The sequence below is a fragment of the Schistocerca serialis genome, chromosome 2, assembly GCF_023864345.2.
Source record: "Schistocerca serialis cubense isolate TAMUIC-IGC-003099 chromosome 2, iqSchSeri2.2, whole genome shotgun sequence".
NCBI lineage: Eukaryota > Metazoa > Arthropoda > Insecta > Orthoptera > Acrididae > Schistocerca > Schistocerca serialis.
In genome coordinates, this window is record NC_064639.1 from 1,152,734,910 (window position 1) to 1,152,879,088 (window position 144,179).

A 144,179-nucleotide genomic window follows, 5' to 3' on the forward strand; every position below is an offset into this window, starting at 1 on the left:
TGACTCTACTACTTTTTATCCCACTTTACTGAACATATATATCTTTCTACTTGTTCTAGTTACCCGTCCTACTTCGGTAAAGATTGTTGTCACAACATCCACATGGTCACTGATACCGGTTTTGAAGTGGACATCTTCAGAGAGATCAGGTTTATTTGTTGCCATTACATATAATTTATTTCCATCGTGAATGGGATTCCGAACTATTTGTTCGAAGTTGTTTTCAGAGAAGGCATTTAGTTATGTTTCACAGGACGTCTTGTTATGCCTACCACTAACAGAACTGCAATTTTCCCAGTTGAATGTTGCATGATTGAAGTCTCTACCGATGATTACATCTACATCTACATCTACATCTATACTCCGCGAGCCACCTTACGGTGTGTGGCGGAGGGTACTTATTGTACCACTATCTGATCCCCCCTTCCCTGTTCCATTCACGAATTGTGCGTGGGAAGAACGACTGCTTGTAAGTCTCCGTATTTGCTCTAATTTCTCGGATCTTTTCGTTGTGATCATTACGCGAGATATATGTGGGCGGTAGTAATATGTTGCCCATCTCTTCCCGGAATGTGCTCTCTCGTAATTTCGATAATAAACCTCTCCGTATTGCGTAACGCCTTTCTTGAAGTGTCCGCCACTGGAGCTTGTTCAGCATCTCCGTAACGCTCTCGCGCTGACTAAATGTCCCCATGACGAATCGCGCTGCTTTTCGCTGGATCATGTCTATCTCTTCTATTAATCCAACCTGGTAAGGGTCCCATACTGATGAGCAATACTCAAGAATCGGACGAACAAGCGTTTTGTAAGCTACTTCTTTCGTCGATGAGTCACATTTTCTTAGAATTCTTCCTATGAATCTCAACCTGGCGCCTGCTTTTCCCACTATTTGTTTTATGTGATCATTCCACTTCAGATCGCTCCGGATAGTAACTCCTAAGTATTTTACGGTCGTTACCGCTTCCAATGATTTACCACCTATGGCATAATCGTACTGGAATGGATTTCTGCCCCTATGTATGCGCATTATATTACATTTATCTACGTTTAGGGAAAGCTGCCAGCTGTCGCACCATGCATTAATCCTCTGCAGGTCCTCCTGGAGTACGTACGAGTCTTCTGATGTTGCTACTTTCTTGTAGACAACCGTGTCATCTGCAAATAGCCTCACGGAGCTACCGATGTTGTCAACTAAGTCATTTATGTATATTGTAAACAATAAAGGTCCTATCACGCTTCCCTGCGGTACTCCCGAAATTACCTCTACATCTGCAGATTTTGAACCGTTAAGAATGACATGTTGCGTTCTTTCTTCTACGAAATCCTGAATCCAATCACAAACCTGGTCCGATATTCCGTAAGCTCGTATTTTTTTCACTAAACGTAAGTGCGGAACCGTATCAAATGCCTTCCTGAAGTCCAGGAATACGGCATCAATCTGCTCGCCAGTGTCTACGGCACTGTGAATTTCTTGGGCAAATAGGGCGAGCTGAGTTTCACATGATCTCTGTTTGCGGAATCCATGTTGGTTATGATGAAGGAGATTTGTATTATCTAAGAACGTCATAATACGAGAACACAAAACATGTTCCATTATTCTACAACAGATTGACGTAAGCGAAATAGGCCTATAATTATTCGCATCTGATTTATGACCCTTCTTGAAAATGGGAACGACCTGCGCTTTCTTCCAGTCGCTAGGTACTTTACGTTCTTCCAGCGATCTACGATAAATTGCTGATAGAAAGGGGACACGTTCTTTAGCATAATCACTGTAGAATCTTAAGGGTATCTCGTCTGGTCCGGATGCTTTTCCGCTACTAAGTGATAGCAGTTGTTTTTCAATTCCGATATCGTTTATTTCAATATTTTCCATTTTGGCGTCCGTGCGACGGCTGAAGTCAGGGACCGTGTTACGATTTTCCGCAGTGAAACAGTTTCGGAACACTGAATTCAGTATTTCTGCCTTTCTTCGGTCGTCCTCTGTTTCGGTGCCATCGTGGTCAACGAGTGACTGAATAGGGGATTTAGATCCGCTTACCGATTTTACATATTACCAAAACTTTTTAGGGTTCTTGTTTAGATTGTTTGCCAATGTTTTATGTTCGAATTCGTTGAATGCTTCTCTCATTGCTCTCTTTACGCTCATTTTCGCTTCGTTCAGCTTTTCCTTATCAGCTATGATTCGACTACTCTTAAACCTATGATGAAGCTTTCTTTGTTTCCGTAGTACCTTTCGTACATGATTGTTATACCACGGTGGATCTTTCCCCTCGCTTTGGACCTTAATCGGTACGAACTTATCTAAGGCGTACTGGACGATGTTTCTGAATTTTTTCCATTTTTGTTCCACATCCTCTTCCTCAGAAATGAACGTTTTATGGTGGTCACTCAGATATTCTGCGATTTGTGCCCTATCACTCTTGTTAAGCAGATATATTTTCCTTCCTTTCTTGGCATTTCTTATTACACTTGTAGTCATTGATGCAACCACTGACTTATGATCACTGATACCCTCTTCTACATTCACGGAGTCGAAAAGTTCCGGTCTATTTGTTGCTATGAGGTCTAAAACGTTAGCTTCACGAGTTGGTTCTCTATCTGCTCGAAGTAATTCTCGGACAAGGCAGTCAGGATAATGTCACAAGAGTCTCTGTCCCTGGCTCCAGTTCTGATTGTGTGACTATCCCATTCTATACCTGGTAGATTGAAGTCTCCCCCTATTACAATAGTATGATCACGAAACTTCTTCACGACGTTCTGCAGGTTCTCTCTGAGGCGCTCAACTACTACGGTTGCTGATGCAGGTGGTCTATAGAAGCATCCGACTATCATATCTGACCCACCTTTGATACTTAACTTAACCCAGATTATTTCACATTCGCATTCGCTAATAACTTCACTGGATATTATTGAATTCTTTACTGCTATAAATACTCCTCCACCATTGGCGTTTATCCTATCCTTGCGGTATATATTCCATTCTGTGTCTAGGATTTCGTTACTGTTCACTTCCGGTTTTAACCAACTTTCCGTTCCTAATACTATATGCGCACTATTTCCTTCAATAAGAGATACTAATTCAGGAACCTTGCCCTGGATACTCCTGCAGTTTACCAATATTACGTTAACTTTTCCTGTTTTTGGTCTCTGAGGACGGACGTTCTTTATCAACGATGATAATGTCCTCTCTGGTAAGCCGTCAGGTATTTTATCGTTTCGCCCAAGGGGGGGTCCCTCTAACCTAAAAAACCCCCGTGTGCACGCCACACGTACTCTGCTACCCTAGTAGCTGCTTCCGGTGTGTAGTGCACGCCTGACCTGTCTAGGGGGGCCCTACAGTTCTCCACCCAATAACGGAGGTCGATGAATTTGCAACCATTATAGTCGCAGAGTCGTCTGAGCCTCTGGTTTAGACCCTCCACACGGCTCCAAACCAGAGGACCGCGATCGACTCTGGGCACTATGCTGCAGATATTAAGCTCAGCTTGCACTCCGCGTGCGATGCTGGTTGTCTTCAACAAATCAGCCAGCTGCCGGAAGGAACCAAGGATGGCCTCAGAACCCAAGCGGCAGGCGTCATTCGTTCCGACATGTGCTACTATCTGCAGCCGGTCACACCCAGTGCGTTCAATAGCTGCCGGAAGGGCCTCCTCCACATTACGGACGAGACCCCCCGGCAAGCACACCGAGTGCACACTGGCATTCTTCCCCGACCTACCCGCTATTTTCCTGAGGGGCTCCATAACCCGCCTAACGTTGGAGCTCCCTATAACTAATAGGCCCGCCCTCTGTGACTGTCGGGACCTTGCCGGAGAATCGGCCACTGGCCCAACAGGCGAGGCATCCTGTGGTGGCTCGGAAACGATGTCATCACCACTAGGAAGCACCCCGTACCTGTTGGAAAGGGGTAAGGCAGCCGCCACGCGGCCAGATCCCACCTTCGCCTTTCGGCCAGGCACGCGCGAGCCCACCACTGTCCGCCATTCACCCTGGAGTGATGGCTGACCGGTAAGATGCTCACTGCCGGAAGACGCAGCGACATCAGGGGTTCCATGTGATTCCAAGGCCACCGAAGTAGGCATAGGTCTCACCACAGTTGCCCCAACGCCACTACGAGCCGACGCCTGCGCCTCGAGCTCGATGAGCCTAACAGACAAAGCCTCCACCTGCCCCGAAGAGTGGCCAATTCTCCTTGCGTCCGCTCACAACAACCACAGTCCCTACACATGACTATGTTTACCCTACTCTATACGGTGACAAATTCCCAAGATAATCTTCTGATGAGCTACTCTGATAATCAAGAAACACTCACTGAAATACGATACGCGAAAACTACGCTAGGTTTTCCCAGAAAAACTATTTAAAAGCTAAGCGCAGCAAATAAGTACAAAAACGCTTTATACAAACAGTACTCGCTGCTGCTGGTGCTCTCGCTCTGGCTGTCACAAGACAACTGCTGATTCAAGTGACTAGTGGCTAACGGCCGCGAAACAAACAAAAGACGGTTTTAGGGCGCTTTCTGTTCTAAACGATCAAGAAAACACTAAGAAATCTAACACGAAAACTACGTAAAGTTTTATCAAGAACTGTTAGTTACTATGCAGAGCAGATAAACACAAATAGAATCCCTTCCTTAGTGGAAGGTCGTAAACAAAATGCAAAATAAACGCTTTATACAAACAGTACTCGCTGCTGCTGGTGCTCTCGCTCTGGCTGTCACAAGACAACATTATGATTGAGGAACTTATGTTCAAACGAACTGTGGTTTCCTCTGAAGTTTTCGGTTACATGAGGAGGTGAGTCCTATAGTCGATAGAAGAGTCCAGTTACAATTGTATGCCACCACTTATACGTGTCTTTCGCAAACAATCTCACATCCAGCTTTAGTTTCTGCCTCTGTCGATTTGAGTGTCTTATTTACTGCAATAAATACACAACTTCCATTTCCCTTAGCTGTTCCTATCGGTATTCAGGTTTTAAAAAGTTTTCTGTACCTAGTATTATGTGAGCTCCAATGCTTTTCAGGAGCCCTTCAAACATTGGGACTTCGTTGCGAATTCTTCACCAGTTAATTACATGGATTTTAATGCTCCCGCCTGTGGGAGGGGGGGGGGGGGGCGGGGGGGCATTCCTTTGGATCGTACACTAATACTTCCTGGTCTCCTGTAGCTGTCGTTATCTGGACTGGATGGAGAGTCGCCTAATCTAAAAAAAAAACCTTATGCGTACCCCGTACAGCATCCTCTGATATATAGTGTACACCCGACCTATTTAATGGGACCCTCAAGTTCCCAGCCCTACGGCGCAAGTCCAGAAAGTCGCAGCCTAGCTTGTCACAGAACCTTCGAAGTCTCTGCGGTTCAATTCTTCCACTCGCCTCGCAGCCAGGGGGCCATGACCAGTTCTGCGAACAACGGTGCATACTGTGAGCTCCGTGTGAAAGGCTTGTCTTCTCAACCTTCTTTGCCAATCGCTGAAATGATACAAGTAACCTCGAAGCCCAGACGACATGCATCGTTTGTTCCAGCCTCTTCAACGTTTTGAATGAGGCTCCCAGGTACACATACTCAGTGCAACTGTTGTTCCCTTCTGTACCCTGCTGCCATTTCCCTATGGGGTACCATTATTCGTCGTACGTTTGAACTGCCGACGATTAATAGACACTACGCTTTTGCGTTCGCCTCCTCTTGACACACAAAAATCAGGTTTGCCAGCTGGCGAAGCGAGTACTACTGACTCAGTCTCACTTTCACTGAAAGACAGCATCCCAAACCTCTTGGTTAAGGGGACACCTTCATTTGTCCTTGGTCCCTGTGTACTCCGTACAGGCCGCCTATATCTACCACTGATACGACACTCACAGTCAAGTGGATGGGCTGTGACGGATCCTGTACTCCCTGCAGAGGACAAAGTATGATCAGGAGAGGATAATATTTGAGATATCTTTGGTAACTCTGGTACGTGACCTTCGAGATCCCTCCCAACACATCAATTCGCAGCAGCTGCCAATAACTTGAGAGTAGTTTGGACGATTTCCAGCCGCTTAGAACCTCAACTCTTCCCTTGTTTGAGAACAGCATTCACAGTGGGGCTGCATTGTGACTGCTGCAATGTTTTACAGGACAGTAAACAAGCATGAGGGTTGGAACTTTAATAGTGACTATTTATTTACAGCTCGTACAAAATAGATACGTGTTTCAAAGTTTTACTGACCTTCAAAGTAGCCATCAGCATTGTGTTATAACCCGTTGCCAGCGATGTGTAAGTCGTAGGATACTCTTAGCAGTGCCAGTTGTGTTGACAGTTCGAGTGGCGCGGTTTATTGCCCGATGAATTTACAGCAGTTGTGAAGCGAATGCCGTGAAGTGTTTCCATCAGTTTAGAAATCGAGTTGAACTCGCGAGGGCTTAAGTCAGGGGAGTGCAGTAGGTGGTATGGCACTTAGCAGCCCCATCAGTCAAACGAATCAGTAACAGCTTGCATCCACACACTGTCCTTTAAAATGATGTTCAGATACTGCAGAAGGAGTCATCACTTCTGTCTCTATGCTGTCCATTTTTGGAAGACAACCTACGACCAGCTTAAAGAGTGAAGTGATGACACTTTCTCCAGGACCTCACCATCATTTTCCAGGCCAATGCTCCAGCACGTAACTTTCAAAAATTCTAAAAACGTGCACCTTTATTCGCATTGATATATATATATAGATACAGGGTGTCACAAAAAGGTACGGCCAAACTTTCAGGAAACATTCCTCACACACAAATAAAGAAAAGATGTTATGTGGACATGTGTCCGGAAACGCTTAATTTCCATGTCAGAGCTCATTTTAGTTTGTTCTTCCACCTACGCTCATGATTTCATACGGGATACTCTGCCTGTGCTGCTAGAACATGTGCCTTTACAAGTACGACACAACATGTGAATCATGCACGATGGAGCTCCTGCACATTTCAGTCGAAGTGTTCGTACGCTTCTCAACAACAGATTCGGTGACCGATGGATTGGTAGAGGCGGACCAATTCCATGGCTTCCACGCTCTCCTGACCTCAACCCTCTTAACTTTCATTTATGGGGGCATTTGAAAGCTCTTGTCTACGCAACGCCGGTACCAAATGTAGAGACTCTTCGTGCTCGTATTGTGGACGGCTGTGATACAATACGCCATTCTCCAGGGCTGCATCAGCGCATCAGGGATTCCATGCGACGGAGGGTGGATGCATGTATCCTCACTAACAGAGGACATTTTGAACATTTCCTGTAACAAAGTGTTTGAAGTCACGCTGGTACGTTCTGTTGCTGTGTGTTTCCATTCCATGATTAATGTGATTTGAATAGAAGTAATAAAATGAGCTCTAACATGGAAAGTAAGCGTTTCCGGACACATGTCTACATAACATATTTTCTTTCTTTGTGTGTGAGGAATCTTTCCTGAAAGTTTGGCCGTACCTTTTTGTAACACCCTGTATATATATATATATATATATATATATATATATATATATATTGAAATTCTGGATGCATTATTCTTTGATAGTAACGTTGATTTGTTACGAAATAAGTTACGCACAACAAACATAGCTTACGAAAATTTTCGAAAACATGTTTTCGTGAACGTACGAAAATTCTCAAAAACAAATCTGTTTCTCATTTAATTGTATAAAGGCATTAGGGAACGATTATTTTTGAGTGTGGATGGGCCTACTGTTGTCAAAAATTTCAAAGCGAGCACAATTTAAGGTCAGGCCGACAACTGACGATACTACACTTATGCTCATAAATCAAGGATAACTGCAGAATATGGTGCCACACTACGTGGCACTACACAAAACTGGCGATAGTAGCAAAGGCACATAGGAAACACACACGACACTGATCTGTAGGTCCACGTTATTGGTCATAAGTGGAGAAAACCGTGCTGAAACACATGTGCTACAAAACGCCACTGTTTCCTGCGCATGTACCCCGACGTCAATATGGGATATGATCACCGTGCACACGTACACAGGCCGCACAACGGGTTGGCATACTCTGGATCGGGTGGTCGAGCAGCTGCTGGGGTATAGCCCTCCCATTCTTGCACCAGTGCCTGTCGGAGCTCCTAAAGTGTCCTAGGGGTTTGAAGACGTACAGCGATACGTCGACCGAGAGCATCCCAGATGTGTCGATGGGGTTTAGGTCTGGAGAACAGGCAGGCCACTTCATTCGCCTGGTATCTTCTGTTTCAAGGTGCTCCTCCACGATGGCAGCTCGGTGGGGCCGTGCGTTATCATCCACCAGGAGGAAGGTGGGACCCACTGCACCCCTGAAAAGGCGGACATACTGGTGCAAAATGACGTTCCGATACACCTGACCTGTTACAGTTCCTCTGTCAAAGACATGCAGGGGTGTAGGTACGCCAACCATAATCCCACCCCACACCATCAAACCACGACCTCCATACAGGTCCCTTTTAAGTACATTAAGCAGTCGGTATCTGGTTCCTGGTTCACGCCAAATGAAAACCCGGCGAGAATCACTGTTCAGACCATACCTGGACCGTGAACATAACCTGGGACCACTGTTCCAATGACCATGTACTGTGTTCTTGACACCAGGGTTTACGGGTGTGACCAGGGGTCAGTGGAGTGCACCTTGCAGGTCTCCAGGCGAATAAACCATGTCTGTTCAGTCGTCTGTAGACTGTGTGTATGGAGACAACTGTCCCAGTGGCTGCGTTAAGGTCCCGAGCAAGACTACTTGCAGTACTCCGTGGCCGTCTGCGGGCACTGATGGTGATACATCGGTGTTCTTGTGGTGTTGTACACGGTGGACGTCCCGTACTGTAGCGCCTGGACACGTTTCCTGTCTGCTGGAATCGTTGCCATAATCCTGAGATCACACTTTGTGGCACACGGAGGGCCCGTGCTACGACCTGCTGTGTTTGACCAGTCTCCAGTCCCCCTAGTATTTTACCCCTCATAATGTCATCAATATGTGTTCTTTGAGCCATTTTCAACACACAGTCACCATTGGCACGTCTGAAAACGTCTGCACACTTACAGGTCAAATGTACAGCACGGTCATACCCGAGGTGATTTAAACCCGCAAACCGCACACCAGAGCGATGATTCACCATGTATCAGGATTATCCTTAATTTATGAGCACAAGTGTAGAATGAATTTATGGTGACACTCGCAAATATTCGAAATTTGGCAGTATATCAGGATACAAACAAGTATTGACACAGTGAAAGTTGGTGCAACAGCGAGGCGAGCAGTAAAGTATTATAGTTTAGAATTTAGAACTGGCACACAAATATTGCACACAAAATCTCACACAAAAGAAAATTGGGGAGTCGCATTTTGTACGTAAAGGCTTGCGAATTACATGGATTTTTACTTACTTGATTCTGTGACAGCTTCTACAACGGCGTGCCGAATATGAACACTGCTGCGTCATTTTATCTCTGTCAGAATTGCGAAAATTTTGCGGCACCAACAAAGCACGTCCTCTGCTTGGAGCAGATAACAATAGTCGGATGTCAATGTAACCTCGTACACGTACACACCATCGGTGTGTGTGTGGGTGATTAGGGTTGCAACTCTCTGCGACAGGCAGAATGTCCACCACAGTGCATTAGTGTAGCCCGTGCTTGTATTGTTATCAAGTCTGGTAGGGTCTGTAAAGGACGTGAACAGCGTCAGGCGTTGAGTGACAACTTTGGACATGGAGAGACCATGTACCCTTATGAGAAAATGTTATCAGCACCTGACAGTCGGAAAGGGGTCTATTTAGCGTCTCCATGTAACCGGGTAATCAAATCGTGCGACATCTAGGTCCGTGGAGCACTCGGACGTGACTGTGGCCCGATGTTGGACTGCAGGGGAACGTGTGGGCAGGAATATTCGTAGCCATGGTTCTGGTCGACCAGGTTGACAGTCACAAGGGAGGATTGCTATATAGTGTTTCAATCATTTACGTCAAACTCCGCAAGCCACGTAACGGTGTGCAGCGGAGTGTACTTTTTGTACCACTAACTTAGCCCTCCAGCTCTAATCCACTCGTAAATAGCGCGTGAAAAGAATGACTGTCGGAAAGTCTCAGTATTGGCACTAATTTCTCGAATTTTCTCCTCCTGGTCATTACGCGAGACGTATGTGGGGGGGGGGGGGGGGAGGAGAGAGGGGGGGGGAGATGCAATATGTTGTCCGAGTTTCCCCGGAAAGTGCTCTCACCAAATTTCCATAGTAAATCTCTCCGTGATGCTCAACGCCTTTCTTGTAACGTCTGCCAATGAAGTTTGTTGAGCATCTCCGTAACGCTCTCCCCCCGGCTAAACGACCCCGTGACGAAACGCGCCGATCTTCGTTGGATCTTCTCCACGTCTTCTATCAGTTCTACCTGGTAGGGATCCCAGATACATGAACGATGCTCAAGAATCTATCGAACGAGCGCCTTATAAGCCACTTCCTTCGTGGATGAGCCACATCTTTTTAAGATTCTTGCTATGAATCTGAGTATGGCATCTGCTTTTCCCACTATCTGTTTTATGTGCTCATTCCACTTAAAGTAACTCAGGATATTTTACGGTAGATACTGCTCCCAGTGGTTTTTCATCAATAGTGTAGCTGACCAAGACTTCTTTCCCTATGTATGTACAAAGTGTTACATTTATTTACATTCAGGCTCAACTGCCAGAGCCTCCAACATTCATCAGTTCTCTGAAGGTCATTCCGTAAATAGCTGCTGTCTTCTGTCTTTGCTGCTTTGTTGTAGACAACCGCATCATCTGCGAACAGCCTTAAAGAGCATCCGACGCTTTCCACTACATCATTTATACAGGGTGGTCCATTGATCGTGACCGGGCCAAATATCTCACAAAATAAGCGTCAGACGAAAAAACTACAAAGAACGAAACTTTTCTAACTTGAAGGGGGAAACCAGATAGCGCTATGGTTGGCCCGCTAGATGGCGCTGCAACAGGTCAAACCGATATCAACCGCGGTTTTTTTTTTTTTAAATAGGAACCCCCATTTTTATTCCATATTCATGTAGTACGTAAAGAAATATGAATGTTTTAGTTCGACCACATTTTTCGCTTTGTGATAGATGGCGCTGTAATAGTCACAAACATATGGCTCACACTTTTAAACGAGCAGTTGGTAACAGGTAGGTTTTTTAAATTAAAATACATAACGTAAGTACGTTTGAACATTTTATTCCGGTTGTCCCAATGTGATACAAGTACCTTTGTGAATTTATCATTCCTGAGAACGCATGCTGTTACAGCGTGATTACCTGTAAATACCACATTAATGCAATAAATGCTCAAAATGCTGTCCGTCAACATCAATGCATTTGGCAGTACGTGTAACGACATTCCTCTGAACAGCGAGTAGTTCGCCTTCCGTAATGTTCGCACATGCATTGACAATGCGCTGACGCATGTTGTCAGGCGTTGTCGGTCGATCACGATAGCAAATATCCTTCAACTTTTCCCACAGAAAGAAATCCGGGGACGTCAGATCCGGTGAACGAGCGGGCCTTGGTATGGTGCTTCGACGACCAATCCATCTGTCATGAATTATGCTATTCAATACCGCTTCAACCGCACGCGAGCTATGTGCCGGACATCCATCATGTTGGAAGTACATCGCCATTCTGTCATGCAGTGAAACATCTTGTAGTAACACCGGTAGAACATTACGTAGGAAATCAGCATACATTGCACCATTTAGATTGCCATCGATAAAATGGGGGCCAATTATCCTTCCTTCCATAATACCGCACCATACATTAACTCGCCAAGATTGCTGATGTTGCATTTGTCGCAGCCATTGTGGATTTTCCGTTGTCCAATAGTGCATATTATGCAGGTTTACGTTACCGCTGTTGGTGAGTAACGCTTCGTCGCTAAACAGAGCGCGTGCAAAAAATCTGTCATCGTCCCGTAATTTCTCTAGTGCCCAGTGGCAGAACTGTACACGACGTTCAAAGTCGTCGCCATGCAATTCCTGGTGCATAGAAATATGGTACGAGTGCAATCGATGTTGATGTAGCATTCTCAACACAGACGTTTTTGAGATTCCCGATTCTCGCGCAATTTGTCTGCTACTGATGTGCGAATTAGCCGCGACAGCAGCTAAAACACCTACTTGGGCATCATCATTTGTTGCAGGTCGTGGTTGACGTTTCGCATGTGGCTGAACACTTCCTGTTTCCTTAAATAACGTAACTATCTGGCGAACGGTCCGGACACTTGGATGATTTCGTCCGGGATACCGAGCAGCATACATAGCACACGCCCGTTGGGGATTTTGATCACCATAGCCATACATCAACACGATATCGACCTTTTCCGCAATTGGTAAACGGTCCATTTTAACACGGGTAATGTATCACGAAGCAAATACCGTCCGCACTGGCGGAATGTTACGTGATACCATGTACTTAGGTCTATGCTTTTGTGACCATTACAGCGCCATCTATCACAAAACGAAAAAAGTGGTCCGACTAAAACATTCATATTGCTTTACGTACTACACGAATACGTAACCAAAAATGGGGGTTCCTATTTAAAGGTTCGTTTGACCTATGGCAGTGCCGTCTAGGGGGCCAACCATAGCACCATCTGGTCTCCCCTTTCAAGCTAGACGAGTTTCGTTCTTTGTAGTCTTTTCGTTTGATGCTTATTTCGTGAGATATTTGGCCCGGTCACTATCAATGGACCACCCTGTATAGCAAACAGTAACCGTCCTATCACACTTCCTTGTGGTATTCCAGAAATTACCTTCACATCAGTCGAATTTGTTTCGTTAAGAGTGGTGTGTTGAGTTCTATCTACAAGAAAATCTTGAATTCAGTCGCATAGCTGATCTGATGCTGGATAAGCAGGTTTTTTTTCCACTGAATGCAGTACGGGACGTTGTCAAATGCCTTCCTGAAGTCAATACTTCGTAGAGTTTTCACATCTGCGCCTGCTGCCCGAGAACAAGCAGTGAATCCCTGTAATATTGCCGCGCTGGGTAGCAGGGCGGTCTAAGGTGTTTTGTCAGGGTTCGCGCGGCTCCCCCCGTCGGAGGTACGAGTCCTCCCTCGGGCGTGGGTGTGTGCGTTGACTTTAGCGTAAGTTAGTTTAAGTTAGATTAAGAAGTGTGTAAGGTTATGGACCGACGACCTCAGTAGTTTGGTCCCATCAAGGCCTTACCAGAAATTTCCAATTTCCCTGTAATATTCTTTGTTATCCGCCACCAGCGGTCGGAGACTAGCGCCAGTTGGAATAGAGATCTACACCCGAATGCGTAGCCTGTCGTTAACAGTACAACACAAACGGCTCCATCTGGACTGGTTTCGTGACCAGAAAGTGTGGTCTGATGACGAATGGCGCCGCGATGAATGACTATCCCAGATGACTATCCTTGACGAGTGTGACGGCGATACGAGGAGCGGTCCCATTCTTCCGGTGTTTTGGAGAGACACAGCAGTGTTACTCCTGGTGAGGTAAGCCATCGTGTGTGAGATCGGTTCACATCTAGCAGTAACTGATGGAGCTCTGGTGGCGCAACGGTGCACCAGGGACATCCTGCGTCATTGTGTCACCTCTCACATGTAGAATCGTGGTTCTGATGTTTAACAGGACAAGATCGCCCACACATGGTACATGTGTCGATAAGCTGTGTGTGTGGTGATGAGGTTCTCCTGTGGCCAGCAGGATCCCCAGGTGTGTACCCGAAAGAATCTGTGTGGGACCAGCACGGACGTCAATTCTGTCCCAGCTAAGGTATGCTGCAATACAGGTGATGTTTCCAAGCGTCGTGTGGACTGTTACTGCCGTGGCCTGTAAAGTCTGGAGTTGAGGTAAATGTTCCTGGTGGTGACGAATGCATTTTTTGACGAGAACTGCGGTCCATTCACCCAGTTGGTCCCGTCTGTCCGTCCGGTAGATGTGCATGTTCCTCAAGCGAAGGTCGGTTGACTGGCAGAGATGTGTTTCGGAGACAAATTCTACGTCTATCCTGCGAATGTTATTGCACGTCTTTGGACTTCAAAGGACTCAAACTGGTATTTGGTGCGGTTCTTTTGGTATATAGCTTTAAGGTTGCCATCTAGAAGACCGTTGAGCGTTTCATTGAGGTGAACGTAATCCTTCGTGTAATAAATAGTGACTTGGGGCACTTTGCGAAGCCCATTCTTGTCTCTGTCCACGACTTCTGCGGCACTAGAAGTTTGTCGCTGTGGCTTGTTGGTAGGTGCTGGAGGCGCAGCTTGATGTGTCAGTGGGGCGAGTCAGTTCGTTGTGGGGATGGTCTCTGTTCGTCTCTTAGCCGGGTTGGCTAAGTCCTTGGCTGTTGCGTTGCTTCTGCGCCGTTTGTTGTGTACGAGCGTAAAGTCCCCCTCTGAGAGTGGGGAGTCGTCGTTTTCTGCTGGAAAGGCCGCTGCCATCTCCGCGTCGTCGACCGTTTCGTGGGAGTGCTGTGATTCGACGTCTTAGTCCATAGCTGGCGTGCCAGGCAGGTGTCGTTATCCTGCTCTCGCGTTTCCCGTGGATAGCGGATCAGACGTTGTATGTCCTTAAGCGTTTCTTTGTCCTCATCCCGAGATATATCTGACGTAGTGCTGACGGTCGTCTTCATTGCTGCGTCCGTCGTGGTGTGATGTATGGCCGACGTCCGAATACGGTTGCGTCGTGTGGTGTGTAGTCTTCTGCGGTCGAATAGCGCCTGTCTATCGTCGTTCTATCCTGCCATGAACCGGTGCCGTAGCCTGGGTCGTCAACCTGGGATCCGTCCTGTGTGGAGCGGCCGCTGGGGCGTCCGGCGGGCCAGGCCCAAGCGACCGACCAGCGGCCGACTCCAGCGCGTCCGAGGCGGCTGCCCCGGCCGCGCGCGCATCGTCCTCGCTCGTCGGCATCGCGAACTCGACTGGAACTAATGCATTCTTACGTAAGTTTCCGCTGTGATATTTATAGGCTATTTGATATCGGCATCCCATGGTTTTTGTCACCTGATTGTATGTATCTGCAATCGAATCCGTAAGAAAGCTATCAAATTTGGCGGTTGAGACAGAGATCGCACCACAGAACGAGCGATAGAACTCACGTGACCCGAACGCCAGCCGAACGTGGTTGTAACGTTTGGAACACCCCCGTTTCAATTGCTTTACTGGATTTTGAGTAATTTATCGAAGCCGCCAAACAGTTAATTGTTATGATTATATGACCGTGTGCTTAATGGAAGAAAAGCTATCGGTTTTTCTGCTGGTTTCGGGGGTGTTTCAACCGAGTGAGGTTGTTCTGAGATTGAATAGTGGAACGATCGAAAGTTTGTCTATTATTAAGGACCACAAAGGTTGCGATGTACAAACCGTATATTTTCTACTAACACACAAATTCTGAGGCAGTTGCTACCTTCGCCTTACACATTTAATTACGGTTATATCTTTTATCGGTTGCTGTTTTTAAGTACTCCGCCACACGCAATGCTGATGGTTAACATTGACAACAATCCTCACTGCAATCCATGGTTGTTGCTGGCCGACGCGGTTGACGCGAAACACGTAATTCGGCACTTGTCACTTTTGGTTTCGTATCACTCGCGAATCGGTATCTATGAGGGTCCACCCCACGACGATTAGGGGGACGCGCTCATCTGTCATACACCGATGAATTTACCGTTTACTACTCACTCGTCCACCATTCTTGCCCGTCTCTCCAGTACCACTTCTCACTCGACACTCGTCTCACTGCCTCCTGCAGCGCTCGACAATCGACTCCTGTCTGCTATCGACCTGAATGTCGGCTACTAGCATCTATGTTTGTGGGATCACGGATCCCTTACAAGTTCTTATTTCAGTTCCTCGTAACGCGGAGTGCTTTTGCCTGCTGTACGTTGCAGGTGAGCGCCCTGGAGATGGTGGTCGGCCTGGTGGTGGTGTCGGCGGCGCTGGTGGGCTACCTGTGGTGCCTGGTGCGGCGGCGGCTGGCGCTGCGCCGCTGGGGCGTGCCGGCGGCGGCCGGGGGCGGCTCCCCGCTGGGGCACCTCTGGCCGCTGGTGACTGGCGCCGCCTCGGCGCACGAGCTGCTGCGCCGCCTGTACGAGAACACACGAGGACTGCCGTGCGCCGGCGTGTTCGCCGGGCCCTGCACCGCCGTGCTGCTGCTCAGGGACACCCAGCTGGTACGCCACGTCACCGTGCGGGCGTTCGCCGACTTCTGCGACCACCACGCCGTCAGCGGCGACCCGCTACTCGCCGGCAGCCTCATGTTCCTCCGAGGTGCTGCCACCTTGCTCACCTGAACTCAAAACCGTAACGTTGTTATTACTAACGAAAACTATGACATAAAAAGAATAAAGTTAAAAGCGAAGGCACTCACAGATGGTTCTGCAAAAACGCAAGTCAACTGGTCTGTGTAAGAGTATTCTTTATGTGGCATTGTAAACTTTGCGTATTATGCTAGTATACGCATCCATAGCTGAGCGGTCAGCGTAGATGGCTGCCATGTGGAGGACCCAAGTTCCAGACTACTAATTCACAGATCAGACTTTAAAAGAGCAATCAGATCCTTTCGAAATTTCTAAAATCAATAGACCAAATGATTATTTAGGTTGTTGTGTAGAATATATGAGATTGCATACGTACCACCAGAATTTTGGAAAGAATAGGGCCCGAATAGAGCACGGACAGGTAATTGTGACAACTATCGCACAGTTAGCTTAACAGCTCATGCATCCGCGTTTACAAACAATAATATACAGAACACTGGAAACGAAAACCGAAGATCTCTGAAGTGACAGTTTTCTTTTAGGAAAGGTAGAGACATCAGACATGCAATTCTGGCGTTCCGCTTGGTAATGGAAACGAGACTTAAGAAAATCAAAAAGCGTTCATAGGATCTGTCGACCTAGAAAATCGTCCGACAATTAGACATTAGAAGTGCTGAGAAGAAAAGGGAACCGTAAGAAAAGACAGACAACACAGTGTATGCCAAAAGAAAGAGACTAGAAGAAGAATGGAATTAAAACGGGATGTACCGTTCAGTCTCAACATCGAAAAGTTCAAGAATGCAGTTAAAGCTGAAGGTGAAAATATATGAATGTTAAAATCCGCATATGACTTTGCTGTCCTCGCTGCAAGTGAAGAGGAATTAGGGACCTGTTCAATGGAACGAACTGTCTAATGACTATGGACTGAGAGTAAATCGAATAAAGACGAAAATAGTGAGAAGCAGCAGAAATGGGATTAGCGATGAACTTAAAATCAAACTTGCCGACCACAAAGTCAAGGAATTCTATTTCCTTCGAAGCAAAACAACAAACTAGGTGAAGCAAGGACGACATAAGAGGTTAACTTTTTTTTGAGTCATCAGTCTTCTGACTGGTTTGATACGGCACGCCGAGAATTCCTCCTGTGCTAACCTCTTCACCTCATAGTAGCACTTGCAACCTACGTCCTCAACTATTTGCTGGATGAAACTTCCTGGCAGATTAAAACTGTGTGCCCGACCGAGACTCGAACTCGGGACCTTTGCCTTTCGCGGACAAGTGCTCTACCATCTGAGCTACCGAAGCACGCCTCACGCCCGGTACTCACAGCTTTACTTCTGCCAGTATCTCGTCTCCTACCTTCCAAACTTTACAGAAGCTCTTCTGCGAACCTTGCAGAACTAGCACTCCTGAAAGAAAGGATACTGCGGAAACATGGCTTAGCCACAGCCTGGGGGATGTTTCCAGAATGAGATTTTCACTCTGCAGCGGAGTGTGCGCTGATATGAAACTTCCTGGCAGATTAAAACTGTGCGCCCGACCGAGACTCGAACTCGGGACCTTTGCCTTTCGCGGGCAAGTGCTCTACCATCTGAGCTACCGAAGCACGACTCACGCCCGGTACTCACAGCTTTACTTCTGCCAGTATCTCGTCTCCTACCTTCCAAACTTTACAGAAGCTCTTCTACGAACCTTGCAGAACTAGCACTCCTGAAAGAAAGGATACTGCGGAGACATGGCTGGATGTATTCCAATGTCTGTCTTCGCCTACAGTTTTCGCCCCTATAGCTCCTTCTAGTACGATGGAATTCATTCCCTAATAGCTTAACAGATGTTCTATCATCCTGTCCCCTCTCCTTGTCAATCTTCTCCACATATTCCCTTCCCCTCCGATTCTGCGCAAAACCTGCTCATTCCTTACCTTATCAGTCGACCTTATTGTCAGCATTCGTCTGTAGCACCACATCTCAAATGCTTCGATTCTCTTCTGTTTCGGTTTTCCCACAGTGCATGTTACACTACCATGCAATGCTGTACTCCAAACGTACATTCACAGAAATTTCTTCTTCAAATTGAGGTGTATGTAGGATAGTAGCAGATTTCTCTTGCCCAGAAATGTCCTATTTGCCAATGCTAGTCTGGTCTTAATATCCTCCTTGCTCCATCCGTCATTGGTTATTTTGCTACCTAGGAAGCAGTATTCCTTAACTTCATCTACTTCGTCACCATCAATCCTGATGTTAATTTTCTCTCTGTTCCCATTTCTGCTACTTCTCATTACTTTCGTCTTTCTTACTCTCAGTCCATATCCTCTACTCATTAAACTGTTCATTCCATTCAGCAGATCATATAATTCTTCTTCACTTTCACTCAGGGTAGCAATGTCGTCAGCGAATCGTATCATTGATATCCCTTCACCTTGAATTTTCATTCCACTCCTGAAACTTTCTTTTATTTCCATCATTGTTTTTCGATGTACAGGTTGAACAGTAGGGGCGAAACACTACCTCCCTGTCTTACACCTTTTTAATCCGAGCACTTCGTTCTTGGTCGGCCATTCTCTTTATTCCCTCTTGGCTCTTTTACATATTCTATATTACCCGTCTCTCCCTATAGCTTACCCCTATTTTTCTCAGAATTTCGAGCATCTTATACCATTTTACATTGTCGAACGCTTTTTCCAGGTCGACATATCCTACGAACGTATCTTGATTTTTTTTTTATTTTACTTCTGTTATCAACCGAAACATCAGAATTGAGTCTCTGGTGCCTTTACCTTTCCTAAAACCAAACTGGTCTCGTCATCTAACACATCCTCAATTTTCTTTTCCATTCTTCTTGTCAGCAACTTGGATGCATGAACTGTTAAGCAGATTATGCGATAATTCTCGCTCTTGTCAGCCATTGCAGTCTTGGGAGTATTGTGAACAATATTTTTCTGAAGGTCACATGGTATGTCACCAGACTCATATATTCTACACACCAACGTGAATAGCCGTTTTGTTACCACTTCCCCAATGACTTTGGAAATTCTGATGGAATGTTATCTACCGCTTCTGCATTATGTGATCGTAAGTCCTCCAAAGCTGTCTTAGATTCTGATTCTAAGACTGGATCCCCTATCTCTTCTAAATCGATTCCTGTTTCTTCTTCTATCACATCGGACAAATCTCCCCGCTCATAGAGACCTTCAATGTACTCCTTCCCCCTATTCTTTCTCTCTTCTGCATTTAACAGCGAAATTCCTGTTGCGCTCTTGATGCTACCATCCTTACTTGTAACTTCACCAAAGGTTGTTTTGACTTTCCTGTGTGCTGAGCCAGTCCTTCCGACAATCATTTCATTTTCGATTTCTTCACATTTTTCATGCAGCCATTTCGTCTTACCTTTCCTGCACTTTCTATTTGTTTCATTCCTGAGCGACTTGTAATTCTGTGTTCCTGAATTTTCCTAAACATTTTAGTTCTGCTTTCTTTCTTTCATCGATCAACTAAAGTATTTCTTCTGTTACCCACGGTTTCCTCCTCCTTCTTTGTACATCTACATCTACATCTACATCTACATTGATACTCCGCAAGCCACCCAACGGTGTGTGGCGGAGGGCACTTTACGTGCCACTGTCATTACCTACCTTTCCTGTTCCAGTCGCGTATGGTTCGTGGGAAGAACGACTGTCTGAAAGCCTCCGTGCGCGCTCTAATCTCTCTAATTTTACATTCGTGATCTCCTTGGGAGGTATAAGTAGGGGGAAGCAATATATTCGATACCTCATCCAGAAACGCACCCTCTCGAAACCTGGCGAGCAAGCTACACCGCGATGCAGAGCGCCTCTCTTGCAGAGTCTGCCACTTGAGTTTATTAAACATCTCCGTAACGCTATCACGGTTACCAAATAACCCTGTGACGAAACGCGCCGCTCTTCTTTGGATCTTCTCTATCTCCTCCGTCAGACCGATCTGGTACGGATCCCACACTGATGAGCAATACTCAAGTATAGGTCGAACGAGTGTTTTGTAAGCCACCTCCTTTGTTGATGGACTACATTTTCTAAGCACTCTCCCAATGAATCTCAACCTGGTACCCGCCTTACCAACAATTAATTTTATATGATCATTCCACTTCAAATCGTTCCGCACGCATACTCCCAGATATTTTACAGAAGTAACTGCTACCAGTGTTTGTTCCGCTATCATATAATCATACAATAAAGGATCCTTCTTTCTATGTATTCGCAATACATTACATTTGTCTATGTTAAGGGTCAGTTGCCACTCCCTGCACCAAGTGCCTATCCGCTGCAGATCTTCCTGCATTTCGCTGCAATTTTCTAATGCTGCAACTTCTCTATTTACTACAGCATCATCCGCGAAAAGCCGCATGGAACTTCCGACACTATCTGCTAGGTCATTTATATATATTGTGAAAAGCAATGGTCCCATAACACTCCCCTGTGGCACGCCAGAGGTTACTTTAACGTCTGTAGACGTCTCTCCATTGATAACAACATGCTGTGTTCTGTTTGCTAAAAACTCTTCAATCCAGCCACACAGCTGGTCTGATATTCCGTAGGCTCTTAGTTTGTTTATCAGGCGACAGTGCGGAACTGTATCGAACGCCTTCCGGAAGTCAAGAAAAATAGCATCTACCTGGGAGCCTGTATCTAATATTTTCTGGGTCTCATGAACAAATAAAGCGAGTTGGGTCTCACACGATCGCTGTTTCCGGAATCCATGTTGATTCCTACATAGTAGATTCTGGGTTTCCAGAAACGACATGATACGCGAGCAAAAAACATGTTCTAAAATTCTACATGAGATCGACGTCAGAGATATAGGTCTATAGTTTTTCGCATCTGCTCGACGACCCTTCTTGAAGACTGGGACTATCTGTGCTCTTTTCCAATCATTTGGAACCCTCCGTTCCTCTAGAGACTTGCGGTACACGGCTGTTAGAAGGGGGGCAAGTTCTTTCGCGTACTCTGTGTAGAATCGAATTGGTATCCCGTCAGGTCCAGTGGACTTTCCTCTATTGAGTGATTCCAGTTGCTTTTCTATTCCTTGGACACTTATTTCGATGTCAGCCATTTTTTCGTTTGTGCGAGGATTTAGAGAAGGAACTGCAGTGCGGTCTTCCTCTGTGAAACAGCTTTGGAAAAAGGTGTTTAGTATTTCAGCTTTACGCGTGTCATCCTCTGTTTCAATGCCATCATCATCCCGGAGTGTCTGGATATGCTGTTTCGAGCCACTTACTGATTTAACGTAAGACCAGAACTTCCTAGGATTTTCTGTCAAGTCGGTACATAGAATTTTACTTTCGAATTCAATGAACGCTTCACGCATAGCCCTCCTTACGCTAACGTTGACATCGTTTAGCTTCTGTTTGTCTGAGAGGTTTTGGCTGCGTTTAAACTTGGAGTGGAGCTCTCTTTGCTTTCGCAGTAGTTTCCTAACTTTGTTGTTGTACCACGGTGGGGTTTTCCCGTCCCTCACAGTTTTACTCGGCACGTACCTGTCTAAAACGCATTTTACGATTGCCTTGAACTTTTTCCATAAACACTCAACATTGTCAGTGTCGGAACAGAAATTTTCGTTTTGATATGTTAGGTAGTCTGAAATCTGCCTTCTATTACTCTTGCTAAACAGATAAACCTTCCTCCCTTTTTTATATTCCTATTAACTTTCATATTCAGGGATGCTGCAACGGCCTTATGATCACTGATTCCCTGTTCTGTACATACAGAGTCGAAAGGTTCGGGTCTGTTTGTTATCAGTAGGTCCAAGATGTTATCTCCACGAGTCGGTTCTCTGTTTAATTGCTCGAGGTAATTTTCGGATAGTGCACTCAGTATAATGTCACTCGATGCTCTGTCCCTACCACCTGTCCTAAACATCTGAGTGTCCCAGTCTATATCTGGTAAATTGAAATCTCCACCTAAGACTATAACATGCTGAGAAAATTTATGTGAAATGTATTCCAAATTTTCTCTCAGTTGTTCTGCCACTAATGCTGCTGAGTCGGGAGGTCGGTAAAAGGAGCCAATTATTAACCTAGTTCGGTTGTTTAGTGTAACCTCCACCCATAATAATTCACAGGAACTATCCACTTCTACTTCACTACAGGATAAACTACTACTAACAGCGACGAACACTCCACCACCGGTTGCATGCAATCTATCCTTTCTAAACACCGTCTGTACCTTTGTAAAAATTTCGGCAGAATTTATTTCTGGCTTAAGCCAGCTTTCTGTACCTATAACGATTTCAGCTTCGGTGCTTTCTATCAGCGCTTGAAGTTCCGGTACTTTACCAATGCAGCTTCGACAGTTTACAATTACAATACCGATTGCTGCTTGGTCCCCGCATGTCCTGACTTTGCCCCGCACCCGTTGAGGCTGTTGCCCTTTCTATACTTGCCCAAGGCCATCTAACCTAAAAAACCGCCCAGCCCACGCCACACAACCCCTGCTACCCGTGTAGCCGCTTGTTGCGTGTAGTGGACTCCTGACCTATCCAGCGGAACCCGAAACCCCACCACCCTATGGCGCAAGTCGAGGAATCTGCAGCCCACACGGTCGCAGAACCGTCTCAGCCTCTGATTCAGACCCTCCACTCGGCTCTGTACCAAAGGTCCGCAGTCAGTCCTGTCGACGATGCTGCAGATGGTGAGCTCTGCTTTCATCCCGCTAGCGAGACTGGCAGTCTTCACCAAATCAGATAGCCGCCGGAAGCCAGAGAGGATTTCCTCCGATCCATAGCGACACACATCATTGGTGCCGACATGAGCGACCACCTGCAGATGGGTGCACCCTGTACCCTTCATGGCATCCGGAAGGACCCTTTCCACATCTGGAATGACTCCCCCTGGTATGCACACGGAGTGCACATTGGTTTTCTTCCCCTCTCTTGCTGCCATTTCCCTAAGGGGCCCCATTACGCGCCTGACGTTGGAGCTCCCAACTACCAGTAAGCCCACCCTCTCAAAAGTTTCTTCCTCGAATTAACGAGTCTGATTTATACTTGTAGACTTCTTTTGGCCAGCAATGCCTTCTTCGCTTGTGCTAGTCAACCGAAATCAGATTCTAGATTGTAAGACGTACCCAGGAGCAGATATAGACGCATATCGGAGTTTAGTTGTTTAGTTTTCAACTTCTGTAACTGTCCTTTTTGGAGATGTCCATTCCTCTTCAACGGTACTGCCTACTGTGCTATTCCTTATTGCTGTATCTATAGCCTTAGAGAACTGCAAGCATATCTCGTCATTTCTTAGTACTTCTTTATCCCACCTCCTCACTTATTGATTCTTCCTAACTAATCTCTTAAACTAAACTTCAGCCAACGCCTCATCACCACTAAACTCCGATATGCGTCTATATCTGCTCCTGGGTACGTCTTACAATCCAGAATCTGATTTCGGTTGACTAGCACAAGCGAAGAAGGCATTGCTGGCCAAAAGAAGTCTACAAGTATCAATCGGACTCGTTAATTCGAGGAAGAAACTTTTGAGAATGCACGTTGTGCGTTGTATGGTAGTATATCAACGACTAAGGGAAAACCGGTAAAGACGAAATCGAAGTGTCTAAGATGTGATACTGAAACGTCCCCTTTTGAAAAAATTATACAAGACTGTGCTTATCCTGACACACAGTATTTTTAGCGCAACGCAATCTGACTTTCAAAAATCCCTACAAAAGAATGGCCCTGACTAACATTAACCTATACCTTTCACAAATCACTTACCTCATCAAAGATCTTCGTTACTTGAACTACTGCAATACAGCGAGCGCCACTACTGCCAGCTAAATAAAAGATTCAAACTACTGAAGGCAATAACTACTGATAGGCATAGTTAGCAAATGAAAGGTTTTAATAGAGAACAAACAATGTATTTACCTTAATAGTCATCAAAAGTCATAATATATATAGCAGTTCATGACATCCAGTCTTACAAATTTCAAAACTCCGCCATTTCTCTCCCCACATCCACCACTGCTGGCGGCTCACCTCCAACTGCGCAACGCTACGCGCTGTTCACATCCAGCTACCCAACACTACAATAGCAGACAACAATGCAAATTAGCCACAGACTGCACACAGCACAGCCAGTGATTTTCATACACTGCGCTACGTAACGTTGCCAATAAGAAAACATAAACAGCCTACTTACATAGCCCCCATGCTCCCCACAACAAATTTTACAAATTGTTTTGGGCAGTGGCCAATAATGATTTGATAAAATTTTTCATAACTACAATAACAAAGATATCAAATACACACACTTATTGATACAATGTTGGTCAAAAGCTAAAATTTTCTGACAGTCCATAAAGAGAGTACTGATCATTCATCCCAGTAAAATTGCAGTGTTGTTTTTTTTCTAAAAGTCTGAGCAGTAAAAGAGAATGCACACAGAAGTAGTGGATTTTCATGCAGTCTTGAAGAAGTAGTGTTGTCCTTCCAACGGAAAGACAGTGCTGACTCTTGACATGCAGACTGGTAATAGGCCACAACAGAGCAAACCCACCGCAGAGTCAGTCGAAGTTTGGAAGAATGTTGGTAGGTAGGTCGTCACAGAGTAGACCCACTGTAGTCCCGGTAGAGATTATGGTATTGGTGGGCCACCAGAGGTGCAAACCCCCTGCAGTCCTTGTAGAAATAATGGTATTGGTGGGCCACCAGAGATGCAGACCCACTGTAGTCCTTGTAGAGACGGCCAGCAGCCATCTGTTGCGACTGTGCAGGTGCACAATCACCATCGAAGAGTCTTGTGGACAATATAGCAAGTCCATAAACCACCACTTGTGCACTCACAAAGTTTTTGGAATTGTCCTTAGAACCAGCAATGCTGCTGTTAACCAGTCCCTTGCTGAATTATCAACACATGTGCAAACACTAACAGTCCCTACTTCTCACATATTGCCCATATACTATGACCAACAGAAACGTGTGCAGTGAAATGGAGCTTACAAGTTAATAATATGATGAACTGGTGTCAATTACAATTTTATAACATAAGAATACAATTACCAAGGTACAAAATACATTATTAAAGAACATAACAATACAGATAACATTTGTAGTACAGGCTTTACAAAAGAATCGAAATAACATATACATCAGTGTTACAGGAATTATGACATGAGTATATACATAAAAGATCAGAATAACTTTCGAAACATCAACTTCACACATGAGCATTAAAACAGAACAGAATAAATAATGTCTAAACATCTTTACAAAGAAAATAACATATTATCAGAAAAATTCTACAATGTAACTCTTATTAGCTAAACACATTAAGACAGGAAAAACACGAATTCACATAGTGTAATAACACAAAAATACAGGACAGGGTTTGTTTTAAGTGTGACATTTGGTACTGCAGTCCACCCCAAAACTTCATTCCATATATCTTTCCTCTTATTTCAACATGTGTTTGCACCAAAAAAATTCTATCCAATCTTGCTTTCTGTATTTATATATTCACACATTCCTTACCTCGTTATTTATTTTCCATTATCTTACCTCATCATTTATTTCCAAGAAAATCCTACCTAAATCTGTTGTCCCTAAACCCTACTTTTTTGGTTCACATTCTCTTTCAAAATACTTTTTTGGCCAAACCATTTTTTTATAGCTTCTCAATGCATTTCTTCCAATTCATCACAACTTGTTCTCTTATATGGCCTACCCCATCTTAAGCTAACTTAAATCTACTGAGCTCAGATGCTAAACTAAGGGACGAGGCCATGCAGCAGCACAAAACAATTAACACAAACAGCAATGACAAAAAAATGCAAATTGGCAAAGCAAGCAGCAATATTACAACTAATATAAGGCAATGAGCAGCAAACAAGAAAAATAAATCAGTAGTAAAACTGGCTTAACAGAGTAATGTAAGGTGAAATTTAGTAGCACTATGCCTGGCAAACAGCAGCAGCAAATGAAATAAGTTATACCTAAACATGACAAAGCTCAAGCAGAAAAATTTTACACTAAAAATGGCCATGTTTAATACCTATGTCACATCTTAACACTAGAGTGATGCATCACAAAAACTTACTCTGCAAGAAAGTTACCAAGTCATTAAAAAAATTATTTATGCAATTCCTGTGAAGGGAAATGTCTATTTGTGCTCTCTTTTCTAAGAAAATATATCATAAACGTATTCTTTACTGGCTCTGTAGACAGAATATAGTGATATTAGTACATCTATTAAATTTTATAATAACCAATGCTGCAGTGCAGCTAGAAACTAGATATTAAAGAAAATGAGCAAATATGTACAAAGGAAGGCATGAAACATCATTCATTAGCCATATGGCATTTCATAAGGTAGTAAAAAAAAATCTCTCAACTAGGAAGACAGTAGTCATAATCAGGTGTATAGACATAAAAATATTTCTCGTCATTTCATTGGCATTTCAGTAAATATCATAAATTAAGACCTCCACAGTGTTATCATATGTTTTCAAGTTTCAGCGTGTCGTATTTGCGATACTTTCTACAAAGGAATGTCAATAGCGAGGATAATGGGCTCTTTTTTTTCTACCTGTGCCTCTGAAAGGCACACACTAATGGCTTTTTTCCAGGCGACTCACGCAGCTGGGTGCCCACGATGCATTACGCGAAGGTGGTCACTTAACTTTCTTACTGAAATATTTACGACACCAGTTTGCACTACAGTGACAGTCTCATATAAAAATTTCACAGGTCGAGAATTTGCGTTGCAAATCTGTAGAAACAAAATCCTGTAAATATAACAGTGTCCAAAAAATTTTGCTGGCATTGTGATACATTCACCCTTTTACACACATTTCATTACTCTTAAAGTGCGATTCTTGGTTTCCAACATCCATTTCACAAGTCAGAGTCCCTAACCACTACTTATTACTCCTTACCTTATCACACATGTACATATTCGTCGACACTTCTTCAATATTTTATCATAATAAATACGTAGCACAAGCAAATTCCTCATATAGCATCAGCTTATTGATCGTAAACATACCTCAATAGCATAATGCACGTTGTCTTCACAATAATAACATCATAACAGATCAATCACATCTCAAAATCGTCGCAGCTTCTTTCAATAATTTCAAGACCTTCAATAAAGTCATCTACCTCAAACGTACTTTAAAAATCATGATCCCATACCAAATACATCATTCAAAACTCTCATAGTATCTCAGTGGTTCTGAAAAAATATGAACAGTTCACAAAGTACAGACAAAAATACAATTCCATAAGTATGTAGTTATCCAACTGTGTAATTGTGTAAACATGTGTCATTGATGTAGTAAAAAAATGTTTGTTTCTCTGTTAAATAATCAGATAGCTGTGTAATTTATGTGTTAGAGAAATATGGTACCGATGCGTAAAGTTGTATAAGCAAATACCATATTAGCTAGGGCTCCGTGTGCTTGCCAAACACATGGTACACAAAGTAGGCGTGTATCCCCCTGAGGATTAATGTAATTATACCATCTGTTTTCCTTTCCAGAAGAATTCAGAAAAACTGTGCAGATATAAAACAGAAACACGGCAAAAGCAACATTGTAAATTGTCACTCATTAGTAGCGTCATGATAAAATCGTGTAGCTGTCACTTAAACTAACCACTGTGTTATCTGGTATCTCACAGAAAGTACTTTAAATCCAGAATGTGTTTTCAAGTAAACCAAAATGTTGCATTAAAATCTCATTAGCAGTACCAGTATATGTTCTAAGTATGTAAGCCTTATAGTCGTTACGTAATCATGCAACTAAGAAGCAAGAATGTTCAGACACAATAACACTGTGACGTCTGTTCACTATAACAATGCATCGTAATTTCTATTTAAATAAGTTCTCTTGGTTCTTGACTGGATATTTAACTTCAAACATTGTTGCATGGTAACAGTTTCTAAGTCTGACAAAGCATACTAGAAATGTGAAGTGAAAAGTTTTATGGCAAAGACAAAGTTAAAAAGTAGATTATCTTTCAATAAACGGTTTTACGTGTGAAATGTGGTGCAAACCTTTACTCTTCCTAGTACGCAGAGTCTCAACTTCAAAGTAATTATCATGTTGTATACGTCGATAAGAAATGCAAAAATTTTTCTCAAGGTTAGCGTCTATGTTATTTTTCCCTGAGCCAGCCGGCGCACGTGGCTGCCTGCGGTGCGAATCATTGTCTCTTTGTTGGCGCGCGTCGTTATTGGGATTAGGAGACCTAACTTCTACAAATTCACCTTGACGAGAAGGCCCTGCCCTGTTTGAATAACGCCAGTTTTGATGAAATTCAGGTCTGTCGTTACGATTATATCGTCTGTCGTCATGTCGGTAGATTCCATAATTTCTTTCTTGCTGGTCACGTTGTGGAGAATTTCTCCCTGAATCGTAACTGTGCACTGGACTGTTGCGTCTAAAATTATTCTGTCTCCCTTGATAGTATTTATTTTGGATCCCATATTGTCTGTTTCTCTTATTGTCTCTGTGATAGTCATTACCACGGAGAGGTGATCTTTCCCTGTAACTATTACTACTCTGCCAACGGTTGTCATACGGGTGGTGTCTGTTTTGGTCACGATTTGTGTTGTGAGAATAGCCTTGCCATGTCCAATTGTTATTTCTTTCATCGCAGAATTGCGACGGATGTGACCTGTCATTGTTGTGTTCCTGTTTTCACGTTCTGCGATTGTCAGTGTCAATTTCTAATTCTTGTAAGAGTCCCTGATTCAATGTCGTCTGTGCAACGTCCTGCCAAAATAATATGTCGTAAATGTTCAGGCAGTTTGATTAAGCAAATGCGGATGAGTTCTGAGGGGCTGTATGGGTTTGACAGGTACTGATTCTTGTGCAACATGTCTTCAAAATATTTCACAAGACTGGAGAACTCAGATTGTTCGAAATGTTTCATCATTATGATGCTATGTTTTACTCGGTCTTGTATAGCTTGAGACCAATATGCTGAGAGGAAGGCATGATAAAATTCTCCTTCACTGTGGCAATCGTGAATGACCGATCGCATTCTTACAGCTGGTTCATTCTCTAAATAGCCACACATAAATTCTAATCTGTGCTCTAAAGACCAGTTGGGGGGAAAACAATGAGAGAATTGAGGAAGCCACGCTTGTGGATGAATGTCGTTGCCAGAATTCGTAAATGTTTTAAATTTACGTGTAATAATGAACAGCTTATAGTCAAAATCATCGTGTCGGCGAGTCGCATGTTGGTCATTGTTACGTCGTTTCGGCGGTTCCATTTCAAAATTCGGCGCACCTTGCCAATTTCCTTCATAATTTCCGAAATGCGCTGTGTTATTATTTTGTGGCTGTTCCGTATTTCTATGTCCCTCTTCCCGTGTTGGAGCGCGAGTGTCCTCTGAAATATGTAATTCTTGTATTACTTGTGCCAACTGATCTTGTACTTCCCGGATTTCTCTTTTGTACTGTGTATTGATTTGATTTTGATTTTGTTTGAATTTTCTAATTTGTTCATACTCTTCAGTGTCCGTGAGGGCTACAGGTCTTGTGTCATTCAGATCATCATCTACCTTTGTAGATAAGTTAGTGAACTGATCTGAAAGTTCGTCTACTTCATCCGATAGTGAAATTATTTCCTCTGTGTGTTTTTCTGAACCAAGTTTCAGAGTGTTCATTTGTGTTGAAATCGTATCTTCTGTGTCCTTTAAGTTTTCCTGAGTTTTTGCAAGTTGCGTAACCGAATCAGTAGATGCAACTGAGTCAATTTTAGCTTGCAAGGTGTCGTGATTTTCATGAACAATAGTTAGCAGTTCTTTTATGGCAGCTACGTGATTCTGTAATGCTTTTTCATGACGCGAAAAAATAGGTTGGAAATGCTCACAATTTTGTGTTTATACGTCATTATAGACTTTTTGTCATTTCGATTAAATGGTATGTAACTCAGTAGTTAAAGCTTCACGTGTTTGTTCAAGTGTGGTGTCTAACTTCCGAAGATTTTGTTCCATTGTGTCTAACTGTTGCTGTGTTTGTCTTTGGTGTTGTTCCATTGTGTCTAACTTTTGAAGATTTTGTTCCATTGTGTCCAAATTTTGAAGATTTTGTCCCATTTGTTTCTGATTTTGTTCAAGCGTTGTGTCTAACTTTTGTAGCCTTTGTCCCATTTGTTGCATTAACTGTAATAACAGTGCACTGGTGTCTGAAACATATTCCTCAGTGGTATTCGGCAGTGCATTTGAACCGGCAATATTCGCATTTTGAAAAGCAGAAAATGTGTCTTGATTTATTTGAGAAAACGGTGAGGACGCAAAACCTGAATCTACAGTATTTGCAAGATTATGTCCTGTCATTTCGGAATCCTGAGGCGAGCTGTTGCCGACCGATCGATCGATAATGCTTTCCTGTTCACTAATTGTTTCACTGCCTACACCATTATTTGCAGCCCGCTCCATTTCCCTATGCATAATTACCAAATTACTACTTTGAACATTAGTTAATTCATTACATGATACCGAGCGAGATGGCGCAGTGGTTAGCACACTGGACTCGCATTCGGGAGGACGACGGTTCAATCCCGCGTCCGGCCATCCCGATTTAGGTTTTCCGTGATTTCCCTAAATCGCTCCAGGCAAATGCCGGGATGGTTCCTTTCAAAGGGCACGGCCGACTTCCTTCTCTATCCTTCCCACATCCGGTGAGACCGATGACCTCGATGTCTGGTCTCCTTCCCCAAAACAACCAACCAACCATTACATGGTGGCGCTAACACACTGCTTTCGTCTTCACTGTCATTTCTCAGTTTACATTGGAGCCTAGTATTACGTTTTTCACACGCCATTGTTGTCACAATATTTCACACGACAACACAGAAAAACATAGTTTGAACAGCAAAAATAAGAGAACACATTAACATAGCACTGAAAATAATGTCTAGTTAATTGCAAGCGCAGCTGCGAAATACTTGGTGCAAATCTACATGCATGTCACAACTGTTTTACTGTACAACAATGAAAAACTACAATTACAAAGGAAATTCTCTCTATGATTACGCGCTAGTAATAAACAAAGGCTACACTAATTACACAAACTACAAGAAAAAAATTAGAAGATTCCAGTGGGGTATCCTCGGCTAAGGGTCGACATATGAAACGTCCCCTATGAAAACTTGTACAAGACTGTGCTTATCCTGACACACAATATTTTTAGCGCAACGCAATCTGACTTTCAAAAATCCCTACAAAAGAATGGCCCTGACTAACATTAACCTATACCTTTCAAAAATCACTTACCTCACCAAAAATCTTCGTTACTCGAACTACTGCTATACAGCGAGCGCCACTACCGCCAGCTAAATAAAAGATTCATACTACGGAAGGCACTAACTTCTGATAGGCATAGTTAGCAAATGAAAGATTTTAATAGAGAACAAACAATGTATTTACCTTAATAGTCATCAAAAGTCATAATATATATAGCAGTTTATGACATCTAGTCTTACAAATTTCAAAACTCCGCCATTTCTCTCCCCACATCCACCACTGCTGGCGGCTCACTTCCAACTGCGCAACGCTACGCGCTGTTCACATCCAGCTACCCAACACTACAATGGCAGACAACAATGCAAACTAGCCACAGACTGCACACAGCACAGCCAGTGATTTTCATACAGAGCGCTACGTAACGTTGCCAATAAGAAAACATAAACAGCCTACTTACAAAACTACAGAAGAACTTGAAAGTAAAGCCGGCCTCTGGTGGCCGAGCGGCTCTAGGCGCTTGAGTCTGGAACCGCGCGACCGCTACGGTCGCAGGTTCGAATCCTGCCTCGGGCATGGATGTGTGTGATGTCTTTAGGTTAGTTAGGTTTAAGTAGTTCTAAGTTCTAGGGGACTGATGACCTGAGATGTTAAGTCCCATAGTGCTCAGAGCCATCTGAATCATTTTTTGAAAGTAAAATGAACTGATAATGTAAGGAATGAAGGTGTTCTCCATAGAATCGGCGGAGAAACGGACATATGGAAAAACTAACAAGAAGGAGGGACAGGATGATAGGAAATGGGTAAAGGCACAAGGGAATAGTTCCATTGCTACTAGAGGAAGCTGCAGAGGATAAAAAAATTTATAAATCCAGCAAGTAATTGAAGGCGTATGGTACAAGGGCTACTCTGAGATGAAGAGGTTGACGGAAGACATCAATTCATGGCGGGAAAGGAAGGTTGGTTTCGTTGACACGGATAAGCTGGAACGTCTGGGAGTTGGCGGCCGAGCACATTCCAAATTACTTCAACTTACTTCCACGTGTCATTCATTTATATGGTATTCTTACATGCTGGTATTTTTCTGGCCTCTCCACCCTTCACCCTCTAGTATTGGTTAAAGCAAACAGTCTTTGTGGATGTCAGTGGACCTGCTTTTAAAGGTAGAACGTTGTGCAACTTCTCCCCAGTTAGGGCCATAATTTTCAGAGATACTCGTTACGCCCACCGTTTGCGAGATGCCTGTTCTTCTAAGTCCGCTAATATCGAAGCTTAAAATTGGACGACAACCTTAACCTTTCTTCTCATATCTCGATTTAAAATGGTATCACCCGTAAGTACAGGGGGACCACAAAAGTACGGAAACACCACAAACATAACACAATACCATGGCTTATACGGTGTAGGAAAACCGTTGGCATTCAAAACAGAACAGCTTCCAGTCATTTCGGAATGGATAAATACATATTCTGTATGCCTTTCACTAATCATCGTTGAGGTGGGAAGCGATCACATACCATTCTCTCCACTGTAGACCACAAAGGTTTAATAATATTGAGGGCTGGTGATTGTGGTGGCTCATACGCACAGAACTAGTGCTGGACGATGCAAGCCGCGTTAACAGGATGTCTATCGCCTTGGAACACAGCATCACCATTGAGGAACAAACAGCGTACCAAGGGATGGATCTGGTCAGCCGAAATGGCTGCATAATCGTTCGCAGGAATCCGACCTTGCAGAGTAAACATGGGACCCCTGGAATACCACGATGTGGCTGCCCTACTCACCACCGAACCCCCGCCAAGCTTCACTTTTCTGACATTCAGTTCTGCAGATGTCGTCCTCCTATTTTTATTCAAAATCCTGTTAAATGGCCGCCTATCGCGACCACTCCACACACAGTTTCGTCCGCTGTTGTGACTTAGTGGATGATGCTTTTCACCTTTCTCTTTATGCGGTATAAATCTTCGATACTACGCTTCCTGAAACACCAAACACTGCGGCTCCCTTGATTACGGAAGCATTCATCTTACGTGCACCAACATTTTTTCCATGTTCGAATTCGCTTAGATGCAACATAACCTACCCGCAACTACACTACGCGCGATACTTGTAACTTATTGTGGGCGTTACACAAGTGCCGTTCGTGGTAAATACAACAGCGCAACCTGCAGGCTTGGGTAGCACCTGCATTTACGTTCAAGCATGCATTTCTCGAGGTGTTCCTGCACTTTTGTCCAACGTCTGTGTAGTGTATTACCGCGTGAACATCATCGGGAAAACTGCGATGTTCCCAAATATTGTTGAGTAATTTTACTTGCGCTTCTTTCCGAGCATCACGTGGTAATGACACGCTGCCATGTTCTGTTTTGTGTCTGCAGTATCCGTCCTCAGCGTTCCACTCCCCCCCTCCCCTCCCCACTTCCCCCTCTCCACCAATCCATCCTCTGCCAATATTTTCCACGCAGAAGAAATGAGGAGAATGTTCGTGAACGTCCCACAAGGTGCCTATACTTAATACGAATGACCGATTAAAACATGGAACATGAACGTCTAGGGCATGATACACCTTTGCCTTCCGTACTCAGTAACTTGGTTGAGACAGAGCACGCATCGTAGATAAAAACAACTTTTTGTTTTTACTTTTCAGGAGGAAGCTGGCGCCGCATGAGAGCAACTCTAAGCCCAGCGTTCACGTCTGGTCGAATAAAAGACATGATGGGACTCATGGCGCAAGTTTCTCGCAACATGGTGGACCACATAGACAGCATCATCAAAACAAGTAAGACAGAGCAACAATTGTAATTCCATAAAAGTACTTCCAACAACCTGTTAAAAAAATGAAAACTTTTCTAGCCATTCATTAAGTTTCGTATTCATCACCTCAATCATATTTCGGTGGTGGCGGTTCAGAGTTTTTGTGCGTTAACATCTACATCTACAATTATATTCCACAAGTCACCCAACGGTGTGTGGCGGAGGGCACTTTACGCGCCACTGTCATTACGTCCCTTACCTGTTCCAGTCGCGTACGGTTCGCGGGAAGAACGACTGTCTGAAAGCCTCCGTGCGCGCTCGAATCTCTCTAATTTTACATTCGCGATCTCCTCGGGAGGTATAAGTAGGGGGAAGCAACATACTCGATACCTCATCCAGAAACGCACCCTCTCGAAACCTGGACAGCAAGCTACACTGCGATGCAGAGCGCCTCTCTTGCAGAGTCTGCCACTTGAGTTTACTAAACATCTCCGTAACGCTATCACGTTTACCTAATAACCCTGTGACGAAACGCGCCGCTCTTCTTCGGATCTTCTCTATCTCCTCCGTCAACCCGATCTGGTACGGATCCCACACTGATGACCAATACTCAAGAATAAGTCGAACGAATGTTTTGTAAGCCACCTCCTTTGTTGGTGGACTACATTTTCTAAGGACTCTCCCAATGAATCTCAACCTGGCACTCGCCTTACCAACAATTAATTTTATATGATCATTCCACTTCAAATCGTTCCATACGCATACTCCCAGATATTTTACAGAAGTAACTGCTACCAGTGTTTGTTCTGCTATGATATAATCATACAATAAGGGATCCTTCTTTCTATATATTCGCAATACGTTACATTTGTTTATGTTAAGGGTCAGTTGCCACTCCCTGCACCAAGTGCCTATCCGCTGCAGATCTTCCTGCATTTCGCTGTAATTTTCTAATGCTGCAACTTCTCTGTAAACTACAGCATGATCTGCGAAAAGCCGCATGGAACTATCTACTAGGTCATTCATATATATTGTGAAAAGCAATGGTCCCATAACACTCCCCTGTGGCACGTCAGAGGTTACTTTAACGTCTGTAGACGTCTCTCCATTGAGAACAACATGCTGTGTTCTGTTTGCTAAAAACTCTTCAAACCAGCCACACAGCTGGTCTGATATTCCTTAGGCTCTTACTTTTTTCATCAGGCAACAGTGCGGAACTGTATCGAACGCCTTCCGGAAGTCAAGAAAAATAGCATCTCCCTGGGAGCCTGTATCTAATATTTTCTGGGTCTCATGAACAAATAAAGCGAGTTGGGTCTCACACGATCGCTGTTTCCGGAATCCATGTTGATTCCTACATAGTAGATTCTGGGTTTCCAGAAATGAAATGATACGCGAGCAAAAAACATGTTCTAAAATTCTACAACAGATCGATGTCAGAGATATAGGTCTATAGTTTTGCCCATCTGCTCGACGACCCTTCTTGAAGACTGGCACTACCTGTGCTCTTTTCCAATCATTTGGAACCTTCCGTTCCTCTAGAGACTTGCGGTGCACGGCTGTTAGAAGGGGGGCACGTTCTTTCGCGTACTCTGTGTAGAATCGAATTGGGATCCCGTCAGGTCCAGTGGACTTCCCTCTGTTGAGTGATTTCAGTTGCTTTTCTATTCCTTGGACACTTATTTCGATGTCAGCTATTTTCTCGTTTGTGCGAGGATTTAGAGAAGGAACTGCAGTGCGGTCTTCCTCTGTGAAACAGCTTTGGAAAAAGGTGTTTAGTATTTCAGCTTTACGCGTGTCATCCTCTGTTTCAGTGCCATCATCATCCCAGAGTGTCTGAATATGCTGTTTCGAGCCACTTACTGATTTAACGTAAGACCATAACTTACTAGGATTTTCTGTCAAGGCGGTACATAGAATTTTACTTTCGAATTCACTGAACGCTTCACGCATAGCCCTCCTTACGCTAGCTTTGACATTTGACATCGTTTAGTTTGTCTGAGCGGTTTTGGCTGCGTTTAAAGTTGCAGTGAAGCTCTCTCTGCTTTCGCAGTAGTTTCCTGACTTTGTCGTTGAACCACGGTGGGTTTTTTCCAACCCTCATAGTTTTAACATAGCTCCTTACCAAATACCTTAACCATGCTCACAAATTAATCAGAAAATGGCTTTGCAAGTTATTTTTTGGGAAAATTACGGTTCCTTAGAAATTTTTCATGATTCTGAATCTGGCAAACGGTATCGCCACAGATTTTTTTTTTCATGTTGAAATATCCTGTTAAATTAGCTCACGCTCTTATTCATAGATTCCTGGTAGCAGTGAGTGATTCCAGCGACAAATTTCCCATAGAGCAGTCAAACGATGGCGTACACCAACTGTTCTCCCGCGACACCTAACCCCATCCACCCACCCCATCAGAACGTCCCGAGGTGACCCTGCACCTCTGGCAGAACTGCCAAATCTAACGCCTCCCCTTCCCCCCGCCAACCTTCCCCCGCCCAAAAACTACCTACTATACACGGTATTAACAAATTTCAGTTTTGTAAGTAGGATTAATAAAAATGAAACACAGCGATACCGACTGTCCAGGAGGATTTTATACAAGAACTACACGAGTTGGATGTTTAGCACAATTGTAAGCAAAGAATCATAATATTTTCAATGACTTGACCTGTTCTAGAGTTCTTACTAGAATCACAACAAAATACTTAACACGTACACTACTGGACATTAAAATTGCTACACCACGAAGATGGCATGCTACAGACGCGAAATTTAACCGACAGGAAGAAGATGCTGTGATATGCAAATGATTAGCTTTTCAGAGCATTAACACAAGGTTGGCGCCGGTAGCGACACCTACAACGCGCTGACATGAGGAAAGTTTCCAACCGATTTCTCATACACAAACAGCAGCTGACCGACGTTGCCTGGTGAAACGTTGTTGTGATGCCTCGTGTAAGGAGGAGAAATGAGTACCATCACGTTTCCGACTTTGATAAAGGTCGGATTGTAGCGTATCGCGAGTGCGGTTTATCGTATCGCGAAATTGCTGCTCGCGTTAGTCGAGATCCAATGACTGTTAGCAGAATATGGAATCGGTGGGTTCAGGAGGGTATACAGAACGCCGTGCTGGATCCCAACGGCCTCGTATCACTAGCAGTCGAGATGACAGGTATCTTATACGCATGCCTGTAACGGATCGTGCAGCCACGTCTCGATCCCAGAGTCAACAGGTGAGGACGTTTGCAAGACAACGACCATCTGCACGAACAGTTCGACGACGTTTGCAGCAGCATGGACTATCAGCTCGGAGACCATGGCTCCGGTTACCCTTGACGCTGCATGACAGGCAGGAGCGACGGCGATGGTTTACTCAACGACGAACCTGGGTGCACGAATGGCAAAACGTCATTTTTTCGGATGAATCCAGGTTCTGTTTACAGCATCATGATGGTCGCATCCGTGTTTGGCGACATCGCGGTGAACGCACGTAGGAAGCGTGTATTCGTCATCGCCATACTGACGTATCACACGGTGTGATGGTATGGGGTGCCATTGGTTACACGTCTCGGTCACCTCTTGTTCGCATTGATGGCACTTTGAACACTGGGCGATACATTTCAGATGTGTTACGACCCGTGCCTCTACCCTTCATTCGATCACTACGAAACCCTACATTTCAGCAGAATAATGCACGACCGTATGTTGCACGTCCTGTACGGGCCTTTGTGGAAACAGAAAATGTTCGACTGCTGCCCTGGCTAGCACATTCTCCAGATCTCTCACCAATTGAAAACGTCTGGTCAATCGTGGCCGAGCAACTGGCTCGTCACAATACGCCAGTCACTACTCTTGATGAACTGTGATATCGTGTTGAAGCTGCATGGGCAGCTGTACCTGTACATTCCATCAAAGCTCTGTTTGACTCAATGCCCAGGCGTTTCAAGGCCGTTATTACGGCCAGAGGTGGTTGTTCTGGGTACTGATTTTTCAGGATCTATGCACCGAAATTGCGTGAAAATGTAATCACATGTCAGTTCTAGTATAATATGTTTGTCCAATGAATACCCGTTTATTATCTGCATTTCTTTTTGGTGCAGCAATTTTAATGGCCAGTAGTGTAAGTAAGGCCCACTTCTACTGGACTTAACCCCAGCCGCTTCAACAATGCCATCGATGACCAATGGCGGAGCATACGTGCGCTTCTACGTGGCTTCAACGCAGGTGAACAGAGTATAGCTGTCTATATGCACGATGCAACTTCTGGAATTTTATTGATCTGTCTCAAATGCTGATTGTTGAATTCTTTTTTTTATGCAGCAGACAGTACCATCCGAAACTTGAGCAGCTAAAGTACTTTTTGGAGGGGCAATCAAATTACTTGTCCCCTCCACCTTTTTTGTTTGCTTCATTCACCATCACCTCTTCCTACAGTCCTCATTCGGCAGAAATCGGCAAAAATCGGATGCCTTCGGCCAAACAGCATATTTCCTTCAGCTCTCGCTCGTTGACCTTTGAGAATGTACTATATACAATGATCAGGCAAAACATTATGACCACTGCCCACCGCGACGTTGGATGCCACATGGTGGCGTCGCGGGCACGTAACAAGGTAACAAAAGTATGTCAGCGGAGTACACACGGACGGGGGATTACCCTAGCGAAAATACGGGCTGCAAATGGGGGATTCCACTGAGATAAGTGACTTTGACAAAGCACAGATCATTATTACGCAGAGCCTGTGAACGAGCGTCTCGAAAACGGTGAAACTGGTCGAATGTTCACGTGCTACTGCCGTGAGCATCCACATAAAGAGGTAGGACAGTGAAACTACCACTAGGCGGTAAATGGTTGGACGCCCACGACTCTTCACAGAACGGGGGGTTCGGAGGCTTGTCTGCTCGGTAATGTAGGACAGATGGTGATCTGTGGCAGCTCTACCGAAAGGGCATGATACTGGTGCACGCACAAGTGTTTCAGAGCACACCGTTCATCGTACGTTGTTGGAGATGGACCTCCACTGCAGAGCAGACTTACGTATTCACATGTCAACCCAGCGACATCGTCAGTTACGATTGCGATGGGCTGAGGACCGTCGGGATTCGACCGTCGGTCAATGGAAACATATTGGCTCTTCGGGTGAATCACATTTTTACTACACTAAGTCTATGATCGCCTCCACAAGCGCCGTCATCGAGGTGAACGGCGACACGAAACGCCCAGACTGGTGGGTGCAGAGAGCTGCCGGAGACATTCTCCTGTGCTTACATGCGACCTGTGGTAGTAATCGAAGACACGATGACAGCTGCGAACCACTTGCAGCCGTTCATGCTTGATATCTTCCCCGACAGCGATGTCATCCCTCACGCGTCTCTGAGCCAGAACCGTGCTACAGTGCTTTGAGGAGCATTATAGTGAGCTCACGTTGATACCTCAGCGACCAAATTTGCCTGATGTAAAACCTGTGGAACCCTTCAGGGTCGCCATCGGGCGCCATCACCGCGTACGCTAATTAGCGGCCCGTTATTTACGCGAATTACATGACCTGTGCGTAAACATCTAATGCCACATACTTCCAAAAACCTACCAACATACTGTCGGATCCCTGATACGTAGAATAAGTGACGTATTTCGTTCCAGAGACGAACGATCTAGCTATTAAACAGGTAGTCAGAATGTTTTGACTTGCCGTTGTAGCAGCGTAGCACCAGTTCCATTGTTGAAAAAGAGCAAGCTTTGTAGACGATATCTGGGTGGACAGAGGCCACTGTTGCCACATAAAACATGTTAACGACAGTTGTAGTTGTTTCTTCATGCTGCTACGTCGACGAAATGACTCTGAAACAACTGTATGAATTTACAGTCGACCAGAGGGAAAGTTTTTTGTGCGTAAGGAGAAGACTAGAGCACGAGAGGTAGTAGAAGAACTCGCTTATCTCCCCCCGTTGATTGTTAAGCCGTCTTCCTATCTTGATCTTCTTCTAGGTCAGTTTTTGCGACCCCCCTATGCCTGCACCCTTGGCGGAGACCCATCTCGCCACCTTCTCGGTACGGTGCAGCACATCATGCCAGAAACATCGCACCTGTCTTCGTGCCACAGCCTCTGGCCCGCGCGGCAATGTCTTTAGCCCCTCACGTCTCTCTTTCCGCCTTAGCCTGTAGCACAGCGGTTCCCAGCATAGGGTTAATTAGCCCCTGAGGGGTAAATGAGATTTTGTAAGCGGTAAAAACAAAAAAGGGTCTGATTGTGTTTTAATCATGAAACTCAATTACTTTTCAAACATTATTACAACAATCACAATTTTGTAAGACTTTAATACTAATTATATAAGTTATCAATAACAACTTTTTTCCTCCATTACTGCCATTAACGCATGACAACATGCGGTGGTGGTCACAGGCGCTTGACATAGACCACCGATTATTCACGTACTTTGAACTTACGTATATGAAAGTAAAACTAAAACATATGTAACAAACGATAGATATCTTATGAAAATGTCTTCTGCAAGTTGTAGATAGTTAATGCAATAGACCATAAATTGCTTCATTAGTGACTCTGAAAGATATACCAACTAATTGGCAGCACAACACTACGGTGACGTACAAAGAATTATGATTGTTGTTGTTATTAGAGCGCTCAGACACAAAGTGTTAACAGCCTCAAGTATTGCAATGTCCGCCGCTTCAGCAGCAAGGAGTCCAGCGGTCAAGTGACAGGAATACAGGCTCTGAGCACTATGGGACTTAACATCTATGGTCATCAGTCCCCTAGAACTTAGAACTACTTAAACCTAACTAACCTAAGGACAGCACACAACACCCAGCCATCACGAGGCAGAGAAAATCCCCGACCCCGCCGGGAATCGAACCCGGGAACCCCGGCGTGGGAAGCGAGAACGCTACCGCACGACCACGAGATGCGGGCGGTCAAGTGATTTATGAACAGTAAGTACATGTACACATTTTAACTAGGTGGATTTCAAATGGGGCCGCATGGTTTGTGTGAAGCAAATCTACATCCACGTGATTACTCTGCTATCCACAATAAAGTGTCTGGCAGAGGGTTCAATTTCAGTGAACCACCTTCATGCTGTCTCTCTATCGTTCTACTCTCGAACGGCACGTGGTAAAAACGAGCACTTAAATTTTTCTTTGCGAGCCCTGATTTCTCTTATTTTATCGTGATGTTCATTCCTCCCTATGTAGGTGGGTGCCAACAGAATGGTTTTGCAATCGGAGGAGAAAACTGGGCCGGCCGGGGTGGCCGAGCGGTTCTAGGCGCTTCAGTCTGGAACCGCGCGACCGCTACGGTCACAGGTTTGAATCCTGCCTCGGGCATGGATGTGTGTGATGTCTTTAGGTTAGTTAGGTTTAAGTAGTTCTAAGTTCTAGGGGACTGATGACCTCAGATGTTAAGTCCCATGGTGCTCAGAGCCATTTGAACAATTTTTGAGAAAACTGGTGATTGAAGTTTCATGAGAAGATCCCGTCGCAACGAAAAACGCCTTTGTTTTAATGATTGCCACTCCAATTCAGTTATCATGTCTGTGACACTATCTCCCCTACTTCGCGATAATACAAGACGATCTGCCCTTCTTTGTAATTTTTCGATGTCTTCCCTCAGTCCCACTTGACGCGGATCCCACACCGCACAACAATACTCCAGAGTATGGTGGACAAGCGTAGCGTAAGCAGTCTCTTTGGTAGACCTGTTGCACCTTCTAAGTGTTCTGCCAATGAATCGCAGTCTTTGGTTTGCTCTACCCACAATATTATCTATGTGATCGTTCCAATTTAGGTTATTTGTAATTGTAATCCCTAAGTACTTAGTTGAATTTACAGCCCTCACATTTGTGTCACTTATCATGTAATCAAAATTCAGCTGATTTCTTTGAGTACTCATGTGAATAACTTCACAATTTTCTTTATTCAGGGTCAATTGCCATTTTTCACACCATACAGATATCTTATCTAAATCATTTTGCAAGTCGTTTTGATCATCTGATGACTTACAAAGACAGTAAATGACAGCATCATCTGCAAACAATCTAAGACGGCTACTCAGATTGTCTCCTATGTCGTTAATATAGATCAGAAACAATAGAGGGCCTATAACACTTCCTTGGGAACGCCGGATAGTACTTCTGTTTTACTCGATAACTTCCCGTCTATCACTACAAACTGTCACCTTTCTGACAGGAAATCACGGACCCAGTCGCACAACTGATGCGATTCTCCGTAGGCACGCAGTTTGGTTAGAAGACGCTTGTGAGGAACGGTGTCGAAACCCTTCTGGAAATCTAAAAATATGGAATCAATTTGACATCCCCCGTCGATAGCATTTATTACTTCATGAGTATAAAGAGCTAGCAGTGTTTCACAAGAACGATGTTTTCTGAATCCGTTCTGACTGTATGTCAATAAATCGTTTTCTTCGAGGTACTTCGTACTGTTCGAATACAGGATATGTTCCAAACCCCTAGTGCAAATCAACGTTAGTGATATAGGTCTGTAATTCAACGAATTACTCCTACTTCCCTTTTTGGTTAGTGGTGTGACTTGAGCAATTTTCCGGTATTTGAGTACGGATCTTTCTGTGAGTGAGCGGTTGTATATAATTGCTAAATATGGAGCTATTTTATCAGCATACTCTGAGAGGAACCTGACTGGTATACAATCTGGACTGGAGGCCTTGCCTTTATTAAGTGCGCTGGGGAGAGGAATAGCGCAGAGAAAGCGCATTTTGTTACAAGTGTCCACCATCACTGCAGATAGTTTCCGTGACTGAGTTATAGGTAGCACTGGCTATTCACCGGGAATTGCTTCATCGTCCATGATAGCACACACACACACACACACACTCACACACACACACACACACACACACACACACACATGTACGATATTACTTTGAAAAGACGTTATTTACTAACGTAAAAGGCTAATACTGCACTATTCGTTCGTTTTTCACTCCCAATCCCCACATACACTGTTTCATAATGTAACACTAGACGCACTATCGGGTGGCATCAGGATCATAGCGACGATGTTTAATATCCATATCATTCGCTAGCCTGAAAAATTAGGTCAACATACTTCTATAATAAATGAGATGTTGAGCCCAGAAAAAGGTTAAGATGTTATACATTGCAGCTTTTGAAATAAAGATTTCCCGAAAAGAAAGAAAAAACATAGCATGAAAGTTTTATGTGAGACGATGTACTATTATTATTATTATCATCTTCTTCAATTAAATGCTTCACTAAACCTATAGTCTGTATTACCCAATTAATCCTTCACTGTATAGAATTTATTGCTGAACAGGAACTTCTTACCAGCGTTTTTAAATAAGGGCAACGGCCTTGGCGCAGTGGATACATAGGTTCCCGTGAGACCACCGAAGTTAAGCGCTGTCGTGCGTGGTCGGCACTTGGATGGGTGACCATCCAGGCCGCCATGCGCTGTTGACATTTTTCGGGATGCACTCAGCCTCGTGATGCCAATTGAGGAGCTACTCGACCGAAAAGTAGCGGCTTCGGTCAAGAATACCATCGTAACGACCGGTAGAGCGGTGTGCTGACCCCACGCCCCTCCTATCCGCATCCTCCACTGGGGATGACACGGCGGTCGGATGGTCCCGGTAGGCCACTCGTGGCCTGAAGACGGAGCGCTTTTTAATTAAGTTTGGTTTACTAATCTCAGTTGTCTTGGACAGTTTATTGTACAGTTTTATTCCTTGTTATAAAATGCTTTTTTGAGTTTTTTGTTTATTCTTTCTTGATCAGTCTAGATTCTGTTCTGTGATCATAGACAGCGCTGTTAGTGCACTAAGTTTCGGTGTTATTTTTGATGTGCATTGCTGACTGGTAAATGTACTCACATGGTTTAGTGTATGTACTTATTAAAAAAATAGGTGGCCTCACTTTTGGGATTACCCTCGTATCTATTGTGTTGTTCCCCCTCGCTGGTTGTTAACACCGTTGGCACCCCAGGCGACTAGTATGAAGGGAACTTGCTCCAGCTTGTAGAGGCTCCTCTTCTCTGGTTCTGAAATGCCCATTTGAGTTTTTTCAGGGTCTCACAGTACCTGTCAGCATTAATTGTGGTCCCAGCGATTCAGCTCCGACGACGAGGTGAAAGAAGAGGTTCATAACTTTCTGAACAGCATGGCGGCGAGCTAGTATGACATGGGAATACAAAAACTGTCACAGCGTCTACAAAAATCCATCGACATAAATGGTGATTATGTCGAAAAATAGTTAAATGTTCATGCAACGGTATGATGTGCGGTGCGGGTGAATTCAGTGTTTGACTTACCATGAGGAGTTACCGTCGAGCTGTAAGTGATGTTCACCAGTCGCAGCAGAAAGACAGGATGGAGCTGGTCCTATAAACACCGTTGTCAGCTGGAGTCACTTGGAATGGAGTAGTTCCAGCTTCAAATCCACTGTTTTGACCGCCTGCCACCCTGAATGTTGCAGAGGCCCAGTCATTTCACACTTAGTGCTATACAGGAGAGATTGCACTCCTGATTCTGTGTTTAATGAGCTATTTTCTGACATTTTATACGAGCACCACAAATATGTAGCTGTCTTTACGGATGGGTCTAATCAGGGAGGCTCTGCTGGTTGCTCTGTTGTTTTCTGGGATCGTGTCCTCAAGATCCTACTGCCTCAAGACTGTACAATCTTCGACGCAGAGTTATATGCGCTCTTGCAGGCACTGGAGCAGATGAGACGTTCTTCTAGTGCTGAATTTATTGTCCGTTCCGATTCTCTGAGTGCCCTTCACTCGCTAAAACGCTTGTACCCATGCGATAAAGTCGTCCAGAACATCCAAGATGCTCTCCTATAACTACAATGACTGTATAGCATCTTTTATTCTTTCCCCGTTGTCTTAGCGTATGTGATAACAATTTAGTAATTGTATCCACATTCGTTCCTTTAACGTGTGTTGGAGCGCTGATAACCTCGCTGTTGGGCGCCCATAGGTCCCAAGAACACACACACACACACACACACACACACACACACACACACACACACACACGCTTTACCATGGTTTAAACGTTAATAAAAACGTCTTCTTCAGGAGGTAAATATGCACAACTTAAGCAAGTTAATAGTGAATATATATAATCTTTTTTTTCACACAATGCTGGTGACTACTTTGAAGGTCAGTAAAACACGTATCTATTTTGTACGAGCTGTAAATAAATAGTTACCTCTATTAAAGTTCCAACCCTCGTATTTTATCCCAAATTTGGTATACTAGTTCTCCTGAAAAATCTTGTAATTTTATTTCTGATAAAAGTCTACTGTAATCCGGTAATTAAAGAAATTTTTTTCATACTTGATTTTATTTCATTAATTGGCAGAAATGGTCCGAGAGTCAAAGATCTTGTACAACTACACCACTTTTGTCCTTGTCCGTATTTGTAAACACTATGTTGATTACCGATACGCTCATTGTTGTTAATCTACGTGTCACGTCTGCACGATACCGTCGCTGATCCCTGCCTTTTTGCTATAAAACTTTTTTCCTCATGGTGCTGCTGTTCCCCCCACCTTCACGCTATGACCCCCCCCCCCCCCCCACTCCTGTACACCTTTGTATCTGAATGTATACCTGTATTTCTCGACAGCTGGTCTTTTGGACCCCAGTCAATTCACAAATGATTGCAAAACTATGTACACATACGATTTGTTTTCTTGGAAAAGAGAAATTCCCACAACGGATCTTCATGCGTGATGCTCCTCCCAGACATTTTAACCTTCATATCATCGATTCCAAATGCAAGTCGCTTAAGTAGGTCCATTTATTCGCTTCCAAACTCTCTTCATTTCATTTCATTGGTACTTACTTCTTGTGCGCACTTAAAGTTTGTTGCTACTACATACAGCGAAATAACATTACATGCGCGATGCGCTCGAGCTAGTTGGACAATATTCTCTGCCAACAGAATATCAGGTCCGCCTATTATGCAGACAACTTCGTTTATTATCTACGCCTGGCGTTTAGAAGTATGTCTCAATCTCTATGAAGTGGCTGACTACAGTCTGATCCAAGTAGGATTTTACTAGTTTGACCAGATGATAAGAAGAAAGATATGTGCAATACATGTGATAAAGGGTAGAAGATTGTGGCGCAAGTCCGTGGCCGGGCAGTTGGCCTGACTGACGAGAGAAGTAGTCTTTCTTCGACCCAGCGGTAGGAGGGGAAGCGTGCGGGGTCCATCACCCTGTCCGCCTTTTATCCACAGAAAATATTCCCGTACTCTTTTGACAGCAGGCTGGGTGAACCTAAAGCCGTCTTGGAGGGACTGCAACGAGGAAAAATCTCCGACACTATCCGGGATTGAACCCGAGATGTAACCACTAGAACATCACGGCCACAAAATGCAAGATACCTACCAACAAATAAATATGGGTCACATTGGAAACCACTTCAGATCAGAAGTTAAACACTCTGGATTCATTCTGAAGTAATCTAATTTGTTTCACGAATGTTACAAATCTATTCGACATAATTTGACCCTGAGTATTTGTTTCACAACAATTCGAGCTTTCATTTGAGCTCCATTGAATAACTATTTCACTTACCTAAATAGATTGCTGGGAGATAAAGAAAATTTCGTTAGTAATTGATATGATATGCTGAACACCAACTAAGCGTACTGTTTATTATCAAAGATACTGCATTTGCAACTCCTTTCCCTGGGGGGGGGGGGGGGGGGGGGATGGGTACTTGAGAAGACATGTTAGAAGTATATGCATCCTATATAAGTTTGCAGAATAGTTAATAACAGTGACAAATAAAATTTTGTCGCAGCCTCCCAGAATCACAATAGAATTAAAACAAGAGTACTGCTTATCTCACACATTGTTTAAAATATACACCCAGAAAGGTAGTAAACATTTTGAAAAGCCTAGAACTTATTTATCTGGGAATGAAGCTCATTAATATGTTATGTGGTTGGGTTTATGGATAGCTAATAAAAATATAAACAGATGCATAAAGGCTGTTTCAACTGCGCTTAACAAACAAACGGAAATTTCTCGTTGAGCTAAACTAAGCAGTAAAATGTAACTAACCTTCCCAAAGATTTCGCTTGCCTCACTCGCTCGGTTTTTCCAGGCAAGCTTGCCGATGGTCCTGTGCCCATGGAGATAGAAGACCTGATGAACAGATACAGCAGTGACGTCATAGCTTCCACTGCCTTCGGACACGACTGCAACTCATTTGCAGACCGCAACAACGAATTCTATCGCCGAGGGAAGGACATCACAGACTTTTCCGGGATAAGAGCTCTTGTCATCATCGGACACGTGCTGTTTCCGTCGCTCATGAAGGTAATTGTCCCGAACTGTTTTATATCAGCTTGTAATGATGATGATCGTGAAACTGTGTTGCGCATAAGACAAGTCACTGTTCCTACACCTTGCGTCTGAACGTCGAATTTGCTCATTGTTTTTAACAGGTAACCGCAATGGATTATCACTACACTATAATCCAGATTCATAAGTCAACGTGAGTTCTTGTATTGTATAACGTATAGCTGCTGCCACCAGGCAGTCTTCCTTCATGACTATGAATTTTCTATAGCGTCTCTGAGTAAAAAGAGTATGGTAGCAATCAACTTTAATAAGGTCTACATTATTTTGGTTTCTATAAATAAAGGAAAAGGTACAATATTAACGATATCTCAGACAGTTGCGCGTATCTTACCCATGATATGGGTTCACAACTGACGATTGTCGTTATTCTCATTTCTGACTGTCCTCAATACTTTCGTCTTTCTCTGGTTTGCTGTCAACCGATTTTCTGTGTTCTGTAAGTTGTGCTTTCAACATTCCCTGTAATTTTTCCTCGCTTTCACACAATGTAGCAATGTCATTAGCGAATCATAACACAGATATCCTTTAATATTGAACTTTAATACTACATCTGAATTTTTCTTTTATTCCGTTCATTGTTTATTCGTTGTGCAGGTTGAACAGTACACGAAACGGCTACATCTCTGTTCCAACTCCTTTTAAACAGAACGTTTCTTCTTTGGTCTTCCATTCTTATTATTCCCTCTCATTTCTTGTTACGCTGTATACTAGCCGTCTTTCCCTATAGCGTATACCTATTTTCCTGAGGATTTCGAAGATCTTGCACCATTCTATACTGTCGAAAGCTTTATCTTGGTCAAGAAATTGATATCTTCAGTTTTCATATTTCTTGCTTCTGCTATCAAGCAAACGACAGAACTTCCTCTGTGTTGCCTGTGTATTTCCTAAGGCTATCTAACCTTTAGCTAACAGAACCACAGTTTTTATAGTGTCTCGCAGCTTGGATGCATCAGCTGTCAAGCTCATTGCATCATAGTTCTCACATTTGTCTGCCTTGTTATCCTGATGTTTCAAAGTCCATCGGTGATTTTCAGCGATGTTCGAATTTAGTAGAATCGAATTTTTAGTGATCATGATTTAGAGATTCTCCACTTGCAACTTCAGCATCTTTCCGAGCAAACTTTAGGCTTTGTTATCTTCTACTGGCAGGAAAAATACCAATGTAATACTGTGTGGAGATTTCAGTATCAGCTTTGTGATGCAGTCCACACAGAAGAAAGGAGTACAACTACTTTCCTCGTTTATCTCTGTACATGCTTTTGTAGTCATCTGTGTGCCTACAGCTGCCTCGCACTCATGTCACAGCCGTGAGCAAAGGCCGGCTGACGGCGAGTAATGGAAAGAGAAGGGGTGGGGAGGGGATGGGAGGGGAGGAGGAGTTGGAAAGAGGCAGACTACTGTCAACGAGTCTATTCTACGGAAATGTACCACTTAACGGTAGCTCATTATTGTCTTTCGTGGAAAATTTATTTTCTAAAACTATTGCATTGACGAAAAATGACACTAAAATGAAACATACATTTCTTTTAACTGTTGACGCGAAGAACATGGCGCAGCTGAGTGAAAAACATGGCATTTGTTACGACTGACACAGCCTTATGACGAATATCGTTTTCGGACGAAGTTTATATTGACATCAACGTATATTTCGTAATTACTGTGTTCACGCGTTACACATAGAAACACTGTCTATCGATAAATACAAGGGTGAGTCAATTATTATCCGTAATTTAGTTACATTTTTGTTTATTTCGGTAGTACAGTCGTTTTACGGTGATGACGCTTGCTTTGTTTATTTGTTGTTATATCTTTGAAATTTCCAAGCTGCTAGGTTGGTTTCGTTATCGCTGCCGTGCTGTTAATCATGGTTGCTCCGCTGTCTACTTGCACCAAAGAAGGGCAACGTTCAGTGATCCGTTTTTTGTGGTCGGAAGGCGTATCAGGGACCGAAATTCATCTAAGACTTTCGGTACAGAACACGAACAGTGTTTTGCCACAACGGAGTGTCTACGAATGGATTGAAAAATTCCGAAATGGTTGCACAGGTGTTACGCTCGATGAAGGAGCCGGACGACCGTTTGCCGCCACAAATGAAGAAACCATTGAGCGTTGACGTGAAATGATTAATTATTGACGAAGTGGCACATCGTCTGCAAATTAGTCACGGTTCTGTCTACGAAATCATGCACAACAGACTTGGGTTTCATAAAGTTTGTGCAAGATGGGTCCCAAAACAACTCTCACAGTTGCATAAACAAACGCGCTTGGACATCTGCAAAAAAATTTAGATCGCTATTGTAACGAAGGGGACAACTTCTTAGACAGGACCATTACTGGTGACGAAACATGGATCCATCATTACGAGCTGGAGAATAAACGGTGGAGTATGGAGTGGAAGCATCCAAATTCGCAGTGCAAGAAAATGTTGAAGACCTAACCGTCCGCAGGAAAACTGACGCTTACGGTTTTTTGGGAAGCACAAGGTCCAGTACTGGAACATTGTGGGGAAAGAAGCACAACAATAAACAGTGTACGTTACTGTGAGATGCTTACTGCCAGGCTGAAGCCTGCAATTCGAAGCAAACGCTGAGGATTGCTGTCAAAGGTGTCGTGTTGTTGCACGACAGTGCTCGTCCGCATAAAACGGTTCAAATGGCTCTGAGCACTGTGGGACTAAACATCTTTGGTCATCAGTCCCGTAGAACTTAGAACTACTTAAACCTAACTAACCTAAGGACATCACACAACACCCAGTCATCACGAGGCAGAGAAAATCCCTGACCCCGCCGGGAATCGAACCCGGGAACCCGGGCGTGGGAAGCGAGAACGCTACCGCACGACCACGAGCTGCGGACCCCGTCCGCATACTGCTGCCCACACTGCTGAAACGCTCCAGAACCTCAAATTTGAAGTACTGGATCATCCTCCATATAGTCCCGATCTTGCCCCTTCTGACTATCACTTGTTTGGTCCAATCAAACAGGCATTAAGGGCCGCCGATTTGCCTCGGACAAAGTAGTAAAAGAAGCGGTGCAATACTGGCTCGCAGCTCAACCGAGAATCTTCTTTTATGAGGGTATCAGGAAGCTTGTACAACAATGGACCAAGTGCGCTGAAACGCAAGGAGACAATGTCGATAAATGATGTTCTTGTAAGTTTCGTATTTGATTACAATAAAATTTACTTTGCGGATAATAATTGATTAACACTCGTATTTTGCTTTCGACTAAAGCGTCCATCTCTAATACCACTTTCTGAGCAATGTTAATTCGGAGAAAAGCTTTTAAACTGAAGTCTGTCAGAGAGCTTCTGTGGGTGTGCTTCAGTCTCTTGACTGCGGAAAAAAGTTGCTTGCAAAAATATTTTTTTGCGAACGACAATATTGTCCGATTCAAAGTAGTTGCATTCGGGAACTACACACGAGCCCAGTCGTTGTTCTCAATCATTGTAGCTGCTCTGGAAGGCTTCGACTGGTATGGCCTTCAACATGTTGATCACATTCTTTTGAATGTTCTCCAGACTCACAGAATGACGGCATTTTAAGACATTTTTTGATTCCGGGAGAACATACAAATTCCCAACGACACAGATCAGGCGACTAGGGGTGCTTTGAACAACAGGTGTGCCTTTTGAGGTCAAAAATTCTGTGATGGGAGTGGCCGTGTGACATGCTATCTATCACCCTTTTCCAGAGTCTTTCAAGAAGATGTTTGTAAAACATTTAAGTGACAGTTTGTCCTGGAGGAACCAATTATTTGTGCAAGATATCCCTACTGTCCAAAAAGCAAATCAGCATTGTTTTGATCTTTGATTTGTTCATTCGAGTTTTCTTTTTTTTTCAGTTGAGGAGACATCTTAGTGTGCCACTCCTCACTTTACCGATTTGTCTCAGGATTGTATTCAAAAAGCGAGGATTCATCACCCATCTGCGATAGCCCTCTCAAAAAGATGAATACACTCATTTCTTCGATTGTCCTGCCCAGTTAGGGGATTTTTCGGCACCATTTCAGCACAGACCTAATGCATGTGCACAGCTATGGTCAAGATTTGATGTACTGTGTAATCGTTTAACAGGCCACCCATCATCCTCGTTATCAGACGTCAGTCAGATCTCACAAGACCACGCACACATTCGACGTTTCGTCTGTTTTTGAAGATGACGTTGAGTGAGGTTCATTTTCAACATGTTCTCGGCTTTCGAAAAATGATTTGTGCCAGTGAAGAGGTTGTGCTCTTGATAAGCATGTTCCCCATAGGCCTGTTTCAACTTATCCGATTTTCATATTTGCGCATACACAAATTCTGCTGTTCCATTTTCGCAGCATACAACGTGATGGCTGTACGGAGCTGAAATTCGGACTGAGCATGTGGAAGGGATGAACACGCCTGTCTCCTCAAGTAAAACAATGCTGCGTTGCAGATCGCTCGCAGAGTTGTCAGTGGCACTACTTTTCTCGTACACCTCTTACGTAGGTCCAAACACCTGTGTTATCGTAGATGCAAACTTGTGAAGTTATGTTAAAGGAAATTTTTATACGCGTCTACAAAACGTATTTCATTATGAAACTTGCGACGCAACTGCCTGTTACACTGCGGGTCACTAAAGTTCTAACTGTAGCTAGGCATCCTGCACCGATTTGTTATAAATAGGTACTTGTGTCTCTGACCTTCGCTTTGAAGTTCCTAACCCGGCCATAGTATTACTTTTCATCGATTTTAAGAAACCTTTGATGACAAAGATTGAAGAAATGTATGATGAGGTAAAAGGAATTATTCAGATAGTTAAGGGAGACGAAAATTTAATAGTCATGAGGAATTGGAATTCGATACTAGGAAAAGGAACAAGAAAAAAAGTAGTAGCTGAATATGGACTGGGGGAATGGAGTAAAAGGGGAAGCCACCTGGTAGAATTTTGCGCACAGCATAATTCAATAATTCAATCATAGCTAACACTTGGTTTAAGAATCATGAAAGAATGTTGTATATCTGGAAGAGATCTCGAGACACCGGGAGGTTTCAGATTGATTGTATAAAGGTAAGACAGACATTTCGGTTCAAATGGCTCTGAGCACTATGGGACTTAACATCTGTGGTCATCAGTCCCCTAGAACTTAGAACTACTTAAACCTAACTAACGTAAGGACATCACACACATCCATGCCCGAGGCAGGATTCGAACCTGCGGCCGTAGCAGTCGCGCGGTTCCGGACTGTGTGCCTGAACCGCTAAACCACCGCGGCCGGCAGAGATTTCGGATCCAGGTTTTAAATTGTAAGATATTTCCAAGGTCAGATGTGGACTCCGACCGCAATTTACTGGTTATGCAATGTAGATTAAATCTGAAGCAACTGCAAAAAGACTGGAATTTAAGGATATGGGACCTGGATGAACTGAAAGAACCAGAGGTTGTATTGAGTTTCAGAGGTAGCATTAGGGAACGATTGACAAGAACCGAGGAAAGGAATGCAGTAGAAGAAGAGTGGGTAGTTTTGAGAGATGAAATAGTGAAGTCGCAGAGGATAAAGTAGGTAAAAAGGCTACTAGAAATCCTTGGGTACCACAAGAGATATTGAATGTAATTGATGAAAGGATAAAATATGAAAATGCAGTAAATGAAGCAGGCGAAAGGGAATACAAGCGTCTAAAAAATGAGATCAACAGGAAGTGAAAAATGGCTAAGCAGGAATGGCTAGATGAAAAATGTAAGGATGCGGAAGCACATTTCACTAGCGGTAAGATAGATGCCGCCTACAGAAAAAGAAAAGAGACCTTTGGAGAAAAGAGAACCACCTGTATGAATATCAAGAGCTCAGATGGAAAACCAGTCCTAAGCAACGAAGGGAAAGCAGAAAAATGGAAGGAGTATATAGAGGGTGTATACAAGGGAGATGTACCTGAGTGCAATATTATGGAAATAGAAAAGGATGTAGATGAAAACGGGGTGGGAGATATGATACTGCGTGAAGAATTTGATAGAGCACTGAAAGAACTAAGTCGAAACAAGGCCCCAGGAGTAGACAACATTCCGTTGGAGCTACTGACAGCGTAGGGAGAGCCAGCCATGACAAAATTCTTCCATCTTGTTTCGAAGATGTATAAAACATGCGAAATACCCTCAGACGTAAAGAAGAATATAGTAATTGCAGTATCAAAGAATGAAGTAGCTGACAGATGTGAAAATTACCAAACTATCTGTTTAATAAATTACGGCTCCAAAAACTGGTAGAAACCAAACTCAAGGAAGATCAGTTTGGCTTCCGGAGAAACGTAGGAACACGAAAGGCCATACTGACCCTACAACTTCTCACAGAGGATAATTTACGGAAAGGCAAACCTACGTTTATAGGATTTGTAGACTTAGAGAAAAGCTTTTGACAATGTTGACTGGAATACTCTCTTTCAAATTCTAAAGGTGGCAGAGGTAAAATACAGGGAGCGAAAGGCTATTTACAATTTTCACAGAAACCAGATGGCAGTTACTGGAGTCGAGGGGCGCGAAAGGGAAGCAGTGGTTGAGAAGGGATTGAGGCAGGGTTGTAGCCTATCCCCAATGTTATTCAATCTGTATATTGAGCAACCAGTAAAGGAAACAAGAGAAAAATTTGGAGTAGGCATTAAAGTCAAGGGAGAAGAAATAAAAACTTTGAGGTTTGCCGTTGACATTGCAATTTTGGCGGAGACAGAAAAGGACTTGGAAGAGCAGTTGAAATGAATGGACAGTCTCTTGAACGGAGGATATAAGATGCACATCAACAAAAGCAAAACGATGATAGTGGAAAGTAGTCGAATTAAATCAGATCATGCTGAGGGAACTAGGTTAGTAAATGAGACACTTGAATTAGTAGATGAGTTCTGCTCTTCGGGCTCGCACTGCCACAAGCGCCTATTTGAAAAGTAGAAATGTCAAACGCTCTCGGTGTTATTTTTTCATAAAGCGCCTTTTCAGTGCTTTTGCGTTCCCGGTACTCTGCTGCATGTCCCTAGACTTGTTCCAAGTGTCGAATCATCGGAAAATGTTCCAGACATTCATTATCAGACGAAACGTGGTCTTCGTGACAAGGAGAGCCGCCCCCTGGAGCTCTAACAAGTGTCATGCGTGAACATCTTTGTTCCTCGAGATTTAGACAAGATTGTTGAGCTAGATTAGGTATGAACTCACTGCCATGTAAGTCCAAACCGTACAACCGCCTTGTTTGATTTTAAACACGCTGCTGAAACATTGTTGACAACGCAGATGGATAAGATCTCCAAAAGCCCTTGGATCAAAGTGTCACTTACTCATGCATCTCAATAGCATTAAAAATCCGTATTCTGAAACAGACGAATGGAAAATGTAAATGTCTTCAGAAGAGGAAATACAATGACTGATATATGTCATGCCATACTTCATTTTAAAAACCAGCCATTTTTATTAGTGTCAAAACAGAAAGACCTGTAAAGTATGTTGCATTTCTTCCTCAACAGCACAGGGAGTCGTACAGCAAACTTTGCAACATCTGATCATAGGAGTGGCTTTCTCTAAGAAACAAAAGTTAATATTGAGACTTTTTTCTTGACTTTAATTTTGTTATTCTCTTTTTAATGAAATTAAAAAGACATGAAGGAAGAAGAAAGGTAAGTCTTTAACGACCCGTCGCCAACGAGGTAATACCTCTAGGTGAGAAAGTACTTATGAGGGGTCTCTCCCACTCGTCGCTAATAGAGTGCCTAAGGGATGCAGAGTTCTCGGAATGCTATACAACAATTCAAACAAATAACAGTAGCAGTTTTTTTTCTATAAATCAATTGACAAAACTGTGATTACAACTAATGTCGCTAGTGAGAAAACACTAAAGTTCTTGCTAAAGTAAGCACTTGATACGGATCACGACAATCTTATAGCGTAACACTAATGGCCGTCGCAGACTGGGGCCGAGGCTATTTTTTTTTTTTTTTTTTTTTTTTTTTTTTTTTTTTTTTTTTTTTTTGTGGCACTTGACTAATACACAGCGTCACCGGTTCAGATCCGGTCCAACTGTCTCGGTGGACAAGTGAGAGGAGACTCAAAGCAACGGCTGAATAACAGCCGAGCATAGCACGTTGAAGGTGTGGCGGTGGAACTTCATTTTCCGTGCCACCTCCCGACGGTGGAAGTACAGAGGAGGGGTGCAGTAATGCGCCAACTCGAATGTGAAGGAAAAAAGTGGCTAGACGAGAACAGGCCACTGCTAGTGACTTACGAAAATAGACAGAAAACGTGGTCGTATTGGGCCTATCGTCAGTCATAGCCAGAATCCGAGTCCTCCAGGATGGTGAGCGGAACGGGGTGTCGGTGCCAGCGCCGTGGAACTGAGGTGGCGATGGTTTGGAGTCCTGCGACCATGTCACGGAGGGCGTCCACTTTACTGTATAGCTGGCGAGCCTTACGGCGAATGGTCGTCTTGAGAAGGGCCGCAGTTCTCTCCTCATGCAGAGCGGAGGGGCGTGAAGACTCCACCTGAGAACTTTATTCTGGAGCGTCAGCATCCGGGACTTACTAATCGTGGCCCACGCTGAGGAACCATACGTTAGCGAGGGTAGGACAACGGAGTGAAACAGCCGGAGCTTGGTATCTAAATTCGGCCAAGACCAGCAGGAGCATTGCTTATATTCACTTGTTCCAGGTGTCGCTCCTGGCGCGGCGAGGTCCAATTCCACCCACCATTGGCCGACGTTTCCTCACCGCCTTCTCTGGTTTTCTGTTCGTCTTAGTTCCGACGCTTGTGGTTACGCCTGAACACCTTTTACCTCCGGCATGTTAAATTTACCGTTTTCAATATATCTTTTCTCAGGATGTATTAACACAGGAACACAGAAGTTTTTTCCCTTGCACTTATACTATCCGCTAAAAAGCTGACTTTTTTTAATAATATTTTTAAATTATAATTTTGAAAGGTACTTTAATAATGGCACTTTTTAGTGCAAAATCTTAAAATAAGCTAAGTTTTGGGGACTTTTATAATGCAGCTATGAAGTTAAAAATATGTCACTTGATGCATATGACTGTTTGAATTTCATAGCTATGGGTAAATGGTTTCAGAGAAAAGACACATTGGGTTAGAAAGACAAAAGTTACGGGAATCTGAGTTTGTATTCCACTTACAGTGTTTTTAATTTTTTACTGTATTCCTGGTACGTACTCATAATTGTCCCACGTTCTATATTTCTCTTGTTGCCCTGGATTTCTGTTTAGCCTTCTTGTGGAGATGTTCTGCTCCCAAATCAGACTTCGTGCTGCAATACCGGTCCGTTTCTTTGAAGATTTGCTGCAGGTTTCTTACTGCTTGAATTCCCAGACTTTTCGTTCTGAAGGTGTGTCTGCCTGTTCCTATTGCACCCTTGCTTTCATCCCAACGTCTGTTGTCACTTTGTTATATCCTCGGCTTCCATTCCGTTTCAGGTGGTCTTTCTGGTGGTCCCTTGTTTCAATTTATAAATGTTCCGCTATGTTTCTGCCATCTGACCTCCAATTCCAGATATAATTTGGACGTCATCTCTGCAGTCTGATCACCGCAGCCAACAGGCTCCGCATGCGTTTTGGGGGCAAGCGAGCGGCTGCTCTGACTGGAACAATAATGTCTAGTCGATCGCCACCGGTGGTTTTACCTGGAGTCTGAGTAGGTACGAAGAGAGAAAGAAACACACATTAAGCTTCGAATGTAGCATGCAGCGCCGTGACTACGTGAAGCTGCAGAGGTAAAGCTGCTAGATGTCAATCAACGGTCACACAACATGACTTTGAGTCACCTGAACAGCATCCCGCCGGTCGATCTCGGCATTTCCTTCCTCATAATAAAAAACTCGCTTGTTACCAATGCAAGGCAACAAACAATGTATCCAATAGCTGAAAACTCAAAGCGACGGCAAAAATGTTCCTAGGCTTATGACTTCAAAGATCACAGGAAGAGAGTTCACAGAGAAAACAGTGGGCGTGTCTCACTTTGCAAGCTGCTATTTTAACTGCTATCTAGAACCCCTAAATAAGGGTTTGCACTGAAATACTTCTATATTCACACAAAGCACACTTCAAACCGTCGCAATTACCAATAAGAAAAAATTGATATTGTCGTAATTTTCAAGGTTAGATTTGTATTATCACAAATAAAATTTAGTGCCTCAGTATTAGCGATACTTAAAGCAAACACTTTCTTATTCGCTTTCAGAAGCAGTCAGCTCCTTGCTATGGTGTCCGGAACGATCTTAATAAATTATTTATTTTGTAATTGGTCTTATTATTTTTTCAGTGACGAGGTGAACAGCTTAATTCTGTAGTGCTAGAATACCTTTTCAGTTTTTTAAGATACAAGTGAAACGCCCGCTAAACCCTCTGGGCAGAACAGGTAATAGGATTGTGGAAAGGGCCAAGGATTGAAGTCAGTTTCTGCTTCTAATTGTCATTTATTGTAATTTAGAAACTCTTTCACGGCTGAAGGCCTCCAACAAGAAATCTTAACAAGATAAAAAATCCAATGAAGATAGCAATAAAAATTAATTTAAAGAAACAACATATGCAGGCTGCTATACCCACGGCTGAGGGCCACAATCAAACTTCAAAATTTCAAAATATATTACCATAATCTTTAAAAGCAGAAGGCCACAGTGTTTAAGCTTGAAAGATAAATTTAAAAATTAATTTGCGAAATTTTAAGAAAATAACAATAACCATAAGCGTAAAATTTAAAATAGCTGACAACAGCCAGAATTTACGTCAGTGCCCAGGGCAGGTAACCATAACACTAACGGCCACAAGACAGAAAATTCCACTGGTCCACTCAAATCGTAGTCGACGAAAATAGTTAATTGCGTCAGGTGGCGGGTGAATCTCAGCAGTAGAACCACTCGGTGTTGCTCACCGGAAAGCCTCCCCAACGGCAAACCACCGAAGCGAACCACCACTACATGAATAGACGTGGCTTGGGTGGTTGAAACCACTACTCAACTTTGACGCCCTGGGTCGGCGAACCACGAAGCTCGTAGCGATCGGACAGCTCCACACACGCTCCGACACTCCGCAGCCGACTGCACCGCACGGAGATAACTTCCCTCGTCCTCAACAACCGACCGACTCTCTCCAGACCCCCTTGCCGGAAACTATACGCACCAAACCAAAGATGGTACACGGCGCAAATATCGATACACATCACAGCTACCACTCGTTGAAGGAAGAAGAACCACGATGTAACCGAGACAAGGGCGGGAAACCAAACACTGATAGACAGCGAAGTTCACGAAAACGCATAGTTGGGAGAGAGCACGGCTTAACAAGTAAGTTATGTACAAAAAGAGATACTTTTTTTCGATCCTCCCGGCGAAGGTGAGATTCGGCACTTACAACGTTAGACGTTTCCACTCTTCATTTGAGTATCTTTTGATTTTACCCACATACTTACCATACAGGCCATGACAAGCCTGGTAATGTATCAGACCACCCGGCGAGTAAATGAATCTCTTTTGTAGTCGCTCCTACTGTCAGAAATACGTGTTATGTATATTGCAGGGGGAGAAGGGAGAATGGAAGGGAAGGAACTAATGCTATCAGCTGCATCGGGAATTTGTGCAGAATCAGTGGCACGAAGTGAAAATGTGTGCCAGACCAGGACTCGAACCCAGGACCTCCTACTTACTAGGCAGCTTGGTTAACCCCTGCGCCACCGGAACAGTGTTTATCGCAAATGCGCAAATGCGCTGACAGTCTCGGCACGTTCTCTGGCTGAGTCACAATCCTAACTAGCTCCACCTATACGCAATCCCCATGCACGTCCTCAACACTGGCAGATTTTTAGATGCCCCCAGGTGGTCCAACGTACATGCGCATTCGCACTGAAGGTTGTAGACTCATTGCCCATCGAGACGAATGAATTATACAAATGCGTAATGTCTGTTCTTTTAGGCAAGTCCCTAAGAACAGGTGCCACACAGTCATGTAAATCTATATACGTGTTCTACATCTACATCTACGTGATTACTCTGCTATTCACAATAAAGTGCCTGGCAGAGGGTTCAATGAACCACCTTCATGCTGTCTCTCTACCGTTCCACTTTCGAACGGCTTGCGGGAAAAAAAAAGCACTTAAATTTTTGCGTGCGGGCCCTGATCTCTCTTATTTTATCGTGATGATCATTTCTTCCTATGTAGGTGGGTGCCAACAGAATGTTTTCGCAATCGGAGGAGAAAACTGGCGATTGAAATTTCATGAGAAGATCCCGTCGCAACGCCTTTGTTTTAATGATTGCCAGTCCAATTCACGTATGATGTCTGTGACATTATCTCCCCTATTTCGCGACAATACAAAACGAGCTCCCCACCTGATGCGGATCCCACACCGCACAGCAGTACTCCAGAATAGGGCGGACAAGCATGGTGTAAGCAGTCTCTTTAGTAGACCTGTTGCACCTTCCAAGTGCTCTGCCAATGAATCGTAGTGTTTGGTTTGCTCTACCCACAATATTATCTATGTGATCGTTCCAATTTAGGTTATTTGTAATTGTAATCCCTAAGTTTACAGCCCTCAGATTTGTGTGACTTCTCGCGTAATCGAAATTTAGCCGATTTCTTTTAGTAATCATATGAATAACTTCACACCTTTCTTTATTCAGGGCCAATTGCCACTTTTCGGACCATACAGATATCTCATCTAAATCATTTTGCAAGTGGTTTGATCATCTGATTACTTTGCAATACGGTAAATGACAGCATCATCTGCAAACAATCTAAGACGGCTACTCAGATTGTCTCCTATGTCGTTATTGTAGATCAGGAACAATAGAGGGCCTATAACACTTCCTTGGGGAACGCCGGATATTACTTCTGTTTCAGTCGATGACTTTCCGTCTATTACTACGAACTTCGACCTTTCTGACAGGAAATCGCGAATCCAGTTGCACAACTGAGGCGATAGTCCGTAAGCACGCAGTTTGTTTAGAAGACGCTTGTGAGGAACGGTGACGAAACCCTTCTGGAAATCTAAGAATATGGAATGAATATGACATCCCCTGTCGATAGCACTTATTACTTCATGAGTATAAAGAGCTAGTTGTGTTTCACAAGAACGACATTTTCTGAATCCGTGCTCACTATATGTCAATAAATCGTTTTCTTCGAGGTACTTCATAATGTTCGAATACAGTATATGTTCTAAAACCCTACTGCAAATCGACGTTAGTGATATAGGTCTGTAATTCAGCGGATTACTCCTACTTCCCTTTTTGGGTAATGGTGTGACTTGAGCCATTTTCCAGTCTTTACGTACGTATCTTTCTGTGAGCGAGTGGTTGTATATAATTGCTAAGTAAGGAGCTATTTTATCAGCATACTCTGAGAGGAATCTGATTGGTATACATTGTGGACCGGAGGCCTGGACTTTATTAAGTGATTTAAGCTGCTTTGTTACACGGAGGACATCTACTTCTATGTTTCTCATCTTGGCCGATGTTCTTGATTGGAATTCAGGAATATTGACTTCGTCTTCTTTGGTGAAGGAGTTTCGGTAAACCGTGTTTAATAACTCTGCTTTAGTGGCACTGTCTCCAGTGACTTCACCGTTGTTACCGCGCAGTGAAGGTATTGTTTGTGTCTTGCCCGTATCGCCACACCCACTTTGCCACAGTTGTAAGGCGGGATGCCGTGTGGTGTGCTGCAGGCGCTGGGGATCCCCTTCGTCCGTGCGTCCAGCCGCGACTTCCTGCTGCGCCTGGTGCGGGACGCGGTGGAGGCGCGGCGGCGGTCGTCCAGCTCCAGCCGTCCGGACGTGTTGCAGCTGCTGATAGAGGCTCGCCACGAGGACGGAACGGGTGAGCACTCAGTGACGCAACAGCAGGTGGCTGCACTGTCGAAGTAATCTAGTGATCCTAAATACACTTGTGTGCAAAAGTTAAGGACGAAAGTAACTTTCATCGCATAATGTCTCACTGCCAACATAGCTCAATGAAACTTGCACAATACATGATATAACAGGACATAAAATCTCGTCTGAAGCTTGCGATCATTTTCATGTTAATAACTGACAACCAATGCTCCACAATCGCAAATAAGTCATGATATGTTCGATTGAGTCTTTTATTACAACATGTTACGCGTTTCAGGATTACACCCATCTTCAGGCAACTGTTACAAAACATAAGTGAACAGCGCACTCAACACGTCTCAACGTTACAGAAAATGAGATCTGGTCACATGAGATACATACCACAAACTTCAACTCCTTCCTAACCAACCAGGCGTACAGCCTTGACAACTGAAAGAGAGTGCCGAATAACATGTGACTGTAACTGCGACACAAGCAGTTGAAGCAGAGCGCATACTGACGCTAAACAAGTCAACTAGCAGCGAAGCGCCCTCGGTAGGGGGCGCTTCATGGTCGTGTGCTCCACGCGTTCACATGTAATTTAATAATAATATACTCAGCGTATAACATCTGTTGTTGTTGTGGTCTTCAGTCCTGAGACCCTTCTGAATCTGCTTGGTGTATTCATCTCTTGGTCTCCCTCTAAGATTTTTACCCTCCACGCTGCTCTCCAATACTAAACTGGTGATCCCTTGATGCCTCAGAACATGTCCTACTAACCGGTCCCGTCTTCTTGTCAAGTTGTACCACAAACTCCTCTTCTCCCCAATTCTACTCAATACTTCCTCATTAGTTATGTGATCTACCCATCTAATCTTGAGCATTCTTCTGTAGCACCACATTTCGAAAGCTTCTATTCTCTTCTTGTCCAAACTATTTATCGTCCATGTTTCATTTCCATACATAGCTACACTCAATTCAAATACATTCAGAAACGACTTCCTGACACTTAAATCTATACTCGATGTTAACAAATTCTCTTCTTCAGAAACGCATTCCTTGCCATTGCCAGTCTACATTTTATATCTTCTCTACTTCGACCATCATCAGTTATTTTACTCCCCAAATAGCAACCCGAATAGTACTTCCGTACACGTTAACACTAAAGGATTTTTTTTAAATTTTAAAACTCAAATTTTTTTAATACATTGCCATAATATGCCTATAGCCAGCAGTGCCACTAAGCACAACTCAAACCATATGTCAATATAAAATAAATAATAGGGGGTGGGGGAAGTGCCTTCATGAGAGGTTGAAAGGTTTTTTTCATGAAGGAACTCCCTCCCCCATCCCCTGTTATTAATTTTATATAGACATATGGCTTGAGATGTGCTTAGTGGCACTACTGGCTATAGGCATAGTATGGCAGTGTAAAAAAATTTGGAGTTTTTAAAAATAAAAAAAAGTCCTTTAGTGTTAACGTGTACAGAAGTACTATTCCGGTTGCTAGTCGTAATTACACCATGTTAGATGTTACATGCTGAGTATATTATTATTAAATTACATGTGAACGCGTGGAGCACACGAGCATGAAGCGCCCCCTACCAAGGGCGCTTCGCTGCTAGTTGACTTGTTTAGCGTCAGTATGCGCTCTGCTTCAAGACTCCTTGTGTCGCAGTTACAGTCATATGTTATTCGACACTCCTTTTAGTTGTCAAGGCTGGACGCCTGGTTGGTTAGGAAGGAGTCGAAGTTTGTGGTGTGTAACTCATATGACCAGATCTCATTTTCTGTAGCGCTGAGCCGTGTTGACTGTGCTGTTCACTTATGTTTTCTACTTTTTTTGTAACAGATGTCTGAAGATGGGTGTAATCCCGAAACGCGTAACATGTTCTAATAAAGGAGCCAATTGAACATCTCAAGACTTTATTGTGATTCTACAGTATTGGTTGCCAATTATTGGACAATACACAAAAAAAAAAAATCTGCTATAATGTAGGAGACGTGCGAGGTGAGCAATGAGAGTGACAACGCTGCGAGCGATCTGGCAACACTGCGTTGTTCTACATTTTCCAGATGGTGAGTCCGAGCTTCAGTACCGCGCACACATCACGTGATTTTTGAGACCGTCATTGGTGGAGCTGAATTTTTGTTGTGTGTTACGAAAATGGAACAGCGGAAATAAGAGCAATGTTATGCACTCAAGCTTTGTTTTAAACTTGAGGAATCTCCGAGCGTGACCTTTGGAAAGATGAAACAGGCCTATAAGGGAAGTTTCCTTATCAAGAGCACAAGTTTTTCGCCCCGGCACAAATCGTTTTTGGATGCCCGAGGCCACACCGAAAATAAACCTCGCTCAGGGATACGTTCATCTTCAAAGACGTCGAATGTGTACCTGCCCTTGTGAATTCAGACGGACGTTTTAACAGTAAGGATGATGGGTAACCTGTTACACTTTTACCGTACGTTAATATTTGATCGAAGATTTTAACATGCGAAAGGTTTGTGCCAAAATGGTGCCGAAAAGCCTTACACCTGAGCAGAAGGACAGTCGAAGAAATGTGTGGATTGATCTTGACAGCACTGACAATGACCACGAATGACACATTCGTGTGGTCACAGGTCATGAATCCTGGATTTTTTAGTACGATCCTGAGAGAAAGCGGGAAAGTGAAGAGTGGGACACTGAAACACCTCCTCGATCGAATAAAGTTAGAATGAGCAAATCAGAGATAAAAACAATGCTGATTTGCTATTTTGACTGTATGGGCATCGTGCATAAATAATTTGTTTCTCCAAGACAAACTGTCGATCAAGTGAAACTTCCTCGCAGCTTAAAACTATGTGCCGGCCCGGACTCCAACTCGGGACCTTTGCCTTTCGCGGGCAAGTGCTCTACCAACTGAGTTACCCACGCCACGTCCTCACAGCTTTACTTCTGCCAGTACCTCGCCTCCTACCTTCCAAACTTTACAGAAGCTCTCCAGTCTCTCTCTCATTGTCGATCAAGTGTTTTACAAAGATCTCCTCGAAAGGTTCAAGAAAAGGGTGAACGAATGAGACAGGACACTTCAGATAACTGGATGCCGCATCAAGACAACTACCCACGTCGCACGGCTAGTTCCATCTCGGAACTTTTGACCTCAAAAGGCATTCTTGTTGTACCATAGCCCCCTAGTCATCCGATCTGAATCCTTGTGACTTTCGTCTTTTCCAGAAATTGAAAACTGTCTCAAAAGGACGTCATTTTGTGACTCTGGACAACGTTCAAAAGAATGTGACCGACATGTTAAAGTCCTACCATTGAACCCTTTCAGTTGAAGCTGCTACTAGGAAGAACGCCTCCACCGGTGTGTAGCTGCTGAAGAGAGCTACTTTGATCGAGACAATATTGTTGGTTTTTTTTTAAAAAAAAAAGAACTTTGTTAGATGAAAAATTAGTCTTATATAGCTGGGTGGTCAGCGTGACAGATTGCCGTCCTACGGCCCCGGGTTCGATTCCCAGCTGGGTCGGGGATTTTCTCCACTCAGAGACTGGGTGTTGTGTTGTCTTCATCATCATTTCATCCCCTTTGGCGCGCAGGTCGCCCAGTGTGGCGTCGAACGTAATAAGACCTGCACCAAGGCGGCCGGACCTGCCCCGTAAGGGGCCTCCCGGCCAATGACGCCAAACGCTCACTTCCTTTTTTTTTCTCATAAATATTTTAGAACAGAAGATAATTGAAAGAAATACGCTATGAGACGAACAGGAACGACACTTCTTTTCAAAGACAGTTATTACGCTGAAGTTACCGCGATTTATGATTGTGTCCTGGACGTCACAAGAGGGGGTAGCATGGTTCTCAATAGGATGTGTAATCGCCACAAACGGCAGTGCATATTCTGCATAATTCTCCCATGCTGGCCATAAACTTGGTGAGGAGTTCTCGTTGTGGGGCGTTCCATCCCCCCAACAGCGCGTTTGACATCAGCTGGATCGTCTTTGGTACATGTGGACGTTCTGCAATACATACATCTCCCCAACGCCTCGCACACGTGCCCCATGGAACTTAAGGTCAGGGAAACCGGCACGCCAGTCTATTCACCGAATACCCTTCTACAACAGCTCTGTCATCTGCGCAGTTCGATGCGGTCGCCCGTTGTCATCCTTAAAAATGAAGTCAGGGTCAACGCACCCCTCAAAGACGCACCTGGAGAAGGAGTAAGCGTCACAGTAACGGTGGTGGTGAATGAACCGTGTTCATAGATTTGGACGTAGCTCATCCGTGCAGCATTATGTCGCACCACACTTTAACACCTGAAGCACCAAAATGATCATGTTCGACAATGCTGGATGCACCCTCATCTGTTGAGAGGTGGGAACGCGTAATCCACCCAGAAACATGGCTGAACATGATCGTTTTGTGGACTAAGTGTTATGGTGTGGAGAGGTGTAACGCTGTGTTGTCATACTGACTTCCAAATCTTTGAGCATGGTTCACTCCACGCTCAGTGTTATTGTAACACTATACTCCTCCCCATATCCGTCTTTTCAGGGGTGCATTCGGCCCTGACTGCGTGTCTCATGGATGACAGGTGTGAGGTAACGGGGGAGTCGTCAAGCCCTGAAAAATATTCCAAGTTCGCAGGAAGCAGCGGCCGCACGGGCATCTTGGCGGGCGCCGGCCGCTCGGCAGGCAGGCCACGTGGTGGCAGAATCTGGCCCAAGCAAGAGGCGTCCAGCCGCATGGCTGGGAATTACATGGTGACGCTATGTCGATAAAGGAGACACGCCGGGAATGCCAAAGATGGGGGACTTTGTGAAACCTTAATCGCACACATTTCACACTTCGTATAGAAATTAATTGTAGCCAGATGAGTCATGATCCTCGAAAAGAAACATCCACATTACTATTATTTGCATGACGATTCTGATGGTGTAATCAGATTTTCAATATCTTTATTAGTTTAAAGTTTCGATTCTAAAATGTAAACTTTCACTGCCGGAAATATCATGTCCATTATAATTATCCGGGCTGTTATGCCGTGGTCGGTTGATGAATTCTGTGGTGATTCCCAACGTTTCGTCTCCGACTGCGGGAGACATCTTCAAGGGGGTCCGTAGCTTGATGGAAGGTCCAACACACACTCTGGCTCGCTACTGACTGCCGCTAAATTCCGCGTCCGCGCGCCCCCGCGCCGCGGCGTGACGTCACGTGTTTTGAAAACGTCCGTGCAATTGGCCGCTGTCCGTCGCCGTCGATCGCCGTTGCCATCACCCAGTAGTGGACGGGTGGTATACATCTTCTTTAACACCGGCATCCATATACCGTTTAATTTGACGCCCTCCTCCTTTCGGTTGAAATTATTTGGGTGTTTAGCGATTTCGATTGCCTCCCTGTAGAGCCTTTCGTAGTATCCGCTCGTGGCCGCTAGTACTTGCGTCTCCTCGAAACGAATATTGTGGTTCCCTGGCTGGAAAGCATGCTCCGCAACAGCTGATCGTTCCGTTTCTCCTCTTCCACAATTTCCCTTGTGCTCTTCCAAACGTTTAGAAACAGTTCTTTTGATGGTACCCACATAAGGCACAACGCATTTTCAAACGGACTGAGGAGGCCTTACTACGAGAGCGCATTCAGCAGACCCGACGGGACTTGGCAAGCACAAACTGTAAGTTAATGTCTCTCCATATTACAATCAGTAATAAACTGTGCAGCGGTGACTGGGATAAAATTGATAGACTACTGCATGATACCATGGGGAAGCGTATGTTGACGACGTCTAGTAGACAGAAGAAGAAGTTTGATAATTTGCTACCTAATCAGACTGTTCGGCATTTAGACGTTTCCCGGACCGTTATCAATTTGTCCAAACGTTCGTTATCTGACGATGAGACATCTGTGCTTGCCAAGGGAGGAAATTTTGCTGTTAGTCCGCGTTTTGTGCCCACGGAAGAAATTATAGCCAATGTAGAAGCAGGAATTCGCAGTGTAGATTCTGTAACAGCTGAAGAAATCCGTATAGAAACAGTGAGAATATTAGCCAATGCAAAACCGCCTAAAAGTAATATAACTGTGGGTGAGAGAAGAGCTTTAAAACACCTGAATGACGACGATAGTATTTTGGTTCTCCCAGCTGACAAAGGAAGCGCAACGGTGGTTATGGATGTGGCCGACTATCAGAGAAAAATTACGGATCTACTGGTTCCGCAAGCATATAGGAAGCTGAATAAGGACCCCACTAACAACGTTCTCAGAACTGTGTCGCGGTTAATAAAAAAGTCCTCCATTGAAGAGAGTGTGCAGAAAGGTCTCTGCAGTTCGGTTGCGCTACCACCGAGGCTTTATGAATTGCCCAAAATTCATAAAGAAAATGTTCCCTTAAGACCGATACTAAGTACCATTGGTTCGTCCACCTACTCGTTAGCCAAGTTTTTGACTACGCTGTTAAAACCACATGTGGGCCGTTCGGACTCGTATATAAAGAATTCGACACATTTCATCAGCAGATTGAATGGCATAGTGGTCCAGCCGGAGGACATATTGGTCAGCTTCGATGTGGTATCGCTGTTTACCGTGGTTCCACTTAATGATGTATTGGAACAGCTGGATCGAATTTTTCCTGCCGATATTTTAGAGCTGTTTAAGTGTTGTTTGACGACCACATACTTCAAGTGGAATGAACAGTTTTATGAGCAAACGGATGGCGTGGCTATGGGAAGCCCCCTACGTCCCGTAATTGCTAACTTCTTTATGGAGAAATTCGAAGAACAGGCCTTAGGTACTGCCAGCAAGAAACCAAATGTATGGTTCCGATACGTGGATGACACGTTTGTGTTGTGGAGACACGGTAGGGAGGAACTAAGCCGGTTCCACGAACTTCTGAATAGTATAAACTCAAGAATTCAGTTTACAATGGAGGAGGAGGTAGACGGCAAACTACATTTTCTCGATGTGCTTGTGTTTAGAAACGAAAATGGTAGTTTGGGCCACTCAGTGTACCGCAAACCCACGCACACGGACCGTGATTTGCACCGGGATTCGAACCACCACCCACAACAGAAGCGGGGTGTTATCAAGACGTTAGCGGACAGAGCTAGAAATATTTGTGAACCTGAGTTGCTCGACGCTGAGATGGAACATCTCCACAATGCACTAACGAAGAACGGATATTCGTCCGCCGAAATAAAACGTGCGTTGAGGCAGCCACGCAGAAATCATACTGACGTACAGGCTACTGCAAAATCTAAGGTTTTCCTGCCGTTTGTTAAAATTGTAACGTAAAGAATAGGGAGGATCTTGACAAAGCGGAATATTACCGTAATTTACAAGCCCACCAGGAAGATACAGGAATACCTTAGGCCTGCCAAGGACGCTCGCAAACCATTGGAAAAATCTGGAGTGTATAGGATCCCATGCAGCTGTGGTGATGTTTATGTGCGTACCACCAAAAGAACTGTTTCTAAACGTTTGGAAGAGCACAAGGGAAATTGTAGAAGAGGAGAAACGGAACGATCAGCTGTTGCGGAGCATGCTTTCCAGCCAGGGAACCACAATATTCGTTTCGAGGAGACGCAAGTACTAGCGGCCACGAGCGGATACTACGAAAGGCTCTACAGGGAGGCAATCGAAATCGCTAAACACCCAAATAATTTCAACCGAAAGGAGGAGGGCGTCAAATTAAACGGTATATGGATGCCGGTGTTAAAGAAGATGTGTACCACCCGTCCACTACTGGGTGATGGCAACGGCGATCGACGGCGACGGACAGCGGCCAATTGCACTGAAGTTTTCAAAACACGTGACGTCACGCCGCGGCGCGGGGGCGCGCGGACACGGAATTTAGCGGCAGTCAGTAGCGAGCCAGTGTGTGTGTTGGACCTTCCATCAAGCTACGGACCCCCTTGAAGACGTCTCCCGCAGTCGGAGACGAAACGTTGGGAATCACCACAGAATTCATCAAACGACCACGGCATAACAGCCCGGATAATTTTAATTTAAAGTTTCGTATCTGACGGTAAATTATACACTATTGATATTGCAATTGTTGTTGTTGTCTTCAGTCCTGAGGCTGGTTTGATGCAGCTCTCCATGCTACTCTACCCTGTGCAAGCTTCTTCATCTCCCAGTACCTACTGCAACCTACATCCTTCTGAATCTGCTTAGTGTATTCATTTCTTGGTCTCCTTCTACGATTTTTACCCTCCACGCTGCCCTCCAGTACTAAATTGGTGATCCCTTGATGCCTCAGAACATGTCCTACCAACCGATCCCTTCTTCTAGTCAAGTTGTGCCACAAACTTCTCTTCTCCCCAATCCCATTCAGTACCTCCTCAGTAGTTATGTGATCTACCCACCTTATCTTCAGCATTCTTCTGTAGCACCAGATTTCGAAAGCTTCTATTCTCTTCTTGTCCAAACTAGTTATCGTCCATGTTTCACTTCCATACATGCCTACACTCCATACAAATACTTTCAGAAACGACTTCCTCACACTTAAATCTATACTCGATGTTAACAAATTTCTCTTCTTGAGAAACGCTTTCCTTGCCATTGCCAGTCTACATTTTATATCCTCTCTACTTCGACCATCATCAGTTATTTTACTCCATAAACAGCAAAACTCCTTTACTACTTTAAGTGTCTCATTTCCTAATCTAATTCCCTCAGCATCACCCGACTTAATTTGACTACATTCCATTATCCTCGTTTTGCTTTTGTTGATGTTCATCTTATATCCTCCTTTCAAGAGACAGTCCATTCCGTTCAACTGCTCTTCCAAGTCCTTTGCTGTCTCTGACAGAATTACAATGTCATCGGCGAACCTCAAAGTTTTTACTTCTTCTCCATGAATTTTAATACCTGCTCCGAATTTTTCTTTTGTTTCCTTTACTGCTTGCTCAATATACAGATTGAATAACATCGGCGAGAGGCTACAACCCTGTCTCACTCCTTTCCCAACCATTGCTCCCCTTTCATGCCCCTCGACTCTTATAACTGCCATCTGGTTTCTGTACAAATTTTAAATAGCCTTTCGCTTCCTGTATTTTACCCCTGCCACCTTCAGAATTTGAAAGAGAGTATTCCAGTTAACATTGTCAAAAGCTTTCTCTAAGTCTACAAATGCTAGAAACGTAGGTTTGCCTTTTCTTAATCTTTCTTCTAAGATAAGTCCTAGGGTCAGTATTGCCTCACGTGTTCCAACATTTCTGCGGAATCCAAACTGATCTTCGCCGAGGCCGGCTTCTACCAGTTTTTCCATTCGTCTGTAAAGAATTCGCGTTAGTATTTTGCAGCTGTGACGTATTAAACTGATAGTTCGGTAATTTTCACATCTGTCAACACCTGCTTTCTTTGGGATTAGAATTATTATATTCTTCTTGAAGTCTGAGGGTATTTCGCCTTGCTCACCAGATGGTAGAGTTTTGTCAGGAGTGGCTCTCCCAAGGCCCTCAGTAGTTCCAATGGAAAGTTGTCTACTCCCGGGGCCTTGTTTCGACTCAGGTCTTTCAGTGCTCTGTCAAACTCTTCATGCAGTATCGTATCTCCCATTTCATCTTCATCTACATCCTCTTCCATTTCCATAATACTGTCCTCAAGTAAATCGCCCTTGTATAGACCCTCTATATACTCCTTCCACCTTTCTGCTTTCCCTTCTTTGCTTAGAACTGGGTTTCCATCTGAGCTCTTGATATTCATACAAGTGGTTCTCTTTTTTCCAAAGGTCTCTTTAATTTTCCTGTAGGCAGTATCTATCTTACCCCTAGTGCGATCAGCCTCTACATCCTTACATTTGTCGTCTAGCCATCCCTGCTGAGCCATTTTGCACTTCCTGTGTCGATCTCATTTTTGAGACGTTTATATTCCTTTTTGCCTGTTTCATTTAGTGCGTTTTTATATTTTCTCCTTTCATCAATTAAATTCAATATTCCTTCTGTTACCCAAGGATTTCTATTAGCCCTCGTCTTTTTACCTACTTGATCCTCTGCTGCCTTCACTACTTCATCCTCCAGTGCTACCCATTCTTCTTCTACTGTATTTCTTTCCCCCATTCTTGTCAATTATTCCCTTACGCTCTCCCCGAAACTCTGTACAACCTCTGGTTTAGTCATTTTATCCAGGCCCCATCTCCTTAAATTCCCACCTTTTTGGAGTTTCTTCAGTTTTAATCTACAGGTCATAACCAATAGATTGTGGTCACAGTCGACATCTGCCCCTGGAAATGTCTTACAATTTAAAACCTGGTTCCTAAATGTCTGTCTTACCATTATATAATCTATCTGATACCTTGTAGTATCTCCAGGATTCTTCCATGTACACAACCTTCTTTTATTGCTACACCAAAAAGAAATGCAGATGATAAACGGGTATTCATTGGCCTAATATATTATACTAGAACTGACATGTGATTACATTTTCACCCAATTTTGGTGCATAGATCCTGAGAAACCAGTACCCGGAACAACCACCTTTGGCCGTAATAACGCCTTGATACGTCTGGGCATTGAGTCAAACAGAGCTTGGATGGCGTGTACAGGTACAGCTGCCCATGCAGCTTCAACACGATACCACAGTTCATCAAGAGTACTGACTGGCGTATTGTGACGAGCCAGTTGCTCGGCCACCATCGACCAGACGTTTTCAATTGGTGAGAGATCTGGAGAATGTGCTGGCCAGGGCAGCAGTCGAACACTTTCTGTATCCAGAAAGGCCGGTACAAGACCTGCAACATAGTTCGTGAATTATCCTGCTGAAATGTAGGGTTTCGCAGGGATAGAATGAAGGGTAGAGCCATGGGTCGTAACACATCTGAAATGTAACGTCCACTGTTCAAAGTGCCGTCAATGCGAACAAGAGGTGACCGAGACGTGTAAGCAATGGCACCCCATACCATCACGCCGGGAGATACGCCAGTATGGCGATGACGTATACACGCTTCCAATGTGCGTTCACCGCGATGTCGCCAAACACGGACGCGACCATCATGATGGTGTAAACAGAACCTGGATTCATCCGAAATAATGACTTTTTGCCATTCGTGCACTCAGGTTCGGCGTTGAGTACACCATCAAAGGCGCTCCTGTCTGTGATGCAGCGTCAAGGGTAACCGCAGCCATGGTCTCCGAGCTGATAGTCCATGCTGCTGCAAACGTCGTCGAACTGTTCGTGCATATGGTTGTTATCTTGCAAACGTCCCCATCTGTTGACTCAGGGATCGAGACGTGACTGCACGTTCCGTTACAGCCATGCGGATAAGATGCCCGTCATCTCGACTGCTAGTGATACGAGGCCTTTAGGATCCAGCACGGTGTTCCGTATTACCCTCCTGAACCCACCGATTCAATATTCTGCTAACAGTCATTGGATCTCGACCAACGCGAGCGGCTATGTCGCGATACGATAAACCGCAATCGCGATAGGCTACAATCCGACCTTTATCAAAGTCGGAAACGTGATGGTACGCATTTCTCCTCCTTAGACGAGGCATCACAACAACGTTTCACCAGACAAAGCCGGTTAACTGCTGTTTGTGTATTTGAAATCGGTTGGAAACTTACCTCATGTCAGCATGTTGTATTTGTCGCCACCGGCGCCAACCCTGTGTGAATGCTCTGAAAAGCTAATCATTTGCATATCAGAGCATCTTCTTCCTGTCGGTTAAATTTCGCTTCTGTAGAACGTCATCTTCGTGGTGTAGGAATTTTTATGGCCAGTAGTGTATATATGGTCCAACTTTCATTGAGATATGTTGCTTGACAGTGACACACCTTAAGTATTGCACTGCACTGTTTATAGAGACCGTATCTAGAAGCAGATTGGTGAGATGTATCTTTTTTCTCGCAAATAATCAGCTGTCGGTGGTATTCTCCGGTAGTTACACTCTGAAATAACGATGTTGTTACATCTGAACGCTGTGCACATCATTGTGAGGTCCTGTGCTTCAAATGATCTCGCAGAGCGGATGGAGCATTGTATCCTGTTCTATACTTCTGTCATTTGTCGGGTCATTCTGCAAAATCGTTTAATTCATCCTTGACATTACAACACTGCCTCATAACATTATTATATCCAGACCGTTGTTTGGGAAGTACTCTCGTGGTCTGCAGAGATGTTTTGGAAACGAAGCATCTACGTGTAACTGACGTGATGGTGAATGAAAAACACCATCTTCAAAAATGACTCAAATTGCTCTGAGCACTATGGGACTTAACATATGAGGTCATGAGTCCCCTAGACTTTGAGCTACTTAAACCTAACTAACTAAGGACATCACACACATCCATGCCCGAGGCAGGATTCGAACCTGCGACCGTAGCGGTTGCGCGATTCCAGACTGTAGCGCCTAGAACCGCTCGGCCACCCCGGCTGGCAAACACCATCTTGTATTTACGATTACATAGTTATAAATTCACTGCTGTCGATAAAACAATGGAGACATTGCATAGAGCAGACAGTGGGCGGTATCTTGGTGTGCTTGAGGAGCTGGAAATGTATACTGCTGAACGAAAATAACTTGACAAGAAACTTAAAAAACAAGATGCGTTTTCCTGTGGCGTTTATTTTAATATGTTCTATGTCATTCTCGAGTAAATGTATTAAATGTTTCATACGGTACTGTATGTTCTTGGCTGTATGTGTGTGTTTGAAATGTAATGTCATATTCTGATCAATGTCATATTCTGATCACATACAGATTAATTTCGTCGCGTCGTATACTTCCTGGTTCAGCGTGATAACGAAAAAAAATAATTATTTGTAGTTGAGTCTCGCCAAATAAATGTTCTTCGATGAAAACCCATTTATTTTTCTTTGGTAAGAATAATACTGTCGTACTAATACAATACTGATGAACATATCCTTTATTTAATTAATAGTCCATCTAACCATTTGTTTTCCATCTTGGTCCAGCGCAGAACACAAGAAGCCCTAATAGTCTTAGTCTTAATTACTACGTACAGGGGTCATGCTCGCTCTGAGATAATATTTAACCATTTTACGCTAATGCAGTAAGTAATGTCTTTGCTTTCCAATCTAGCTTCACAATTTTTATACACAGACACGCGGTAAAGAAATGATATATTACATGTACAATTCCTGATGTGCCTGAATAGACAATACCTGTTGTGATCCTTCGCTCCGGTTCGTTGGTTTCTCTGGGAGGACGGGACCAAACAGCGAGGCCATCGGTCGCAACGGATTAGGGAAGGATGGGGAACGAAGGCGGCCGTGTCCTTTCACAGGAACCAACACAGCATTTGCCTGAAGCGTTTCGGGGAAACGACGGAAAACCTAAATCAGGATGGCCGGACTTGGGTTTGAACCGTCGTCCTCTGGAATGCGTGTCCGGTGTGCAAAGCACAGGGCTACCTCGCTCGGTCTGTCGCTCCGATGTCATGGACGTGTTCAGCAAGTCAGCTGGCAGTATATGGAAGGTGGTCGGCACATCCTGCGTCCTGCGACATGCAGAAACACACTGTCGTTATAGTCCGTCGTTCGTCAAGCAACCAGATGTGGTATGCAGGGCAGCCTAACTGCCACTCTGTTTTTCCGCACTATTATCATCCAGCGCCTCTGTTGATATTTTTCTCACCTTAGAGCTGCAGACGATCTGTTGGTTTGATCAAAACTGGTCATCATTAATACAAGAAATAGTGATTTAGAGAGTATTTTTCTATTCCTTGCGTCAGTTATGGAACTGACGTGATTTTGCTGTAACTGGTCAATAAATATTTCGTTTGAAACTTCCTGGCAGATTAAAACTGCATGCCGGACCAAGACTCGAACTCGGGACCTTTGCCTTTCGCGGGCAAGTGCTCTACCAACTGAGCTACCCAAGCACGACTCACGCCCCGTCCTCACAGCTTTACATCTGCCAGTATCTCGTCTCCTACCTTCCAAACTTTACAGAAGCTCTCCTGCGAACCATGCAGAACTAGCACTCCTGAAAGGAAGGATATTGCGGAGAGATGGCTTGGAAGGTAGGAGACAAGATACTGGTAGATGTAAAGCTGTGTGGACGGGGCGTGAGTCGTGCTTGGGTAGCTCTGATGGTAGAGCACTTGCTCGCGAGAGGCAAAGGTCCCGAGTTCGAGTCTTGGTCCTCCACACAGTTTTAATCTGCCAGGAAGTATCATATCAGCGCACACTCCGCTGCAGAGTGAAAATCTCATTCTGGAATATTTCATTTACCGTATTTCTTTATACATGGAAATATAAAATGTTTCTGATCAATGCTAATAATAGATAACAGTAAAATACTAATAATAACTGAATAAAATTGTCGTATCTGTATGAAAACGTTTCTCCAAAATCACTAGACGAATTTTCATGGCCTTTTTGCAGGTAATCTGAACATAGCTTGGGGCACCGTAGAGGCTTATTTAATCAAAACATGTGCATGTATGTATGTTCCGCAACTCCTCCAAAACTTTTGGGCCGATTTCAATCAGTCTTGATACACGTATCACGTACTGTTTAGAAAAAATTGCTGTGTAGTAAGAACCACCTTTCTGTGCACTCCCACGACAGAAATGTGTGTTTGTGATGGTAAGCGAAGGAGTAAAGTTATTTGACATGCTGCTGATTCTGTTTGCATGTGACATGATTCCAATGACCGGTATAGGAACTACAAAAGATTCAGGCCTCAATTGCGGTTCGTGGAAACTACGAGGCACCTTTTTAAAGTAAGTTCCCTTTTAAAATCAAATACAATAAAAGCCTGGACCTTAATCTATTTTCCGTCATATTAAGGCACTTAAGATATGTAATGTTTCAGAAACAGTGTATACATGTCGAAATGACCACCATCACATACATCAAAGCTGCAAAGCACCAAAGCTTAAGACAGAAGAAACTTTAGACGATTTACAGACAGTAGGCAGACTCGACTTCCTTCTCTTAGTCTAAACTAAATGACTGCTGTGGTGGTAGAAAAGGCGTAATATTAACCTGACAAATCGCGAAGACAGCGGGTCCATAGGACGCGATAAACGCTAGAAAAAAAGAGAGGGTTTACACAGTATGCTGCGTGAGTTGTTTAGTCAATTTTACTGCTAACGTATTGCCTCCAGGTTATCAGTATCCGTATGTGTTTTCGCATTTGTGTTTTACTTACTTGAGTATTGCTGTTCGTATTCTTGTTTATTAGCCATTACATGTGCTCTGAATAGCCTTGTTTACAACTATCTGAACCTCTGAGCCTGCAAGAAAAATTACGTCCCACGCCTCGGTCCTCGAACAGCGCTCACCGAGACCGAGATGGCAGCGCAGGTGATGTTCTTCCTGCTGGCCGGCTTCGACTCGACCACAAACCTGCTGTGCTTCACGACGTACCTGCTGGCCCTCCACCCCGACGTCCAGGCGCGCCTGCACAAGGAGCTCGACGGGTGCAGGTCTGCGGCGAGTGGGGAGATCAGCCACGACGACCTCACGCGCTGCGACTACCTCGACTGGGTCATTGCAGGCAAGTTGAGCCACTGTATACACTCGTTTACGAACCGTTTCCTCTTCGTCACTAAGCTCAGATATTTCCAGGTGCGGAGTAGTGGTCACTCAACCAATTATACAGGGTGATTCAGAAGTAACTGTACACGCTTCGTGAGTGTAATGTATGCATCAAAATAAGACTTAAACGTTAAATAAAGTTTTGTCCGAAATTGTTTTATTTCAGAGTTATGCAATAGAGTAGAGATCACAAACGCAACACAAACAACACAAAATTAATTCTTCTCAAAAAGCAACTGCACGAAGGGACCCGAAATTCAACTCACCTACATACTGTACAGTTACTCCAGGATATGTTGAAAATGATGTCCACGTAGACGAAGACAGTGACATGCTCCAAGTCTTAGCGCTCTAGGAATGTTGCAGGCTCCATTCATCTCATTCTGCACAACGGGCTACGCCAAAGCCCAGTAACCAAAGGAGTTTCTTGCCAGAATCAACGGATCAGTGTAGAGGGATGTACAAAGCAGCATCAGTCGATATGCAGGCGAGCACGACACGCCGAAAGCCTCACTGGCCCGTCATGTAATGCCTACCACAAATGATATTATGAATCATATCTCGGAAATAAAGCAGTTTCAGACAAAACTTCATTTAACATATTGCTCTTATTTTGATCCATACATCATACTCATGAAGCGTGAACAGTTACTTTTCAATCACCCTGTATTTTAACATCTTTTTATCACATCGCTTACTTGTTTCTCCGTCTGCTGGTCACAACTTCACAGTTGATTTTAGATTGACTTTCAAATGAGCCAGTTTGGAACTGGATGAAAATGCAATATTACCTCGCTTTTTCTGTTGGTATGTCTGGTAAGGTCGGGGTGAAGGCGAAAAATGTTGGTAACGCCTGACATCCTGGCTGTCCTGCAGGACCAGCGTGCTGTGCGGGTAGTATAGGAGTGCTTCCTAGGCAGTATGTGAGTGGGTGGGCACAGCTCGCAGAGAGGGGAAGAGGAAACTGACAGAGAGAGGTGGAGGAGCATATAGGGACAATATGTATGACATACACGTACACAGGTGAAGCTGGGCGTAAAAAGCTAGTACACACAGAAATAATTATTTAAATAAAAAATAAAACCTCACCAAAATGTTCAAAATCCTTGAGAAATTTCATTCACACACGACTAAAAAGCAGAAAATAATTGTAACTCTTCAGGCTTTCCCGGCGCGATCTTGACATGTGGAATAATCGGGTCTACTGCCGGATGTTTGTGTCGCTCTGGCACAATATTTCGGCCACGTCACACCGGGGAAGAGACAACACATTACATGCAGCGCCAGGCGGGCGCGGACGGCAAAGAGAGCACCCAGCGCCCTCTGGGCATAAATACTGGAAAAGATCCTCCAATACGGCAGTCTCAGGTAGCACCTGAAGAAGTTACGTGGCCGAGTTACGTGGCCGAAATATTGTGCCAGAGCGACACAAACATCCGGCAGTAGACCCGATTATTCCACATGTCAGAAAATAATTATTTAAATAGGAATAATTTTTAATATAACACGTTTCTAAATTGGACTAGAAACTACAACATAATTTCTCTCCCTCCCACACAGAATAATACTGGCATACAGGATAGCCCTGAAGATTTGTACTCGATAATTTTTTAATAGGTTTGTCAATATTTGTAATACTCATAACGAAAAAGGGAAGAGGCAACGGAAATAACAATCGTGTAGGGAAAATTGGACGACTGAAGACGTAAAGGACGATCACCATTGCGGAGCATAGATTAGAGTAGGCGCCTGACCTGGATGGGCTTGCAGCAAGCAAGTCGCCATAGCCAGGACCGAATTTTATGGAGGCAAGTCGTCAAGGAGCTTACCACGTGGTGGCACTACACCTTTGCGTACGATGGGACCAGGGATAGGGAGATAACGAAACACTTGGGCAAGTGCAACAGACGATAGGAGGTGAACTACACGTGCATCATTTATGTATTGCGTGCGCTCCACTCTTTTCGTTATAAATCTTACAAGTACTGTCGTAGCTGTTAAAAAGTCACAAGCAGAAATTTTCGGAACTATCTCTATGCGGTTAGGAATCTGTACGAGGCTAGAAGAAATTATTTTATACTTTTTAGTCCGATTTAAAAAAAGTGTTATATTAAAAATTTGTTTTGTAAATAATTTTTTTCTGCTGGAGCGTGTAGATGCGAGAATCTCATCAATAGAGCTCACGAACAGTGTCGACGGCCAAGAAAAGCCATGACAAAAAATAAAAACACCTACAGCAGTCCTTATGATTTTACTTTATTTTGTCGCTACCAGTTTCGACGCTTCATTGCGCCATCTTCAGGCTGTTTTAAGGCGGTACAGGTTGACACGATCCCCACGCATAACCCATCAGTTGCCAGCATTACTGGACTCGCAGATAAAGTGTCAGCACTCCAAGCATCAACCGTCAACTTGTCAGTTGAAATTGGAAATTGACACTAAATAACGCAAAGTGTGAGGTCATCCACATGAGTGCTAAAAGGAATCCGTTAAACTTCGGTTACACGATAAATCAGTCTAATTTAAAGGCCGTTAATTCAATTAAATACGTAGGTATTACAATTACGAACTACTTAAATTGGAACGAACACATAGAAAATGTTGTGGGGAAGGCAAACGAAAGACTGCTTTTTGTTGGCAGGACACTTAGAAAATGTAACAGATCTGCTAAAGAGACTGCCTACACTACGCTTGTCCGTCCTCTTTTGGAGTAATGCTGCACGGTCTGGGATCCTTGCCAGATAGGATTAACCAAGTAGTTTGAGAAAGTTCACAGAAGAGCAGCACGTTTCGTATTATCGCACATTATGATACAGGATTTGGGATGGACATCATTAAAACAAAGGCGTTTTTCGTTGCAGTGGAATCTTCTCACGAAATTTCAATCACCAACTTTCTCCTCCGAATGCTAAGATATACATAGGGAGAAACGATGACCATAACAAAATAAGGGAAATCAGAGCTCCCGCCGAAGGATACAGGTGTTCGTTTTTTTTCCGCACGCTGTACGAGATTGGAATAATACAGAATTATTTTGAAGGTGGTTTGATGAACCCTCTGCCTGGCACTTAAATGTCATTTTCAGAGTATCCACGTAGATATAGATAGAGACGTGGATGCAGATGTAATGGTTCCGTGAGAATCTCTGACTTCACTGGAAAGCCTCTAACCCATAAGCGAGACTAACGCAGTCGGAGTACAACATTGTGCATCACTTTATGCGGATTAATGAAAACCAATGAGTCAGGTCCAGGCAGAAAGCAAAAGTCCCGACAATGTTCGCGGAAACTTCGCCAGACACCTGCCCTTGCGTCATCTGAGACGCAGTCACCAAGGCGCGGCCGTCTTTCGGGTCACACACAAATGAATGTAAAATCCCCCCGCCCACAACTGACATCCAAATGGGATAATTGCTCGTCCGAAGCCTCGTCTCAGCGGGGACGGAAATGATATGTTCAAGTGCAAATATCTTAGATTAGGCTTTACTGTGACTGTTATTTATATCCAATGAAATAACAATTTTACTGTTACCAGTCATCGTTTATTTATATCTGCAACGCGTTTCAAAGGTTTAAACCCCCATCCTCGGATGGACCTACATGCGTTAATGCGAGGTGCGCACTGTGTTACTACTTTGGGGCAACCTGTAGCACTGCCATGTGGAGAAACAAAACACAGTTCCAGAACGTGGGTCTGTGGTGGTCTTCGATTATAAATTAAACGAAAATGTCAAAATAAAACAACTAAAATTGAATACATCCAGTGGTCAGAGGCTCCTCTCTCTGTCGTGATACACCATACGTAAAAGGTCACACATCGTAGACAAAGATGGTGTGGGGAAACTACTTGCTGCAAAGAACATCAGCAAAAACAGAAACACTATTTCAAAGTACAAAGAACATATAACAAAACACCACCATAATTTTAAAGTAAGTCGTGAAACGCTATGGAGACCTTTGGTTCAGTGGATGAAAACATATGTCAGAGTAAATATTTCAAATACACTACTGACCATTAAAATTGCTACGCCCAGAGGATGACTTGCTACAGACGCAAAATTTAATCGACAGGAAGAAGATGCTGTGATATGCAAATGATTAGCTTTTCAGAGCATTCACACAAGTTTGGCGCCGGTGGCGACACCTACAACGTGCTGACATGACGAAAGTTTCCAACCCATTTCTCATACACAAACAGCAGTTGACCGGCGTTGCCTGGTGAAATGTTGTTGTGATGCCTCGTGTAAGGAGGAGAAATGCCTGCCATCATGTTTAAGACTTTGATGAAGGTCGGATTGTAGCCTATCGCGATTGCAGTTTATCGTATCGCGACATTGCTGCTCGCGTTGGTCGAGATCCAATGACTGTTAGCAGAATATTGAATCGGTTGGTTCAGAAGGGTAATACAGAACGCCGTGCTGGATCCCAACGGCCTCGTATCACTTGCAGTCGAGATGACAGGCATCTTATCCGCATGGCTGTAACGGATCGTGCAGTCACGTCTCGATCCCTGAGTCAACAGATTGGGACGTTTGCAAGACAACAACCATCTCCACGAACAGTTCGACGACGTTTCAAGCAGCATGGACTATCAGCTCGGAGACCATGGCTGCCGTTACCCTTGACGCTGCATCACAGACAGGAGCGCCTGCGATGGTGTACTCAACGACGAACGTGGGTGCACGAATGGCAAAACGTCATTTTTCCGGATAAATCCAGGTTCTGTTTACAGCATCATGATGGTGGCATCCGTGTTTGGCGACATCGCGCTGAACGCACATTGGAAGCGTGTATTCGTCATCGCCATACTGGCGTATCACCCAGCGTGATGGTATGGGGTGCCACTAGTTACACGTGACGGTGAACTCTTGTTCGCATTGACAGCACTTTGAACAGTGGACGTTACATTTCAGGTTACGACCCGTGGGTCTACCCTTCATTGGAGCCCTGCGAAACCCTACATTTCAGCAGGATAATGCACGACCGCATGTTGCAGGTCCTGTACGGCCCTTTCTCGATACAGAAAACGTTCGAATGCTGCCCTGGCCAGCACATTCTCCAGATCTCTCACCAATTGAAAACGTCTGGTCAATGGTGGCCGAGCAACTGGCTCGTCACAATACGCCAGCCATTACTCTTGACGAGCTGTGGTATCGCGTTCAAGCTGCATGGGCAGCTGTACCTGTACACGCCATCCAAGCTCTGTTTGACTCAGTGCCCAGGCGTATCAAGGCCGTTATTACGTCCAGAGGTGGTTGTGCTGGGAACTGATTTCGCAGGATGTATGCACCCAAATTGCGTGAAAATGTAATCACATGTCAGATTTAGTATAATATATTTGTCCAATGAATACCCATTTATCATCTGCATTTCTTCTCGGTGTAGCAATTTTAATGGCCAGTAGTGTAAATGAGACGTCTAGTATCGTCGACTACACTCCACACTTTGTTGAGCAGTGTAAATAAACAATATCTGGTAAAAGTAAACTTGTTTCATTTTAATATGTTGTGTCTAAATCTGTAAGTCAACTGAATTACGCCGAGCAGGGAAAATAAAATAAGATTATTAAAGAAATGCAAGGAAAAATGTAACTACAGCCTCAAAGAGTAGTCTGAATGGATGTGATGACCGTAGATTGTTGACTGAGGCGACGGTTGTGCGCAGAGTCTCTGCGGCTGTTCCCGCCGGTGCCGCTGCTGGACAGGCGGTGCGGCCGCGCATGCGCAGTGGGCGGCGGCCCCCGGCTGCAGGCTGGGGACGTGGTGGCGGTGCCGGTGCAGGGCCTGCACGCCGACCCCCTCCTCTTCCCCCGGGCCCAGCACTTCCTGCCAGAGCGCTTCCGGCGGCCGGACCAGGTGCCGCTGGGCGCTTACCTGCCGTTCGGCGCCGGACCCAGGGCCTGCATCGGTACGTTCATCAACGCTGCGCTCTCCGCTCCCGTGCCGAACCGGTCAATACTAATAATTAAAGCGGTACTATTCTATGCTAGAGGATTGATAAGCCATGCAGCTGTTTCATTTATGGTAGGTAATTCACACTGAAGACACAATTTCATCTTCAGACTTGCTTGTGGCAATCCAGCTCAATCGAAACCTTTAACGTATACAAAATTGTTACGCCGTCGCCAAGGTAGCCCCTGCGGGCCGGCAACCCATTTAACACCAAACAGCACCGAAGTTGTCTATGCCCAAGGCGTAAGCAATGGTAAATATCGGCTGTTTTGGAAACAGACATTCCGCGTACTACTTCCTGCAGAGGGAGTTCGAGATGGCCTGCAGGAAGTAATACTACACCAACATCTGATTGGCTGGCCAATACTATTTAAAGGCTAGAACCAGCACCGAACGTCATGATCTCATTCCTTTCCCCCATCTGCTCCTGTTCCTCGAACATATCCGCATCCTCTACACCTCCCGCCGTCTTGAACCCCCTCACCCCCTGGTTGCTCCTCTCCTCTCCCATCCCCGCCCCCTGCCACGTCTTCACCGTTGTGTCCCCCCTACCCTCCATCTCTACACCCTTCATCTCCTTTCCCAAGGTGGCTTCCGTCACCTCCCCCTCCCAGATGATGCCCTCTGCCCCTCCATTTATCCCTCCTATCAACTCTGATCCTCGCCTCCCCCTCCTTTCCTCTGTCCTTTCCCTGGGCTCCCTCTTCCCCCCCCCCCCCTTCCGTCCTGTTTTCTCCCCACTAAACCTCTCCCTACCTCCCTTCTCCCCCCCAGTCCTTTTGTATTCCCCTCCTCTGCCTACCCCACTCCCTGTCGCGTCTGCCCCCCATCCCTCTTATGGGTCCTCATCCTCCTTCAGCTCCTTTCCCGGCTCCCCCCTTCACTTTTACTCTTCTTTCCCCCCTTTTTTGTTTTCCCATCTTCTGTCCAGTTTCCCCCCACCTGCTCTCGCCTGTGGTGTCACATTTGCCAACTTTTTAGTGCAGTGTTCCAGTGACTATTCAGTGTTGTTTGTCTTTCTCGTGTTGCGAACAGAAACCATTCTGTCGCTAGGTGTTAATTTTATGTCCTTTGCGAACAGAATCCAGACTGACGCCGTGTTTTTTTTAATTGTCTATTGTTTTCCCTGTCTGCTTCATACGTATTTTTATTAGCGTCATCATCCCTGTGTTGTTGTTTTAAGTTCCACGATTTCTTTTCGCCTTGTTACTCTCTAAGTCTCCGATTTTATCGCCTGTTTTTTATTATTTGTTCTCTTGATCTTTGTCACAAAATCTGTCGGCTGAAGAGCGGCATACTAAGCTGCTGCCAGCCCGCCCCCTTCGTGGGGAATTGAAATTCAATAAATGAAAAAAAAAAAACCGAACGTCCCCCCACCTTCTCCTTTTCCTTGAACACATCCGCACACTATGTATTGTCCACCGCCTTGATCCCCCTCACCCCCTGGTGTCTCCCTTCCTCTCCACCCCCAACCAGTTGCCGCGCCTTTACCGTTATGTCCCTCCCTCTCTCCATCTCCACACCCTCCATCTCCTTTCCCAACACAACTTCCACCGTCTCCCACTCCCGGATGATGAGCTTCGCCCTGACGCTTACTCTTCCTACCAACTCTAACCCCATCTTCCCGCCTCCTCCTCAGGGCTCCCTCTCCTCCCCCTCCATCCTCCTGAGCGGCTTCGCCCTCCTACTCCCTCTCCCTCTCTTGTGCCTCCTTTCAGTGTCTCTGCGCTCCCTCCTGCCTTGGCTTCCCTCTTCATCTCCCACCCCACGTGTCTCCTGCCTCTTCGTGTACCCTCTGACGCCCCTACTCTCTTCATCCCTGCTGCCCCTTGCTCTCCCCTCCTTTTCCATCCTCTCTGACCCTTCCCTCGGCCGGTCCCACCTGGCAGTTTTATTCTTCATTGTGTGTGCTCCAAGTGGGTTTTAAGTGTGTTGTTCTGGAGTGTTTTTAATACTGTGGCTGACTTTTAACCTGAACATGTGCATTCAGTGTCTTCTCTGTGTTTTAAGAATCGCCAACTGTGTTTTTTAACTTTCTGGCGACTTTTTTTAACTGTCCCCCATGAATGTCTCCACGTCAGTCTATTTTTACCTCCATTTTCCCCCATTACTCTGTTTTAAGTTCCCCTTTCTTATCGCCTTATGTATGTAACATTTTATTCTTATTTTAAGTTGTCATGTCACTGAAGAGCGGCGGATTGTGCCGCTGACAGCCCTCCCCTGCCCATATGGGGCAGGGGAATGAAATCACAATAAAGAAAAAAAAATACTGGACGACAGTTCACGCCAAATACCGACCTCAAAGACGTCTCCACGGAAGACTACGTCTTCGCTATCGGAATAGGACTTGTAATTAAGTGTATGTGTGTTGCCACGGACTCTTGAGGGAAACTTAGAAGCTATCTTTTGTTGCCCATAGTAGGAAATTCTTACTAGCTTTGTGATTGTGACTTTTCGTTGTTATTCAGTCGTTTCCATGTAGACTCACGTGAATTAAAGTTGTGTTGTAAAAACTTTCAAATTGTCAGTTGCAACAAACATAATCCAAAACGTAACCACACCTAACCTCAGCGTTGTACTGTAAACATGACATATTTCAGACTTACTGAAACGTGCATTGGAGTCGGCACCTTTGATACCCGCCCATTTCTTCAGATATGTTGACGATACTTTTGCTGTTTGGCCTCATAGAATATCTTAACACGACGCATGCGAACATTCGTTTTACAATGGAGGTGGAAGAGAGTGGTTGCCTTCCCTTTCTTTACATTTTGGTTATGAGGAAGGTTGATGGATTATTGGGACATGCAGTTTACTGGAAATGTACTCACACTGACTTGTATTTACAGGCTAATACACTCATGCTCATAAATTAAGGATAATGCTGATACATGGTGGGACAACGCTCTGGTGGGCGGTTTGCGGGTTTAAATCACATCGGGGTATGACCATGCGGTGCATTTGTTCTGCAGTCATCGCATGGTGGCGCTGGCAGCAGTCCACATACGCAGAGGTGTGTTGGTGCATGTCAGAGTACGATGCAGCGAGTAAGTGTGCAGCCGTTTTCAGACGTGCTAATGGTGACTGTGTGTTGAAAATGGCTCAAAGAACACATATTGATGACGTTATGAGGGGTAGAATACTAGGGCGACTGGAGGCTGGTGAAACACAGCAGGTCGTAGTACGGGCCCTCCGTGTGCCACAAAGTGTGATCTCAAGATTATGGCTACGTTTCCAGCAGACAGGAAACGTGTCCAGGCGCTACAGTACAGGAAGTTCACAGTGTACAACAGCAAAAGAAGACCGATATCTCACCATCAGTGCCTGCAGACCACCACGAAGTGCTGCAGGTAGCCTCGCTCGGGACCTTACTGCAGCCACTGGAACAGTTGTCTCCAGACACACAGTCTACAGACGACTGAACAGACATGGTTTATTCGCCCGGAGACCTGCAATGTGCATTCCACTGACCCCTGGTCACAGGAGAGCCCGTAAAGCCTGATGTCAAGAACACAGTACGTGGTACCAGGATATGTTCACGGATGAGTCCAAGTATAGTCTGAACAGTGATTGTCTCCAGGTTTTCATCTGGTGTGAACCAAGAACCAGATACCAACCCCTTAATGTCCTTGAAACGGAGCTGTATGGAGGTCGTGGTTTGATGGTGTGGTGTGGGATTATGATTGGTGCACGTACATCCTGCATATCTTTAACAGAGGGAGTGTAACAGGTCAAGTGTATCGGGACGTCATTTTGCACCAGTATGTCCGCCTTTTCAGGGATGCTGTGGGTCCCACCTTCCTCCTGATGGATGATAAAACACGACCCCACTGAGCTGCCATCGTGGAGGAGTACCTTGAAACAGAAGATATCAGGCAAATGGAGTGACCTGTCTGTTCTCCAGACCTAAACCCCATTGAGCACATCTGAGATGCTCTCGGTCGACGCATCGCTGCACGTCTCCAAACCGCTACAACACTTCAGGAGCCCCGACAGGCACTGGTGCAAGAAAGGGAGAGCATACCCTAGCAGCTGCTCGACCACCTGATCCAGAGTATGCCAACCCGTTGTGCAGCCTATGTACGTGTGCATGGTGATCATATCCCATATTGATGTCGGGGTACAGTGGCGTATTCTCAGCTTATCACTAATACTGTGGACTTACAGATCTGTGTTGTGTGTGTTCCCTATGAGCCTATGCTATTAGCGTCAGTTTTGTGTAGTGTCACGTTGTGTGGCACCACATTCTGCAATTATCCTTAATTTATGAGCATGAATGTAGTTACGACCATCCGGCCCAGCGTGAAGGCGTAGTTTGAATCTTGGTACACAGGGCACATGCCATTTCCGACAGTGAGACTTTTCCAGCTGGACTGGCCCATCTTGCAGCTACATTTCGTCAAAATGGTTATAGTGAAAGACCAATTTAACATGCGGTGCGCTATCGACCAACTGTGATCGGGTGAATAATGATAATACTGAGTCGACACCTAAGTCTACTGTCTTTTTGCCTGACGCAGGAAGCACTTTCAACAAGATCGGTCGTATTTTACGGAAATTAGAATGCCTCTGGGCTCTGTTAAGGATGATCTTGGTTTGCGTAAGGAGGGTGTAATACGCATTCCTTGTAGCTGTGGCGTGGAATACATTGGTCAGACTCAGGACCGCGGACGACCGATGTACTGGGCATAGAACAGCACACACGATTACAGCAGCCAAGTATATCTGCTATTGCCGTACATTGTTTGGATACTGGTCACCCTATTTATTTAACAATACCGAGATATTGGCGTCCACGTCGAGCTATTGGGACAGAGTTATTAAAGAAGCTGTTGAGATTAAATTAGCGAGCAAACTTATAAACAGGGATGGAGATTTTTGTTTAAACTCTGCTTGGAATCCTGCTCTTTCCCTTGTCAAAAAACAGAGGGACAGAGTCAATGTTACCTCACCTGCTAGTTCATAGTCTTTCACTATCGATACTTCTGACTTTGCTCATCTCTGGTGGCACTAGTGTTCAGTGTGTGTGTGTGTGTGTGTGTGTGTGTGTGTGTGTGTGTGTGTGTGTGTTTTTCTCAGTTACTCCAAGCACCAAGGTTTTAAATTTGCTTGTACGTCGCCTGTTCGTTGCAGTTTGTGCCTTGAAAATGGTGGGGTGTACTCCCGCCGAACAATTGGCGGTCGCTGTAAATGTTACCTGGCCGAATACCAGTAAGTTGGTTGAAAATTGTATAGACCAGAAGAAACTCAGGTCTCGCAATATTTTCATCAGTTGTGAATGTCATTTTTTCCGATGATTAAATAAAGAAAACGTCACTAGTGATTTGGTGCTGCACAACTGCGATTTTTCTTTCATTATTTACGTTTCACCATTGTCACGGATGTAGTACTTCCGTGTCAGTAATTTTGTACGGCTTCCAGCAACATATATTTATTAAATTTTTTTGCTAAGTGATGCTCCATAGCTGATAAGCACTATACGAAACACGTAATGTATAGACACATGAACAGCTAGTAAGTGAATTAATTTGTTTACAATACTTTCAGGCCATCCTCAGGTACAAAAACGCGATCACTGCGTACACCTGCCCACACTATGATTCTCTAACATAAACTTATTTGGTAATAATTTTCAGAAACCATATTGTGAAACGTGTACATCGTCGTAATATTTTTGTACCTGAAGATGCCACGAAAGACTGAAACTTGTAAAATACAAGTAATTCACCTAGCAGTTGACGTTTCTACATACTACAAGCGCTGCTTACGAGGCGTGGATCCAGGGATCCGGGAGGGGGGGTCATGGTGGTCATTAGCACCAAATAACTTTTTTCTGGTGGGACAATGGAAAATGAATCAGTGTGTGAAAAACAGAAAACAGAAGAAAGTGATGAGGATACGGGATTGGAAACTGAAGGAGAGTGAAAGTGCTGAGAAGTACAGAGAATTAGTCGCACCAAAATTTCGTAAAGAAGTTTTCTGCGATGTAGAAAAAGAATGGAGTTTATTCAAAGACACTTTAGTCGAAGCAGCACAAAAGTATGTGGCAGAACATCTGGAAAGGAAAAAGTAAGATAGACAAGTTGGTGGGATGTTACCACAATCCAAGCAGTTAGAAGGAAAGATGGAGCATGGATATAGTGGTGGAAAACTAAAAGTGACGAAGACCATAAAAGCTGAGGCTGGGGAGGGGTGTGTGTGTGAATCATAACACGGATATTGCACTCTTTATAGTTTGGTGTGCTGTGGTGTTTCGTCAGAAGTTACTGAGTAACTGAAATTTTTATCTACTTATGCGAAGTCGTGCTAATATTTCGATATAAGACAATCTGTTATAGGCATATGAAGCCAGCTAGTTAGCAATATGTGTCTCAAAGAAAATGATCCAGAAATTACTCAGTACGGAAATTTTATAAATTATTATCAACTTTACCCCATAGAAGCAAGAATAAAGTCCTTATCAACAGATGTTTGGAATACTAGGGTAGCCCATGACAAGTATTGCGTTGACGTTGGATCTACCTCGGGGGTGGACAGAGTGGCTCAGTCTTATTGTTATCGTTAGCTTCAGAATTTTTTCTTATACTTCTTGTTTTCGACAACAACGTCTGTTAGAGGATAATGATTACGACTGGTATTTCCAGTTAGTGTTCACACCGCATTTAGTATATGCATGATCTGAAGACAGTTGTTATTTAGAACCGAAACTAGGTAGTTACCTTTTCTTAATTACCTTAAGCAAATACTGTCTAGGCGTTAAAAAAGATTTTTCTAAAAAAACTTTTTCTAGTTTTAATAAATTACATAAATACCGCCTTCTCTATTCCTGACAATGTCAAACATAACTAAAAGTTGTGCATGTTTGTTGGTTACAGTCAGTGCTTTTTTTATAAAAAAAAGTTTGAAGGTACTCCGAGATTGGATATAATGCAGCGAAAATTACTTATAACTGAAGCATGGGGTACCACCCGTCTGCTTTTAGCCATGACGTCATCAACATGCCGCACTACAAAAAAAAAAAAAAAAAAAAAATGGTATCGGACTTGTTCCAAAGTCCAACACTCAAGACGATCACTTAATTTTCTATCATGCACACGTTCGTTCACAGCATTTTCACACGTAGGTTCAGTGCTCAGGTTTACAGTTTCACTTTCGTCATCCACTGATGTTGAACTTCCTGGCTTTTCACTCGCACACGAATTATTGACAGTTTTTGGTTTTTTAGATGCAGGAGAACAAGTAAAATAGTTTGTTAGTTTTCTGCTTGAAACAGTCAATGACATCGCTTTTCCCACCAAAAGCTGAACTGTTATCGTTCGTATTGCAATTACCAACACGAAAAAGTGAAATAAAAAATTTACGTCCTTGAAATAAATCTTTGGCACTCTTTCCAGTTCTCAACATCGTAAAAAAATTACTTTGTCGACAAAGAAGTTTAGGGGTAGGCATTCCCCAGCGTTCCCCCAGAAAAACAGCACTGGTTACAGTTCTTAAAACAATTGCATAACACAGGTACTTCTCGAATTTTTGGACAAACGCTTTTCGGATGATGCATCTATTTGATTTGTAGTTTTGTTGACATTATACTGAAGCTCTGTATTAAGCACTGATGTACACAAATTATATAAGATATTTCAACACATTAAGAATAATGTGTCGTTATTAATTATATCTTAGGCACCTGTGGCTCGTTAGAAAAGTGCGTGACATAAAGTTATATACGATGATACCCCCCCCCCCCCCCTCCTCTCTCCCAGAACTGAACTCTATTTCGTGTCTGCTTCTTATATTTACTTATTAAGCAACAAACCGTACACGCAGCTAAAAAAATTAATAATCAATCCCAATAAACGTTTGTACTTATGTGATACTCTCGTCTGTGGTTTCTAGCGAAACGCTTCGCCCTGATGGAGAGCAAGGTGGCGCTGTCCGCGCTGCTCTCACGCTACAGCCTGCACCCGGTGGAGAAGACGCCCACCTCCATACGACTCACCACCAGGGGACTCAACATGACCATCGACGGTGGCTTCTGGATAGGCTTCAAACCGCGACTCTCATCCACAAAGACGTGAGCGGCGGGTGGCGAAGCGAAGTAAACGGCTCGCGCTTTACACGTCGCAGACTGCACAGGGGAACACGGCGTGTTCCGCTGTTCTGACTTAGCAAAGTTCCGTGACGCTGGCCAATAACTTGATGCCATCACTTCTGTGCCAGAGAGCCATGAATGTTGTGAAACACAATTCAGAGTCAGTACCTGATATCCGTGTGGAAAATTGGTATTCGCTTACCAATGTGATTTTTATATCCATTACCAAGATCACCGTGAGAGTGTTCTAAGGTTGTCGCAGCTCCTCTTTTCCCAACTTCCATCTGTATCTTGCAGTGTTCCTGGATTGTCGCATCATGCATATCGTCGTGCCAGCTGCTAGACTGTTGTCCGCACTCCCTTCGTTTTCGTAATCTCCTAGTCCATTCATTGTTGTATGATTATAATTGGAACTGTTGAATATTACTATTATTAGAAGTGTCCAATTCTCTCTCTCTCTCTCTCTCTCTCTCTCTCTCTTCCTCCCTCTCCCTCTCTGTCTTTCTTTTTCTTTTCCATCTCCCAACTGTGGAACTAATTATTTTCAACTGATAAAGTACTAACAAGCTGCAGAAAAGACGTGTGTGAACAACGCACTAGGATAATACTTCGATGGAAATGTATCCATAGTCTTCATTCCTTGCTCTGGTCCAGTCAAAGCAAAACGATAAGAAATTGCATCCAGAGAAATTGTGGCAGTGATCAGTAATAACGTAACAGTGTGTCGTTGAGTAAACAACTGCAGGGAAAGTAAATCTGAAGGCACTGGGAATGAACCGCAAGTAGTTTAGATGACCTCGTGAGGGATCGAGATAGCAAGGAGGTAGGAATGAAGATGTAACAAATTGTACTTACATTAAAAAAAACTTTAACCGAACGATCAGAACGAAGGTAAGTCCAGTGCCACAGTCATTTGTGTGAATGGAAGCAAGCACAGCTGGCAAAAAAGAAGAGGACTACCGCCATCCTGAAAAAAAGTTATGGATGCAGTCGTCAGCCTCGTTCCATACCTTACACAAACATTCTTTTTTAAAAAATAACACAATGTGGCACTGAATGGAAAGTTTTTCTAAAGTCTACTAATGCCAGAACTATATGGTTACCTCTATACATGGCCGAGAGAAGATCTTGTATGAAAAAGGGTGTTCAGATGCACGTGCTCGATTTTTGCAGAACCATTGATAATTTTGTTCTAGTTAGATCGTAATTTGTGAGCTCATAATATGTGCTGGGATCCCGTTACAAACACGTATTAAGTCAAATGGTTCAAATGGCTCTGAGCACTATGGGACTTAACTTCTGAGGTCATCAGTCCCCTAGAACTTAGAACTACTTAAACCTAACTGCATTTCGGCTCCTCTCTTGTTCAAAATTGCCTGAAAAGCTTTAACATGATAATTGTCAAGCAACTGGACAGCCTTAACATATCGCTAACATTTTTTGGGATCCTATGATACTTGTAAATATTTCTGGATACTATGCAGAACCATACAAGATAGCACAATGCTTAAGACACTGAAATCACATTCGAGAGAAGCAGAGTTGAAATTTTCTTTGAATCATGCTGATTTGAGTGTTCTGTGCATTCCGCAAACAACTTTTTAGGAATACCGGTACAGTTACTTTGAAAATTCCGTGCCTGACTTTCTGCCGCATCCTTGAGCAAGCTAATTTGTGCTCTGTGTGAAAGGACACTGGTATTGTACGGGGTGTCAAATACTAATCTTTTTTCTCTCGTATACATCATGTAAGGTCCATTTCCTGATATATCTCTTCAAGTCAAACAATAAATAATTATTAAGAGACTTTACCAGCTATTAGCCTCGAAAAAATGTCAGTCATGTGGTTGTTGTGTATGTAGAATATTTTGTTCTTTAATGAAAATGTATTCCAAAGAATTTTAATTTCTCACAACAGTTCACGTTTGCGGAAGGATGTCTGTAGTAACAAGGCAATACTCTGAAAAACCGCAATACGTTATGCACTGATAAACTTTAATATCTTACAATGTTCTTCACAACACAGCTATGTACATGTGCAGTTTGTAATGGTGACAGTTTCACATTAAATCTTTTAATGGTAAACAAATTAAAGTAAGTGAACTTCTAGACTGAATACATTGTTTTGTCAAAAGAATTTTGAATATCGATAATCCATAACGCTTTCATCTACTTAAGTTTTGTGTTATCTGCTGTTCACTTTTTGATTAAATTTGTATTTTTTATTATACAGGAATAATCATAACTAACAAACTAATTAAAACAGTTACGAAAATGTCCAATTACGTTTCATTATATCATGACCACCGTCTTGTCTGAAGAGACATATTTTTGGCCATTAAAAACTCACCTAGCTTTGGTAAGAAAGTGCTTGCATGGCACATTACAACTGAATTTCCAGATTTATGATTTGTATTGGTGAGATACTATAAGTAGACTAATTTGAATACTGTATGTTTAGAATGAAGTTCTAAAAGTTTTCCAGCTAAAACTTATAACTAGAATATAATTTTAATAAATTATCTAGTGTATCCTGATACAAAGAAAAATTATATTCGACGACTTTTCTCTTTCGTGGAACCCTGTAACCGCACGAGGATAATAAAAGTTACTCGCGTGCAAATAGCAAAAAGTTTATAATCCTGTATTTTATGTCAGTATTTTCCATTTTGAGGATTCACATAACGACAGCTATTTAATATAGCTGAAGGAGCAGCAGCCTCTTTTAAAGACAGCAGCTTTTATGAAAAGCGATTTTCCAGCTTGTTTACTAGGCTACATTTACTAGCTTAAGCATATCTAGTACTCAGAATTGTATGGCCAAGCTTTCAGGAAAGATACGTCACACAAAGGAATAAAATGTGTTGTATCGGCATGGGTCCGGAAACGCTTTATTTCCATGTTGAGCGCATTTTCTACTTATCATCGTAATCATATTAATCATGGGAAATGCGCAGAAACAGCCCGTACAAGCATTATATGACACGTTTTCTTAAATGAAATGTTCAATACCTTCTTGGTAGCCTTTGGCTAGAATGTGTAGTAAGCTTTAATTCTTAGGTTCATTGCCAGCGTTAATTGCTGCAGCTACAGGAAGGTAGTGCTAACGCGCAACTAACCTCATTGCCCTACTAAAATCAAGAACGTAACATCATCACAGACTTGGTTTCCGGTTCAGCACAATGGAAGCATACTCAAATGCGGAATACAGATTCTCGGATGGTAATGGCCTTAGCGGTCAACGTTTGTTGTGGATCAGATTTCCAGAATTGTGGTGCTCCGACAGGAGGATGCATGAAGCAACTGATCGTCCTCTTGAGGAGCATGGAACGGTGAAGTCTACTACTCAAGACTGAAGAGGCCTAGAAGAACAAGGACACCTCAGCAGCAGCCAAATTTTCTGCACGGCCACGAATGGTTCATTCAGTAGTGTGTCAACCCCAACTTTAGTGCAAACGTGCTGTTTGCGGATGAGGCTTCATTTCAAAGCAGATGATTAATCTGTGTAAGAGTTGTACAATCTTAGCTTTAACATGGAAATACAGAGTTTCTGGACACATGCTGTAAGTAGGCTGCTTCTGTGTTGGCAGCGCTGTGTAGCGCTTTGCATTGGATCTCTGACTGCACATTGTAAGAGACTCTGTGGCTGGTCGGACTCGTTGTTGGAAGTTAATCGCCAGCAGTGATGGAAGTACTGTTGGGCAGTTGGAGGCGAACAGCCAGCAATGATGGATGTCAGATGTGAGAAGTTACATCGATGAAGGGTAGAGATCTGAAGTGTTAGCGTAAGTTAACGATCTGGAAGTATCTGATATTGTATATTATTCATGATTATGTACCTTTGTACTGGATGTCAATGACGATTTATATGCGTGTTTGAACTGGATGTGACATTATTAAGGTAAAAAAATACATTATTTGGTTTGCAACAAAATCTTTCCTTTGCTAACCATGTGCCTATTAGTAGTTAGTGACTTTAGTAGTTAGAATCTTTCATTTAGCGGGCAGTGTTGGGGCTCGCCGTATTGCAATAGTTCGTGTAATGAAGATGTTTGTGAGGTAAGTGATTCATGAAAGGTATAGGTTATTGTTAGGATTTCTTTTTAGTCAGGGCCAGTTTTTTAATTAATTATTTGAAGGGCTTATTTCAATAGTGGTACAAGTCCATTACCTCCTCTTTTCTGCCTATAATGCTTCTCAAATTAATGATCCAAACAAACGGAAAGAAAGGTTCATCTCTAGCAAGAAGCCATATGCTTGAATATTTCTGGTATCTCAACTGCAGATCTTTCAGCGCTCCTTTAATGTAGGATTCTGTATCTCAAAATGAACAAAAATGGACTTGTACCACTATTGAAATAAGCCCTTCATTTGAAGTCAGATTATCTTTTTTTGAGCAGTCAGATTGCGTTGCGCTAGGATTTTGTGGGTCTCAGTCTTTCAGCAATTTAAGTGCAGACACAATCATTTAAATAAAGAAGTTTCAATGTGCATATAACATATTTTCCTCCTCTACATATGAGGAATGTTTCCTGGAAGAGTGGCCATACGTTTTTGTTACACCCTGTGCAGTGATAGGTTACTGTTCATACACTGTACGGATGAAGTGTCTAGGAGTTGTTCCCGCCTTGTCAACGTACACCCTAAACACAGTACACCCTGATGGGAGCTATGAAACATAATGGATGGATGAGTGAATGGCACAGAAAGCAACCACCGTTTGTGAGGCGCACTACCGTAAATGTACCCCTTGCCTACACGTTTCGCAGATGTTTACCTAAGGGACTTCTGGAACAGCAGTCATTTTCTCCTCCGCAGACACAGCCACGTCCCACCCTTGATGTTCAGCCCGAAGTTCTTGGTGTCCAGCTCCAGTGGTATGACGGTCCTTGGATCCAGCTGCAGGTGGAACCGAGACAATAGATGCACGAGCAGCACCTTCGTCTCCAGTAACGCGAACCTTTGAGCTGCAGAAAGAAACACAAATTCGTATGTTATTCCTAATGTTTCACTTCTTCAAAGAAGACAAAACATATGGGGTGATTCAGGAGGAATGTCGTGAAGTGATTCTGCATGTCGAAATAAACGAAAAAGTCCTGTGAACATGTGTTAGATTTTCGATCGTTATGGAACTGGAGCGAGGTGAAATCTACACACATCCATGGATGAATATGAAGACAAGTGTGAATAGTACTTACCAAAATGCTGTGTAGGTGCTTTGGTGTACAGAGGAATAGTGGGCCAGATGACTGATCCATCCCACAAGAAATGTTTAAAGAGTTCCCTACCCATTTCATTCCATTTGTCAGCGCGTTGGAGGGTGTATTGTGTTGCACTTCGAACATAACCTCGGCAGGCTTTAATGTGGGCAACAGCGTCAGTGATGCGATAGACAAGTTCTTCACCTTCGTAATGCACACATCCGCCTTTAAGCAGCCCTAAAAACAGAAGTCTAATGGAGTTAGGTCAGGTGATCTGGCAGGCCAGTCAATGGGTCTGCCACGACCAATCCACCGTTAAGGAAATGTGTTATTGAGATATTAGGATACTTGTGTGGTACAATGAATCGATGATCCATCATGTTGCAGGTACAATCGCTGTCGTTGCTCCAGTGAGACGTGTAGGTGTTCTCTCATCTTCTATCAAGAAATCTGCACATGCTGTAGCTGTCATGCTATTTGGCAAGAACACGAGCCCTATCATCAGACCATCAATCATACCAGTCCAGATGTTGACTGAGAACCTAACTTGGAACCTCGCTTCCCCAGTGTCATGTGGGTTCTCCAGGGTGTTCAAGATACCATTGTCTCACTTGTAAATAAAGTGTATTGCACAACGTCTTTGTGTACAGCCAACCATTCACAAAATTGTTGTCTGTTTACTGAGTTACACCAATATAGATGTTGCACACCCTGCAAGCGGAATGGGTTGAAGTCCTTAGAAAGTAAGCCGGCCGCTGTGGCCGAGCGGTTCTAGGCGCTCAGTCCGGAACCGCGCGACTGCTACGGTCGCAGGTTCGAATCCTGCCTCGGGCATGGATGTGTGTGATGTCCTTAGGTTAGTTAGGTTTAAGTAGTTCTACGTTCTAGGGGACTGATGACCACAGATGTTAAGTCCCATAGTGCTCAGAGCCATTTGAACCATTTTGAACCTTCGAAAGTAATGTATGCCACGCTTGGGTTTGTGGAATATCGAGTGGACGGTTAATGCACTGTGTACTGGTGGTGAGACTCTGATGTACCATTACAATAATTTCCTCCCTTTCCTCAGCTGACTGGAGACCCACACATTCAGATGTTACGTGTAAAATCGGTAATGTTCTTGTTTCACGTAATGTTTGAAAAACCCTGGGAAATACCCTGGTGCAGGGGACTCATCACTCAGGGAAACATAAATGGTATTTTGTCACAGGCACACGGGCACTGCCATTACTGTACCTGTACACAAACAACATGTCAGTGTATTCTGCATGGGTGCATGCATGTGGCCTGTTGGTATTCACAGACACAGTGGAATTGCTCGATTAAACAACACTCGAGCACGACACAGACACGGCCTCACGACTCATCACTGACACAATCCACAACTACAGACAGACTGGATATGCTTTCAGCTGCTGCCTCGGTGTGACGTCACAGTGCTGCAATCTGTTGGAGAACCCCAACATCTCTTGTAGGATGGATGAGTCATTTGTCACAGCATTATTCTGCCCACCACAGTGCCTACACAGTATTTCAGCACATAATATCTACATTTGTCTCCTTATTCATTCATGGATGTGTGTAGTCTTAAACCTGCTTCAGTTCCGTAGCAATCGACAGTCGGACACATCTTCGTAGGACTATTTCGGTTAACTTTGACATGTAGAATCACCTCATAAATTACGTGACATTCCTCCTACTTCGTCCTGTATGTCTCAACGGACAGTAAAGTGGTGTGTATTTATACATGTGTGGGAGAATGTTGTACCTTTGGACACTCTTCAGGCTGTCGCCACTAGTCAGTTCTGTAACAGAAGTTTAATATATTTTCTTATTCTATTTTTAAATGGTGGCTTTCTCTTTTAATGTGCTGTAGCCCTTTTCTGAAATTACAAAAATTACTCTGAAAAATTAGACATTTCCAAATGTAAGAATATGTTTCAAGGTACATTATTGTCATATAACACGCAGTGTATCTCTACAGTCACCCATGGAGTGACAGCTTGTCATACTGTTGATGATCATCAGGAGACATTAAATTCGACCGCCCTTATGCATTATTTCGGACGAAGAGGTTAAGTATCGACACTAGGACTTCTCCTTTCACCAGCTACGATAGAAACACCCAACTATACTGCAGCTGTATCCATCACAGCCACCGGCACTTCACATCTACACATGACGCGCTGGACAGGCAAACCGCCGAAATAGCGCCCAGTGAAGATGCTTGCACGAAGAGTGTTCAGCACAAACGAAGCAGAACGGCATAAGACACTGGGAAATTTCGGTATTTAACGCAAGTTAACTGGCGAGCAGTCTGGTCATCAGGAAGTGTTGCATCGTCACATCTGCTGTAGTTGTAAACCAAGCACGAGACATGATAATTTCTTGCAGCTCAAGCTCCGGGTCGAGTGCCACTACACAGGCTTACATGGTGGTTGTAATCGGACGAGTTACGTGGTTACTACGCGCAATGTCCTCTCTATCAGCTCCTCAGTACGTATACATCCCTGTCCTTCGCACCAGAGATCAAGGACCTGTCATCATAACTGCAACACAAGGGCTCACTTGCCTGGTATCCAAACTGTGCCTACTGTAAGGGTACCATATCGCACAGTGTCAAGTTGTTTACGAGGCGGATATCCGCTCTGCATTGTCGTCTCGACATTACAAGTTTTTCATGAAGAGCGCGCATGTTCTTTTTTTTTTTTTTTTCGAGTGCGGATCAGTGAGGCAGCAGATAGGAGCCGAGGGTCTGACGTAGAAACAAAGGTATATCGATTATTGTTATAATTAAAAGTGAGATAAATATCGAAACAAGGGGAGCTGCCGGAGATGGTGGTCATGTGTGCGTGAGGCGCTCGCTCGTGTGAATGAATCTGTGTGTGTTTTTCCTTTCCTGAAGATGGCTTTGGCCGAAAAGTAATTTGTGGGAGGCTTTTCGTTGAGCTTGACTGAAACTTAGCTGTGTCATCTGTACAGTAAGTACCAATCTGTATTTTCCTTATATTGTTGAAATGAGGTAAATGGAAGGGCGGTAAAAACAAGTGAAACAATGTTCAAATGTGTGTGAAATCTTATGGGACTTAACTGGTAAGGTCATCAGTCCCTAAACTTACACACTACTTAACCTAAATTATCCTAAGGACAAACACACACACACCCATGCCCGAGGGAGGACTCGAACCTCCACCGGGACCAGCCTCAAGTGAAACAATCAAAGAATCCGGAGGTATCAATGTAATTTATGAAAGAGGTTATGTCGAAAGATCAGTGCTTAATATCAGTAACCGCACGCGCATATTGAAAAATGGTGTTTCTTTGACACAGTTTTTAAGATTCGGTAAATTCGATGAAAAATATTTCAGACTGAATGAAACTGTACTATTTTAAAGACAATGATGAGCGCAACTGCGGACTGAAGTACTGTCAGTCTGAATTTGTTCTATAATACACAGTGACTATAATTGCAAACTTTTCTTATTAATCACTATCTGTAACCAAGGAAATTACATTGTGTACTGAAATTCAGTGAAAAGTTCTATAAACAATGCCAAAGTAACGGAGTGGAGATACGGGGTTGGTAACAAGCACACTTTCACGACTCTCAACTTGCTTGTTCATCTGCCCTACACAACTCCTTTTCCCGCAGCTAATTAAATTCCAGTGGCCTTGATTAAATTTGTGACCGCTAAGTGATCATTTCAAATACAGAGAGAGGAAAAGTGTTACGACTTCTATCTAACAAAACAGTTCGCAAGCTCCTTCTCCATTGCTGCCGCTCGACTCTGGAAAAGACTACCGTGGAGTCTGCGCTCCGTTAGATGCCCTACTGCATTTCAGAAAAAACTGAAGTTCTTCCTTTTCTCGCCCTCATAACATTTTCCCTAAAAATTAACAAATACTCCCGGACGAAGAAGTGAAGCAGCCGTAGGATGTGGTCGGATGACAACGTAACTTCGTACACTATCGGTACTTGTCTAAATGATTATTGTTGCAATTCTCTGTGGCAGGTATAACGGCCATCAGAGTGCATTAGTGTTGTTCGTGTTAAGCAATGTTACTAGGTGTGACGGTACGGCACATAAATGGACAATTGGAGAAAGGGAAAAGAAGTTTTTTTTATGAGATGTGTGAACCCTAAATTATCTAAATAAGTATGTCTGCGCGATGTATAACAAATAGTAAGGATTGAAAATTATTATTATAAAAACACAAATATCGATGTAATTAACAAAACAGTTTTTTGGTTCAAAAAAACGGTTCAAATGGCTCTGAGCACTATGCGACTTAACTTCTGAGGTCATCAGTCGCCTAGAACTTAGAACTACTTAAACCTAACTAACCTAAGGACATCACACAACACCCAGCCATCACGAGGCAGAGAAAATCCCTGACCCCGCCAGGAATCGAACCCGGGAACCCGGGCGTGGGAAGCGAGAACGCTACCGCACGACCACGAGCTGCGGGCCTAACCTAAGCACATAAGACACATCCATGCCCGAGGCAGGATTCGAACCTGCGACCGTAGCGGCCGTTCGGCTCCAGACTGTAGCGCCTAGAACCGCACGGCCACTCCGGCCGGCCACAGTTTTTTTGTATAATCTCTGTGTAACATAGGCCATAAAGATCAGAACAATGCTTGGATTGAAAAACTCTCCTTTCTTTCGTCTAGAGGTAGGCCGCCATTGTACCGCTGGATAATATTTAGTGTAAGTTTGGCTGTAATTTAGTAAAATATACTTATAATTGTTATTACAAAGTGTGTATTATTGACTTATTTGTCACCTCTTATGATCGCAATCATTAATTACAATTAACAAATTTTTTACAGAACTTCGTAGTGCAGGGACCTAATCTCCCCTTGCAGGATTTAGTCGGCCATTACGCTGACTGTATTATTTAATTAAAATTTCGTATCACAATTCCCCCCATGAACCATGGACCCTGCCGTTGGTGGGGAGGCTTGCGTGCCTCAGCGATACAGATGGCCGTACCGTAGGTGCAGCCACAACGGAGGGGTATCTGTTGAGAGGCCAGACAAACATGTTATTCCTGAAGAGGGGCAGCAGCCTTTTCAGTAGTTGCAGGGGCAACAGTCTGGATGATTGACTGATCTGGCCTTGTAACATTAAACAAAACGGCCTTGCTGCGCTGGTACTGCGAACGGCTGAAAGCAAGGGGAAACTACAGCCGTAATTTTTCCCGAGGACATGCAGCTTTACTGGCATGGAGAGCTGCATCAAACCAGTCTCAGGACTGAAGACCAATACATACATACATACATCACAATATTAAATGTAAATACGAGAGACTTCTCAATTTTGATCTTTCATTAATTTCAAAGTTAAAGACAGTAGTGATAAATTCCATTTACTGAAATCGACAGCACTGAATGAGTTCAGTATGTTTCATTTTGGCCGCCTAACGGCAGATGAGATTCTCTCTAGTTTTGCCTTGCAAATAATGAACAAGAAATATTGAAAATCAGTTTATTCAAAAAGCGCTGCAATATTTCAGTTAATCTTTGTGACATTTGGTTCATAAATAACCAGTAGCCCCTGAGACCCTTGTTAATAATTACAGTTTACGTAAGAATGCGCTTATTTTCTTTTCTAAATAGCAGCGCTCACGCGAACTATTTATTAGAAGGCGGTGAGTCGCGCGTTGTGTTTAAAAAATATTATATCGTACGCACTTCGGGGCTGCCGATGTCCGAACGAGTGTTATCGCGGTATAAGTTAATTACAAGTCTCATGCTAGCCCACGATATTTAAGGCCACCCCAACCAAAATCATAAAATATATAATTATAAAAATAAAAATATGTAATTATCCCGTGATTAAGTGCACCCACCCAAACAAACACATATATACTTATACCGTGATACAGGCTAGGTGGAGTACGTAAGGGGCGTGAGCAGTCAGGCGTTGAGTGACCTCTGTGTAGGACACAGAGACGCCGCATACTCGTCTCAGAATGTATCAGCGCCTGACAGAGTTTGAAAGGGGACACATTGTGGGTCTCCGTTTGCCCGGCTTGTTGAATCGTGTGATATCCAAATTTTTGAAACGCGTCCGACGGCAGACTGCGTGCGAAAGTGAGGTCAGGCGTACTCGTGTCAAGGTTCTAGACGACACGGTTGACCGTGACAAGGGAGGATCACTGTATCCAGCACCAAGCACGTCGTAGCCCCCTCACAGTTACATTGTCGTCCTAGAACAAACAATGGACTCCCTGGGACATTCTATGTCTTCCCAGACCATTCGTCGGAAACGAGCACCAGCAGGACTCATGCGCAGGCTGATGTTAACACCACAACAATAACGGCTGCGTTTGGAGTGGTGCCGCGACCAATAAGCAAGGGCAGCTGATGAATGACGTCGCACTGTGTTCAGCGATGAAACTCGGTTCTGCACTACCCCAGGTCACCAACGTCGGCGAGTATGGTGACCTGTGCAGTGGTCCCGTTCTTCCAATGGTTCGGAGAGGCACAGAGTGTTACCCGGTGTGTCACGGTGTGGACAGCCAACTTTTATGGCTTCAGGTCACGGTTGGTAGCGATTGAGGGAACCCTGATGCCACACCGGTATGTCACAGTCATGCTGTATCCCGCATATCACGGATCATTTACAATAGTCGTGGGTGAGCTTGCCCCAAAAGATGATAAAAGGCTTTACGTACCCTTCTCAACCGTATCACAGGGTGGCTCTGCCTCAAAGCCAGACGGGGTGCAATGTCGTACTAATAACTGGATACATACTGCCAAGTACTTTGTAAATGCGAATCGATTTTGTAATCACTGAAGAAATAACACTACACACTCTCTCAACCCGTGAAGTTTATGCATCACTTTTTTTGTCGGGAAGTGTGTGTGGACAGTTTCTCTCTATCAAACAGTAAAGCAAATATTTCCATCTCCCATTTACTCTTTTTTACCTTTGTTTTCTTCATAATTTACGCCTCTTTCCTTCCTCACTTCATTACCTGTGTTTTGTCACGTTCCTTCTCCTCTCCTCTCTTTTCCCTCGCATCTATTTTTGTCAGTGTTCTTAGTTTAAATGCACCTATCCGCATTTATCACTTTTGTTCTGCGAGGGTTATCCAGAAAGTAAGGAACGATCGGTCGAGAAATGGAAACCACAGTGAAAATCCGATGAAGTTTTGCAAAGGTGTGTTGGACAGTGTCTCTAGTATGCCAGGGAGCACATAAAGATACCTAGAACAATAGTGTCTCCCGCCAAGTACGAGGGCCTGGTGAGAAATTTCGCCTAAAGCTATGCAGCCAACTTTACATAACTGTCTTGCGTTTATTTCTGCAAGACAGTTCTCAATCGCATTCTGCACGGGCAATGAAGATCCTCCTACATCGTTTTCAACCGGAAATGTTTGATTACTCAAAATACAGCCTGTAATTGTCTCCCTCTGAATTTCATCTCTGTTCACATGACCCGTTGGCTTTGAAGATAACATTTTGGCACAGACAACGAGCTGTACGCCAGTATAGAGAATTGGCGGAAAGCAGTGACGGCTGCCTTCTATAACTAGGGTATTGGAAAGTTGGCACAATGCTACGACAAACGCCTAAGTCGGATCGGCGACTATGGAGATAAGTGGGTGGAAGTTGTAGCTAACTGTTGCAAACAAGTAAAACAGTTTCACTGTGGTTTCCATTTCGCGACCTATACTTCCTTACTTTCCGAATAGCCCTCGTATTATTCATGAACTAATATAAACTATCTTTTTTTCTACCATAGCTAACATAGTTTCCACTATTTACGTTATATTTATTTCTAATTGCTGTATCCCATGTTAAATGTAAGGTAACTTATCACATATGTTTCATAATGTACATAATGTAAAATGTCTGTTGCTACATCATGGACAGGGGGCATTGGCTGCTTAACTTACTGTCAGTGTCAATGAACTTCACCAACAGCCGTGTAACTTAAGATGTTATTTTATTTTATTTTGAAGGCTACGACATCAGCTTTTCACTATACCATCTTAGGCCCCTTGCGCATCGTCTACTTAGATAGATGCATATGGGGCGAGGATGGCACAGTGAAATGCTGAAACTGACAGCCTTCAAAATAAAGTAACATCTGAATTTGCACGGCTGTTGTTGAATTTCATTGAACCTGACTTTAATGTAAAATGTGTCGACGCCTGGATTGGTACGTGAGGGTGCCTGATGACCCTAACCGTGCCAGATTAAAAAATATCAGTCGATAAATACAACACATAAAATCACAAAAGCAACTGTCGTTACAGTGAGCTCTATAATAAGAAATATGCTACACACTAAGAACGTAATTTTACAAAATAGGAGGAACAAAACTGGGTTATTTTGAATGACAAGAGAAATATGACACAACAGTGATGAACGTACACTGACAGTCAAGAAGAGCGACGGCGTAAAAGTGGGGAAAAATTCGCATACAAAAGCTTCTACCACAAGCTCAGAAGATGGCATCATGATACGGGCACAAGGGCTACAGCCAGCGATACTAGAAGATGAAAAAGAATCAGACCATAGCATAAAAATGGTACCTACATAGAATGGATACAAATAAGAAGTTTATAGCATAGAGAGGCAATGGCCGTATACTCCAATACAGTACTGTTGCAGATTTGAATTAATCTTCCTAATTAGCTAACGATTCTCGTAAAAGAAAAAGAGAGGGATGTATCATGATGTAAACGATGTCTGGAATCTATGAGGGCATTTATCGTAGATTCTCAGCGGGATTCTCAGCTGGGAATAATCTTAGAGTTTTCGTTGGATTCACTGCTCACAGCACTCACCAATGCAGCTGCGAGGTCCGGATCCAAATGGGAAGTAGGTGAATGGTTTGATGAGGTGCTTGTTCTTCGGGCTGAACCGTTCCGGGTCGAAGCGATCTGGCTCCGGAAAGTACTTGGGGTCGCGGTGGATGCCGTGGACAGGCACCCAGATGCCATCTCCAGGTCGCAGTTCGACTCCTGGGCAAGTCTCTGTGGCTGGAAGGCCGTACGGGCGTGTGCACTGGCGGTCCAGCACAGCCCCAGGAGAGTGCAGTCTCAGCGTCTCTGTGAACAAAAGAAGCCAAAGCAGGAGCGCATTAGAAGAAAATGTACTGAGTAGTAACAATGTTTGAGCAGTGCAGAAACGAGTAATGAGGGTAATATGTCTTTGGGGCGTCCCTTCTCGTCCTTACATCAGGTGTTACGTAGCGTAGGGCGCCGCAGCCAGCACCACAACAATGAGCGCGACGCGAGACAAATAACGCGACGTACTGTTACTGTTCCGCAGACTTTCTCGGAACCAATTATTAGTGGACGCAGAGTAATTCACTGCACTAATATTAATATACAGTCAGTCTAAATAAGGGTGGCCACGTTCGCTTATCCCGTGAGACAGGGTTAGTGTTGCCACTACCACTACGTCACAACTGAGTGCCACAAACAGTTTACATTCGCATCTATACTCTGCGAACCGCTGTGAAGTGCACGGCAGAGGGTACTTCCCACTGTAGCGGTTATCGGGCCTTTTTCCCTTTCGAGTCACGTACGGAGCTTGGGAAGAACGATTATTTAAATGGCTCTGTGTGTGCTGTGATTAATCTTGTCCTTACGATCACTGTAGGAGCGATACTTAGAGGGCTGAAGTATATTCCTACAGACATCATTTATAGGCAGTCCTTGAAACTTTGCTAGTCGGTTTTCTCGGGATATGTTATGTCTATCTTCAAGAATCTGCCAGATGAGTACCCTGTGACACTCTCCCGAGGGGCAAACAAACACGTGACAGTTCGTGCTGCCTTTCTCTGCATACGTTCATTACGCCCTTCTAGTCCTATTTGGTAGGATCCCATACAACTGGACAATATTCTAGGACAGATCGCACAAGTCATTTATAACCAATTCAATTTCCTTTGTAGACTGTTTGCGTTTCCCTAGTATTCTAAAAATATATCAGTCTGCTGCCTGCTTTACCCACGTCTGAACCTATGTGATCTTTTCATTTCGTGTCCCTGCTAAGTGATACTTGTAGGTATTTGTATGAGTTCACAGATTCCAACTGTGACTCACTGATATTATATCCACAGTATACTACGTTTTGTGTATTGCAGAATTTTACATTTTTGAACAACAAAGCAAGTTGCCAGTTGGTATACTACTTTGAAATGTTATCGAGATCTGACTGAATATTTGTGCAGTTTCGTTTAGGCTGTACTTCGTTGCAAACAACTGCATCATCTACGAAAAGTCTGATGTTACGATTAATATTGTCCGCAAGGGGTTGATAATATACAACATGGACGACAAGGAACTGAGTACACTTCGCCCTTGAAAACACCATGGTCGGCCCACATCATCATCCGTTTGGTTAGATAACAGGAATACCAAGCTGGGGAACAGACCCTGTCTCCTAGGAGCTGGCGCTGACATTCACAACAGAGACCAGCGCTGGCCGATGCAGGGGTCTTTACGAGAAAACCAGGAGCGTCTTTACCTGTTGTTACTCGTGCTTTAGGTATTTTATCGCGGTATAAGTGTATATGTGTGTGTGTGTGTGTGGGGCCCACTTATCACAGGATAATTATATATTTTTATTTTTGTAATTATTTTTTTTATGATTTTGGTTGGGGTGGCTTTAAATATTATGGGCTAGTATGAGACTTTTAATTAACTTATACCCCAGTAACACTAGTACGGACATCGGTTGCCCCGAAGTACGTACAATATAACATTTTTTAAACACAACGCGCGACTCACCGCCTTCTAATAAATAGTTTGCGTGAGTGCTGCTATTTAGAAAAGAAAATATGCGTATTCTTACGCAAACTGTAATAATTAATTTGGGTCTCAGGGGCTACTGGTTATTTATGTACCAAACTACACAAAGATTAACTGAGATATTGCGGAATGTAATTATTTTAAATATTTCTTGTTCGTTATTTGCAAGGAAAAACTGGAGAGAATCTCATCTGCCGTTAGGCGGCCAAACTGCAACATACTGAACTCATCCAGTGCTGTGGATTTTAGAAAATGAAATTTATTACTACGCTTTTTTACATTGAAATTAAAAAAAGATCAAAACTGAGAAGTCTCTCGCATTTACATTTAATATTATACATGAAATTTTAATTAAACAATACAGTCAGCGTAATGGCCGACTAAATCCTGCTAGGGGAGATGAGCTCCCTGCATTACGAACTTCTGTAAAAATTTTGTTAATTATAATTAATGGTTGCGATCATAAGAGGTGACAAATAAGTCAATAATACACACTTTCTAATAACAATTATAAGTATATTTCACTAAATTACAACCAAACTTACACTAAATATTACCCAGCGCTACAATGGCGGCCTACCTCTAGATGAAACAAAAAACAGGAGCTTGTTCAATCAAAGCATTGTCTCTGATCTTCATAGCCTATGTTACACAGAGATTATACCAAAAACCTTTGTTTTGTTGATTACATAGGTATTTGTGTTTGGATAATAATAATAACTCACGTTCTTTACTATTTGTTATACATAGCGCACACGTACACAGTCGTGAAATAATTTATAATTCACACATCTCATAACAAAAACCTCTTTTCCCTTTCTTCAAATGTCCATTTATGTGACGTACCGTCACAACTTGAGCTAAGCAAGGCTCTATTTGAAAAAGAATAGCTCAATTTTTGTTTTACTGATTTTGGTTTATTTCAAATCAGCTTTCGGCATATTAGGCCGTCTTTAGGAAACAACAATTATTACCTGAAGATGGCCTGACAAGTCGAAATTAGTTTGATATCAACAAAAATTAATAGAACAAAAACAGTGAACTTGTTATTCAACCTAAAATATGGAATTGTTCTACCAAGAAGCAACGGAAGAATCCATAAATAAGAACAGCTCGATGAAGTCATAGGTTCGAGCCGCGCACGTCTGCTTTCATGCCCCATAGCTAACAAGATGCAAATGATAATGTGGAGCTGTGATCCCGCAATTAAGTAGTCTGTGCACTGGTTAGAATTTCGATTTAATAAAATACTTAGAAATGCATGATAGAAGTTGTAAGAGGTCCGAGCAGATGTAATTTTATGTAAGAGGTCCGAGCAGATGTAATGCAGATGTAATTTTATGTAAGAGGTCCGAGCAGATGTAATTTCGATGTATTGCTCATGCGCTGCCTGCGATATGCAAGGTATAAGAGAATCGCTGACCAGAGAGCAGTGTTGACTGCAGTAGGTACTGTGTAGCTGTAGCAGTAAGTTGTTGCTAGTCTGCAGTCTGCTCTGGTCTGGTATGGTGTATCGTGTTGGCTGGTCGGTCGCGGTGCAGCGATGCCGGAGCCTGAGTATTATTGTATAAGGTAAAAAGCAGCCTCGCGCATATCTAGTAATGTTATCTGAACTCCCACGTAAATCTTTTAAAAATGTCCTAATAATAATCTTTGTCATATAAAGTAATTTCTAACAAGCATTCATTTAAATTTAAAGAATTTACTAATTTCTCCAATCCATGATCATTCCGATTGTTGCAAAAGAAAAATCAGTTGCTTCCTTTCATAAATGACAAATCTATCGGCCAGCATTGCACAGAGCTGTGCCGGAAAAATTTATTCTAAGAGCAGATGTATTCGACAATTTTATTGAGGTAAGAATTTTTCCTTTTTTATTCAGAATGATCTTACAGGGCCATGACGCAGCACTGCTGTCGTCCAAAATTTACGAGGTTACTGAATTTATTTTTTATTACGAGGTTTAGGAATTTTTCTGTTTCGAGCTTACATTAAATGAGAAAAGAATTTTGTAGGTACATTAAATGGGGAACAAATTTTGTGCAGAGGTTAAATGTAAATGAATTCCTGTAGGGAGGTTATAAATGGGAACCAATTTTGTTCTGAGGTTACACAAAAATTAGAATCATTAACCCAATAATATTTTTTTATTATTTTTGTGGGGAGGTTACAAAGTTAAATGAATAACTTAACAAAAATGGGTTCTATTCTAGCATCTGTAGTTGATGTAGACAACAGAGAATTATCTTTAATAATGTTTACACAAGAAAGGACATCTCATTAAAATACAGATAGAATAAATTAAGTAAAATTACATTGACAGCGTTACAAGAATTGTAGCAAAACCCCCAAACTAAACTAAGAGTATAATCAAAGGTAACGGGAAACCTAAGTCCATTTCCTGGTCACGATACACAAAATATTCACCATCTCACAATAGTTCAGTGTTCAACATGATGAATCGCAAATTGACAACCGCGATACAAGGAATGGTGCCTCATACACTGCGTATCCTCAGTTCCGAAATACAAGCGGTTAAAATTCCAGTCCCACACTGAATCACATTCAGACCTCTCGAAATATAAAGTCCTCTCAGAAGCTAAAGTACGGTAGCGGCCGTACACCGCCCGGAATCAGTACCAATCGTTACCATAGGCAGGTCTGCCTGCTTCCAGAACGAAAATCCAATTGCCCAGAATCGCTCCCTTGAATTTTTCACTCGAAAAGTGTCAGTCTTCAATTGACTCCCATAGTGATCCTCTACTGAGTGCTTTTCCAATGGCTGCAGACTGCCCCCCCCCCCCCACCCAAAAAAATACATAGTTCTTAAGCTCCAAAGACATAATTCGACTCAACATGACTACTTTCCAGACTTAACTAATTTATTACAACAATATTTAAATAAAGAAATGTTATACATATTTGGTCACTCAGATCATTCACAATAATTACAAATAAAAGATTATTCATAAATGAATAAGCTAGTATTCGTCCGCAAGTGCACTCATGTTAAATGACAACGAATTGTGGTTAAATATTATTTAGTTGTTTTATGCGTTCTTGACAAAGGCGTCTTGTGGTTCTCTTTTCAATTGTGGTGTCCGCTAACATACGCGACTGACTATTTTTAAATTACCACAGTTTTTAATAGCACTTGAAGTCACCATTTAAATAAAGTTACTGGCAAAATAGTAACTTATTCATTAAATAACTACACAAGTATACCATATGTGAGGTATTCATACCGTATGCATACGCTATGTTATTCTGGAGAATACGTTGTTCTGGCAAACATTTTCTAATACAATTGGTACAAAAGACGTCATAAGTCAGTAAATAAAATAGATATAGATGAGTGGCCTACTGGGAGGATAGTTATTGTGCAATGCTATCATCTGAGATACCGTTTGTTGAAATCGAATGAAGCTTTTAAAAGTTTTTAATTCAGTGGTTCACGGTGAAAATCTTTATTCACTGTGAGATATTAACTCCTGTAATTTTGAAGATATTGAAATATTGCTGTGTCACGGGATGTGCCTCATTGTTATGATATCGCTCATGTATTCAGATTTGCTTCAATACTTGGCTGTAAATTATTATACATTCTCAAAGAGGTGTAAAAAGCCGTCTCTCAGTTTGTCTGAAAGCCCGCCATTGCTGGTGCATTTCCTGCACAAAGACCATGCGAGTAATATCCGTCCAAATTCCCAGCTTTTGGAATTTACCCATTTCCGGCGACGCTGCTCGTCTTTCTACACGGATTTGTCAATACAGGTCACCCTGAGTCTTGGCCCCGCTAGCGTTCACTTATGCAACAAATTCATCTTACCTCGTACCAGTACTGGGTGGCAGATTAGCTCGCCTATAAACGCAATAGCGAGCAGGACTAGCCGATGGGCACGGCCAGAATTCCCGCCAAGTGTGTTCCTGGTGCAGATTACTTAGGCAGATAAAAACATAGGCGAAACCGTGATCTGGTCAAATGAGTCCCGATTTCGGTTGGTAACAGTTGACGGTGGGGTTCGAGTCATTCAAATTGCTACACCATTCAAATTGCTACACCAAGAAGAAATGCAGATAATAAACGGGTATTCATTGGACAAATATATGATACTAGAATTGACATGTGACTACATTTTCACGCAATTTGAGTGCATAGATCCTGAGAAAACAGTACCCAGAACAACCACCTCTGGCCGTAATAACGGGCTTGATACGCCTGGGCATTGAGTCAAACAGAACTTGTATTGCGTGTACAGGTACAGCTGCCCATCCAGCTTCAACAGGATACTACAGTTCAAGAATAGTGACTGGCGTATTGTAACGAGCCAATTGCTCGGCCACCATTGACCAGACTTTTCAGTTGGTGAGAGATTTGGAGAATTTGCCGGCCAGGGCAGCAGTCGAACGTTTTCTGTATCCAGAAAGGGCCGTACAGGACCTGCAACATGCTGTCGTGCATTATCCTGCTGAAATGTAGGGTTTCGCAGGGATCGAATGAAGAGTACAGCCACGGGTCGTAACATATCTGAAATGTAACGTCCACTGTTCAAAGTGCCGTCAATGCGAACAAGAGGTGGCCGAAACGTGTAACCAATGGCACCCCATACCATCACGCCGGCTGATACGCCAGTAAGGCGATGACGAATACACGCTTCCAATGCGCATTCTCTGCGATGTCGCCAGACACGGATGCGACCATCATGATGTGGTAAACAGAACCTGGAATCATCCGAAGAAATGACGTTTTGCCATTCGTGCACCCAAGTTCGTCGTTGAGTACACCATCGCAGGTGCTCCTCTCTGTGATACAGCGTCAAGGGTAACCGCAGCCATGGTCTCCGAGCTGATAGTCCATGCTGCTGCAAACGTCGTCGAACTGTTCGTGCAGATGGTTGTTGTCTTCCAAAGGTCCCAATCTGTTGACTCATGGATCGAGACGTGGCTGCACGATCCGTTACAGCCATGCGGATAAGATGCCTGTCATCTCGACTGCTAGTGATACGAGGCCGTTGGGATCCAGCACGGCGTTCCGTATTACCCTCCTGAACCCACCGATTCCATATTCTGCTAACAGCCATTGGATCTCGACCAACGCGAGCAGCTATGTCGCGATACGATAAACCGCAATCGCGATAGGCTACAATTCGACCTTTATCAAAGTCGGAAACGTGATGGTACGCATTTCTCCTCCTTACACGAGGCATCACAACAACGTTTCACCAGGCAACGCCGGTCAACTGCTGTTTGTGTATGAGAAATCGGTTGGAAACTTTTGTCATGTCAGCACGTTGTAGGTATCGTTACCGGCGCCAAGCTTGTGTGAATGCTCTGAAAAGCTGGTCATTTGCATATCACAGCATCTTCTTCCTGTCGGTTAAATTTCGCGTCTGTAGCACGTCATCTTCGTGGTGTAGTAATTTTAATTTGCCAGTAGTGTAGTTACCTACTACGTACAATGCGCTTAACGAAGATAGTATATTTGCTATGAGATATGTGTCTATCATATTTCTTTCAAGTATTTAACATTCAGATATTTACGTATACTTTTTATATTTACAATTCAGTCGTTATAAATATTGGTGACATCTGGAGAAAAGTGACGCGAATTGAATGACATCCTTAAGACTGTAGAGCCATTTGGGATTCAGCTACGAAATACTTTTGAGATAAGTGGCTGCGGCCACACTTATTGTTGCTAAATATCCGTTACGTATTCTGGCATTCTTCAAACTGATACTAACTGATGCGTCAGTGAAGCGAGACGGCGATAGGCTTCGGTTTGCGAATACCTTTTATTTTCTCTTTCTCCCACGGCCATGACCTCTAGTTTGCAAAAATGTTCCACACTGCGCCCGATTATTATTGGGGAGAGGTGGTGGGGGGGGGGGGCGGAATGGGAATTACGTGGATGCTGCTGATTTAACCTGATGAGCGAAAACATTATAACCATCTGCTTAATAGAGTGTTGGTCCATTTTTTCAATGCAATGCAGTAGCGATTCCGCGTCTCTAAAATTAGACATGTGCTTGTTAGGTTAGTGGTCTACGCACAGGTCATGCATTTCCAGTACGTTAAGGGCCGGTGGTTGTGGCTGCGGAACGAACGCCCGATGGCATCCCAGATGTGTTCCATTGGGCTCCGATCAGGCGAATCTGATGGCCAAGATATCAACGTGAGTTCATTATCACGCTCCTCAAATCACTGTAGCACGATCCTGGTCTTGTGACACGGACAGATACCCTGCTGAAAGATGCCATCGCCGCCGGTAAAGACGTCAGGTACGAACGGATGCAGGTGGTCCACAACAATGTTTAGTTGGTCTATAAAACACCATAGTGCCTTTGATTACTACCACAGGCCCCTGGCGTAAAGGACACGCCATCCACGCGGCCAGGTGACATGTTTCGAATGATTTACGGTCCACTCCCGATGATCCCGTGACTGACGATGTCGTTGGGTCAACACGGGAACACGGAGGGATCGTCTGCAGCGCTACCCCGTGTTCAACAATGTGCGCTGCACAGCGTGCTGCGAAACACGCCTGCACCAGCACTCTGTTCCGTCGCCATATCTGCAGCTTATTGTTGCCTATCCTGCTTTACAGAGCAGCCAAACCTCCGATCTTCATGTTCTGTGGTTAGGCGTGGACGTCCAATAGTTTATCGTCTACTTGTAGTTTCATCGTAGTTCGACCACTGTCCACAGACACTCACGAAGTTAGCACTTCAACAACAGACTTACTTCATCCGATTTCGAGATGCTCCTTCGTTCCCAGGCACCGAGCTACAACAAACCTGCCCTTCGTCAAAGTCGGTTATGTCAATGCATTTCCCCATTTGCAGCCCTTGTTATCGCAAAAATTATTCCCCATTCGTCCTTGCTACGCTTATAAACTTCACGTGCCACCAGGAGGCAGTCAGCCTCGTGGAGGGCAGTGGTCAATACATTTTCGTTCGTCGGTGTAAAACAGTGCAGACGACGTGTCGCTGCCGTTGACAGAATGTAGCTAGCTACCTTTAGAGGTAGAGCTACCCAAAATAAAAGACAGCAGGTGAGACGATAAACCAAAATACTGAAAATATCAGGTTCTACGTAATTACGCCTGGTTTAAGCAGAAAGAAGGTGTTACAAATTTCGTCTACATTCACTTATTCAGCCAAGCAAATACCATTATCAATTTATTTATTTAATCGTATGGCTAGGGTCCCACGTCGGGAACACCGTTCACCGAGTGCCGGTCTTTCAATCTGACGCCACTGTGGCGACCTGCAGTCGATGAGGATGATAGAATGATGACAATGACAGCACAACACCCAGTCCCCGGGCGGAGAAAATTCCCCGACCCAGTCGGGAATCGAACCCAGGCCCAGAGGATTGACAATCCGTCACGCTGACCATTATCAGTAACTTACTGGGACAGTGGACTTTTGGAATATTTCAATAAGCAGAACAGTATTTCACAATGGCAAGCGTTGAAGCGGTGGAGTCATACCCCCCCCCCCCCAAAAAAAAAGTGGTGCGCCACTAAGAAATTATTCTAATAAGACAGGAATCGGAAAATGTTTTGTAGATGTACAGCTATAGTTTCAGGAAAACCGGATGGTTTATTCAGGAGAGAGAGAGGTTCGCAATTTGAGCAAGTCAACAACGCGTTGGTTCAAAAATAGTTCAAATGGCTCTGAGCACTATGGGACTTAACATCTGAGGTCATCAGTCCCTTAGAACTTAGAATTACTTAAACCTAACCAAGCTAACGACGTCACACACATTCATGCCCGAGGCAGGATTCGAACCTGCGACCGTAGCGGTGACTCGGTTCCAGACCGAAGCGCCTAGAACCGCTCGGCCACAGCGGCCGGTCGCGTTGATACACCTCTGTCCCTTATGCAAGCAGTTATTCGGCTTTGCACTGATTGGCAAAGATGTTAGATGTCCTCCTGATGGATATCGTGCTAAATTCTGTCCAACTGACGCGTTAGATCATCAAAATCCCAAACACGTTGGACAGTTCTGGACGTAATGCTCCAAACGTCCTCAACTGCGCAGAGATCTGGCGGCCTTGCTTGGCAGGGCAGGATTTAGCTGCCACGAAGACAAGCAGCAGAAACTCTTACCATGATCGTAAGAGCATTATCTTGTTGAATTGTAGCCCCAGGATGGCTTGACATGAAGGGCAACAGAACGGGGAGTAGAATGTCGTCTACGTGCCACTGTGTTGTAAGGGTGGCGGCAATGAAAACCAAAGGTGTCCTGCTGTAAAAGTGGACGGCATCCCAGACCATCACTTCTGGGTATCGGGCCTGCTGGTGGGTGAAATTCAAGCAGGGACTCGTCATTGAAGACAATTCCACTCCGGTCAGCGAGATTTCAGGGCCCAATGACCAGCAAAGAAGTGTCCATGGGATATCCTGGCTGCCACCCACCATTGGGCTCGAGAACCAGGAGTGACGGTCCGTGCTGACATTTCACTTCACAGCAGGACCCTACGGCAGCCTTGCAGCACAGCAGTACATCGACGATATTCTACGCCCCGTTTGGTTACCTTTCATGGCAAGTCATCCTGGCCTTACATTTCAGCAAGATAATGCCCGTCCGCACACGGCGAAAGTTTCTACTGCTACCCTACCTTGGCCAGCAAGGCCGCTGCATCTCTGCCCAATTCAGAACTTTTGGAACATTAAAAGTGCAGTCAGCTCGGGATTTTGAAGATGTAACTTGAGGGAATTTGGCCCTCAGGAAGGCATCCAACAACTCTGTCGATCAATTCGGAGGCAAATAACTGTTTTGCATAAGGGCCAGAGGTGGACCAATGCGTTATAGACTTGCTCAATTTGTGAAGTTATTTCTCTTGAATAAATCATCTAGTTTTTCTGAACTGTAATCATTTGTTTGTCCGTACATGTACGTCACATCTACTGATTTACGCCCCCTTCAGATAATTTATTCGTGGTGCATAGTTTTTTTTGTCTTCTACATCTACATCCACATCTACACCTACATGCATACTCTGCAAATCACATTTAAGCGCCTCACAGAGGCTTCATCGAACTACCTTCAAAATTCTCTATTATTCCAACCTCATATAGTGCGCGCAAAGAGCGAACACCTATATCTTTCCGTACGAGCTCTGATTTCCCTTAAATGTATCGTGGTGATCGTTTCTCCTATGTAGGTCGGTGTCAACAAAATATTTTCACATTCGGAGGAGAAAGTTGGTGATAGGAATTTCTTTTAATGAAGTCCAGCCCAAACCCTGTATCATTTCAGTGACACTCTCTCCCATATTTCGCGAAAATATAAAACGTGCTGCCCTTCTTTGAACTTTGGAGTTTATTTTGTGTGCAAATAAGTTATATGACTGAGGTTTAGAAAATCTTCACAAGTGCATTGTTTGGAACGTAAGCTAAGTAGTTCAGATGAATTTGGAAAAATTCTTACGTCAGGATCATTTCTGACCATCTCAAAATTAACGATAGTAATCGTGTGCGACTACACGATTAAAAATAATTATTACCCGATGTATAGTCGTTGCAGGCAACCCACCTCCATCGTTCAATTACCAAAGGTATGGTTGTAAATAGAGGAGAGAAACATTACATTATCTCGTTTATAAGATAAGCAATCTGTTCTTCAGCGTCGTGAATTACCCCTCCATGCACGCATTAGCGGCTACGCGATTAAAAAATGAAAAAATAAAAAAAAGCACTCCGTCTTCAGGCCACCTTAGACCGCCGTGTCATCCTCGGTGTGGGGGATGCGGATAGGAGGGGCGTGGGGTCAGCACACCGCTCTCCCGGTCGTAAGATGGTTTTCTTTCTCCGGAGCCGCTACTATTCGGTCGAGTAGTTCCTCAATTGGCATCACGAGGCTGAGTGCACTCCGAAAAATGGCAACAGCGCACGGCGGCCTGGATGGTCACCCATCCAAGTGCCGACCACGCCCGACAGCGCTTAACTTCGGTGATGCGGCTACGCGACAGCAAAATGAAAAGATGAGTACTACGACAGACACTGTCACGCAACTTTATTCGCCCTCGTTGGTTCGGTCCACAGGTCACCGCAACTCACCTGAGATGACCATGTCGAGATACTGGCACCCCATGACGTCTTCATAGCTGGGCTGGCCGCCGCTGCCCTCCACGATGTCCTTCACTTCCCGGTGTAGCCGCCACTGCACGTCCTCGTGCGTGGCCAACAAGTAGCTGCAGAATGTCATCAGTGTGGATACAGTCTCGAAACCGGCGAAGAAAAAAGTCATCGCTTGGGCCGCGATGCCGTCTTCATCCAAGACTTGAAAAACAAACAGAGCACTGTATTAGAGGGTTCAGGTCCAAAGAAACCATCGCAGGTGACTAGAATAAGAAGGGAGTCTAAGGTCTAATGGCCCGTCGATAATAGGAGCATTAGAAGTGCAGCACAGTTTCGGACTGCATGAGGATGGTGCAGCAACCGGCCGCCGCCTTTTCCGCTGAAACATCACAACAAGCGTCTTGCAAAACTATGGAATACCCAAATCAGAATGGCCAGGTGGATCTGAATACTGTTTCGCATCAGTGCCAGTACCACAGCCACTGACCGGAGCAGAAGTAGAAAGGGAAGAAACGAAATGTGTTTGCGTATATTGTGACGAAGCAAGAACTGTAACTGAAAATGGCCACAGGCCGAAATTGACCAATAATGTAGTGTAATACATGATGCAATAGGTTTCATCTGAACAAAGAATTTGACAGCTTACGGTGGACGTTTAAAATGGTTTTGGGATTTGCAAATTACGTCGAGGCTGTGGACCCACACATGAGAAAACTGACAGAAAAAATTGCTTATAACATCCGTCAGACAGTTATGATTTAGTTTGTTGATTTCTGTTTCCCGTGGTTCACCTAAAATTTTTGTTGATTTCTGTTTCCCGTGGTTCACCTAAAATTGTTAAGGAGAACCCCAGTATTCGTTCCTTTCAAAGGACCATCGCCAATTTCTCGACCTATCATTATCAGTTCACAGACTGTGAATATCAAGCAGAGCTTATTTGCAGCAACTCGTGTGGTGAATTATCAGTGACAGTAGTGGTAATCAATTACTTAAGCTACAAGACTCGGTGGAGTTGTGGGGGAAGAGTTGTGGATGATTGGTAGGCTAGACAGCATGCTATGGTTCACCAGAATAACAATTTACCGTGTGATTACTGTTTAGTTAAAATATGAAGGCTCAGATTTAATGTTAGTTACCTAAGCACGTGCACTAAAGTGTGCCACTAGCAAGTGAACGTATAAAAAAGGGGCAGCGAGGAACAGACTTTCATTATGGATGCCACTCAGAAATTGAGAGTTGTTCAGTGAGCACTGAAAAGATGCACGAAGGGATTTCTTACGAGAGACAAGAAAACGAGTAAAGGTGTCAGACAAAAAGCTGGCTTGGGAGATGTAATTACGGCTTTGATTAAAACGAAACAGAGCTGGGCAGAACCAGGTGTTGTTGTTGTGGTCTTCAGTCCTGAGACTGGTTTGATTCAGCTCTCCATGCTACTCTATACTGTGCAAGCTTCTTCATCTCCCAGTACCTACTGCAACCTACATCCTTCTGAATCTGTTTAGTGTATTCATCTCTTGGTCTCCCTCTACGATTTTTACCCTCCATGCTTCCCTCCAATACTAAATTGGTGATCCCTTGATGTCTCAGAATATGTCCTACCAACCGATCCCTTCTTCTAGTCAAATTGTGCCACAAACTCCTCTTCTCTCCAATTCTAATCAATACCTCCTCATTAGTTATGTGATCTACCCATCTAATCTTCAGTATTCTTCTGTAACACCACATTTCGAAAGCTTCTATTCTCTTCTTGTCTAAACTATTTATCGTCCACTTTTCACTTCCATACAAGGCTACACTCCATACAAATACTTTCAGAAACGACTTCCTGACACTTAAATCTATACTCGATGTTAACAAATTTCTCTTCTTCAGAAATGCTTTTGTTGCCATTGCCAGTCTACATTTTATATCCTCTCTAATTCGACCATCATCAGTTATTTTGCTCCCCAAAGAGCAAAACTCTTTTACTACTTTAAGTGTCTCATTTCCTAATCTAATTCCCTCAGCATCACCCGACTTAATTCGACTACATTCCATTATCCTCGTTTTGCTTTTGTTGATGTTCATCTTATATCCTCCTTTCAAGACACTGTCCATTCCGTTCAACCAGGGGCTATTCTAAAAGTCGGTCAAAGGGGGGGGGGGGAACTAATGGGGAGGGGGGGGGGGGGTTCGGGGAATGGAATATCGCTCAACAGAAGGAGAGTTTGGGCCCTCTACCGACAAATTGGAAAAATTTAGTGTTGCTCAAAGTAGTTTTTGGTAACTGTTTCGGAGTTCAGGGTAAAAAAATGTGTTTTAATAAATAATAAGACACCTATTTTAAGTTAAATGACATTGTAAGCTATACTGCTGCATAATTACTAAAAAATGATTGAATCTGTTGGAGTACTATATTCTCTGATTTCTCAAGTCATTTTATCCAGTGTAATATGATACTCCATGGGTGGGGGGGGGGGGGGCTATAGCTCCCATAGTGCCCCCTCCCCCTACTTGCCACCGCGCCTGGGTAGAATATGGGTCCAGACGACGTAAACTGTGGGATGATAATCATTACGGTGATGATGTAAATCGGAAGGGGTGCCTGCTACAGCAATGCCCCTGCTAGTTCCAGGCTCTGTCCGCAAGCGGTTCGATGTGACCAGTATTCTCTCCAAAGGCCATTAAAGAAATATACCGTCTCATTGAGTGGCACAATGCCCCCGTTACTGTGTTCTAGGACTTCAAAGGAATCGAGTACGCCAGCTGTGCATACCGTTCAGTAATAACAGCAAGATTTTGTAGGCTGACACTTCAGCAAGTGGACTGTGTAAGCAGTCCCACCATTCTGTCGTTAATGGTGGTTCTTTCCCAATCGCAAGTCTACAAACAGCAGCACTAGCAGTAAAGGCTCATTACTTATGTTACAGTCTGATATTTCTCACCATAATCACTATTATTAATGTGCCGCTAGTTGCGGAGGTACATCAGCTTTTCAGTGTCGTCTTGAAAGAAAGTTACAGCTGTGAGTTCTATCACACTATGATGATATTCCACAGTTGTTCGTTTAAACTAAAACGAAGATCACCCAACTACTTCATCATCTCCAAAGAAATGTGCAAGTCTTACGGTGCAAAGCCACGATTCGATGGACGGTGATTGTCCATACTGAGAAATTTCTCGTGTTGACTGACTAAAGCTCGGCTAAAGTTCCCTGATAGCAATAAACTAAACATCTGGTGCGAGCTAATGCATGATAGGATTGTTGGACCATTCTCCTTTTCGGAACAAACAGTGAATGGGTCAGTGTATCTGAACATGCTGGAGCAGTTTGTGTACCCTCAGATACAAGACTTGCAACCCAACATCATTTTTCAGCAAAATGGATCTCCACTGAACTGGTCAATGGCTGTTCGCAAGTTCCTGGATAGGAAATTTCCCAATCGTTGGATCGAACGTGGAGGACCCATTGCCTGGATATCACGTTCAACCAACATTACGCCGCTTGATTTCTTCATGTAGGGATTCGTGAAGGACCGCGTGTATGCGACCAAAGTGGACGATATTTCTCCGTTGCGACATCGTATCACTAATACGACTGCAACAAAACAGAGGAAATGTTACAAAGAACTTGGCAAGAAATTGAATATAGATTCGATATTCTTTGTGCCACAAATGGTTCACATGTAGAGGTGTATCTAAGATAAATAAGTAAATTCTTTGAGATGCTCTACAATGTGGTGCACTTTTCTTTGTCGTATCTACTGTGGTTTCTTTTCCTGGGTCTTTGAAGTCAGGGAGGTTTGAGAGGGACACCATGTATCGTATTCTTTCATTTTAGATTGCACTCAAGTGACCTGCCAAATATGAGCCGATTCGGTTGGCCATATCTGTGGCCTTTCCCTTCTCAGTTTACATAGATGAAACAATTTAAGAATTACGTGCACCGCACATAGTAGCACAGTGAGAGCACCTGTGTGTATTCATCTACATCTGCATACATACTCCACAATCCACCACACGGTGCGTGGCGGAGGGTACCTCGCACCATAGCTAGCATCTTCTCTCCCTGCTCCGCTCCCAAACAGAACGAGGGAAAAATGACTGCCTATATGCTTCTGTACGAGCCCTAATCTCTCTTATCTTGTCTTTGTGGTCTTTCCGCGAAATGTAAGTTGGCGGCAGTAAAATTGTACTGCAGTCAGCCTCAAATGCTGGTTCTCTAAATTTCCTCATTAGCGATTCACGAAAAGAACGCCTCCTTTCCTCTAGAGACTCCCACCCGAGTTCCTGAAGCATTTCCGTAACACTCGCGTGATGATCAAACCTACTACTAACAAACCTAGCAGCCCGCCTCTGAATTGCTTCTATGTCCCCCCTCAATCCGACCTGATAGGGATCCCAAACGCTCGAGCAGTACTCAAGAATAGGTCGTATTAGTGTTTTATAAGCGGTCTCCTTTACAGATGAACCACATCTTCCCAAAATTCTACCAATGAACCGAATACGACTATCCGTCTTCCCCACAACTGCCATTACATGCTTGTCCCACTTCATATCGCTCTGCAATGTTACGCCCAAATATTTAATCGACGTGACTGTGTCAAGCACTACACTACTAATGGAGTATTCAAACATTACGGGATTCTTTTTCCTATTCATCTTCATTAATTTACATTTATCTATATTTAGAGTTAGCTGGCATTCTTTACACCAATCACAGATCCTGTCCAAGTCATCTTGTATCCTCCTACAGTCACTCAACGACGACACCTTCCCGTACACCACAGCATCATCAGCAAACAGCCGCATATTGCTATCCACCCTATCCAAAAGATCAATTATGTAGATAGAAAACAACAGCAGACCTACCACACTTCCCTGGGGCACCCTCACCTCCGATGAACACTCACCATCGAGGACAACGTACTGGGTTCTATTACTTAAGAAGTGTTCGAGCCACTCACATACTTGGGAACCAATCCCATATGCTCGTACCGTAGTTAGGAGTCTGCAGTGGGGCACCGAGTCATACGCTTTCCGGAAGTCGAGGAATATGGCATCCGTCTGATACCCTTCACCCATGGTTCGCAAGATATCATGCGAAAAAAGGGCGAGTTGCGTTTCGCAGGAGCGATGCTTTCTAAAGCCGTGCAGATGCATGGACAGCATCTTTTCTGTCTCAAGGAAATTCATTCGTAAGGTGTGGAGAGAGGTGAGCAGCGGGGTGAATATCCAAGTCGTTTGTGCGGCGCTATTGGAAGCACACTGCACATGAAAACTAGTGGTCCCGCCCCGGTCCGCCCCCCCATTTTAACTTGTCGCTACAGAAATCCATCACAGTGTATACTCTACCGAAGGACAGAACAAAGTAATGAGTAACTGCGACATTTCCACCGAATCAAAAGATTATTTTCTTTAAGTTTCATCGTTGGCTCATGCAGGGAGCACTAATTCTACTACCGGGATGTACTTGCTAGTACAGCGCACCGCAAACCTCTCAAAACGACTACCTATGGAGTGAGCACAGTCTACTGCGCATGTTCTCATAATTAATAATAATACAAAGTATTACACCTAAGCATTTGTATGACTAGTGACTTACTGAAATTGCAAAAATGGTTTGTTACGTACAGCATTTTGCAGGGTTCAGAATCTTCGCACTACCTTCAAGTGTCATCAGTATCTGCTAGGATATTTGTGTTACTATGGTGTGCTGGGACAGTCTTAGTAAAGCGTTATATCAGTTACGTAATGAGGTTTCGGCTGTATAGCATCAACACAAATTGCTACGAATTAAGTTCAGAATTCGCTACAGAGTGGTGTAAAGTTGAAAGTCATAACCAAGTATATTTACATCTCAACTATTACATACCTGTTCTCTTGCTTCCAGAGCTTCTTCCGTCTTCATCTGCTTGAGATGCACGCTCACCACCTCTGATCTGCATAAGTAATTGAATCAAATCCTGTCTCTCGATTTTCTGTTCTTCACGTACTCTGATTGCCTCAGAAACCAGGGATCTGAAGAATCCCTCCGTCCTGGGATGGAAGAACGGTATGTTCAAAACCTAGATAACAGAAGAAGAGACATCTTTGCTTATTGAATTCTTCATACAGTAATTTGGATATTTTTTTTTTTACCTTGAAGTGGACTCCACATACCTCCATAAGCCTCGGGAATATCATATAGCCTACGGCGATGAGTCCCCGCAGCCCGCTGAAGTTTGTCAGGTCGCGTCCCATGCGGTAGAACTCATTGTCCGGGTTCGATATGGAGTCAACTCGGAAACCGAAGGCCGTCGAAGCTATTACGTCGTTTGTCATGCGGGCGTAGAAGTCCTTCATCTCCAATGTCACGGAGCCGTCTAGAGCAACGCAGCATTCAGATCAACAAAGTATATGGTTAGCAAGAAGAACCAAAATTATTAAATTCATTATATTATCTAAAGCAGTACGTAAATGTCTTAAGCAGAATTAGCACAAGCTTTTCCACCAATTTCCTCCTGATTTTTTAAATTTGTTTTATATCTCAGTTTGCCATAATCTTCATTTTATTGTGCAAATTTTATTACATTCGTAATCTTGGTAATTATTCATCTGAACTATCAAGATTAAGTAAATCATATGTAAAAATCATTAAATCCAGGTAATCTCATTAATTTTAAAATGAGCCGGCAAGATTTTTCTGCATATTTTTACCATGTCTTTATTAACTCGCTCTCTTGTTTGTTTTTCTATTCGGTACAAATTTGGCAGTTGATTTTAAACTACCCTCCCGATGAACTAGAGACCTGAAATTTCAAACATACCTCAGAACTGGATGACAATGCAATATTAACTCGCTTTCTTGTCTGTCCGTCGGTCTGTTTGGTACAAACTTCCCGATGACCTATAGACTTGCAACTTGTAACATATCGCCAGAGCTAGATCGCAGGTGAAGAAAGCGAATTTTTTAACAGTTTGCAACAATAAAATACCAATATTAATAGTGAATAGTGCATTAGTGATGATTTCTTTGATTGCCATCCAACGCAAACTACGCGTAGAGAAGGAGTAGCAAAAACGGCAGTAGCAGCTTCAGCAGAGATCGTAAGCAAATAAGCCTGCAAGATAAGCCAAACGGTGTAAGCTAGATAAAGAAGTTCTCGAAAAGGAGGGCGATACCTAACGTGCAAATGCCAAGGAACGAATGACTCAAGCGAGAAGGGGAGAAGTGGAACATACGTTCATACAAACGTACTTTCATTTTATATTATTATTTAACGTATGGCTAATACAGACATATCATGAAATTAAATTACATATACTTATGTACATATTGACACACAAGAAACTTAAGTTTGTCTTTACAACTGAATGTCCAGTCCTTCAATATCCAGTCCTGCACCTGGAGTTACTAGCAGTAAGTCCTCTTTGGCGCCGTGATAGGCTCGAATCCTGCATTCACTGACAATGTGGTGAATATTCTGGTATGGAGCCCCGTAGTCACAGGCTGGATGAGGCAGCTTCTTCCACTTAAAGAGAGCATCACTGCATCACCCATGGCTGGTACGGATTCTGTTGAGGGTAGTCCAGGTCTTGCGTGGTAGGCCGAATCCACTTGGAAGTTCAGAACCTGAGAAGATGTTATGCAGGTGCACTTCTGTCACTGCTTCCCACAGACCTTTCCATTCTTCAGGAGGTTTAAAATCCTTAGCAACAATGTCAGCAGCATCGCACATAGTTGGATGGCGTGATTTCATTCTCTTACGATTTAAAAGTGGCAGGTCGCTACGCATGGGTAGGTTAGAATTCCTGGAGATCTTGTGGAATGTTCTCATAAGGGCAGTACATCTGCGTAGATCAGGAGGCATTATACCGGTTAACAGTGGAAGCCAATAAACTGGAGTAGATCTTATGTTACTTCCAGTGTTTACCTGGAACTTCCGATCACTTAGCATGCTGTTAATCAATCGAGCCACTGTTCTACAGGGTATGATGCGGAGAAATTTGTAGATAAGGCCTCCCCTCCACACAGTGTCGAAGGCTGCAGTTAGATCAACAAATGCCACAGATGTTTTCTGCTTCATTTGGTATCGTGACTCTATGAAGGATGTGAGAGACAATACTTGGTCGCAGCAGCTACGCCCTGGTCTGAAGCCTGCCTGATCAACTGGAACGTTCTCTAGGATAGCGCTACTTATTCTGTTATATATTAGCCTTTCAAAAAGCTTGTAGCAACAGCTAAGTAGGGCAATGGGGCGATAGATTTCTACCTTGTTGCTGGGTTTGCCAGGTTTCAGAACATATATTATCTTCGCCTTTTTAAACTCCAATGGAAGTTGGCCAGTCAGCAGGATGTCAGTGAAGAATTCTGCCAGCCATTTCTTAGCTTTTCCTCCCATATGGATCAGGAATTCTGGGTGGATACCATCGAATCCAGGTGCCTTAAGAGGTTTGAGGTCCTTCAGTCCAGAGTCAATGTCTGAAACTGTGAAGGGATGGGTATACTCAGATGAGGGACATGCCTTCTTTCTCAGGTCACGAAGCTGTCGTCTGATATGTCTTGTATGTTTCTTGTCAGGAGGTACTCTTGATGTACTAATGATGTGGAAAGCAATTTGGTCTAGTGTTACTTTGGAATTTTTTCCGCATGCTGGTGCACTTCCTCCCAGTTTTCTCAGAAGACTCCATGCTTTCCTGGGTAAAGTCCATATTTTCGACTGTTTCTGCCCATTTCTGTCTCCGAGACATGTCCAAGCTGGACAAGAGTTCCATAGTTATCTCTGGGTTACCACTTTGATGGAAGTGTTGGTACAGTGTTTCACTTTCATCATTCCATCCTGGAACATATTCTTTTCCGTATCCTCTTGGCATACACTTCTTAGCTGTTGCTGTTACTGCACCAATGAAGCGTTGATAGTTTTTATGTGATGGAGGTATCCATCGAATGGTCTTATCCAGTTCCGTTGAAAACTTCATCCAGTTCATTTCATAATATGTACTGATTAGAGAGAAACCACAAACGATGACGTAAAAAATGTTTCACTCAACATAGAGTCTTCAAAAAAATATTTTTATTCTTAAATACCTTTGCACTTTCTCGTACTTACGGTGACTTTTCTATATCTGCTAGAAATTATGCTCAAAACTAACTTAATTCGTCCTGAAACTTTACCACGATCTTACGTCTATAGTAACAATCGTGTAGCTCACGATCGGCCTAGGTCGTACGTAATACGACACGTCCTAAAACGTAATTAAGCGATAAGTAGACAAAGTATGAAAACGGTGGTACGAACGACGTGTCGCACCAATTGGCACATTAGCTTTTGGTTCCATAGTAGAAGGATTACTTGGGTGGAAACATCTGCAAAGAACGTCGACTTTCAGGACGATGCGCTAAGGTGACTAAAAGAGCAGGGAGAATGCTTCTATGACGTTGTATTCAGGTGTACTTTGCATGGGGGCTTAATTAATTATGATTGAAAATATTTTTAGTTTTTAGTAGCTGTAAGTCCGATTACGCTGTTTCGTAATCGGTTGGCCCTGACTAGTATTATTACGTTATCTGACTGCATAGAATAACAGCAAAGAATGAAATGAAATTTTCGTTAACACAAATAATTAATTAAGTCCCCAGCAACTATAAAACCTACGAACCCAAAGCACAAGTGTAATTGTTCTGTGTGTGGGAGTGTGACTCAACGTACACATCTGGCACGGTTCTTCTTCAACAAGACAAGAAATTTTAAATATCATTTATACTGAAGTAATTAAAAAATAGAAATACTATAATTGCGTAAGAGAACCAGAATTACACTCTAATACAAGAACACACGCCAGATGCTTTGTTGACTGAACCTGTAATGACGCATTATTTAGGACACTGAAATAAAAAGAAACGGAGTTTGTTACCTCATTTATATTGATGAAAATCACTCTAATCCTTACAATATATCTCCACACCGACTCTCTACTACCACATCTCAACAAGACTCTTCAGTATCACATCTCAGCAAGCACTGCCTACTAGCACATCTCAACAAACACTCCTCACTACAACATCTCAGCACAGACTACCCAGAGTCCTCGACAGGCACTGACTGCTACGAGTTCTTAACAGACACTGACTACTACGAGCTCTCCCCAAGCACTGTGGAGGCGGCAGAATAATACTCTTTGGCGCAATCTCTGGCGCAGTGGCTCAGTGTAGCCACCTTTCATATGCCCCCCCTCCACAGGCCAGAATTTGATGGTATTTTTGCCAGCATTGGTGGTGAAAATACCACCAAATTCGTCCACAAAAATACAGACAAAAATAAAAGATAATATTAATACCTAAATATCACATAATTAGTTAAAATTTTGGCTTTGCACTGACCTTTCAATAACCTAATATATGAAATACAGTAAGCAATACAACTTCTTTTCATACATGTGACTTTAAATAAGAGTTCACACAATACACAAAAAATCAGTTTATACAAATGTTCACATAAAATGCTTTCAATGATTAGTTTATACAAAAAAAGACACCAACAGGTGACATCTTTTCAGTAGAAGCAGTCCATCAGTGGCACCCAGTAAAGTTGAGCAGGTACACCCAGCAACAAGTCACATTTCTCAGCAGAAGCAGTTCCATTAGTGGCACCCAGCAATGTTGAGCAGGTGCAGACAGCAACAAGTGACATTATTTCAGTAGAAACAGTTCTAACAGTGGCACCCAGCAATGTTGAGTAGGTGCAGACACCGGCAAGTGACATCATTTCAGTAGAAGCAGTTCCATTAGTGGCACTCAGCAATGTTGAATAGGTGCAGACAGCAAGAAGTAACATCATTTCAGTAGAAACAGTTCTAACAGTGGCACCCAGCAATGTTGAGTAGGTGCAGACACCGGCAAGTGACATCATTTCCATAGAAGTAGCTTCACCTGTGCACCCAGTAATGTTGAGCAGGTGCAGACACCAACAAGTGACTTCATTTCAGTAGAAGCAGTTCCATTAGTGGCACTCAGCAATGTTGAATAGGTCCAGAGAGCAGTTCATAATATTCACTATCACTGATCACACTGTTCATCAAAGTTTATAAGCAGAAATTAAACATGTCCTAGTGGCACCAATCATGTAGAAAAAGTACAAGTAACAGTCCATAATATTCACTATCACTGATCACACAGTTCATCAGCAGAAATTAAACGTTTCTAAGTGGCACCCATTATGTTGAAGAGGTGCAGGTAACAGTTCATAATATTCACCATCACTAATCAGACAGTTCAGACATGAACAATAGTTTGAATACACATACAAATGCTTTTACACACTAGACATATAAATTCTAATAAACACACAAATGATATCAGATAATTGTCATATTAACTATTACAAATACTCAAATATCAGTAAACCTATAATATTTATGGGTGTCAGTGCAAGCCACAACAAACAAATAAAATAATATTTAGGAGATAGGTGGGTAGGATTAGGAAAGGAAAACACACAAAACACACTCACTCATCTTTCATCCACATTAAGTACTACTGCGTAATTGAATAGTGTTAACTGTGTAAATGCAATTCTGTCAAAATTTGATGTTCATCATGTGTATCAAGTAGTAGTGGCAGCAATGTATAACAGTCAATAATAGTTAAATCAACGTCATAGTCATCATGTCAAGACCAATGTTTGCCAAGCCAGATCAAAATGTACGGTTGCTGAACAACTGTCAGTGAGCCAAGGTATGCAATTACTTCCTCTCTCCAAAAAAAGTATATACTGCTTAGTGATTTAACAAAGTGTGTGTATAGACTATCTTCCTTCTACTTTAGTGTTCTAGTCTGCTATCTTCATCCTCCTTGTTCCATAAGACCAACAAAAAAAAATATGCTCCTCACTTACTTTACCTCTTATACACCAAACCTCCCATAATCATCAGCATCACATAATCTCAATACTTCAATAATACCTCATAAGTCGATACATATAAATCTTGTCATCAATATCATTCACCTTACCTCTTGTCCACAAAAACTCCAATAATCATCAACTTCATATAATCTCAATACCCCAATAATACCTCTTCAATACGTCGACACATATAAACCTTATTACCAATATCATTTCACTTCCATAAAAACTCTTTCCTCTAGTCAGTCTCCTCGAACAAGTACAGATAAAATCCTAATGCAAACCTCATCATTCCATACAATCCGAAGACACATTGTCAACACACAACCTCTGTGTAATCCATCTGACCCAAATCTTCTACTCATTATGAATTATAAACAAAGAAATGCATACATGACCTCTAACAGACTTAGTTCGAATAACTCTCAGTAATTAAGTACGATTACGGAGTGTGAATGATCATAATATTTCACAGTGTGTACACCACTTCAAGAATTATGGCAAACAGAAGCAAACATGTGGAGTATTTCTTGTGTCAAGTGTCACTTCCTATTTCAATTGCTCACGAAAAATGCAGTGTAATAATTGTTAATGGTCTAAACCTAGTAATGGTATGTCATGTCGTTAGCTTCCTTCCTATTAGCATAAAGTTATACAGCTTCCATAAAACCTCAGCTCATGTGACTTCTATGAAGTTTCTTGTACTAATGTCGTTCGTCGAATTATAGCAGTTCATTTTCTTATCTTAAAAATATAAGGCACTGAGCGTAAGCAAAACATGCAATAGCGAGTAAATATACCAGTAGAGAACAGAATGTCAACAAGTGGATGCAGCACAATTCTTACAACGAGGCTCTGCCAAGCGAACAATCTGTAACGAATACCATAGTGTAACCTAAACTCTATGTTCGTACACTGTACATCAGCATTGCTATATACCAAATTAAAGGGTAGTTATGACAACAAACAGAAATGTATAAATATGCAATCCATATGCATAGCAGCAAACAGGTCATTAGCATCATATCAGCATAAGCAAATAAATGTTCATATGTAATCTTAATAAGTAAACATGAAGGCGTAAGCAGATAAATCACAAAGTATAACTTACATACATAATCACAGTCAGCACAATTAATCAGGTGACAATTATAATTTAAATAAATAAGCACAGCAGGCACATAATTAAAAAATATGACATCAGTGAAAAAGCAGTGCAGCTAAGCGATGCATAATATACACAAGTTACAACCCCGTTCATTAATAATCATTGTCAAAATCAGTTAACGTACGCAAGCACGTCACTTCACAAGTAATTTCATAGAACATAAAATTTAGCAGAAAGTATGAATCACGTAATCGCGAGCAACAAATTACGTCTAAAGTACGTACCTAAGTGGAAATATGTTACCTGAAAAATAAACTCAGTTAATAATTACCTTTTTAGTTTATTACTTTCTTCTTCGAAATGACATTTTTCCTGAAATTTTCTCGATAGCAAGTCGTCTTAACGTCGGACACGCACAGAATTTACCTGAAGTTCTTAAATATTTTATAGAACCGTGTCCTGAAAAACACTGAATGTTAATAACAGAATTCATCAAGTCACTATAGCTTTATACTGAATTTAATCGGAGAAATTAAACTGTGTATTTGTTTACGGCTGTCAGTGCATTCGCACTGAGCGCTCGATCAGCTGTAGGCGCGTGACGTAGGAAGCAATTGTTTGCGGTCAACGACTGCCTTGTGCGGCGCGCAGACTTGACTGTTGCTTTGAGTATGTGCCGCCGCCAAAACACAGCGCGGTATCCTTGTATTCTCTGCATGTTTACATCTAGCTGTTAGTTTCTCTAAAGTATGTCAGTCCACAAAAATTTTTTTTAAAAGTATATCATTCCACAAAAATTTTGGAAACTACGAACCTCACGGTTTGTGGTAGGAACAGCATAATTACGAACAGCGTCTAATTTCTCTGGATCAGGAAGAATACCTTCTGTAGAAATAATGTGACCGAGAAATTTCACCTGAGAACGACCAAATTCAGATTTTTCTAAGTTCACTGTAATGCCAACTCTTGCAAAGATACGTAACAATGAATCCAAAATTTTGTTGTGCTCACTCCAAGAATGTTTTGCAATAAGAATATCGTCAACATATGAAGTAATGTTGTCACGAAGATAAACAGGTAAAATTTCATTTAAGCTACGAATGAATGCTGCTGAAGATACAGTAAGTCCAAACGGTAATTTCCGAAACTGGTAACAGTTACCAAAGGCTAAAAAGGCAGTATATTTTCTACAATCAGGGTGGAGTTCTATTTGCCAAAAACTTGCGCGCATATCAATCGTGAATAAAACTTTAATTCCATGGAAATGTTGAAGAAGTTCATCTAAATTTTGTAGGCGGTCAGGTTCAGGAATGATGATGTTATTTATCTGTCTGGAATCCAGAACCAAACGAATTGACCCATCCTTTTTAAGAACAACGTGTAATGGGATAGTATAAGGACTGACTGCAGGCTCAATAATGCCCTGATCTAACATGCACTGAAGTTCATTCTTAACCTTGTCTCTGTAAGCCAAAGGAATAGCGTACGTTTTCCCACGAAATGGTGTGTGTTCTTTTACTTTAAAAAAATATTGTAAGCCTTGTATAGTTCCTGTGTGATGACTAAATACTGTAGCATGTGAAGTCAAAATGTGGTGCACCTCTTCTCTTGCAACGTCATCTGGCACTTCAGCTTTCTTAACCTTTTCATTAATTAATTCTTCGCTATTAATTATATCATCCATCGCGTCTCTGTATCTATTGTCATTGTCATGAATAAACACACTGTCGTCATAATGCTCAACGAAAACATCAGAAGTAAGAAACCTTAAACATTTTGTATCTGGTTCAGATCTTGTTAAACACTCGTAAAATTTCAAACATTTCGTCATTCCAGCAACAGTCAAATTCACACTTCCTTCTTTAAAGTTCAAAATTGCCTTATGTTTGTTAAGAAACTCCATACCTAATATAATTTGTGTACTGAGTAATGGAACAATAATAAAATTAGCAGAAAATTCGTATCCTTGACAAATAAAATTTAAGTTGGTCTGTTGTTTAACTTCCACACTTTTTCCAGAAATCACTCCTCGAATTGTAGTTTTAGAAATAGGTAACACAGGACAGGCAATAGTTCTTTCACACATACGAAAACTGATTCACTAATGACATTCAATGGGCTCCCAGAATCTAAAACTGCAGTGAACTTATTCTTACCCACACATACTTCAATAACAGGATGTAAAAATGCGTCTACATTATTTTCCGTTTCATCTAACAAAATGTCTCTCATGTCTTCCAGGCGTACGTAGTGTAAAGTCGTAGTGTCATTACTTTCTGAACCGTCTATATTGCTGCCAGAAGCCGAAGCTGCAAGTCATTGTCGATTGTTTGCGTCACGTCTTTGATTATTCGCGTCATTTCGCGGATCAATTTCTACTATTTGCACTTGTCTCTCTGAAGTTCTGTCACGTGGAGGATGCCAATTAGGTCCCTCCTGTCTGTTAGATGCAAATTCTTGGTTGTGTCTGTTATTAAAATTTCTGTTTTCCTGTCTGTCTGCATAACTACTTCTTGTGTAATTTCGACTGTCACTTCTGAAATTATTGTTGTATCTACTACCCTGGTTATTTCTGTAGTAAGAATTTCTATTATTGTACGAATAATTTCTGTCTTGATGATACCAATTACTGTTTCCGTATGATTCATCATTCCGGTAGGAATTACCGTTATTATAATTGTCTGTGTAATTTCTGTTAGAACGTCTGTTATTGTCATAACGCTGGTTTCTATTGTCCTGTCTGTTTCGTCTGTCATTCTCAAAATTACCGCTATAACGTCCGTTCCGATCACTATCCCTTTTCTCTGAAAATCTATTGTAATTACTGTTACTGAAAAAGTTACAAGAAGTCCCGTCGTCGTTGTCATACTCAAGTTCTTGCAACAAAGTCTTAAAAGTCTCAATGTCGTCTTTACATCTTCCGGCTAAAGCAATTTGTCTTATGGATTGTGGCAGCTTAGTTAAACAAATGCGAATTAATTCAGTCGGGCTGTAAGGGTTGGACAGGAACTGATTCTTTCGAATCATGTCTTCAAAATATTCTGCTGGCGTGCGGAACTCAGACTGTTTGAAATTACGCTGCATAATAAGACTGTGTTTGACTCTGTCTTGCGTGTTTTCGGACCAATATGCCGATAGAAATGCATGATAAAAATCATTTAGATTATTACAATCTCTAATGAGTGCCCGCATCCGCGTCGCCGGTTCGTTTTCTAAATATCCACACATAAATTCCAGTTTGTGACTTAGTGGCCAATTTGGTGGAAGTGCGTACATAAATTGATCTAACCATGAACATGGATGTATGTCATTCTTAGAATTGCGGAAGATCTTAAATTTCCGAACAGTCAAAAAGTGTTTATAGTCAAAGTTTTCGCCTCGTGGCGACAAAGACCTACCGCGTCTGTCCCAGTCCGAATGTCGATTATTGTCAAGTTCGCACGCCTGGCGCTCTCTTGTTGCTTCTCGTAAATGAAATAAATTACTTTCTTCATACCCCTCTGCTATCTGTGATTCTAAGTTTCTTCTACTGTCCTTTCCTACTATTTCGCCTTCAATTTGTTTGACTTGCTTTCGTAATGCCTCAAATTCCCTTTTCACGCGTTCATTAAATTTTCCCTGATTTTCAACATGCTTATTTATGTTCTGATACTCTTCGGTTTCTGCAAATGGCAATGGTGCTGTATCATCTGAATCTCTGTCCCCATGTAAACTAAGATTTGTCAATTTATCTGATATCTCCTCAACTCTTTCCGCTAAATCACCTATTTTTTCTTTCTGTTTATTTACGTCTTCCGTAAGTGTCGCAACTCGGGTTTCAGTATTGACACATTTGGTAGTTAACTGTTCATATTGTTGTGTTAGATTATTTATTCTGTCATTTGGTACGGATTCCTCGATTCTCTCAAATATTTCTTTCTTATCGTGTGCACGTTGTAAATTTAACTCTGAAAATTTTTGTACTATCACGCGATCTCTTTCTTCCTGTTCTTTATCCTGTTCCCTTTGTCTAATCTCTACTGCAATTAATCTATTATTGTGAGAATTCAAAATCGGTTGTACTTCTTCTCTGATTTCTTTCTTTAACTCATCTTTCATATTCTTGAAACATGTCCCTATTCGTGAGTCTAACCGTGTTTCCATTGTTTCCATCTCTGTTTCTAAACGTGTTGCCACTGTTTTTAATTCAGATCCTAACCGTGTTTCCATTGTCCCCACATCATTTTTTAATTCAGATCCCAAAGTTCGCATCCGTGTTTCCATTGTTCCTATTCGTGAGTCTAACCGTGTTTCCATACGTGCTCCCAAATTTAATATAGCACTCATCAGCTGCTCCATATTAAATGGTTCAGAATTCTTTTCGCCCCTAACATTTCCCGCAAAACTAACTTCCTTCAGAATAGCCATAAGGCTATCTGTGTTCGATACTATTCCAGAATCTTCTGTCGTTAATCTCGGATTCTGTGAATTTTCTGATTGAGAAAAATTTTGAAATGGTTCCGGACTATTTTCCCGACTTATTACATTGTTTTCCCCTTCATTATCCATCATACTGTTTTCCTCTGTCGGCGAGTTCGCCATGTTAACAATTTCGTCATTCTCACTATTCATCATTTTTGCCTTTTTCATCGATCGCGTAATCATTTACAAAATATACAAAACACGTCACTGTACGAAAATTAGACACAATGACTCTTTATCTCCAACAATACCATTTACATGAAAAGTTTCCCTCAAACACGATTAATCGAACAATTGAAACAATTGCACTAAATTGTCAAATGCGTATACAAGACAACAAATCAAATTCTGAGAAAAAAAATACCATTAGAAGAATGACAATTACCAAATCTACACATGCAAAATAGACTACAATTACTAAACTACAAATTACTACAACAATATTACTATCTACTATTTTTACAATCAGAAGAATTCCAAGGGACGATCCTGGCAGGGTCGCCACGTGCATGGGGGCTTAATTAATTATGATTGAAAATATTTTTAGTTTTTAGTAGCTGTAAGTCCGATTACGCTGTTTCGTAATCGGTTGGCCCTGACTAGTATTATTACGCTATCTGACTGCATAGAACAACAACAAAGAATGAAATGAAATTTTCGTTAACACAAATAATTAATTAAGTCCCCAGCAACTATAAAACCTACGAACCCAAAGCACAAGTGTAATTGTTCTGTGTGTGGGAGTGTGACTCAACGTACACATCTGGCACGGTTCTTCTTCAACAAGACAAGAAATTTTAAATATCATTTATACTGAAGTAATTAAAAAATAGAAATACTATAATTGCGTAAGAAAACCAGAATTACACTCTAATACAAGAACACACGCCAGATGCTTTGTTGACTGAACCTGTAATGACGCATTATTTAGGACACTGAAATAAAAAGAAACGGAGTTTGTTACCTCATTTATAATGATGAAAATCACTCTAATCCTTACAATATATCTCCACACCGACTCTCTACTACCACATCTCAACAAGACTCTTCAGTATCACATTTCAGCAAGCACTGCCTACTAGCACATCTCAACAAACACTCCTCACTATAACATCTCAGTACAGACTACCCAGAGTCCTCGACAGGCACTGACTGCTACGAGTTCTTAACAGACACTGACTACTACGAGCTCTCCCCAAGCACTGTGGAGGCGGCAGAATAATACTCTTTGGCGCAATCTCTGGCGCAGTGGCTCAGTGTAGCCACCTTTCAACTTGTCAGAATCAAAAATATGCACTGAGGTGACAAAAGACGTGGATACCTGCTACTATCGTGTCGGATCTGCTTTTGCATGGCTTAGTACAGTAATTTGGCGTGGCATGGACTCAACAAGTCACTGGAAGTCCCCACAGAAATATTGAGCCTTACAGCCTCTATGGCCGCCCATAACTGCAAAAGTGTTGCAGTGCAGAATTTTGTGCACGAACTGACACCTCGATCTTGTTCTATAAATGTTCGATGGAATTCATAATGGGTGATCTGGGTGGCCAAAGCAGTCGCTCGAACTGTCCAGAATGTTCTTCAGTCGCAAACAACTGTGGCTCGATGATAAGGAACATTGTCTTCGATAAAACTTCCATCGTTGTTTAGAAACACGATGTCAGTGAATGGTTGCAAATGGTCTCTAAGTAGCAGAACATCCAGAGAACCCAGTTCATTCCATGTAAACAAAGCCCACATCATTACGGAGCCACCACCAGCTTGCACAGTGCCTTGTTGACAACTTGGGTCCATGGCTTCGCAGGGTCTGCACCACACTCGAATCCAACCATTAGCTTTTATCAGTTGAAATCGGGACTCATTTGATCATGCCTCGGTTTCCCAGTCGTTTAGGGTCTAACCGACATGGTCGCGAGCCCAAGAGAGGCACTGCAGGCGATGTCACTCTGTTAGCAACGCACCCGCGTTGGTCGTCAGCTGACATAGCCCATTAACGCCACATTTCGCCACACTGCCCTAACGCATACGTTCATCGTACGTCTCACACTGATTTCTGCGGTTATTTGACGCAGTGTTGCTTGTCTGTCACCACAAACAACTCTACGCAAACACCGCTGCTGTAATGCCTGAAATATGGTATTCTCGGCACACTCTGGACACTGTGGATTGCGAAATATTGTGGCTTCCGAAATGGAATCTTCCATGCGTCTAGCTCCAACAACCATTCCGTGTTCAGAGTCTGTTAATTCCCGTCGTGCGGCCAAATGACGTCGAAAACCTTTTCACACGAATCAGCTCAGTACAAAAGACAGCTCCGCCAATGAACAGTACTTTTATACCTTGTGTACGCGATACTACTGCCATCTGTATACGCGTATATCGCCATACCATGACTTCTGTCATCTCATGTATATGGAAATCGGTTGTGGTTCTAATGAAAAGTAACTATACGTACGTTCTAAATATGCGTCAAATTAATGTGTAAACATAACGTTCCAGAAATAATTGTCCTTTGAATCTGCGCTCGCGTTACGGAATGGGTATGACTCCAGAACACGTACAGATCTCGCCCACTCTACCTACAAAGACTTTCAGTATTGTGAACTGGTAATCCTCGTCGTCCGCCGACCCTCACTGCCGCCGTGATCACAAAACTCAGCCCTGTGGTCACGGAGACAGAGATGTTGGCGGAACTAAATGCCCGCTCCGCCCTCGAAATCAGCGCGGCCCGCCGTATTTACAACTCCGGCCCTACCTTCCTCATGCGTGTCTTTACCGAGTCTGCCTCCTCCATAGATCACCTCCTCACTCAGGGAGCCCTAATTTTCAACCGCCGACACACCGTTGACCCGTCCCATTCCCCTCCTCAATCCTATCGCTGCCAATGCTGTCTCCTCTGCAACGACCACCTCACACAAAATTCCAAGATCCCCACCCCCTCTCCACCTGCAGCGATTGTAAAGCCTCCCGCTCACTTAAACAGTGTCCTAAGCTCGTCTCTACTGTTTCCTGCAACACCTGCAACGAACCCCACCCCACCTACTCCTCCAAATGCAAAGCAAAGCCCCCTCCCACTAACCCTGAGCTCACTGTCCCTGTTCGCCCCATCGACCAGCCCATCCACCCCAACAATTCCCTATGCCCTCCCCCTATGGTTGAAGACATCATCTGGTTCCTGACCATCGTCCTGCAGAATATCCTCCCCTTCGTACGCCCCCACATCCTCCAGCAAATCTCCCTCGCCGCTCGCTCTGTCTTCCATTTGAATACCTACTTGCACGCCACCTACTCCCACAACCAGGCCCACTTTACTTTCACCCACCTAGATACCCTCGTTTAAGCCCCTTTCTCCTCCTCCCCCCACTCTTTTCCCCCCTCCCACCTCCTGGTGTGACAACAGTATCGCGCTGCCAACAAATATCTCTTCATGCATGCCCTGTCCTGCACCACGTCGACTCCTTCATTCTTAATGAAACCTTCCTCCAACCTTATCATGTTGTCTCCATCTCTCCCTATTTCCTTCACTGCACCAACCCCCTTCCCCTCGCATGAGGTGGTGTCACTATTGAACACCTCAATCATCTCCCTGTCCAGCCACAACCCCTACTCAATGACCCCACCGAACACCTTCTCCTCAGCATCTTTTTTCCCTCCCTCACCATCACCTGTGCCACCAACTATATCTGTCCTACAGCTCCTCTCCCCTACAACTTCATTTCCCTTGTTGAGCATACCTTCTCCACCTATGTGACTGCTGCCAAACTCAACATCCACAGCTGTGACCCTTTGGCGATGGCATCAGTACCTTTCAACCCTCCACAGTGATCTTGATACCCTCGCGCAGCACACCCATCCTGAAAGTAACTCCACCCTGGATGTTATCCTTGCTTCCCCCAATCTTCTTGGTTGTATCACCATGGACATCCTCGATCTCACTGGTAGTGACCACCTCCCCATCCTTCTCACCTTCTCCTCAGCCCATGGCCCCCATCATGTCCCCTGCTCTGCTGCCTCTCTGAAGTCTGGCAACGACTACCACCATGCCAACTGGAATGCCTACTGGGAATCCATTGTTTCACATGTCGAAAACCACCCCCTTACCTTTCACCATCCAGCTGATGTCCCCCATGCCTCTTCCTTCCACCAGAAGACCATCACTGACGCTATGGAGGCCCAAGTTCTTACCAAACACATCCACCCTCACCACCCAACACTTCCTCCACAGGCCAACCTTCTTCTCCATGAATCCTGCAGGCTCTACAGCTCCTTCCTCTGCTCCTGTGACCAGAATTCACTCCTCCACCACCAGCAATTACAACAACACATCCTCAACCTCCTCACAGCAATGAAATGCCGGGTCTGGCGCCAGACATGTACATGCCTCAACTTCATCCTCTCTGTCAACTCCTCCAAGTACTGGTCTGCTTTCCGCCGCCTTACTGATAACCATCCTACCCTGCAATACCCGCTTCACCATGACAACCATCCCTTCCCTGACAACCTCACTAAGGCTAACCATTTTACTTCTGACCTCTCCGAGGTCTTCTCCATTCCTCATGATCACCATTTTGTTATCCCTTCTTCTCCACTGTCCTTGAATGCACTGATACCTTTGTCCTGCCACTTGCTACCTGTTACCAGTACTTGGATCTGTTACCCCCTTCAGACATAAACACTCCCATTACTGCACATGATGTGAAACTTGTCCTCTGCACCAAACGCAACACCGCTCCTGGTCATGACTGTGTCAGCTACTGTCAACTCAAGGAATCTTCCCCCCTCCCCCCCCCCCCACCCTGTCCTTCCTGGCTGCCCTTGCTACCCAGTACAACATGTTCCTCTCCACCAGCTTTTTACCCTGACCCGTAGAAGACTTCCCATATCCTGCTGTTCCCTAAGCCCAACAAACGCCCCTCTGACATCTCTTCCCATCATCCCACCTTCCTCATCATGTTCAGTGACATCTTCGAGTTAATACTCTCCTGTTGTATTCATCACCACCTTAACCAGCACCACCTTCTTCCCCTTACCCAGTGTGCCTTCTGGTCCTCCTTCTTAGCTGACAACCAGCTGCTTAACCTTACCAATCTCCTGTCCCTCCAACTTAACTCCTGTCGCTCTGCTATCTTTGTTTCCCTCTACCTCCAGAACGCTTATGACCATGTCTGGTATCCTGGACTCCCCTTCAAACACCAGACCTATGCTCTTTCCATCAGTTTCGTCTGTCTCGTTGCTTCCTACCTCTCCCATCGTCCCTCCTATGTCACTATCCACAATACCAGCTCCTGTACCTTCTATCCCACAGCCAGTGTGCCCCAAGGGCTGTTCTCCATCTCCGGTATACTGCCAATCTGCCCAAATCTGCCCTGCCTGTTCACCTCCTCCAATTTGCTGATGACACCTACTTCCTGGCCCTTTATCCTACCCTTCAACAGTCTAAACGTACCCATCAAATCCCACCTCGACCAGTTCACCGCCAGGTGCAACCAGTGGCTCCTTTGCGTCAATCCCTCCAAGACCCAGGCAATCATCAAAAGTCATTCGACCTGATCCTTCCAGCTCCACGACTTTTACTTCACTTTATATGCTCGTCCTATCCACCTTACTCCTAGCCTGAAATACCTTGGCCTCACCCTCGACCATCGCCTCACCTGGAGTCCCCACCTCCTTACAATCCAATACAAAACCCACAATAGACTCTGCCGGGCATGAGGATTGCATCCTTTCACCATCCTTCACACCTACAAATCCTTGATCCACCCTATCCTTTGTTATTCCAGCATCACTTGGACTTCCACCCCTCTCAGATTCTATAAAGCCCTCCAAGTCCTACAATGCCATGCACTCCACCTCATCTTCCGTATTTGCCTTCCATCCTCTACTACTTCATCCCCTTCCCCCATCTTCTTCTTATCCTTGAACACAACCTGTACATCATCCGCTAAATCGATCCTCCCCACCCCCTGGTGCCCCCTTCCTCTCCAGCCCCAGCTGTTGCCGCACCTTTACTGTAGTGTCCCATGTTCTCTCCATCTCCACACCCTCCACCTCCTTTCCCAATGCAACTTCCGGCACCTACCTCTCCCAGACTATAAGCTTCGCCCTGATATCTACTCCTCCTACGAACTCTAACCTCACCTTCTCCCTCCTCCTCATCAGGGCTCTCTCTCCCCTCCCCACCCCCTGAGCAGCTTTCCTCCCTCCTACACCCCCTTACCTGTGGCCCCCTTCTGTGTCTCTGGGCTCCCTCCTGACCTGCCTTCCCTCTCCCACTCTGCCCATCTTCTACCTCTTGGTGTGCCCCCTGCCCTCTATTTTCCTTCCCCCCCCCTCCACCAGCCCCCCCCCCCCCCCACTGCACCTTCCTCTCTTTTCTTTTTCCCTCCTCTGAGACCTCCCATCCCTCGGCAGGTCCCTAACAGCAGTTTTTATTTTTCATGTGTGCTCCATCGCTTGCAGTGATTTTTTTAAGTGTCTCTCTCTCTCTTTGTGTTTTTATACTGTGTCCGACTTTTAACACATGTGTGTGACTCCAGAGTATTTTAAGTGCCCCACAAATTGCTGAATGTGTTATTTTAAATTGATGACGACATTTTTAACTGTCCCCAATGAACGTCTCCATATTGGTGTGTATTTTAACTTCCATTGTCTCCATTTACTGTGTTTTTCTATCCCCTTTTTCCGCCATGTTTAGGTGTAAGTCTCCTCTGGTTATTTGTATTCCACTCGCCTGGAGCGCGGCAGATTGTGCCGCTGCCAGCCCTCCCCTACCCATGTTGGGCAGGGGAATTAAATTACAATAAAGAAAAAGAAAAGAACTGGTAATACAGTGGATGCAGACATGTGTTGCTCACCAATGAACGAAATGTTCAATTCATTATGAGTAAAAGTAAGCCTTGAAGCAAGGATTTTGAGCATCACACCACAATGTTCAAAGTGGCACGATCATCTGTGCTGAAATAAACTCCCACCAGCTGATTATATTTTCATTATTCAAAGTCGATGTTCAATAAAGGAAAGAATAATTAGTAAAAACTGAGCTGGAGCTCAGAATGGCAACTATTTCGATGAATCCAATCGCATTTGTACCGAAGTGTTCCACTACCACCTAAAAACAACATTCGATGTACATAGATAAGGAAGTGTTCCAGAGATGTAAAAAATTCCCGGAATAAGTCATGAGACGTGGTTGCTGCTGAGTCTAGTACAGGTGAATCCAAGTCCCAGATTGACAAACATTTTGATGTACTCTAAGTAATTTCCATGTCCATTAGCTGATTCTTGTAAGTCCAAAAGCAATGTGAAGACTGATCATTTGAAATTACCTTCATCTTCTTTGGTTACTTTCATCAAATAGTCAACCACTTGCAGGCCAATTTCAGACATCAGCACGAACATGTTCTTCATCTTCATTGTCGTGTACGCTGGAGAGAGTGTCGAGCGCATGGTCTGCCATTCTTTTCCTAAAACGCAGAAAAAATTCCTTAATAAAAGGAAGAAAGACTGTTAAGAACTGTGAGTAAGACCAGTTACATTATCCGTCTTGAAATTATTTTATAGTTCTTTTTAGCGTATGACAAAACTATAGCAAATGTGATACATGTGAAATAGACAGAAAAGAAGATATCTACAGCTACATCTATACTCTGCAAACAGTTGTCAAGTGGTCCTGTCGGTCGGAGCACACACTTGGCTTTTTCGAACGTGTGGCTCTCCAGTGTTGAGGGTGCAGTTACGGCTATGATTTCTAACATATCGCACACGGTACTTTATTGCGTGACCCGCAAGTAAATGTGATTAGTATCTGCCCAGAGAGTGTATTGTGTATTGCCTATGGAAATGGGAACCTAGAAAAGATGGTGAGGCTTCGTCCCGCCGTAGCCCGCTGTGGTCCACAACCCCAACAACAGGCCACAGCAGTCCACTCACCCCCCCCCCCCCCCCCCCACCCCACACACACACACCCACCGAACCCAGGGTTATTGTGCGGTTCGGCAACCAACTGACTGCATGTTACGACATAAGATGCAATCAATACCTTCACTGCGCGATAACAACGGTGATGTCACTGATGACAGTGCCACAAAAGCAGAGTTATTAAACACGGTTTTCCGAAACTCCTTCACCAAAGAAGGCGATGTAAATATTCCTGAATTCCAATCAAGAACAACTGCCAAGATGAGAAACATAGAAGTAGATATACTCGGTGCAGCAAAGCAGCTTAAATCACTTAATGAACTACAGGCCTGCGGTCCAGATTGTATACCAGTCAGGTTTCTTTCAGAGTATGCTGCTACAGTAGCTCCATATTTAGCAATCACATACAACCGCTCCCTCACAGAAAGATCCGTATGTAAAGAATGGAAAATTGCTCAAAGCACACCAATGCCCGGAAAGGGAAGTAGCACTAATCCACTGAATTACAGCCCCATATCACTAACGTCGATTTCCAGTAGGGTTCTGGAACGTTTACTGTGTTTGAACATTTACCTCGAAGAAAACGATGTATTGACACATAGTCAAAAAGGATTCAGAAGATATCGTTCTTGTGAAACACAACTAGCCATTTATACTCATGAAGTAATGAGGGCTATCAACAGGGCATATCAAATTGATTCCACATTTTTAGATTTCCTCAAAAGCGTCTCCTTACCAAATTGCCTGCGTATGGAATATAGCCTCAGTTGTGCGACTGGATTGGAAAGTCATCGAGTAAAACAGAAGTAATATCCGGCGTTCCCCAAGGAATTGTTATAGGCTCTCTATTGTTCCTGATCAATATTAACGACTTAGGAGACAATCTGAGTAGCCGTCTTAGATTGTTTGCAGATGATGCTGTCATTTACCGTCGTGTAAAGTCATCAGATGACCAAAACGAATTGCAAAATCATTTGGACAAGATATCTCTACGGTGCGAAAAGTGGAAAGTGACCCTGAATAAAGAAAAGTGTGAAGTTATTCACATGAGTACTAAAAGAAATCAGCTAAATTTCGATTATGCGTTAAGTCACACAAACCTGAAGGCTGCAAATTCAACTACATACTTAGGGATTACAATTACAAATAACTTAAACTGGAACGATCACATAAATAGTGTTGCGGGTAAAGCAAACCAGAGACTGCGATTCACTGGCAAAACAATTGAAAGGTGCAACAGCTCTACTAAAGAGCCTGCTTACACTACACTTGTCCGCCCTATTCTGGAGTATTGCTGTACGGTGTGGGATCCGCAGCAGGTGGGACTGATGGATGACACCAAAAAAGTTGAAAGAAGGGCAGCTCGTTTTGTTTTATCGCGGAATAGGGGAGATAGTGCCACAGACATGATACGTGTATTGGAGTGGCAATCTTAAAACATGGGCGTTTTTCGTTGCTACGGGATCTTGTCATGAAATTTCAATCACCAATTTTCTCCTCCGATTGCGAAAACATTCTGTTGGCACCCTCCCACATAGAGAGAAATGATTATCACGATAAAATAAGTGAAATCATGGCTCGCACAGAAAAATTTAAGTGCTCGTTTTTCCCGCGCGCCGTTCGAGAGTGGAATGGTAGAGACAGCTTGAAGGTGGTTCATTTAACCCTCTGCCAGACACTTTATTGTGAATAGCAGACAAACACGTAGATGTAGATGTGAATAGGACTCTATGCTGATGATATTATGTTTTCAAGTATCTTTGTATGTTTACACCACTTCAACTGAGAAGCAGAATTCATTCATAGAAATTT

General features: G+C 43.5%; 2 protein-coding genes across 2 annotated transcripts in view; one reads left to right on the forward strand and one right to left on the reverse strand.

Moving 5' to 3' along the window:
• Positions 1–15,894: 15,894 nt before the first annotated feature.
• LOC126456682 (cytochrome P450 9e2-like) lies at positions 15,895–91,006 on the forward strand. The gene is made up of 8 exons (XM_050092423.1): positions 15,895–15,951; positions 16,063–16,258; positions 34,117–34,248; positions 47,365–47,579; positions 61,283–61,433; positions 76,646–76,867; positions 82,572–82,814; positions 90,749–91,006. The coding sequence occupies exons 1-8, from the start codon at positions 15,895–15,897 to the stop codon at positions 90,928–90,930; spliced, it is 1,398 nt and encodes a 465-aa protein (XP_049948380.1). The 3' UTR covers positions 90,931–91,006.
• Positions 91,007–95,435: 4,429 nt separating this feature from the next.
• The window catches only part of LOC126458611 (cytochrome P450 9e2-like), a 68,041-nt gene continuing 19,297 nt past the window's right edge, over positions 95,436–144,179 (reverse strand). Inside the window, exons 3-8 of the mRNA XM_050095776.1 lie at positions 141,776–141,913; positions 123,159–123,361; positions 122,872–123,064; positions 116,997–117,218; positions 104,953–105,216; positions 95,436–95,910 (exon numbers count right to left, since the gene is read on the reverse strand). Coding sequence (XP_049951733.1) covers positions 95,744–95,910; positions 104,953–105,216; positions 116,997–117,218; positions 122,872–123,064; positions 123,159–123,361; positions 141,776–141,913 — 1,187 coding nt within the window. The 3' untranslated portion in view covers positions 95,436–95,743. The remainder of the gene's footprint in view (positions 95,911–104,952; positions 105,217–116,996; positions 117,219–122,871; positions 123,065–123,158; positions 123,362–141,775; positions 141,914–144,179) is intronic.

What these genes read in the sequence shown, in the direction of transcription:
- LOC126456682 (XM_050092423.1), top strand. Translation starts at nt 15,895, where the DNA reads ATGGTGGTCGGCCTGGTGGTGGTGTCGGCGGCGCTGGTGGGCTACCTG. An exon ending in TGTTTCCGTCGCTCATGAAG is followed by an intron (nt 47,580 to 61,282) that starts GTAATTGTCCCG and finishes GGTGTGCTGCAG; the next exon opens with GCGCTGGGGATCCCCTTCGT. An exon ending in CCTCGACTGGGTCATTGCAG is followed by an intron (nt 76,868 to 82,571) that starts GCAAGTTGAGCC and finishes GGTTGTGCGCAG; the next exon opens with AGTCTCTGCGGCTGTTCCCG.